The sequence below is a fragment of the Lygodium microphyllum genome, chromosome 24 (assembly GCF_053477565.2).
Source record: "Lygodium microphyllum isolate KBCC chromosome 24, Lygodium_microphyllum_v1.1.10, whole genome shotgun sequence".
NCBI classification, from domain to species: Eukaryota; Viridiplantae; Streptophyta; class Polypodiopsida; order Schizaeales; family Lygodiaceae; genus Lygodium; species Lygodium microphyllum.
The window spans coordinates 70,034,209-70,178,387 of NC_141158.1; the positions used below are offsets into that span (position 1 = coordinate 70,034,209).

A 144,179-nucleotide genomic window follows, 5' to 3' on the forward strand; every position below is an offset into this window, starting at 1 on the left:
GGTTAATAAGAAGAATAGAAGAAGAATGTATACACTTATGAACAAAAGTTATATATTGTGCAAAGCCCCTCCTAATAAATAGGCAAACTTTACTAATGAAAATTTGGGATTCTCATGTGCCTATTTGGTGGTAAGCATCCAAAGTTTATTATCAAGGGCATTGTATTAGTATCACATGATATATCCTATGCAATGGTTTTCGCTATCAGTACGTGAGAACCCCAAATTTTATTAAATAAGAACTATTCTAGATATCAAGTAATAGCATGTATCAAAAACTGCCCTTTTCTAATGGACAAATAGCTCAATCCATGCAATATCCATGATCTCAGTAAAACTTTGGCCTATATTAAGGACTAACAAAGCTCAATAACAGGACAAATGGCCCAATCTCAATAGATCGTTTCTAGGGTACTTCTTAAGGGATTTGTACAAGAAAGTGTCCATAAAGGTGTGATGCCCAAAATAATTCCCAAAATAAACTATCACTACATTTGGTCGCTTTCTAAATTTAAAAAAATTAACACTAGTATTGTTGTTGAAAATCCACCTTTTAGCAATTTGGATCATCTACAAAGAATTACATTTTTCACTTCAATGGTAAGGTTTTAAGAAAAACCATTCCACAAAAATGTGAGCAATACAAGATAGTAATTGGAAAAATATAGAATGGTTCAAAATAAGCTAAAAAGTACATATTATCACAAAAACCTTTGAGATCATTTTTGCTAAAACAAAAGGATTTTAGTGCTCTTGATCAAAAGCATATTAAATAGTTATTTTTTAGGCTAAAAGTTTCATGGAAAGTACTTTGATTATATATAATCCATTCTTGTTAAGATAATCATAATTTGATAACAATTGTAAACTTTTTCTAGAAAGTCCAATATGTTTTGCTAATAATAAATCACCATGTTATTTTTTTTTACTGGATATGTTGATACTAAAACCAATCCTAACATAATTATTGTGAATCCCTAACATAAATACTCAACCTTATTATTATAATTAATGTGTTTAAGTTAACATAATTTCTACAATAAAGATATAATATGTGTTTTTGTAATCTCAAGCCTTGAAAAAGAAGTGCTAAAGCTTACAATAATGATTTGATAATCAAAATAACATGTAATCACATGTGAATTGAGCACAAACATTTATTGCTTTTGGAATTATGGGTAATGATTTGATAATCAAAATGTCATGTATTGAGCACAAGCATTTATTGCTTTTGGAATTCTATGTAATGTTATGTGGAATCAAATACTTCAAGATGCACTAATAAGTACTTCATAACTACATATTTATTATTATTCATTGCAATAAGATGAGAACATGATAACTAGATAAATAAACAGAGTTGGATTTTGTGTCAAACTTGGATATAAAATTGGTATACATGGATGGACTAAGTGCTAACAAAATTTGTTAATAAATGTGATGGTTATATGTTCAAACAAACCACAAGAATTAATGGCTATTAGCAAAAGAAAAAAATTGTAAATCAAAAAAGAAATTTTAAGATCAATTGAACTTGGATGATATCAGTAAAGTCTCATCTCTTATGTAGTGAAAAGAATATTACAAAGATGCATTGATTATAGCAAATGGTTACACACATACAATTTATGGCTACATCTACTACCATTGATTTTTGGGGGTCACTCATAGTTAGATGCTATTGATAAAGTATCATCTCCCGCGCGATGGAATTAGAACAAATGGTAGCACTCATATAAAGTGTGCCTATGTCCTTATGTGCATTCTAAGCATCATAATAGACTGCTTTCATCTTTATGGTATTTAAATCTTATGCATAAACAAACCAATGTGCCAATGCAAGTTGCCTAGAAAATTCAAAACATAACACAAAAAGATTGGACAAGATATTGGTATAGAGGATAAGGATGAATTGGAAATTGGATTCTATTATTCTAACATAAATGGAGTAGATAATATTGTTCACACATTGCTTTAAGAGAGAACACATTTTGATATGGATACATAATGGGCATAGACAAAATTGTATGCATGTGTTCTATGTGTTTAGTTATAGTTTTGATCATGGTTTTCTACTTACTAGTCATATAGTAGTGTTAGTGATGTACTAAGTGTGGGTTTGCAAAATGATGGTCAACTTATACATTGTATGCTAGTTCTTTAGAATATGAATACTTTGGTCATGCAAGACTTGAAAATCTAGCTCATGATTTTACTAAGTGGGTTGATAGAGCCTTTAGACATGATGAACTTGAGGAGAATTGTACTGTGTTTAGAAAGAAAAGAAATAACAATTAGTTTCTCCACTATTTCTATAAGTTGAGTCCAATAGAATATAATCTCTTGTCTTTTTCTTTTTGCAATAATTTCAAGTCTTGCACTATTAAATTCTATTCCCTTTTTGCAATAATTTTACTTTAATTCTATTCTTTTTTTTTGAAATAATTTCAAGTCTTGTACTATTGAAGCTATATTTACAATCATGGTTACAATAAAAGTTAGTTCAATATGTGATTTTGAAACATTATAACAAAGGCCTTGCATTCATAGTATGCTTACAATCAATAATCAAACTAATAAACTTATCCCTACTCAATCTTAACCTTGAGTTATAGTTGGAACTTTAGTTACATCCCCTGACCTATTTCGAGTGCTCTCAAAAGGAATATACGTTACTTCATCTAAGTATAGTAAGCTTGATATATCAAATCCTTCTATACATTTAACTTTAGCATGATCTTTCTCTATCTCTCATAACTCTTATTGTCAAACTTCATTCATTGGATGATTTGAAGCATTATAAAAAGCATGTTGCGTTCATAGTATGTTGACAATCTATAATCAGATTCATAAACTTGTTCATACTTGGTCTTGAACTTTAGTTGTTTTTGGACCTTGAGTTACATTGCCCCAAGTATTTTTAGTGCTCTCAAAAGGAATATTCTTTACTTCACAAGTTATCTAGATCAAATTATTTCATACCTTTGACTTTAGTGCATGATGTTTTTCCATCTTTTGTAACTCATGTTGCACATCATGTACTTTGTTTCTCTTTCTTCTACAATCCTTGCACGCACTTTAGAATCTTCTAAATTTCATTGAGTAATATGATTTCATAACTCCAAGTTCTCATGCTCAAAGGCGGTCTGCATCATGTCAACCATAACTACATTTAGATATTTTCTTATAGAAGATCCTTTTGTAGCCAACTGTAATACAGCAACATGCTTCCCTTTTGTTAAGGTTACACCAATTATATGGTATAAAGGTATGTTCTCTCTCCTTATAATTTATTTGTTATATGGGTATAATACCCTTATAATTTGTTAAGGTTACACCAATTAGATTATATGTGGATATCTTGTGCCTTTGCCTTTGTTTCTTCCACCCTCAAGTCTTGATGGCCTAGTTTCCAATCCATACACAACTTTACACTACCATGTGTATAAATTTATTGAATGAAGTATATGGACACTTGTTTGTAATTTAAAAGTTGTTAGCTTCAATTAAGTTTTAGGGTATGGATAATATTGAATATGTAATGTTTCACATGCTCAACTAAAAATCATTTTGTAAGTTCGAGGTTGTGAAAGTCCCTTAAAGGAAGCTTTATACCATTTATTTCCATTTCCTTCAACCATCTTCCCAAGTGCCCACCATTACAATATGTATAGACACAATATATATTTCTACATCCATTACAATGAGTGGCATTATCACACTAGGGTAGCAAAAATGCACTTGTAATTCCCTTGATAAAGCATATGGTTCAAGGGAAGCACCATCATATCATCTAATGATACTCTTGGTTGCTTAAATTTGATTTTTGAATGTTGGTTGCTTCTCGTAATTAGGCTTATACTCAAAGGAAAGCACATTCATATCCTCTTTTGATGCTCTTGGATAGATATATTTTATTCATAAATGTGGCTTCTTGTATTTGGGCATTGTACACTTCCATGCTAACCTAGCTTGAGTAAGGAAACTCAACCATCTTTTGTGGTATATTTTGCTTTGTGCTAATGTTTGGTGTAGATAAAATGCTAACCCACTTAGAAATACTTTCATTCAAGGATACTAACCCTTTCATCATTCAACTTGGGCTCTTAGGTTGCATATTTTTGCTTAAACATGTAAGAGCTTGAACTTGGAGAGGATGCCTACATCATAGTTCAAATATAAGTATCATTTGCAAGTAAGTCAACAATTATTTGTACTCCACTTTTGGCCTTTGCAATAACATGTAAGAGCTTGAACTTGTAAGAGGATGCCTACATCATAGTTCAAATCTAAGTATCATTTGCAAGTAAGTCAACAATTATTTGTACTCCACTTTTGGCCTCTGCAATAACTAATTATGTTGTATCTTTGCTAAAGAAAACCTACATGTATATGATATATTTGTCTATTTTCACTAGTTACATGAGAAAATTATATAAAGGAGTGAGCTAGGAGAGAGAAGACTACATGAGAGAGAAATGTAAGAGTGCAAAGGAGAGAGAAAGTCTAAACAAGGAGAGAGAAAGACAAGAAAGATGTGAGAGAAGCCATGGAAGCTAAGAGAAAGAAGATGTAAGATGAAGAGACTTTGTGTTAATTAAATGGTAAGAAATAAAAGTCTGTTACACCTTATATACCAACCAATGTAGCTATTATTCCCAAATATTATTCTTTCTAGCGTCTTACACTCTATCCTTACCCTAATATCTTTGTCCCCAAAGACAAAATTGGAACTTATTACAATGTAGGGGATAGAGAAAAACAAAGTATTACTCTCTTGTAGCCATTACAAGGGATGAATTATTGAATAATCTAAGGATTTTGAATTAATAAAGGAGCTATGATCAAGTATACAACATATACATCAGTGGGGAATGACAAAATCCAAAACTTGATCATGAATCTTTGACCAAATGAGAGTTGTAGACATGGAATAGTATGATGTCTACTAGAGAGTCTTATTGTAGTAAATTTGAAATAACTTTCAGTAGAAATCTCCAATCAATGCATGCTATACATTAAAATGAAACTCTTTCCGAATACTTTTAGCCCATGTATGTTGTTGCTTGATGTCCATAATATAGAATAAAAATTACCTTAAATAGAGAGTTTTCTATGCTCCTAGAACAAGGCTACAAAAGACTGGTCTTCAGACACTTCCTTGAGGTAAGAGAACTCCTCCATAATTGAAGCCGGTCTCCAAAAAGCTTCTTTCAATCATAATCCTCACCATTTGATCAAATATTCTTTCAGTGTCCTTGATCAAAGCTTCTTGTCTCGCTGGCCAATGATCTCTTCATGCACATATTGAATGATGCCCTCCTCATCCACAGATGGAAGCTCCTCAATTTAATCCATTGTAGATCCAATAAAGGGCTTCAATTGACTCACATGGAAGACATTGTGAATCCTAGTGGATGAGGGAAGTGCCAACCAATATGCCAAGTCACCCACTCTCTTCAAAATCTTGTAGGGTCCATAAAATTTATGAGCCAATTTGGTGATGGAACTAACTTCAAGAGTGGCATCATAAAACTTGGGCACTAAATCCCCTTCTTGAAACTCTAGGTTTCACCTTATTTCATCAGCTTAAAGCTTCATTTGATAGGTTCACTTTACATTGTTGAAGGAGAGCCTACATGCAATCCAATTCTCCCCTGCTTTGAGGGTTTATCTTGTCATTGAAAATAGTTGTAGGAAGGGGTACCTTGTATCCATGGAATGCCTCAAAAGGTGAAACTCCTATGCTGGAATGAGTGGAATTATTGTAAGAAAACTCGGTCAAGTGTAACCACAAATCCCATGTATTCTATATATCATGGCAAAAATGGGCCTCCTTGATCTGCTTTATCTAATCACTATAAAGTTCTAATATGGCTAAAACCTTGCATTCCCACATCCTAGATAAGAAATTAGCAACTATGTTATCATTACCCCTTGTATGTATAATGTCAAAGTTATAATTCTATAATGTAGCTACCGATCTTTGTTGCTTTGGAGTGAGGTTTGACTATGATGGGAAATATTTGAGGATCATATGATCATTGTTCACCCCCTGAATTGACTACCCTACATATAATGATGCCACTCCTTGATTGAATGAAAGAATGACCAGCATTTCTTGATCATAAACATTCATTGACATCTCATGTCATTAAGCTTGCAATTGTCAAAGGCTATTACCCCATGCTCCTAAAATCAAACTACTCCAATACCCCATCCACTAGCATCACACTAAATAGTGAACTCTCTAGAAAAGTCAGGACAAACAAGAATAGGGGTTGAGGTAAGCAAGTCTTTCAGCTGGTTCAAACTCTGACAAGCTATGGCATCTCAAAAGAAAGCTTCTTTTTTAAGCCTATCTGTGAGGGACTGCAGTAGTCACATAATGGTAGATTAATTATTGATAGAATGAGATAGACCAAGAAATCCATGAAGAGAAGTAGTAATAGTGGGCATATACAATCTTTAACACATTGCATCTTTTTGGGATCAATTTGTATTTCATTTTCATTGACAATGTGTCCTAAATATTTCACCTCAATCTATATGAATGAACACTTAGACTGCTTGATAAATAGAGTATGCTATCTCAAGACATCAAATACCTTCCTCACATGTGCCAAATGATCTTGTAATGATTTGTTATAGATGAGTATATCATCAAAGAACACTAGCAAAAAATGAAAGAGGAAAGGGTGTAAAATCTTATTCATGAGACTTTGAAAAGTAGATGGTGCATTGCTTAATCCAAATGGCATTACTAGAAAATGATAGAGTTCATGACCTATCCCAAAAACATTAGTAACTTCATCACCCTACCTCATGTGAATCTTATGATAGCCAAATAGTAAATCTATTTTGGTGAAATATTTTGGCCCTTTCAACTCGTCAAGCAAATCATCCACCCTAGGGATGGGATACATATTCTCTTATTAAGATCCATGTAGTCAATACACATCCTGAATTATACATCCTTCTTCTTTACTAAAAGGACCAGGGATGTGTAGCGTGAGGAACTAGGCTCTATAAATCCCATCTCCAATTGGATGGTCAACTGGTCTTTTAGGGAGTAATATTATAGCTATCTTGAACATATCCTTGTACTCTTCCAAAAGAGCTTTCATTGTTAAATTTTTGGTTACTCTTTAGACTGATCTGATGCTTCTTTCTTAAGATGCAATACAATGATTTGGCATCATTTCTTCAACTCCTTTTAGCTTGCATTCTGTAATAATCTAAAAATATGTTTTGATATGGATTTCTTCAAAGTTTATGAGCTATCCACCACACTCTTGTACGTTCACTTGATTGCATTATCAACCGTGTATTTCTCACCACATTTAAGATCAAATCTTTTTTTCTTTTCTTCGTTTGTACAAATCTATGGGAATAGATTTTTTATTGCCAATGGCTAAAGTATTTTTAGGCTTGTTGTCCCCTTGTTTATGGCCCATTCTTGAATTGTTTGCTGGCCTAAAGTTACCTTACTACCTTAAAGCATCAAAAAGCAGATAGGTAGGTATTTTGGGGTTGCTAAATGGCATACTATTTCCTCCATAACATGTCCTTGAATGGCCTTGTCTCAATGTACTTCTTTACTATCCAAAAGATAATTGCAAAGGAGTTTCTCTCCTATATTTCATAGAATACCATTCAACCAACTCAATAGCTCTAAACAAGCTTGTGGGGGATTATACCATCACATCAACTGAAAGGTCTAAGCCATACATGTATTTGTGAAGTTTAGCATATTCTCTCATAGAAAGACCCCTCTACTCTAGGCCATACCAACATCTAGGAAGCTTTTCTTTTTCCACAAGGAAAACAAAGACATGCACCATGAGTGCTTTAAAATCTTCCCAAGTGTCCATTTGATGGATTTTCCTCTTCATATATCACTAAAGTGCATGCAAAATCCTTCAAAACTATAGTGGCAAAGTGGATGTTTTGGTCATCATCCCTAGGAAATATAGCAAAGTAATCTTCCAATTTGGAAGGCCATTCTTGAAGTTCTTATGGAGAAGATGATTGACCATTATATTTGGATAGTACAACCTTATCCCACAATTCTCTATCACCATAATTTGTCTGTCCACCATGGGATTGATCATTGTGTATACCACCAAAGTTACCATTGTTAGAGTAGTTCCTACCAAAACAAGTCTAAGACTTAGCACATGAAATGGGTACTCTAGTGGCAAAGAAACCACCTCCACTTGCATTGCCCAAATGGTCATTACCCTTATGTGGAGCCTCACCTATCTCATAAGTGGTATGGGGAATCTTCCCTAGGATGCTCGAAGAATTAGGATTTGCATTGGTTCATGGACCTGGTACTTTATCTACAATAATGTCTAGCTCCTTTTCCTTCTCCTTTTCTTTCATTGGGATTCCATACATTTGGTAACTTGGGCAGTAACTTTGTCAATAGAGGACTAAGTTTGCTTAGCATGCTCCTTCTTGTTCTCTTTCTCTTATCTCTCTTTCTCCTTCTATTGCATTTGGAACTCCATCCATCTTGTGAGTTGAGCAATCACAGCCAAATTCCTTGACAACTCCAGCAAAGTGCCTAAAGCCTAGGCTGAAGGGGTTAAATACAAGGGAATTGGCTAAAGAGCTAGACTCTCCGAAAAGGGAGGCAGTTATACCCTCACAACCTGGCAAGGCTATTCAGCAGGCCGCGGCTATGTCCCATAAGGACACACTAGAGAAAGGAAATACTGAGGCCCAACCAAGCACATCAACGGTTGACCTAGTCCAGGGTCCTGAGTTGTTGAGAGATGCACCTTCACTGACCAAGAAAAAGAGGAGAAAATAGTGAAAACAACAAAAGTTGCAGGTGGTTGTGGACCCCAAGAACATTGAGACGAAGAGCGCTGGAGAGCTAATGAATAAAGCATCGAGTCCATCCACCAATGAACCCACTGATGCCTCTCCTAATAGAGGTGAAACCTCAGATACATTTGTGTGCTCTGAAAAATCAAAGCAATTGTTACCATCAATGGCTGCTTGCAACACTCAATCCACCGACAATAGAACTTGCATTGACCAATCAAGAGTGGATATAACGTTGTCACAATAGGGTGACAAACCTATACCAATCACATCCAAGGAGAACCATGACGCAATAATGAAACCTCAAGAGAAACATGAAAACCCCAAGAGCATAAGAAATCCTAGCATTGGCTAAACTTGCTCGTCTAGGCCTAAGCCCCCAGCTACGCTAAAGCCCAGGAAAACTCCTAGAACCTTGCATGAGATAGCAATCGAGCAAGCCCTCGTTGAACATAGAAGTGTCACAGAGTGCTTAACTGAGTTGGATGCTAAGCTCAAAGTATTCGCACATCTCTATGTCCTAGCAGACATGCGTGCATTCCCTAAAGAGCAGCTCGAAGAATACTTGCCATTTTCCTTATCTTGGGAAGAGCAAGAACATCTTGACGAGCACTATAACAGGCTCCTGTATGAACGCATGTGACTCATCTCTGACGAGGAAGTCGACAAACTGCGCTTAACTGTCACATTCAATGATGTGCTCTGCCAACCAAATCTCTTAGACTAAAGCGACTATCAGAGGGCCGAAGTCAATTTGAACAGCGTTGGTGTGAAAACTGCGTTGCAATGGCCGAACTAGGAGCCCAGTCTCAGAGGAGCGATTGGCCAAATGGCAGTCTCAAAGAGACCCAACCTATGTGGCACCAACTTCCCTTCGAGTGTTGACTGCCATTCGAGGTATGGACTTAGCTGACCTAGCCAAGAGAACTCTCTGTTTGATAAGCTCCTCACTGAGGAGGAGTTACATGTTGCCAGTAGACTCGGACAAGGTTCCATGCTACTCGATGTTGCAAAATATCTATCGGTATTGAGTAAGCTGCCATGAGTACTAGATGCGTGTGCCACGCTCCAGTACAATCCGGAGTTCTACAATTGGCTTTTACCCTCGCGATGTGACAAGGATTCGTAAATATGTACATTAATAAACAATAAATTTTGTGACCCTGTATAGACAATATCAACACACACAAGCAATGATAGTCAAGCGCAGGGAGAAGAGTTGGGTTCAACAAGATAAGCTCCTCAGGTCCTCCTCTCACCACACATTTAGAAGTTGGGTGACCGTTTCCACCTCCAGGTGGAGGGCATGCAACCCTCATTACCACCATAGGACGTCTTGACCAACATCTCTGAAAGTGTAGATAGGGTACTGTCCCTTTATGTACACCTTTTCCCCTTTCCGGTCTATCCTTCTGAGGACAAGCCATGCCCCACTCCATGACAACCAGTCCATGCAACTTAGCATAAGCCAAGATCTGCTAATGGCTGGAGGCAAAATGAACACCATCATGGGGGGCCATCCCTCTACAACAAACACTACACGCCTCATCTCTCCCCTCCTCGTCATATGCGCTTGATAACCCACACTATAATCCCTTCCATGCGAATGGTTTATCCTGTATCAAGGCCTAATCCTTGGTTCGCATTTTGCATGTCCCCCTACGAGGAAGACATGGAGCACCTAGGGCAGCTGGCTTGCAAAGACGCTCTCCACTGTCAAAGGGAACATGCAGCACAAGCTCTTCCGCCGGTGCGCTACGTGCCTTCCCTCAAAAGGTATGCAAATAAATGAGGTCCCAAGCGACACCGTCCTGGACATAGGCCGAAGAATCCCCAAGTCAGGGGAGTAGAAGCTCGAAGAAGCACACAAGGTGTGGCAACACCGGTTGTGCAAACCTCCAACAGACGCTCGGGTGCCAGGTGCTCAAAGGTAGAAAGGGCAGCTCGAGACAGGGAAGAATTCGATGAATTGTTCAAAAGCATTTTGGAAACAGTGGCGGCCAGAGACTACACCATTCATGTCCCGACTGACATCTTCCCTGCCCAACCTCACAGGAGCCCCGCACCAGCAGAGCCTCAGTCGCCTGACCACCTGGACTCACCCCGCCTTGTGCAAATAGAGTAGCCTCTATGATATACAAGCAACTTAGCAAAGGCCATCTTGCCATAACTGTTTGTCTTTTGATGGTTAAAGGGGCAGGCTAGCCACTTGTACACACTTTTCTCACCTATTGCTAATATATGACAAGTCCTTAACAAGCACCGGAATAGGCTTCGCAATCAGTATCATAGGATTTTGAAAAAGTAATATCTTAACATGATTGCATTTGTTTGTTGTACTTGACGCATGTGACTTGTATATACTCTCATGAAGTGACAAGTGAATATGCAGGATGACACAAGTCTTCGTGCGAATGTGTTCAATGCCCAAGTCACCATAAGACCACCAACCTCACAAAGAACCGCGACAAAGCCACGCTGCCGAACATGAAAAATCACCCTTGCGAGTGCCCACATCGCACGAACCAAAGCCTAGTCATATGCTACACTCTCTTCCTGGGTCAAGCTCTACAGTGGGCTCACGACAATTGTTACCTCAATTGTACCAACATCGTGTGTCGCAAAGAGGTTTGCAGTATCTCAAGTGTATCTCCCCATCTCAACAACTGCTTCTCTAACAACGAGGCTAGGGCACAATCATCATTGTAATATCCATTTCCTGAGCCTTTGAAGCTTGACATTTTCCAACCCATTGAAAGGCTGATAGCCTCAACATATTGCAATAGTTGTACTCATGCAAAGTCAAAAAAAAAAGCATAAGAAAAAGAACCAAAAAAGAAAACAGAAAAAGAAAAGGAAAAAGAAAAAGGAGAAAAGAAAAGAACGAAACAATAAGAAGCATCCACGATCACAGCACAGCACCTAGGGGTCCTCAAATTAGGTGCGTCCAGTGACCTTGGTCGGCTGGCTCCATCCCTAGTCCCCCAGCCCCTTAGCACCACCCACAATTGTTCAGGGCACATCAAGGGCAGGACATACCTACGGAGCTTGTCTCGCCTATGGTTAGACCTGTCACCCTGACTCATTCGCACAATTCCCTCTCGCACTCTACCTTAATACCATTGCAATCACTTATGGTAAGCACCGCACGAATGGCCATGAAAAGTACACTGCCCTCATCAAGCAAGTCCAATAGCTCCCAACTACCGAAAGTGCGGTGTCCTTGTGTTCAATTAGGCTACGTCGTGCAGTCACAACGCAAAGGATGTCTCATACACCTTTGTGTGTACTTCTCAACAGGGACAACTTTGTTTCATCCACACATTGTTACGAGAAACCAGCCCACGGTCTTCTAACTACGTAATATCTAAGTATGCACGAGCACTCACATAATATCTGCACCAAAATATATACACAGTTTGGGTTCTCAAGTGCAGGAAAATACTCTCAGCTTACTTAGAGTTCGACCTGTCTCTCAAACTAATTAAACTATATCTTGTGCACGATAGAGAAAACTAGCACTACCCCTAGGGAGAGACCACCTATGAGAGGTTTTCAATTGCAGGTATTGAAGACTCCAACGAAGGTGTCGTTTATTCTTCATCGACATTCAACTCTGAATTCCTATCCTTTATCATCCTGCAAGCGCACCAAGAATCATCATGTGCAGAATCCCCAACAAACTGCCACTTGTACTCCATCAGTGCAATCCCCACAGAGAACAGCCCTACCACCAGCCACCTAAACACCCAATGTGCCCCCAACAACCTTCCTCCCCACCACCACCAACACTCTGCCATGGCAACCACAGATGTCCTTGCCACCCACGTCCTCGATGCATGCTAAAACTTGCTACTTACGACGGTGAGTGCCATGGGACTGGCACTCGTCTAGGAGGGGGGTAATGTTAGCCCTCAAATGAACGAAGGTGGAAAAGACTGAAAATCTAAAGCAGAAGACAAAAACAAAGGCCAAGGCAAAGAGAAACGAAAGACAAAGACGCACAAGGAGAAAAGTCCTAAATAAGGGAGAAAGGCGTGCAAGGAAAAGCGCAAGTCAATACTTTAGTAAAAGAGCGCAAGCGCATCATGGTTTAATTCAAGGAGCGCCGGGCTCTCACCCATGCAATTTGTAAATGTAGATGGGTGGTGGAAAGGAAGCTAGGAAGATAGAAGGACAATGGGAAAAAGGGCCTACGCCACGGCCGGCCATGTAAAAAATGGGAAAAGGGGATGACCACCCAAAAGGGATTTAGGGTTTTGTATATAAAGTTGAAAAGTGAATGAGAAGCTCATTCTTGTGTGTGGCCAAAAGTGGCTCTCCTCTTCTTCTTCTTCTCCTTGTTCTTGCTTGCTTGAGCTTGTGCTTGAGAGAGGGAGTGTGAGAGTGTCAGGGAGTAAGTGTGTAAGGGTGAGGAAAGGGGAGGAGAAGCTCTCCATCTTCTCCTCTCTTCTTCTCTTCTCTTCTCTTCTCTTGCTCGCGGCAATGGAGCCTGGAGCGTGGAGCTTGAGGATGGAGCGTGCTTGAAGCTTGCACTTGGATCGTGGAGCTACTGAAGTGCGCAGGAGAGAAGGTAACTTGATCAGCATGGAGGTAAGCTCACTACACCCATTGATATGGATGGCGCATCGGCTATGTGAGAGGTAGCCATTAGTGCTCGGCTTGGAACGCTTGAAACAATAAGTGGTCCGAGGGTCTTGGCGGTTGAGTGAAAGCTCCCACGTCTTCAATAGCTTCGCTTATGGTACCTTTGTGAGGGATAAAATGGAAAGATGGGCTCCCTACATGAGCTCCAAATCACTGAGAGGTGGCCAAAGTTCCCCTTTGGGTCGAGTGGTTGCACCCCTTCGAGATCTCTGATAGTGAGGGAGAGTCACCTCTCTTTTGTCCCACCCCTAGCATTCATTTTTTTCCTAGGTGGGTATATCTATAGTAAGAGCATTCTACTCTATGAAAACACTAATGAAATGGACTTTTCAAATAATTCATTTAGCCTTTAATGATATGTATGCATTGATCAATAAAAGAGAATTGAACATGGGAATTGGCAGAGGGTCTTGCCACTACAAATCAATGACTCACTCACAATACTTACCCTTTACGATTAATTTATTGGGTACAAGAGAATCAAAAGGACAAATCAAGGTTATGTGTTAAAGAATGAAAAATTGGTGCAATGATTGAAATTGAAAGGAATCGATACTAAAAATTGATTTAGAATATCTAAATAGCCTAAAGAGGTATTAATTTCTAATCTAAGGTTGATTCAAGGGCTCAATAAACCATTGTCTCTCATCAACAAGTGGATAAGCTTGAGCAAGCACATAAAGAGAGATTTTAGAGTTTAAAAGAAGATAAAATACATCTTTAAAGCTCGAAGAACATGCATGATTCAAATAAAATCAAGCTTTTCCCACTAATTGAAGAATAATCTTCCATCCAATCCAAAATGCTCCATGCTCCATATTCTTCATGAATCAACATGTACTTCACTCGAAGACCATAAAGCCTTTGAAATAAAAGTGCCTTGAGCCTCATTGAATGCTTGAAGACAAGAAATTCAAGTTCAAGTGATTGGGAGGATGAGGTTTCTGTGGAGACTAAGGTGAGTGTGGCTTTAGATATGCATGATATAGATAGCCTACCTATTTTTGATGATGATATTGTTGGTTGTGAGTCTCAAGAGTCTACGTTCTTGTAGGATGTGTGGTTCCTTGACAAGACTAAAGATGACATTGATATGTTGGACAAATCGGGACTACATAGATATTCGTATAGTAGGAGTCCATGTTTATAGCCTCATACGTGTGGAGAGGACTTGAGTGATGATAAAGATCCAGGTACATCTCAAGAAGCATCTTATGGCCTAGAAGAGGATAAGGATGACACAAAACAAGAGGACCAGAGGTTTGATGACCTTATTATAGAGATAAAGTGATCAATGGCTGTCCACCATGAAAGCTCCACAAGAGCTTGAACGGAAGAAGAGAGAGAAAGCATGTTTGCAAAAAGTAATTGAACTTCTAACCCTTGCTAACTTATATTACCCTATCTTTAACAAATGTACCTCCAAAATAGCATGAAATAGAAAAATGTATTGTTATCTTTGGTGATTTGCCTCCAACTTTTGTCCAAGACTCCATTAATGCTTCCAAGTTTGCACTCTTCTTTAGTTGTGAGATCACTAGTCACTCAGATGCTTCATGCCATGTCTTCTTTGCTTGTGAGACCACTAGTCACTCCGATGCTTCATGCCATGTCTATACTTGTTGTATGTGAAGGTCCATGGATTTTCAAACTAAAAAAATGGAGAAAATAGACTTAAGAAAGAATTAGAAATGGATCAAAGGCATGGCTCTAATGCCACTTGTAAAGGAGCGAGCTAAGAGAGAGAAAGGAAGAGTGTAGAGGAGAGCAAAAGTTTAAACGAGAGAGAAAGCCCTTAGTATGCATATGCCAAAGATACATGTATATACCTCAAGATTATTTATTAAGATAATATTGTTCTATTACAATGTTTTTAAAACATTCAAAACTCAATTAATAACACACTACTCTATTTATTAATTCGCTTAGCATATACACATTGTTGATGCATGCAAGATTCGAGAATTTTAATTTTAATATATTTATTGAATAATTTTTAAATAAGAATATAAGTTTTTTTTAAAGTAAATGATCCTTGTTTACTTCAATGGTGGAAGGAGAATAGGGCAAGTGGCACAGGTGGCACATTTGGGAAGTGGCTCTAGTGGTAGATGCAAGTGATATAGGTGCCAAGTGGACATACAAGATGATGGGCTCTGAGTAAAAGCACAAGTAGTCCACACAATGTTCCTTATTACAAGACATAAAGGCCACATTATGAGGATTACTAAGATCTTAATGGGGGCTTTTCTAATAGGGAACACAATGCAACAAAATTTTGTATAGTTACTCATTGGAAACAATCCATGATGTTTCTTCAAAGTTTTAAGAGCTAAGATAAAAATCCAAAAGCTTGTGTTCCTAAAGAAGGAAAGAGGAAGAAGCCAAAGCTATAATGATATACTTGGATTGTGCATTGACTAGAATAATCAAAGACACCTTGAGTGACCCTCATGTGCGATCACCAACTATGCAAATCTCAACATCATTTACGCAGGCAAAGCATAGAACTAAAGACTAAAAAGATCCCTAGAAAAGACAAGTACAGAAGGCTAGGAAGAAACAAGCAAGGGAGTCAAGAAAGAAGGAAGAGTCAAGGAAGAAGGAACATGAGAGATCTCAAGAGTCCAAAAGGGATAAAAAAAGCATTGACCCTCAAGAAGAGGTTGAACTTTGACAGGCCTAGAAAAAACACAAATGGAGCAAGGAGTTGATTGGATTAGAGGGTCAAGGAATAAGAAGACTAGGAAGGGAAAAGTAAAGTATCCAATGAAGCTATTGCATTGAAGTAGAGGGTCAAGAGAACTGGAAGACTATGAAGGGAAAATTAAAGCATCCAATGAGGGAATTGGATTGGAGTAGAGGGTCAAAGAATAGGAAAAAAGGACAATCAAATTATCCTATGAAGAAGACCCAAGAAAAGAAAGAGCAACCTTGCAATAGGAGTGTGAAGAGAGGTGACAATAGGTCAGGGAGCAACGAGTAATAAGTTCAAGAAAAGGGAAGGAGAAGATACATGACAAAAACTTGTCTTCCAATTATAGTCTACCAAATTAGTCTACCATGTGAGCTCCTTGAACTCATACAAGGCCAAGTAATAATAGTTAAAAAGTTGAGTGGGAGAGTAGTTGTAGAAGAAATTAACTGAGGAAGTAATAATAGCATCAACTACGAAAGATTGGTTGACATGGAAACTAAAATAGAGTCACCCCTCCAAATAGGGGGATACAAGGATAGGGAAGTAAAAGAATATTGGGAGGTCCAAATGCTACTTGATGAGGGGGAAACTCAAGATCAAGCCAACAAAAAGAAAGCAACCAAGGGGATCCTAGAGTCAACCCAAGAGATGTAGAGAGATCAAAAGAGGCCCTAGAGAACAAGATCAATCAAATGTAAAGTTAGAATGATTAAATACAAAATCCAAAGAGCCCCTAAAACCTATTTTATCATTAACAAATAGGTTGTAGGGCTACAATTCTCTTGGCTCAAGAATAGAAAAGGTTTACTTTACTAAGCTCACACTTCCAATCTAGAAAGCCATCAAAAGGCCATTTGGAAAAATCCTTCAAGACACTTCACAAAAGAGTAATGGATTCTTACTCTAGAGCACTAGAACCATGGATAACGAGGAGAAAAATATGAAAAAAAAAAAAAGAATTTGCTCACAAGCTTGCCTCTAACCTAGTAGAAACTATGCTAAAAAAAGACACGTTAAAGGAGTAAGAGCGGGTGATAGCACAACTCATGTTGATTTAATATAAAATGTATTTGCATGCCATCAAGATTACCTCCAAACTAGTGGAGGAGGAAGATGTTGAAAGCCCAAGGAAGAAGCTAGCTACTACACACATTGTTCTCGTCTATAACTTCATGTTGAGTGTGGAAATGATTTATTTTTTGGGCCGATTTTTTGTTGTTTTTGTTGCTGAAAGGTTGTTTTTAGTGATTTATTGTTTGAATTTAAAGATGTTTTGAAGTGTTTGGAATGGTTTGAGTATGTTTGAAGGGTTTATGTTGGTTTTGATGAGGATATCTTATTTTAAAGGGTTCTATGATTCTCTCTGTTTGGTTCTGTAAGGTCTTATTTTCTTCTGTTTTGTTTTGTTTTGTTTTTGTTTTGGTAGTTGAGATAGTTGAATGGATGTTTTGAGAGATGATTGAGGTTGTGTTAAAAGGTTTATGAAAGATTGAATTGGTTTTGTTTTGGTTTTTGTGGTTTTTATGGTCTTTGTTAATCTTCTATAAGGTTCTGTAGTTCTGTTCTTATGTTGTCATGTTGTTCTATGGTCTGTGCTGTTTGTTTTTGTTAAGTGTTATATTGGATGTATGGATGTTTTGGGAAGTGTTCTTGTCTTAGAAAAGGATGAATGGAAGCTCTATTCAAGATAATTGAAGTGAAGAAGTAGCTAATGAGGATTCACAGAAGATTACAGAATAACAATGACAGAAGCCAAATCTCACAGGACTCTATGATGTCTTTGGTGCCTCTTCGCATCTAACACACCTTTTGGGAGGTGTATCCACGACCTAAGAAGGATTTTTGTGAGTGATTATTGAGTATTGTAGTGAGGTTTTGATGTACTATTGAGAGTGTATTATTGTGAAGAGAGATCATACGCAAGAGATAGCCAATTATATGCAAAACAATGTATCTTTCTATGAGAGACTGAGAGAGAAAACTATAAAGATAATGAAGATGAATACTATGTGATCTTATTTTCCATTAAAAGTGGTATTTCTTTTGTGTTCTCTTTGTTTTTTGATGAATTCTATGAAGAAAATGAAGAGAATGATGAATTTTGTTGAAGATAAAACCGTGGGAGAATTGTTTCTATGATGCTGCGTGAAGATTTCTTGCTAGTGGTGTTTTTTTCCTTGTTATGGTTCTCTAAAGAATGAAACAAAAGCTTGTTGATGTTATAATATAGATTTTCTTGCAGTAGAAACCCCTTTTCCTTGGTGTTTCTCCTGGAGCTTCACATTTTTTGTGCGCAACCAGGGAAAACTGCCATCAACATGCACAAACAGAGGCTGAAAATGGAAGAAATGGCACTATTGAAGAGAAAGAAAAGCAATGGAGAGTAAAGTTCATGTCACTATTGAAGAATTGGAAGCTTTCCTTGCCAATGCCACATTCTACAAAAGATTCATCCCCCAATGGAGAAAGTACAATGCCATTCTGATGTGGTCCCTCTGTGATGGTCTATTTCCACTACCTTCTGAAGCTGCCAAAACTTGCATCACAGTAGCAAAGTTCCTCCCACAAAACTGAAGAGTAGAACAGAGAGAATGAGTATCAATGGAGGATTTGGCCTTTATTGAAGAATTTTCAAACATCATCAAGTGGGAGATAGTCAAGAAGCTTCAAGAGTCATGGTCAGTGGAGGTTCACGAAAACAAGAAATAAAAGAGTTGGCATTTGTTCATAGATGCTCAACAACAGGACACGTGGGATGCCTAGTGCACTGACAACCTCTTGTTTGCTCAATTAGCAACCCACTAGAAGTTGGTAGACAAAGTGTTCTTCACAACATACACTATTAAAACCATCATAAGCTAGCATTATTATGATGATGGCACAACAATGATCCTCAGAAGAATGAGTTTTGATACCTTTAGAACAGAATATCTCCCCCTCTGTAGTGGTTTGAAAGCTGAATTCAAAGTCGTCGAAAAGAAGGAAGTAGAAGAGATGTTGGCTAAAGAGTTCTCTAGAGACTGAAGTCCCTCTGATTCTATTTAGTTGAGTACAGACTAGCTGGTTGGAGTCAACCCTCTGATGAATGACACAGTAAAGAGGCAAGCACTAGAACGAGTCCAGAGGTATGTGAGAAGAGAGAAGGAAAAAATCAAGGCTAAGAATGAGCTTGTAGCAGAAGCCTCCTTTGATGCCCTAAAAGCACTCTTTATAGAAGTCCCCATGGCGACTCAAGGTCCCCTTCCTAGTCAGATTCATCCTGGAAATATTGATGATAGGCCAGCAAATGTAGTTCCATTGCCAATTTTTAAGCGAGAGTACAATGAAGATCTTGATCTTCATGTAGCAAAGTTTATGGTAGCATGTGTGGCTAACAATGCCAGAACCCCCGAGTATTGGTTAGCAATATTCCATGCCACTTTCAAGGGTGCAGCGTTTCAGTGGTATGAGAGACAAGCAGCAAAAACATTTGGCACATGGGATGAAGTTGGTCTTCCTCACTAAATTCAAGCGATGTGAAGGTTTTGAAGAGCAGATGCGAGAGGAGTTCATGAACCTAAGTCAGTCCTCTGGAGAAAGAGTAGAAGCTTATGTCTCATGAATGGAATCCGTCCTGAAGAGATGGACCAATCATCATTTGGATGAAGGCATCCAGAAAGGTGTTCCCTAGAGGCCTACAACCAGAAGTTCGCAAGTTTGTGGAATTAAGAAGACCAGTCAATGTACAAGCTGTAGAAGACCAGTCAATCTACAGGATGTAGTGGAAGGTGCTAGACTGTATGATGAAGTAGAGGCAAGATTGTCAATGACCCCATGAAAAGGAGTTCTACCTCCTACATTGTCAGGAATGGCATATCCGTCAAATATAGTCCCAGGAATTGTTCCCTACCCCTACCAACAGATGTCTACAATGCCTCAGTACAGTGCACCAACTCCATAATGGCAATAAACCATGCCCCCCATGATGGCTCCACAACTACCCCAATGGCCTCAAATAATCCCTCAAATGGTGAATCAGCCTCAACAGTGGAATCCTACCAACTAGAATCAACAGCAGCCAATAGTCCAGATAAGAGCCCTGAATCAGAACCAAAACAAAAGACCCTTTGCATCAACTCAACCAGTCTATGTAGTGATAACAGAGACGCCTCAAAACTCCACTACCAATGTGGTAGGAGGTGAAAGCTTGAGGGAATACTTATCTAACTCGGTTGCAAATATCAAGAAGGAACTCATGGATGTGTTGACAGAGCAGTTGCAGACTCTGAAGGTAAACACTGCCAATGTGTCTAATCCCACAGGAGTGGCGCGAGACGCCCTCAGATCCAATACATAGTGTGGAAAATGCCATCAATTGAGACATTTAGCCACTGAATGTACTCGCAAACCTACTATCCCAAGAGTTTATGCTCATATTGCTTGAGGAAGAACCATATGGAAGATATCTGCTCTCTAAAAGAGATGCATGACTGATGGAAGAGAGATGAAGATGCAAGGTTCAATCTGCTGGAGTCAAAGATGACAACCCAAGATATCGGGCCAAAGCCTAGAGAGTTCGGATCTTATTTTGGACCAAGGAGGTTCCCATCCAAGAGCTATAGAGAAAGACAGTCTGGTGGTGGCCAGAGATCAAAAGTTGAATGCTATAGATACGGAGAAAAGGGGCACATTTTGTCAAATTGCCCAAACCCTAGAAGGTCGATGGACTATAAACCTCTCTGTAGTAGATGTAATGGAGTAAAAGACGTAGACACTTTAAAACCTAATTTAACATTCTGACAATTGCTGATGCTGTCTCCTAGCTACCGAAAGAAGTTCAAAATCATCTTGACTCAAAGATGTGGATTAAATAGCTTATTAACAGTTTAGGGGTATCTGTTGCCCATATGGAAGCAGCTATATAGCGTCAGTTTCTCCAAGACTAGTTTATGTCGGGGCAAACTCGCATCTAAGTATCTACCCAAGGAACTGTTCACAACTTCTGTGAAGATTCTGTGAGGCTTTCTACTATCCAAAATGGATCAACATTTTCAGCGAGTACGGAAGGGTCAACTCAGTAATGTCTCCTATGGTACTTCTTACAGTGCATTATCACTTTTGTGCCTCCTCTTGGTGGTGTACCAATGCTTGATCCTGCTCCTTTGTTGATGCAACTTCCACCTTCAATCCCTTCTCCTTCGTCCATGCAACCTAATTCAAAATATGAAGAGTCCCTTGTTGTTTTTTTCGATAGAAATGCCTTCGAAGGATCCTTCCAGTCCTCTTGTACTAGATTCCCCTATACAAGCATCTGCTCCTGCTATTTCTGGCAGTGCCCTTCCTTCATTCCTCTCCTGTACTAATTTATTTGCAGCACAAAGAGAAGGACAACTAAATACGTAGATCCCTTCATCTTTACAAACCATATTATCTAGACCCATGCTTCCACATATGGTTTCAAGTGTCCAGTCTACTCTGGAAACCTCCCTCAGTTATTGTCTTCAGACACTGTACACAAGTGTTTACACTTCCATGCAAGACAAGGTGGATTCCCTAACCAATCAGTTGAGTAAGGCACAGGAGGATCTGTCTTCAAAAAGGGCTACACTTAGTGATATCCATAAACAAATGATTGTTGCCACAGCCTTAATGGATTCACAGAAGGCAATCATTCACGAGCTAGAATCTAAGGTTGCTAAATTGGGGGAGGAGAATGCATCTTTGACGACTGAGAAAATTTCTACCCTTGAGAAAATGGTCACTTTGGCTAGTAAACTTGGTACTAGTGAGGGTCAATTGCAGCACGCTCAGGAAACTGTAGAGTTCCAAAAGAAACTTATTGAAGAACTTTACCAAAAGGTGACTGTTCTTTCTATTCCTCCTCCAACTCATATGTCTTCTATTTTGTCTTTCAAAGAGGAGCTTGATCAGTTGCAACATAAAGCTAAACTGTGTGATGGGTTTTCTACTAAAGTGGACCGCCTTTAGCAGTGTATGGATTTCATGCAACAAGATTTTATCCATTATACTACATTGGTGTCTCCTCCTCCATCCTTTTGGTTCAAATATAATCAACAGAGGTTTGCCTTGTATATTTCTTTGAGCAATGTGGATTTGGAACCTCCAGAGGATGGGTGGTCAAATCTATGGTCTACAGACTTACTAAGAGTTGTATTTGATAGATTCGTGGATGAGTTGTTATATTTTATGAATATTACCGGCCATTTGTAGATCCTTGATGAGGAAGATCTAAATGTTTATGTGGGGGATGTGATCTTACAAGCTGTTATATATGTGCATTCAGTTGAGCTTCTACTAGCAGAAAGTTTGAAGACTTATCATGAGCAGACATCTTGGTGTAAAGGACATGCTTGGCACCCACCTTTGGAAGTTGAGGCCTTGGAACCTCGTCGTATTTCATAAATTCGATATCTAGCCATTACAAACTCAATTGTTGAGCTTTATTGCTGATCATCCGTTATCTATTGAGTCCTTTTTCCAGGATCTTAATTTTCATTGTTCTATTTATCTGTTGGATCCTGCTAATCACCTTTCTTATTCTCTTATGGCATATCATTTCCATTTTTATGTTTTCCTTCTTTCCTCCAGTCCTGATACCATTCCGCTTTTATCTTTTACCCCTTCTGAACCTCCACCTACTGCTCCTCCTATTCCTTCTGTTTTCTCGATGGATTCCCTTCGAACCTTTTTGTTGAATTTTTTATCTTTTCCACCTTCCTTATCACTTCATTTACCCTCATTCTATGATTTATCTTATCCCCCTTTACAATGTTCTCCTCTTGTTCCATTACTCTCTCCCTTTGATTATATTAATCTTCCTTCCTAGTCAGTGCTGGATACTTTTGGATATGATAATGACATGCTCCATCGAAGACAATGAATGTTGCATGATTCTGTGACAATACCAGTGTTTTAACTGGTCTCTTATTCCAAGGTCCTCGAATACGTTTGCAGCATATTCGAACTCTTACCTTCATTTTGCCAGAGTGCATGTTACTTTTGAGGATACGATTGCCTGTCTTGCACTTCATTTTTGTTGGTATCTTTCTTTCATGCATTAGCAGTCAAACTTAAATGCTCGGAAGAGTATCCCCCCATTGATGTGACTGTTGCTCAAATGGATGTATTGTACTCCTTTGCACAGGCCTTCCCTACTAGGTTCATTATCTTATTGGAAAAGATGTGTTGTTTACAATTCCTCCAGAATGTGCCTCAGCATTTTGTTGATGAGAGTAAAGCTTTGGAGCGCCTCAAGCTTAGTACACAGTTTAAGAAGAGATATCTTCATCCTACTTAGCAATGGATCTTTTCATGATTGTATTATCTTTTTATTAATGGAAACTTCTTTTTGCTCTCCAATTTTTGGGGATCCATGTCATTCAGAATATATTTGTATATGGGTATTTTTTGTATTGGATGATGTGTTTTTTTTTTTTTTGATCGTGTGGAGCTAATGCATGAAAAAAAATGCATCTAGATGGATTGGACTAGTGAAGTTTTAGCTTGACAAAGTGGATCAACATGTCATATTTGATCTAACTTCAAATATAGTAGAAAAAAACTTAGTCTCATGCATGTTTGAACCACTCAATTATTAGCTCTTGCTTTTATTTGATGGTAGATAGTACATGTTGTTGAGACAATAATTGGACTTACTAGATATCACCTATATTGATTGAAAATATGTGCACATAAGCATAGGTTTGGGATGGAGGAAGGGATGAAGGCACATCTTAAGGAGCCCAAGGTTTGTTTTATATCACCTAAAACAACACCTACACATTTCTCGTTTTCAAAGGGGACATATGGAAAATGAATGTCAAACCTTAGACGTGTTAGGTTGGATGATCTATCATAATACACAACTTTCCATGTTAAACGTTAGATGAGAAGGTAGTCAAAAGTTTTCCTAATATAGATTGTCTCATAGTTGTAGTTGAGCAACATAAAGGAGCATTGGTGTAAAATAGTATAGGTAAAATATTTATAAAGCATGCATTAAAGAAATTCTCAATTTGATGAAAGGGGATGAGCAAGACACAACACCTTATGAAATGTTGAGAGAATCAAACAACATGTCTGCATACAAATGTAATGGAACTAGTTAGTAACAAGAGCTATCTATTTATGGAGACCTAAGTATTGTGGATACTACTCGATTGAAGAGTAATATATACATCTTATTACTTTGCACATTTTGAACACTTTAGGGGACTACACTCCACACTAATAGGCCATCTCTTATGAAGCCTAAATTGATAAAAGATGTCATGGTCATCCGAAAATGTCATTTTCTTTACATTGTAATGTATCCTATATTTGCATATAATCCATCTTGATTTTTCCTCCATATCATTTATACATTTCAATACTAATAAAATTTCTAGTTATTTTGTGTTTTGAATGCAAAATTTAGTATGCTTGTCATTATGCATGTACATGAGTAGCATGTGTATGTATTGGCCCTTTTTTAATGGCTCTAGAGATGCATCCTAAATCACATACATTATTTGTGTGTTCATTGTTTCTTAGCTTAATAAAACATTATAGACCTCCTATTTAACCTTATACAAGCATCATGACGTTAACTATTGGTGGGTCAATCTCTACAAAAGACACATATATGCAAGCAAAACAATTTGGTCACCTAATCTATGAATTCATTGATGCAACAAGATCATTAAAAACTATATATGAATTGTCCATTGCCCATCCAAAGAGTCACAACATACATTTTTATGCCTTGTTGATGTAACACCATGCTCTATAGCTAACCTCAAAACTAAAGCATTCGTTAGTTGGGTTTTTCTTGTCTAAATTTTTTAACTTAAAAACCAACATTATTTCGTAAACAACCAAAATCTTGTATAAGAACAATTTATTTTACATCAACAATTAGCCTTTCAAACCAATGTCCTTTCAATGACAACTCAAACCCTAAAAAATAATCAAATATCTTACAATTAACAAAATCATTCCTTTAACACTCAATTGATGTAGAAGGTTTAAGGTCCTCATTATGAAGGTGATCACGTTAAAATTTGATAATGGAGACTTTCCCTTCTATGTAGAAGGGAATCATTTTGAAATATATGAAAACATTAGTGTCATTTATTATCATTGCATGTACCAAAAAACAATATAGTTGCAATAAAGATGTAAACTTAATACATCTCATTTGCACAACAAGACTTTATGCTTGAATTGGAACTTATGGTTCTTATGTTTGGCGCTAGACATTCTCATGTTGCAAACAATCCAAAATGGGTTAACCTCATTATGCAAATTCATGTAATTAGAAGAACCTATTGCAAAAGGAAATTTGTTACATCAAGTTGCCTTCAAGACTAAGACTTGATCAACTTCAAAGATTGGGTTATGTGTGCTTGGTATGGGTTGAATTTGAGGACTTGCCTACTATCTTATGGTCTATCCTCCCTATGATTATCATGACCTTAGCAAAGCATTACGTGTTGATCCACTATATGGCAAGTTCAAAATTGTGCATGTACTATATGAATATGACACGACAAAAACCAAGAGTTAGTAAACAAGATTTTCCAATCTATACATTGCTAAGTCTCATGGGCACTTTGCAAGCTCTTGCTTTGCATATGCGAGATCTAGGCATTTATAGAATGAATGTTATGGACCTTAAGTTCATGATTGAACCCCCTAACCAAGTTGTAGCCATTGGTACTTCCATGCGTGGAAGTGAATAAAAAGATGCATCTCCTATTCATTGCAAGTATCCTCTAGAAAGATCATTGACTAACAATAGGTAAAAGCTAAAGGCTTTAAAAAAGCAACCACATCTAGCTCGCCTCAATATATATTTAAGGTGACGAAAGGGCAAACTTCTACTAATGTGATGTAAAATCTATCCATTTTTGTATGTGTAGCCTTTGCATGTTGGTAGGTAAATTGGACGGTTCGCCTCTATCAACTCCCAAGACAACACTACATGACAAAAGCCAAGAATCTCTCTCAACAAAGCATTAAAAGCAACACCATAAAAAACATAACAAGTTCCCTTCTATCACTTTCTTTTCATTGAGATCTTAATCCAACCTTTTAGCAGTTCCAATTTTCCAATTTACAAATTTCCATAGCTATATGCTCATTGTGGGGACCTCTACAATAGAGTCTCAAGCACTGTTGCAAACACTATAAGACTGTGAGTAGCAATCTGCCTCTTTTAATTCCATGTATGTATTACAATGTGAAAATGCATATATTTCAGCATATTCTTTTGTGATAAAGCACTACAAAGCTTCACAATCTGTAAAACTTCAAGAGCTACAAAATTTCAAATCATGTTAAACTTGGCCACGTGAGAAAGTCTTTCCATTCCTTCCTAGGGAAATCTACAATTTTATTACCTCCACTATTGTAAATTATTTGAACCCTTCACAGTGACTCAAGTCGTATATTTAGCCTCTGATGACAATACATAGCCTTTGCAACATGCCAATCCCTTGATCACTAAAATTTTCATTTTTGTTCTTTGACTGATGAGAAACCTTTAACATGTGACATATACCATCAACAACACAAACTATCTCTCTTGCTAACAACAATACCTCGAACAAAAGTTTGTAATCATCATGTTTCCTATAGGAAGAGAGAAAGAAAAGAGAAGTTCAAAGAAAATCGTAATTGTCATAGTCAAAGAATACAAGAATTGTAGTCAAAGAATACAAGAATTGTAGTCAAAGAATACAAGAGAAGTTCAAAGAAAATCCTAATTGTCATAGTCAAGGAATACAAGAATTGTAGTAGTAGATTTTATTCCATTACTCCATCTTCACCACATTGCCATCAAGCTTTAAATTCACAAGAGCATTTATCACCTGTAGGTCTTTTTCTCCATGCTATGTTATCACCCTCTCTCAAAAAAGCCCACTTACAATATTTCCTACATGGATTGGATTTTAATATCCAGGTATAGTTGAGTAGTGTTGCTTTGGCACATATCCCATATTTTTCCTTATTACCAAGGTACCTCTCCCTTGCTTAAACATGCCACTAAATACTTAAATTTTACACTTGGGGTTGCAAATCCCACAGCAAGCGGGACTACAAATCCTCCAGCAAAAATACCCTTCAAAATTATGTGGCAAAACCACATGGCGAACATGCGAGTTACCACTTAAGACTCCCAACCATTAACATGATTCCCACAGTGGGTAAGCATTGAAACATCAAATGGGCAACTTTTACATTGCTTTTCCAATTTGTTCATATGTAGTGACACATCCACGGTTGAGCATTTTCACACATCAACATGGGAGATTCATGTGCTTTCACAATGAACATTAACACCTTATGTTTATGGTTTGAATTAAATTGTGGCTATTGGTACTTCCATACATGCAAGTAAATAAATACATTCAAACTCTAATGTCTGTATCCTCTAATAAGATGGGTGCTAGTGATAGGTTAAGCTAAAGGTAAACGAAAAGTAATTATATCTAGCTCACCTGAATTGACATCCAAGGTGATTGAAGGCCAATGTGCCTAAAAAGTAATCCACCACATACTTCCTAATGTTCAAGCTACTTTGCATACTATTAATAAGCATTGGAAAATGCTTATAGTCTTCTTTATCTAGTATCCCCCTTATCTAGAGTAAAACATCATGTTGAAAACCCTCTCTAATGGAGGGATTCTAGTATCAAAGTATGCTTTTGCAAATCAACTTTAGAAAAGAAGAAAATTTTGATTTATTTTAATTTACACTAATTCAAATAAGGGTCTAAATAACTTCAACTAATGCAAATGGTGTAAATGCTATGACTAAACATGAGGGTAGATTGAGCTAGATTGCAAGATTAAGCTTTAGCATTTTACATTAAAGGAGGTAAGCTACATAATCACATTTATTCTCATTTTACTATGGTTTTGTAGTATAACAAAAGTTTAGTTTATTTAAATTATGTGCTAGGAGATGATAAATGCAAGTCATAAATGGATAACAAACATGTCTTGTAACTTTGATTACATAATTTAAAGAATGGTGCAATGGACAACATGGAAGCTATTTTCTTGCATGTGATATGAGTTATATTATGGGAAAAAATAGATTTAAATCCAATTAGGCTATTTTATGTCTACATATATGGATAAGTTGAAATATTACTATATAATATTACTATACAATATTGTATCTACCCTTATGGATAAGTTGCAATTATTATTATACAATATGGTTTTCCAAATGTGCCTCTCATAGATTTCTTTTATCAAGCTATGCACTTTAAAGTTAGAGTGCAAGAACCTCCATTCAATTCACTTACAAAAAAGTAAATAATGGATGGTACACACTTGGATATAGTTGTGGATTCCTTTTTTCTTTTTTGCCTAAGCAATTTGAAGGAATGGGTAATTGAACTATTCTCTCAGTGATTAGTGTATACTAGTGTTACATATTGGATTGCTTCTCTTTATGTCCATTGCTCATGATTTCTTCACGACGATGATAACCTTGAGACTTAAAGCTAGTACTAGCATCCAAAAATATACTTACCATGCAATAGGTTCTCATGCAACTTGATCAATATCAATGCTAAAGTTAATGCTACCCCAAAGCTTTGATTCAAACAAGATCCTCATTGGATTTTGAAAAGGCCTTTAGTAAAGTACAATGGGACAAGCTACCCAGTAGACATAAGGCTTTTAGTCATCAATGCAGGTACATGATGTACATTATGTAGAACAAAAGTGCTACCACAAGGAAACTATAGAGTGACATCACCAATGCCAACAATAGCAATAGACTGATCATCACCTAAGTGCACAATATTAGATACACTTCAATAGGTATGAAACCACTTACAGTAGAGGGTCACATGAAAAGACACACCTAATCCAATAGCCAACACTGTGCATGCATAGATTGAGCCTCGGTCGACTGAGAGGCATGACATGAAGAAGAGACTACTAAGATGTAGTCACCATTGAACTCCTCAAATTGCATGACATTTATCTCCTTAATCTTTACGCTAGACTTTGCAACTATAATGCTACGATCATTGGATTTCTCATGCACTTTTTCTTTTTCCTTTTATTTGTGCTTGTCACTAAGCATCTTATGGCACTATGGTTGTATGTGTCCTACTTTCCCACAATAATAGCATGTTCACCGAACTTATTGCGTCCACATGACTTAGACCAGGACTTCTGAGAGTCCTTCCCATGACGATCATGATCTTTCTTGCCACTTCTGCCACCTCTAACGGATAAAGCATGTGAACTGCAAGAAGCATCATTGTTTTTCCTGTTAATTTCTTTGGTCAAAAGAGCACTCTCTACATCTTTCAATTTCAGCCCATCAAGCTTGTTGGTACAAATCGCAATGCGAAATACATTCCAAGACTCACGTAAAGTGCCAAGCAGAAACAAAGGGTGTAGATTATCCTAAAACTCAATACCCTGTTGAAGCAGATTCTTCATGATAGAATGAAACTAGCTAAAGTGAGTAGACACTGGGGTCCCCTCCTCCATCCAGAGATCTATAAAATGTTTAAGCTTATACATCTGCAAAGTAGGCCTCTGCTTTGCATAAAGCTCCTGAATCTTTTCCCATAGATTCCATGCACTCTGATCTTCATCTTCAACAACATTATTGTGGACCTTTTCAGAGAGTGATAAAATGATAGTGGACTTGCATACTGCATCTAAATCACCCCAATCATCATCATCCATGTTCTCAGGTTTAATACCTTTGTTTCTTAGTGGCTTAATCTGCAATTTTTGCACCAAAACCTGCCCTATTTGAGACTTCCTCTAGCCATAGTTAGTGCCATCCAACGTGGCAATGTTAAACAAAGTTGTATCTTTGAGATGATTAGCCATAATGAGTCAAACAAAGGCAGACTATGTAGAAAATAGGCTGTTGCAATTAGTAGTAAACATGCCAAAACCACTGCCAAAACAAGTTGAAAATAAGAGAAACTGCTAAAATGACCAGCTGTCCACCAAATAGTACTAAAAGTACATCAAAATGACATGTTTAAGCTTAGTACATACATCACAATCCGCGTAAAATAGCTTGTTGTAATAAATCACAATAGTGAGAAAAAGAGAGTAAACAATAAGCTAACAGTGATGCAAAGTCAAGTATAAATGTCAGGTCAGACTCTGCATGAAGCAGACATGTAACAAACACTGTAGTAGCGAAGAACCATTATCCAAACACCCAAATGTGTAAGAGCAATCAATGCCACTAGGAGGATACATGCCCTAGTATAAAGAACTCGGAGAGTAAGCCAAGCCACTAACAGATAGGACCTGACCGGTGTATGCTCAAAGAGAAGATGGATCAAATCAACCCAAAAGCATCCAATGTATACAAGCATATATCAAGAGTATAGACATGTGAGAGATCCCAATCTCATCTACTTAAGAAGCTCAACTGCATAAGCCACAAGCTCTGCAATATCCAAAGATAGCATGAAGCTCCCACTGGCAAAAAGATCAATGTCAATCGAGCAACCAAGCTCAGAGATAGCATGTGAATATATGAGGCATCATGGAGCCAAGACTGTATATCAATGGAGTATCCAGAGCAAGGGATCGATCAAGCATCACCTATAACATCCATTACATCATGTAATAATCAATGTCAAATCTTGACACCCAAATAAGCATCCAAGAGCTCCAAAGTATGCAAATGAACGCCCAACTAAAGCTCCAAGTGTAGACATGTAGATCCATCTAACCAAGCATTATCAATGTCCACACATGTTTAGCTTGCTATCTCAATAGACCTAATATAGCATTTACAATGGGAGTTGTGGCTTATTATACGGTGATACTTGATAGGCAACATTGGGGCATTGTGAAGGGGATTTGAGACACCTTAAGGAAACTATAGATATATGCATTTTTTGTGGTGGTCAAGATACTCGAGTTGTTGGCTACGTAGACTTTAACTATGTGCAGGACATGCTGATTGTAGGAAGTCCACCTCTAGCTCTATCTTCACCTATGGTGGAGGTGTTGTTTCTTAGATGTCTAGAGTGCACATAACCTTGTCTACTATTTGAGGTTGAGTACATTGTAGCCACTAAGGTTTATAAGGAGGCCTTATGGTTAGGACATTTAGTTTGCAAACCTTGGTACGACTATTACTCCTACATTGTATTTGAACTCTATGAGTGCCATTCAATTAGCATATAATCCAATCTTTCATATGAAAACAAAGCACATTGAGGTCCATCATCAGAGAAGTGATTGAGGACAAGCAATAGAGTTTTTCAAGACTTTGACTAATGAGAATCCCACAAATCTACTCACGAAAAGGCACCCAATGGAACATTATACATTCCTTAAGAAGATGATGGACATAGTACGAGATTATGTCTATTTCTCATCATTGTACTTCTATGTATACATTATACATTGTCACTTTTTTCTTGTTTTCTCTACACTTTGATACGTTCGTCTTTAAGTGGGAGGTTGTTGGTGTTAAAGGCCACTTGTGCCTAGCCACCTATATTTACTTGTAATTACTATTGCTAGCAAAATATGTACAACATAGTTGATGCCTACTCATCACTATCACTTTATTCTTTATCCTTTCTATGACAATAGAATAAAAAGGTAAGTCACACCTTTTGATTGTTAGAGTTTCCACATACAATATTGCTCTTTCTTGCTTAAACTTTCATAGCTCTTGCATCTTTTTGCTTCCACTTGTGCTCTCACCTCCTACTCCACCTTTCAACAACGACACATTTGCTAGTTTGTTTGCTTGTAGTAAAGCTAGTTTCCAATAAGCTTTGTCATTGAGGCCTTTGAAATCCATCATTCTTGCTCACACAAGCACAAGGAATTGTTGCAAATCTTGTAGCAAAGACTATTAGTTATACATTTAAATTGTGGTCCTATAACTCAACGAGACATTCAATGGTTTGGCATATTAATGAAGGTTTAGAAAGCTCGTCTCTCCTCAAAGCTTTAAGTTCTTTACGTGGAGATTGGCTAGTGATAGTTTATCAGCTACATTGCTTTTGGCTAAAAGAGGCTTGACAAACCAATTATGTAGTAGATGTAAGTATAAAGACAAAACTCTTTGTCATTTGTTTTGAAAGTGTTATTATTTCAAAGGGCTTTAGAAAGCAATTATCTCCTTTCTAGACATGGATTTAGAAGTGAGACTTTCTCTAAGCATTGTGCCCACGACCTCTAAGTCTTACAACTATCAAGGCTTTAACATGTTGGCCACATGTAATTTCTCAATAGGGTTGAAGTTAAAGGACAAATACTAGAAAAATAGCATTTAGCCCCCATAACATTCTTGAATTTTATCTATGTAAGCTTAGGAAGTCTCCTTTAGCCTTGGAATTTGAGTCTTCTAGTTATTTAGCAACTAAGGTATCATGTCAAGAGATTGAAGATTAGCAGAAGAGACCTCATGAAGGCCGAATTATTTTAAGAGAATGTTTAGACACATGATTTCAAGACTTAAGAGAGCATTGCTTCAACTTGATGTAATTAAGAAAAAATTAATCAATTTTTGAAATATTTTTTATTGGACTTCATCCCAATCTATGAACCCTACAATTGAGAAATAGCTTTTTTGTAAATAAGGGTGGTATGAAGTATTATATTACGTATAACATCTATACAAAGATGATTTCATCTTACAAGCTTCTTCGCGAGACTAGTCTAAATGACCTAGTGTTCTTACCCAAGAAACTAATAGCCATATATAAGTCATACTCAGACTTTTCTAGTACAAAAGAACTAATGTATTGCATTTTCCCATGGCTACCAAAAAGAAGTTGGGGCCGGCATAGCCAAATGCCTCTAAAAAGCACATCACACAAAACTTCTCAAATCTTTTGTGTTTCTTCATTTGTTTTTCCCCCTATCTTCAAAGATAGCCTGTTTCTAGCCCATGTCTTAGTGCATCCTAACATCCTTCACGAGTTTCTTGGCAAAAGAGCAACAACCTTTAATTGCTATACATTCCTACATAATCTGTCTAATTGTTTCTAGCTTTCTTATGCAAAAGAGACACATTAGAGATGATTGTAGGAAGAGTCTTAGTCTAGTAGGTAATCTATTATCCATCATTCTCCATAGAACTAAACTTAGTTTGAATGCATGAGTGGATCTCCAACATCTTTTTAGTCTCTTTTTCTCTATTCTAGAGGTAGAACATGAGTATTCTTTCCTCCAATACTCCATGACCTTGTCAATCCACAGTGGATTTCTATGTTGGAAATCTACTCTAAGTTTGGCTATCATAGCGAGACTCCAAAGGGCATAGCCAACCATCCAAGGGAGAGTTATTCTTCTCAGTTTTAGCCATTGGCCAGTTTTCATTCTTTTGAGAGGGGAAGCTCTTTTCAATCTTGTCAATTTCATTTGCTACTTAATTTGCTCATGATTTTTGAACTCCATGTCAACTCTACTCCAAATGTCTTTTTATCTTACAATTGTTTGTCTCTCTATCGGACCTCTTGACAACATCATAGCTAAATCCATCCTCAAATGCTTTAGTTTATGGTCATATTACTTGTGAGAGTGAAGAGTCAATTTTTTAATTTTCATCTCTCATCCACTTAATGCTATCTAGGACATATTTCCAAGCATTGTAGATGCTATTAGCTACTTGTGATTATTTGGTCTTCACCCTAACTCCCTTGCCAAGTAAGAGGTCCCAACATGTGACTTATGGGAGGCTCCTACAATTGCTTAATCCATGATTTATCCAATGCTTCATAAGGAAAAGGATGATCATCTTCCAACATTTTAAGCATTCCAAAGCCAAGTCTTCCAACTTTCTCTTTCAATCCTTCCAATCCAATTCCACCTTCACTTTTAGCGGTTGTTAAAACCTCCCATGCTATAGCAGACCAACCCTTCTTACAATCAAAAGACCAACAGTAAGAGTTTAAGAGGGCTTCCATTTTTTCCAACAATTCAATGTGAAGGGAAAGACAATGACATTGAATATCATTGCAGGAGTTAGCATCAAATTGACAATAATAAATCTGCCAACTCATCCCAATCTAAGATGGCTTATTTTCTTTATTTTCTCTTGCAATTTCTTTAGCAAAGCCAAATGAAGCATTGGATCCAATCTTATTGGTGCTCCAAAAATACCCAAAACATGACCTTGAAGTTACATTGCTTCACTATTTCATCCTTATCCAAGCAATCCATAATCAAGAACTCAATCTTTTCATTGCTTATCATAGACCTTGATATATCATAAATTTCTTTACATGACTTTAAAATTTTAGAGGTTGAAGCTTCCTCAACCATGATAATGTTCAAAATTTTGTATATACCTTGCCATATGGAAGACAATGTCCTTTGATTAGGCTACACTTGATTTTGTAGTCTGTGTGATCTACTGACCATGGCAAACAAGAGTGGGGACAAGGGGTAGCCTTGATGAATTGATTGCTTCAACTTGAAAGCATGCATATAATATCCATTGATGTTCATTAGAATATATGCATTTGAGAATAGTGCCTATATCATTTCACAAATAACCTTGCCAAAACAACACCACTTTAATACTTAAAGCACAAAACACCAAGTTATCCTATCGCATGCCTTATCAAGTCAAGATCCATGTCAATAAGGCAATCCCCCCCCCCCCCCCAAAAAAAAAAATCAAAAACAAAAAAATTCAAAGCTTTATCCATTTCAAATAGTATGTTTAATATAGCATCATGAAATTTGCTGGTATGGATGAAACCATATTGCCTATTATGTAAGAACCTAGGTAGAACTAACTTAATCCAAAGCACCATAGCTTTTGCCACAAGCTTCTAGGGAAGGTTTAGCATAGCGAGGGGAAGTTAGTGATTAGGCCTACTCTTGACTTCATTCAACGACACAAGCTCAATGACACCCTAATTCTCTCTAGGTGGGAGGCCGCCTTGGGGAAGGGCAAGAAGCAAGTTTTTTGAGTGGGCTTTTGAGTGAGTTTTTTTTTGGAAACCCCTCTATTCTCATTCCACATAGTTCACTTATTCTAGCCTTAGATGTATCCTGCACCTCCACTTCCACTTCCACCACCGCCGCCATCGTCACCGCTGCCATCACCATCGTCACCACCACCATCACCATCGCTAGCTCTACCACTACTACCACCATCACTACCTTCACCACCACCTTCACTCACACACTCACACTCACACACACACACACACACACACACTCTCTCTCTCTCTCTCTCTCTCTCTCTCTCTCTCTCATTATGCCACCTATCCTCACCATCACCACTACCTCTCTCTCTCCTCTCCCTCTCCCTCTCCCTCTCTCTCTCTCTCTCTCTCTCTCTCTCTCTCTCTCTCTTGCAATCCAAAAATAATTTGTGCTAGTACTCTGGATTGATAGAATCTGTATTATATTATATTATGAAAGGTGTTTCAATAAGTAGTTATATATATATATATATATCATGTTTGCAATATAAAAACATTTGTGTAAGCACTCCGAATCAATATAACTTATATTACATATTACATTATTGGATTGTGATATGTGTTCCAACGAACAATTCTCTATTTACCGATATATAGCTCTCTCTCTCTCTCTCTCTCTCTCTCTCTCTCTCTCTCTCTCTCTCTCTCTCTCTCTCTCTCTCTCTCTCTCTCTCTCTCTCTCTCTCTCTCTCTCTCTCTCTCTCTCATATTTACAATACAAAACAATTTTTGCAAGCAATCCGGATCTAGATTCATATTACGTTGACCTCTGGCAAGTGTACTATTGTTTCACAAATTGACAGATAAAGACAATGAAAGATTATCATGAATTTAATCATAGCTAACCAAAGCGAGATATGTTTGTATTTTCTCAACAAAATAAAATGCATTTACTTTAAGAATTAGCAAAGTCTTTGCTTTGTTGGTCACACTATAGGTGACATTGGAAAAGTTATTCTCTTTCCAAATATAAGATGTAAGTTCTCTTCGGTAAGCATAGGCTGATGTATAAACATCTCTACATTTGCATCCATTCCAAATGCTCACTAAACATTTTTCTTTATACATGGCTCTAGCAACCTTATTAAATGTTGGTTAAAAAATAAAAACTCGTTATTAAAAGTTGCACATTTTTTGACTATTTATTGTGGTGGCAAGAAGGGATATTGATTGGTGAAAACAAGTATAAATTGATGCTCAATCAATATGCTTAATGAGAGAGAGAGAGAGAGAGAGAGAGAGAGAGAGAGAGAGAGAGAGAGAGAGAGAGAGAGAGAACCATTATCTTGGTCTCTCATTGTGCATGTCTTTGCTAAGTTGGTATCATGTTATCAAAATATTAATATTCATATGCTATAAAATATAGTTATACTTCTTTGAACTAATCATATGTGTGTGCACTTGTTAAGACTTCTAATATACACATAAATATATGGACACATACATATGTATATATGTTAATGAGAGAGAGGGAGAGAAAGATAGATTTTTAGTGACAATAGTTTTTGAATAAGAGAGAGAGAGATAGAAACAAGTTCTTAATGAGACACATACACACGCGTGCATGCATGCATACACACATACACATAGAGAGAACAACCAAGGTAGGTTTGTCTAGTGTATATTACAAAACTAAATACATAGCTTTAAATATTATTGCTCGTATAAACTCTAATCCACCTTAACTAAGTAATTCATCAATGGTTTGCCTAGTCTTTAAAATAAAAAATATATTCTAAATACTTTGAATGTGAGGAATTTCAATGGGAAGAATTTTAGGACTCAATAGAGAAGAGAGGGAGGAGAGAGAGATAAAAATAACTTTTGGATGAGAGAGAGAAGATAAAAGTAATTATTGATGAGAGACAAGAAAGATGTGTCTTTTTAAAAATCATTGATAAGAGAGAAGAGAAAGAAATGTGAAAAGTAGTTTGGAGAGGCCCAAAAGTAGTATTGTAGTATTATAGGAGAGAGTGCTAGAAAATTTTGAAGCCAAAGAAGGGGGTGCCCCCTTTTTTGGCTTCAAAATTTTCTAGCACTCTCTCCTATAATACTATCTTAGACCCTCTCCTACATTAATAGCCTTGGATCTTTACACACCTACATACACACACACACACACACACACACACACACGCTCTCTCTCTCTCTCTCTCTCTCTCTCTCTCTCTCTCTCTCTCTCTCTCTCTCTCTCAATACTACAACATTATCTTTGGACTTTTCTTACATATTAATAGCTTTGAATTTTTATCAAAACACACACACACACACACAATCTCTCTCTCTCTCTCTCTCTCTCAATACTACAACATTATCTTTGGACTTTTTTTACATATTAATAGCTTTGAATTTTTATCAAAACACACACACACACACAATCTCTCTCTCTCTCCCCCATGTGACTTTAAAATATTCTAGCAACTCTCTCCTATAACACCACAGTACTACCTTTGAACTTCTCCTATATTAATGGCTTTGGATCTTTTAAAACACACACATACACATACTCTCTCTATTAATAACTTTGGATCTTTATCAAAACACACACACATATACATACTCTCTCTATTAATAACTTTGGATCTTTATCAATACACACACACACTGTGTGTGGCTTTAAACAATTATAGCAACTCTCTTCTATGATAATATAATACTACCTTTGGGCTTCTCTTACATTAATAACTTTGGACCTTTATCAAAATACACACACACACACACACACTCTCTCTCTCTCTCTCTCTCTCTCTCTCTCTCTCTCTCTCTCTCTCTCTCTCCAACTTAAATCAAACTCCTCTATTTAAAAGTTTTTAGCCCAAGTACAATTAGACTAAAAAGTCATATTTTGATTATAATTTCAATAGTATAAAACTTTTTAAAATATTTGATATACACAATGCAAAAGACAATAGCCATTGTATGTTATGTTAATCATTAGTTTTCTATTTAGGAGAAAAAAAAATTCCAAAAGAGATTATGTTTTTTGTTCATAAGGTCCAAACTTTTCTATATAGTTCATTCAAAAAGTCCCAATTTACTATGTCTCACATTAGAACATATCATAAATATACACATAATTCGATCTTCCTAGCTAGTAATTATTTTTTATCTCTTCTCTCTGATTAAATATTATTTTAAAACTTTATTCTCCTCTTTTCTCTCATAAAAATGTGTGTGTGTGTGTGTGTGTACTCTTCTCTCTCGACTTTATTGAGTCCTAATGACGAGAGAGAGAGAGAGAGAGAAAGAGAGAGTTGCAAGAGTTACACATAACAAGAAATGAATATAAGGGCCATACACAAACACATATACATGCATACACATACACATAGAGAGAGACGTGCATTCACACATGTACTACTTAATTTATTGCGTAGTTAATAATTGAATTACTAATCATATTTAGTTAATTACTAAATAGAAATATAAAGAGAGGGGAGAGAGAGATAAAGACGAGAGAGAGAGAGAGAGAGAGAGATTATGTGACTTGCTTTGACTTTTTTTTTGTCGAGAAGGGGATTGCTAGCAACTTGTCAAGAAGAGGATTGCTTGCAACCCCTTTTTGAGATGAAATTTTTTTTCACAAGTCTCCTCCATCATTTCTTTGAGAGGACTTGTGAAATTTTTTTCCGTCAAATAGGGGGTTATCGGCAACTCCTTTTTGGCGAATTTTTTTTTCACGTCCTCTCTTTTTTTTTTCACTAAACATGGAACTATCAACAACCCTTCCTAGCCAAAAAAAAATTCATAAGTTCCCTTAGAGAGATGAAGGCAACTTTTGATTTTTTTTCACCGAGAAGGGGTTGCCAACAACCCTTGTCTAGCGACAAAAATTTCATGTCCCCTTAGAGAGATGATGTAGGGGAGTTGTGATTCAAAGCTCTCTCTCTCTCTCTCTCTCTCTCTCTCTCTCTCTCTCTCTCTCTCTCTCTCTCTCTCTCTCTTGAGAAAAGGTTGCTAAGAACCCCTATTCAGCAAAAAAAATTTAGGCCTCTTTAGAGAGATGATGATGAAGCCACATAATCTCTCTCTCTGTCTCTGTCTCTCTCTCTTTCTCAATGAGGAAACTACTACAACATTCTAGTGGACAAAGATTTGTTCTTCTAGTTTATATAGGAGATAAAGAGAATTTAAAACCAAATGATGATATTGAGTCTCAGAAGTCATACAAGTTAGTAACATGGAGACTTCTCTACAAGCATAACTTGGTATCCTTCTATAGAAGTATATTTACAATGGTGTCTTGTCGATGTGTTCTCTATACGTAATACAACTATGAAAGGTAGATTCATGTATGGGCAATTGGAGAAGGGGATGTTGCAAACTTTGCCAAGGAAATACAAGGATTAGGTGCACTTGAAGGAGGAGTAGCTCATATATAAGGATCACTAGATTGAGCAACAGTGGAACAAGGAGGTGTATCAGAGATGTCATATCTTCCTTGACTACGCAAAGGTGAATTTTCCTCCAATGAGAAGGCATTATACAAAAAATACTCGAAGGAAAAAAGGTGCAAGAGACATAAGGATCCAGATTCTTGGTAAGTAATTCCACATGTATTCTTTAAAATATGTCACACTTTTATGTATTCTTCAAAAGAGAATATGGATGATTGTAGGAAAGTGATACTTGCAGTGCATCTGTTCTCGTAACTCGTTCTTCGATAAGGAGTCAGGGTGAAGCCACAATTTCTAAAATGTTTTGATAATATTGATTGGCCACACTTTAGTCCTACAATGATACTATTTGGGGATGATAGCATAAAGAAGATGCAATGTAACCCACCTAGCTCCTTTACATATCCATTTACATTTCAAGAAATCCCATGGATACCACCCTCTTCAAATAGATGCTTCCCTATTTGATTGAGGAAAATCCCTTGAATACCATCCTCTTGAAATACATGCTTCCATGTTTGAGTGAGCTAGTAAGTCTTCATAGGGGAGTTTAGGAGTTTGTTAGAGAACATCTGTTTTACCCTCCTGCAATGGAACTGGATTAATATTTAATGTTTGTAATAAATATATTCATTTGGTTTGCATATAGTAGTTTACTAACTTGCAAATGCATTTTGAAGGGGATGCAATGGCAGTGGAGAAGGAGAAGAGGAGAATGAGGGAGGGAAAAGCACACACAATGTAGATGATGTCCAACTAAACTGACAGCCTTATTGCACTATCATATTACATATGAATAAAGAATGGGCGGTCATAGTGTACATGAGAAAGCCCAGAGGCCTTTTACCCCAACAACCTCCCACTAAAAGGCCAATGTGGCTGGGGAGTGAAAACAAAGAAAAGAAAAAAAAGACAAGGTGAGGAATCATGACATCTCACCCAATGCCCAATTGAAAAGTGAGCTATGCAAGAAGTGTCGAGATCTTCTATAGAAGAAGAGTCAAGCATCCCCAAGTCCATGACATCTAGGAGATAAGCGATCCCGCATCTCCATACAATGGAGCAATCCAAGAATGCTTCTCATGAAGCAAGCACAACTCATCAGTGCATGGTTGTAAAGCATCAGAGTCACGCATAGCATCAGTGTGGCGCATACAGTAGCAAACTCTCTAGAGTCAATCACTGAAAGAGAGCCAACATCCCGGACACTCGTACAACAGGATCTCAAGACTACATGTGGCCTTAGCGAAGCGGAAGAGTTGTCCAACCTGCAAAACTACAAGAAAACGGGTATCATGAACTTGCAAGGGGTTTAGCAACTGACCGCCAGTATCTTGACCTTGACTGTTATGTATAGCTATGTCATCTAGGCCAATAAGTGCCTCATTTTCAGCATGAATAGCTTTCTGTAATGGCACTATAGCTACTGTAAAATCATCCATAAAGTGTACTGAATGCTCATCAAGAGGCTTGAGAGGTGTCTGCGTCTCATAGAAGATAGCATGACGGCTGCATATAACCTGCTAGGCATCCAAATTCCATAATCTGTAGGCCTTAAAATCATCATCGCCATAACCAAGAAAGATACATCTATGTGACATAGGCTCATGTGGAATATGTATAGATGCTTGGCAACCAAACATCCTTAAGTAATCATAGGAGGGTGGCATGCCACTCCATGCCTCATGGGGTGTAATACGATTCAAGGTCAAGCACGACATCCTATTAACCAAATAGACTGTCGTCATAAGGACCTTAGCCCAAAAGCCATAAGACAACCCAACTGTGGTAAGCATAGAAGCAACCTTTGCCTGTAAGGTCAGGCACATGCCATGAGCAATCCCATAATACTGTGGGCACAAGAAATCAATGCCATACTGCTGACAAGAGGTTCGAAAGCTAGGAGAGAGAGTATGACTCTCGTAATCCATCTGCAAGCACCTAGGCCTACTACTAGTAGAATCCATAAACCTGTCAAGCATAACTGTAGCATCCTCAATCTGCACCAAGGAAAAAGCCCAAAAACGGTGGGTAGCATAATCAACAAAGGTCACAAAGTATGATGCTCCACCAAGTCACTGGGAAGGCATAGGTCCATATACTGCACAATGGACAAGATCTAGAGGAGCATGCCTCATACGATCGCCATAAGCCAAGGGGGCCCTGCAAGGACCAAGAGTACAATCAGGGCAAGCATCAAGATTTGTAAGTGATATAGGAGGTAGCAATGAGTTTGAATAAGACAAGATCTCCATCTCTATGTGGTGCATATGGCCTGGGCGATAATGCCATAACAATGCATGTGGTATCCGGATAACTGCAACCATAGAATCCCCACATGAGAGACATGCACTAGGTAATGAGAACCAACTCTAGAACCTCTGGCCAAAACCAAGCAACCATGACAGATCTTCCATGACCTATCATGAAGAGAAACAGAGTAACCTACATCATGCAACTGACTAACAAAAATCAAGCTCTTATTGAGCATGGGAACATGTAAAACATCCCTAAGCATAAGAGAAGTCCCATCAAGCAAAGCTAGGTGTGTGTCCCCTATACCAAGAATAGCATAAGTCTGCTCAAGGCCCAAAGAAATGCATCCATCAAACTACCTGTAAGTAGAGAACCATGCTCTATGTGGAGTAACATGACAAGATGCCATAGAATCCAATACCCAATTTGAGGCGTAGGCCGTATCACTGAGCAAGAAAGTTGTAGGGAAACTAGATGACAAGAGTACATGCTCAACTGCATCATCATGGGTAACAACATGTACCTCACCACCAGTAACAATGGTAACACCCATTGCATCTCCTGTATCTCTGACTCTCTGCTCATGTCGAGTCAGTCTCTGTCTCTACTACTCTCTAATCCATCTGAAACATTTTCTTTTAGCATGCCCAAGCTTCCCACAATGGAAGCATACATTTGTAGAAGAAGAATCTGTAAAGACGACAAGGAATCCAAGTTATCATGAATAGGGCTATCTGTATCATCCACGGAGCTCAAGGAGTCGAGGGCTGTCCCAACATAGGGAACTTTCTCATCAAGACAACTGTCAGTAGAAGCACAAGTGGTGGAAGCATGCTGCTGCAAGTACTCTTCCATCCTCACTAGAAAGGGGAGCACAGAAGCATCAATTAGGAATGTAGAAGCTCCCACATGAAAAAGACTCGTAGCTAAGTGCATGACATAACCAACCACAATAGTGTAAAGGCCAAGACATCTGTCAAAAGAGCATATGGTATTTAGCCCATAACCATAATGGCAAACATGACTCTGCAGTACATTAGACCACATAGTGGCATCCAAGTCAATGCAAGACCGGTAAGTGGCATAAGATCCTGCAAAGATCAAGCTCCAAGAGAAGCCCAAGTATTTATACTACAACGTGGCTCTGTAAAGTACATGATAATAGACAAAGCGCATAGGTGGGTAAGCATCAAAAGCAACTACTCTCTAACATGTATGGGCAAAAGCAACCCAACTGGCATAGAAGCTAGGCAACACAGAAGCAACAAAGCCATAACTGCTAAACCCAAGCACTATCAATAAGTCCACTGATCAAGGAGTAACCTGCAAAGAACCAACCATCAATGAGCAATGAAATCTCAATAACCAACTGCCAAGACAATGGAGCAAGCACTGCTCAAACATGTATCTGCATCTAAGTAAATCCAAGATCCATAATTGGGGCGTTAAGGGCCAAATAGCATCCAAGCTGCATAAGTGATAAGCCAACCAAATGCAAACTATTCCACAAATTTCTCAAATGTAAGTCGATTCAAGCCCAAACATCTGCCATACTATAGCCAAACCCAAAAGCATCCACATCAAACATCAGTCCCATAATGGGTAGCACGGGGCATAAACCCTGTCAAGTGAAATGCCAGCTACAAAGAGAATGACAGTGAACCAAGAATTGAGCTATACTCTTTGCTTAAGAAGAATCCAGGAGCATAAACATCAAAGTGGCATCATCTAAATACATCCCGAGTAGTCACGAGCACCCGTAGACCATAGGCATAACCAAACTGGAGGTAAAATAACATGTCAACCAAGGTAGCATAAATCCCAACCAACAACGAAGTGTCTGCATCCAAATCAGGGTTCAATAGCTATCAAATAGCATATTTGGGCATAAACCATGATGACCAAGCATCAATACATCTAATAGGGCACTCCAATGTCAACAAAGAGCATTATGCATAAGCCATCCCTGATAAAACCTTGCTGCCCAAACAATGTATAGCAGTAAATCCCTACATAAATCAAGCTATGGAAACTCAAACCAAGTCTCAAAGCATCTCAAACATTGGGCAAACTCCCCAAAGCATTTAGGTATCAAATATCAAGCCTCGGAAGCATCACATAAGCTAAGAGCATGGCATTTTCTTGCTGTAAATCAACTCAGATCTGTTGCAAAAAATTCTATAATCAGAATTTAGTAGATCTAACATCGCTATTGCATCCGCAGCATGCCAAAACCCCAAGTTAAACTCTTACCTTGCCTAAATAGGGTTCCGGATGCTCGAGATATAAGAAAAAATGGGATTTTTAAGCTAGATTTTGAAACAGGCACAAAAAACGTGAGTTGCTACTATGGGATATGCTGGTTATGCTGAGGATAAGGGGGGAAATGGGGGCATACAAGGTGCCCAATGAAGCCAAGGAACACTTGCAAAGAGCCTATGAGGTCCGGGGAGAGGTGGGAGATGAAATCTTACATTGGGGGGAAGAAGCCATGGCTGGCATTGAAGCTCCAAGCTCTAAGTCTTCAATCCGGGCTGAAGTAATGCCGGGCCAAGCTCCACAATCAAGCTCTAATCCAAAGCTTTGATACTAGTTAAAGGGGATGCAATGGTAGTGGAGAAGGAGAAGAGGAAGATGCGGGAGAGAAGAGCACACACAATGTAGGTGCTGTCCAACTGAGCTCACAGCCTTATTGCACTATCATATTATATATGAATAAAGAATGGGCGGTCACAGTGTACACGGGTAGGCCAAAGGCCTTTTACCCCAACACATTTGTGGATTTAGAATTTTTTAATAGTTTTTGTAGTAAGTTCATGCAGTATAATGTGAAATATATCAGTATATTAAAATATTTTATTGTTGAAGTTTGGAGTTTAAAATGAAAAATTCTTGAAATGAATAACAACTATAAGTAATGAAGTAATACAGAGCTATATTTTACATAGATTATGAAGCAATTGCTTGCAAAGGTCTATTGTAAATGAATGCATAACTTCAATCTATATGTAAGCCTAATCAAATGAGGAAGAGAGAGAGCAATGTACAAGTATAAGTGGATATGTCTATAGTTTGCTCATGTGTGCATAACTAAAGTACTAACACATTAAGATGTAATTATAAAATATGTGCAAAGAAGAGAGGGGGGAGGTGAATGTATATGTATATATATATATATATATATATATCTATGTTTTTAAGGGGAGTGGCATATCGAGGGTTGATCCCTAACATATGAGAGAGAGAGAGAGAGAGAGAGAGAGAGAGAGAGAGAGAGAGAGAGAGAGAGAGAGAGAGAGAGAGAGGAATGTGTAGGTGTATTTGGTTTTGCTTATGTGTGCACCATAGAAGTACTAATGCATTATGATGTAATTATAACATATAATACAAATAATTGAGAAAGGGGAGATATGAATGTATACGGAGTGTGATATCGCTTGTGTATGTGTAATTCAACCACCAACATTGTGATAATATTATAGAAAATAATCACACAAGCTTAATGTAGTGATGTAAAGCAATGAAGGAGAGAGAACTACTAATGTGTTGTTAGAGAGAGAGAGAGAGAGAGAGAGAGAGAGAGAGAGAGAGAGAGAGAGAGAGAATCAATTGTGGTTCTAATGAGAAGGAGGAGAGTAAGATGTGGTGGTGTAGTGGTGGTGCTAGTGGTGGTAATGTTATTTAAGGGGGGATTGAGACGTCAGTTGGTTGGTCCCCAACATATGAGGAGAGAGAGAGAGAGAGAGAGAGAGAGAGAGAGAGAGAGAGAGAGAGAGAGAGAGAGGAGAATTGGTTGTGGCTCTAATGAGGAGGGGGAGAGTAAGATGTGGTGGTGGTGGCAGCGGCAGCAATGGAGGAGCAGCATTGGTGCTTGATATATGCCCAAGAGAAAAAGAGGACCAAGTGGACTATGTGGAATAAAACTTGAGGTTGCCAAAAAAAGCTCACTCCAAAAGCTCGCTTCTCGCATACACTCACGGCTTGAAGCTCTAATAGAATTAAGAAACATGAACATGCCTTCTATGTAGCAACCCCAAATTGTTATGTAAAAATATGCAAGTATCCCACCGGTGTTGGGAAACCTTCCCTTTCTCATGAGAGAGAGAGAGAGAGAGAGAGAGAGAGAGAGAGAGAGAGAGAGAGAGAGAGAGAGAGAGAGAGAGAGAGAGAGAGAGAGAGCTAACTCTTCCTTGGAAAATGGCCTCTTAAGGAGGAGAGATATATTAATAGAAACAAATGCCTTAGTGAGGGCCAAAAACTATTAGGTTCTATTTAGATATCCTTCATAAGGATTAGGGGAGCAGTTAATGATTGATGAAATGTGTTTTTGAAACACTATAATGATGCCTTGTTCATCTTGAACAATCTTGCCTTGATAATATTCAATGGCAATTATGGTGTCCTTTCCTTTTTGTTTTGAGAAGCTGAAAGGCTTTTTTGTTGGGTACCTCCTCATAGATCATATTCCATTCCCTTAATTGAATCTATGTAGCGACTCTATCAATCTCCCAACTCTTAATGAAACTTTAAACGTCATGCACAATAAATGAAATAAACATCCCTACAATTGCAAAGAAGAGCACTAAGAATATCATGCCCAAGATTGTAAAGAAGAGTATTAAGAATATCATCTCTAAACATCACAACTAAAGCATGTGACCTTCTCCCCATTTTAGCTTTATTTCTTCCATATTTTTTAGTAGCCTTGGTAACAACCTCAATGCATATGGACCCATTGCTTACCAGGTCAATGTTTACATTAGACGTTTCCTTCCAAATTAGGGTCATTGTAGATATGCATTTCTTCTCTTTCAAGCAGGAGATATCAAAGGAGGGGGTCTTTAATGTGGATCTAACAAACCATAATATTCCCCGATTTCTATCGAATGACAAATCGTGGTCATCTTTGCGGCGGTCAATGGGTTTTTGGACTAGATCCCTTTGACATAGATTGCTTAGTATGAGAAAGAGCTCCCCGAAAGAATCGAACCACATATACTTGAGACTATCAAAGAGTAAAAGCAATTAGGTGAAGAAGTACAAAAGATCTGGCTTACGTCTGCCAAAGAATTGCTACATCAATAAAATAACGAAACTAGCTATCACCTACAGATTTGTTTCCAATTAGTATGCTAGATTGGCAGTATATGCAAAATATGGTTGACCATATTTTCTTTAGCCTTTGATATAAGTCCTATAATGATTCCTTGGGAAACTGAAATATTTGATAATTTCTTTTTCGAGGATAGGGTTGTCTACCTTTTTTCAATTATTAGACCCCATCATTTCTAATAATTGGGTAGAGGCACAAAAACAAAATCTTTCTTTATATACGAGAATACTCTATCTCATAACTAGGCTTACACCTATGAAACTGCGGAGAGTAAAATTGATACCTTGGAGGAGACCCAGTTGTTGTTACCACATGCATACATTCAATCTACTTGAGGTCCTCTCTACATGTCATCTTTACGATTATTTCACCATGTAATCACCTTGGTATACCTTTTTGATAGTTGGGTTACATCCACCATTCGTGCACTTAGCTTTTGTGATTGTGCTAGCAATACCTTTTGGTCTCCAACATGCATCCCTTACAGATCCTCTATTACTTTCCAATCTTTGAAGATAAAGGTTTGTTTTCCCTCATTCTTACTCTTGATCTAGTCCCAACATTCAATCGATTTCTTGAGCAATTAGGTGCATAGACTAAAAAAACCCTCTTTCTTCATTGTAAAAAAGAACCCTAATGACAATTATATCACTAGACTTATTGTTGTAGGTCACACTAGGAGAAAGTCTGCTCTTGGTTCCAATCAGAGTACTCCTTTCCCTTGTCATGCTAGATTATTGAAGATTACAAATCCTATCCCCTGCAATTCCACCATCTGTTCAACTCCAATTTTTGTTTCTGCACAAGCAAACAATTTCAAATTGCATCTCTTAGGAAGCGTGATGAATGCTTTTTCCCTGTTATCTAAGCACATTCCATGAATGTTCTAGCTAAGCGTTGTAAATTTCCTTGTAGATCTCTCCATGTAGTAATGACAATCAGGTATTAGGATCAAGGTTTCTTAGCCACGTATATATGTTAGTGAAATCTTGAGCCCTTTGAACAAGTTTCTTCAGCAAAGTCTTAGTGTTTTCTCCCTCTTTGTAACCTTCATTTCTATTTTTAGTTGAGGTACCACTAGCTCCCTTTGGATTATTGTTCTCTATATCTTGGTTCTTTGCTTTCTCTTTGCCATCATTGGTTAGGTGCTTACCTCCATCTTTAGTGGAAGCAACTTTTTGCTTTCCCTTAAGCTGTTACTTTGAGGATTCAAGTTATCCTTAGCATACAGTTTGTTTAACAATCACTATAGAATCCTCTTTGGAATTAACAGCTTCCTTCTTATCCTTAGCCTCTACAATAGCATCCTTATTTTTGCTCGGGCAAGACCTTGCAAAATGATCAGTCCAGTGATACACAGATAGGATGCATCTAGAAAGGTTAGAACTTGACTTCATAGACAAGGTCGAACCCCTGGCTATCCTTTATCTTTGGCACCGTTGTGGTGGCTCTATTCTTTGAATTTGCAAAATGCAAGCCTTGCATTCACCCTTCAAATTTGATGATAAGGAAGGGATGTATAATACCCTACCAGAAGAGAGGTCATAATGATCATGATGTTTGCCTTAAAGGTAGCATGAAGATCGAGGAAAGAGACCCCTATTAGGCACTTTGTGAGCAAAACATCTTTTGCTAAAACGGCTACAGTCCACGAAAAACAATAGATAAGGTTTCCCTTGAAACCAACCAAGCACGATAGGACCTAGTTCCACTCCTACTAGGAGCCAAGAAGGACTTGATAGAAACCTTTATTGACAAGTCAATACTATACCAGGGAATAGTGTGAGCTTGGAAAGTACCCATAACCATTAGTTGACTTCTTCGTCATTGGCGATGTGGTCCATGAGGAAAAAAGTAGCCTAGCAGTAGAGAAATTATAATACCTTCATAAATGGATTCCTATAGGCTTTGTGGACCCATTTGTTAGTCCCTTTTAGTGCTTTCCTCATAAAGGGATTGAGCTTTTACATGTCCTCCAACAAGGCTTTAGTAACCACATATAGGTTGGAACCTTTTTCCTTCATGTGAGACACATAACTCTCTACCTTCATATCCCATTTGTCATTTGGCATCTCCAACTTCTCTCGACGGAGTCAACATTGGCACTTTGCCCCTCTCTTGCTCTCTTGCCTTGTATGTAGGGCTTGTAACTGATCACGATTAGCTTTGCGCTTGAAGTGTAGGTCTCTTGCCAAGACTCCAGAGTTCTTCCTTCGTTTTTTTCTCATTAAGAAATATCTTAGTTCCTCTATTAGCTATAAAGTTAATAAGAGCCCCTCCCCATGAGGTAATTAGACTAGAGGAGGGACTCAGCTACTCTGAAGTAGCACCTCCTCGAACGAGTACAAGAAGAGGTGAACCCTACTTTGGTAGACCAGAGAGAAAGAGTTGAACATGAAAAAGAGGAGAGAGAAACTCATCTCTCTCTATAAGATAAAAGATTGTGACATATCATGTGGAGTCACATCATATCAACTAGATCAAGTACACGAAGTATCACCAATTTTAGAGATACATCAGGAACCACACCAAGTTCCTCTTTTAGTTAAGTGCCATAGCCATGCACACCTAACTTTGGCTTAGTCGGCTTATCTCAGCCAGTTGAAACTGCATGTGACTCGGCTCTAAATATAATTGGAACCCAATACAACTTTAATGGCAACCTAATGAGTTACCATGGCGGTGCGGTGACTCGATGCAAACTTTGTGTGGGTAATTGAACAAGTATACACTTCACATTATCAGTTCTAAGACAGCAAACGTTGACAGCTTGCAAAATTTTGTCATTCTGTAGGTCTTTTAGCACACAAAGTTCCGACTCTCGAGAGAGGTGCTCTAAACACAACAGTGGTTTGAAAGGATCCCCATGAATTGAAGAGAGACGCAGGCACGGCAGGCTCATCTGTCAGCAGCTGCACCTCCTCGTACCCATCACCGTTTTTTGACCCGATTGTGCGTCCTCTCCACCCACAGATCTGCCCGTCACCTTGCATCAGGGTGTCTTTCAGAGCTTGTCTATATTGGCAGACAGAGAAACAGAAAGAGACGCAGGAAGAACATGCTCGCAGATGGCCTCGCACGAGCAGGGAAGTAGTGGGTCATGGCAGGTGGGCATTGGACCCTATGCAGCAGTATCATCGTCAGCATCAGCATCCCAAGAGCACCACCATCACATTGCCAGGCACCCCAACGGCACGACCTGGAGACACCAGTCTTCAGAAGGTCCCAGCAGAGTCACAGCTGCTGCCAAAGGCCCTCGTGCTCGCCGCTTGCCCCCCCGCTCTAGCAGGTCCCGCTGTGGTGGCATCGGTTGCCTTGTACTGCTTGTCCTGTCTGTCGTCAGTATCACCATCATAGGAGGAGACTACCTTTTCTCGCTTGTACGCAACCATCGAGGTGAGCAGCTCACAGGCACAGCAACCGTGTCATTGTCACCACTTGTGCCCGAATGTGGTTGCATGTACTTAGCTTTGCACTTCATCTTGCAGCATCCTTGTTTTCGGTTTTGGGAATGAAATGTTGAGAGGAACCAGTACCTGGGTGTATATGCAGCTTTTGATGTTGCATTAGCACAGAATAGAGAGATCATTCATATTAGCTGTTTTACACGCATAATTAGAGGGTGCAGCAAACTATGCATTAGTCATTGGAACTGTTAAGTCCTTGACAATTATAGTTTCTTTTTATGATTACATTTTGTGGCACAAGCTTCTGCCAATCCATACCCAGGAAAACTCCATAGCTTGATATTTCTGTGTGAATGGCATGGCATCAAGTCACTGTAAGTTGGGAAAATTATTATGGTGTAAGCACAGTACTCGTGACACATGCAAATATATTTTCATGGAGGTGACCATCGTTATGCTTGTAGTCACAGTTTATTATCTTGCCATAGATGTCCTGCTTGTTCATGCCATAAAATTGTTTTGGGTATGTTGCAGCTGTCACCAAAAGTGAAGGACCTGATAAACTTGATTTGTGTGTGCGTGGGTGTGTGTTTGATGTTTACCGAAAGCTCATCTAAATCTTTCAATGTGTGACAGGGGAACATGGGTCCTTTAGATCTCATGACATTTTTGATAATCAGGTAATTCCTAGCATGATTTGCAAAAAGTAGTGCTTCTCTTATAAGCAGTTTTTGTTTTTCAGAGATCTGAGACCTCTTTGTTGAAATAATGTGGCAGGAGGGGTCAGTCCTATTATCCTTTTGGAATCGAGGTCGTAATGGCATCGGTTTGGTAAAAGAACACACTGGTAATTCTCTTAATGTTGAACTAAAATTACCTTATGTGGTTTGTCTCTCTGTGCATGTGCACTTGTATGCGCTCCCCTCAACCCAAAAATTACTTTTTTACGACCAAGTGTTCCATGCCCATACAAAGCACATCAAGGTTTGACGCCATTATGTTTAGGGGCAAATCGTGGAGTCCAAGCTAGTGGTGGTCTAGCATCCTACATAAGACAATGTAGCAAAGCTATTCACAAAGCCTTTGTCTCAAGGTTCTATGCTCCATCACATTGAGGTTGTTGGATCTTCAAACACTCACAGGATCTAAGGGAAAGCGTTAGCATTTCTGTGTATTTCATGTTGGTCATCTCCTAGTTCAGGTTTGTTAGAGTCGGAGACATTGGAGCTTTGACAGTTTAGCCATTTCAATTTCCAGCCCTAGCATTTCAATTTTAGTATGTTTAGAAGTGTTCATACTACAAATTAGTGAAATAATTCCAGTGAATTTTAGATTGAGTGGCTTCCAAAGAATTAAATCAAAGTCACTCCATCTTGTAAGAGTGGCTCCTTCTCCACATATGGTCTTGTAGGATCAAGTCCCTTGTGGATAGTGTAGAATGCACAATGTGGCTCAATAGTGAGCTTGCAATGGAGCCTTAATGAGAGAAGGGAAGAATACGAACGAACTAGATGAGGGAGTTCCAATTAAATCAAAGTCACTCCATCCTGTAAGAGTTGCTCGTTTTCCACACATGGTTCCGTAGAATTGAGTACCTTGTGGATAGTGTAGAATGCACAATGTGGCTCACTAGTGAGCTTGCAATGGAGCCATAATGAGAGAAGGGAAGGATATGAATGAACTAGAGGAGAGAGTTGACAAGGTGCCTATAACGGGTAGCATCGATTGGGGATCATTCACAATAGATAACTTGGACTCTAGGTCCAGAGAAATGAAAATACCATGTGTAGAGTGATAGATCATCAATTTAAGGAAGAAATGAAGATGAACTATTGGAGCCCGTGCTGAAAGTCGATACATTGAGTCATATCATGACCTACATGGTGGTTGTCAAATGGATCCAACAATTGGATGCAAGATCAAAATGCTATAATTATGAGTGAGATATAGGCAAAAGAACTTGTTTTAACTTGACTATGGTAGTAGCATTTCTACTTTTCCAAGAGTGGGTGACCTCACAAAAGGAGCAATGATGGTTGGGTTGGGGTTGTAGCCCCTGAACAAGGTTTCACAAATCTTGTGAGTCCAAGACATGTGCTGTATAAGGTTTGACCAAGTCACGAAGGTTGACCTCTTGATTTGAGTCTTTTCACTATATGCATATTCTTAGCCATGGTGGAAGAATAGAAGGATTGAGTGACGTATCGTATGGTGGCATTGGGTAGACACTGGATAGATGGTTAGCTCAGCACTGCATGCACCAAGGTACTTGGCATGGTAATCTATGGTGGTTGATTTATAGGTAGTAAAGCTTGATAGAAGTTGGATGGCCGACTAGACATAGGCATATATGCCAATTGTGTAGCGATCTGAGAGATAATAAGGGCTCAAGATGTTGGCTACCCTTGCATGTAGATCCCCATAGGTGCTTGGTCGTTTCGATGATATGCGAAATACATTGAAATATGATGAGAAGGGATTCGAGGCATAAGATTACCAGGCCCTGCTTCTCCAGAAAGTATTTGATGTTGTGGTAATAAAATCTTATGTACTCATCACTGGTTAAGAGGTAATGTGACCAAGGGGGATCCTCTCCTCCTAGCTTGTTTGGGAATTTAAGGTACCATAGTCCACTCTATTTTGGAGAGATTTGTCACAACAAATTTAGCCAAATAAGCTTTTTCGGCAAGATCAGGTGTTAGGTTGATTGGTCTTTTTATGTCTTCATGGAGCAACATCTGATTTACTGTCACTAGAATGAGAAGTGAACTTAATGATTTAATTAAACTTACGAGATTTTTAATTAAAACGATTTTTAATTTTGGTATCTCTAGCTCTTGGTATGGTGACCATTGCATCAATAGCGAAGGGTTTGACATTGGGAAATACAGTGGACAAGTGTGTGGGCCACATGGTATATAGTGAGGACTAAAGGAATAAAGTGCAACATAAAACTTTAATTAAATTGAAAGTTTGCACCTAGTAAGTAGTTCACTTAGTGCACTTAAGTTATTAAGCAAGCCTTGAGCTAAAGTTTCGCCGAGTGAGTAGCTCACTCATGATTAATGACTAAGGCATTAATTAGCCCTCAATAAAAAACGTGAGATGATAAAGGAATGGTTGGTTACTCATTTGGAAAGCTTATCTTGGCTATTTGGGGCTTCTTCTCTCTCATTTTGCAGCTCGGAGACAGCCGGTCTTCTCTTTCATGCTGCAAAAAATTGTAGATTTCGGCCATGGAATGAGCTTATAGCATAGATGGAGTGTGGACAACGGTCAAATTTTCTCCTCTTGGGATGAGAATTTTGTTGGGCAGCTTTGTAACTTCATATTCAACAAGTGTAGTGCACTTTTTGGGTAATCTTGTCGTGAAGAAAGTGACACATTCAGTCTCATCGTGAGAAACTCCATATTTGTGAGAAGAATAGCGTGGGATTGCATGGAGTTCATTTACAGTTTTGAACACTCTGTAGCTGGTTGGAGGCTTTAGCGCTGAAGGTGTGAAGGTTATTGTGCACTCGTAGATTAGTTATGTCATGAGAAATCATTGAAATACAACCATTTGTAACGAATTTTGAGTATACTTCAGTAATCTAAAAGATTACTGAAAGGGGTGCCAAGCTTGGGGACAATGTGTGGTGTAGGAGCACTCTAGCTTTAGTTGTGTGTGGAGTTTTCTTGTCGAATTTACTATTAAGCTGAATTAAGTGTTTGTTGAAATGTGGTTTATTGCCGTTTGGGCTTCCAAAGGCCAGCTTTATGGTTTTGTTGCCAGGACATCACTAATTTGAAGGAGGTAAACTTGTAGGTCGTCTCCAGGAGCAAACACATGCATTTTGATTTGTTGTAATTCAGTTACAACAAGGATTATACTCATTGAAAACAATGTACAGCAAGGGGCAAAAGGTAAAAGATGTCATAGAATAGTGGTAGTAGGAGTGAGGAACATGAATCCCCTCTTGAAACGCTCTCAACTCATGGTTTTGAGTGTCGAAATGCTGAAATTGCTTTAGGACAGCGAGTTACAAATGTGATCAGTGAGCATGCAGCTCAATGACATGTAATTCCACAAGTCCAAGGTGCTTAGGAAGCAAATGCAATGTTTATGGCATAGTTAGCAATTTTTGTTATGAACTTGCAACAGCTAACTCAGCAACCTCAATTTGCTGAATTTATGTAGTCAGTTCCTAATGTTAAAGGGAAAAAAGTTACTTCGCATTCTAAACAGCCAAGTGAGGTTCATGGGAAAACTTTTCAACCAAAGGTATTGCATACATTTAGCATTTGTAATGCTGAATGTGTAGGGAACTCCAATTCAGGAGCCTGATCATCCATTAGGGGATAATGTGCAGCATATTCCTCATGGACTGCAAACAATGTCTCCACCATCTATGCATCTAGGTTATTTTGGGGGTGGATTAGTATTTCGAGCTATGGATGCCACTGCACCTGCCAATGTTGGCATGCAAAATGCAGTTGGTTTTAAACCACATATGCTAGGTGCTCATGGGAACTACCATGGGGCAATGCAGCCCCAAATGCATATTGGCATGTATGGTGACATTGGTATGCAGCCAGGTATGCAAACTGGAATGTTTGGTCACTTGGGAGGCATTATTGGACATATATCAAATGCAAATGCAGCAAGGGCATCATTGGGACCACCATTTTTGTAGCCACTTGTGTATGATAATTTGACTCATTTGGGTAAAGTTAAAGACTACAAAGAAGGTGGGGTAGTAGTCAAATTTGAAACCTTTAATGGTATTCATAATAGATTGAAGGCTTTAACCTTCATTCAACAATTTGATGCAGCCTACTTTGGGGGCAATTTTTTTGAGCCTTTAAAAGTGCACAAGGCATGTACTTTTTTAGAAGAAAATGCACTTTAGTGGTGGGCAACCCTTTTGATGGAAAGCAAGGCACCGGCAACTTGGGTGCAATTCAAACATGCACAATTCCAAAATAGAAAGTTATCTGCCAAAAGAGTGAAGTTTAATCTTTCCATAAAGAGCCATAGAGACAATTAGAGAGATAGGACTAGAGGTCCAAGAGATGGGAGGATGCCGAAGTACCTTCGGAAGTAGAAGAAGTGTAGATGTTGCCAGTCTTGGAGGAAAGAGGGAAGATAAAAGTGAGTGTTGCCCCATTTCCTAGTCGATTGGAGAAGCCCGTGGATCCTATTAAAGAATTTGACTTGGTAAAAAATCTAGACACCTTTAAACCAAAACCTGAAGTTTTGAGTCTTGACAGTTGTTATTATCTCCCAGTTGCTGAAATCTTCTCAATGGCTTACAAATACATTTGAAGTGGATGTGACAACAACTCCGCACAAATTGGATGAATTTCATCGTGCTGATTTGGAAGAGTACTTAAACAAATTTTGTTCAGCTTTGTTGTCAGTTAGCTCTTTTCGTGAGGTCACGATGATTGAGCAAATAGAGACCTATTGTTGTGGTCTACCCAAAGAAATCCGTGACTATTGCACCAAGACAAAAGTGACCAGCATGGCACAATTGATTGAAAAGGCAAATATAGCTTATGCATTGATGAAAGGACATATCACAAAATTTAAGGGCGGCAAAGATGCTTCAAAGGACAATGCTAAAAATGAGAGCAGCAAGACTGAATTTTTGGACAGCAAGCTTAAATCCTCAAAAAAGGCAACATGTTGAAAACCAATCAAAGTCATTCTTTCGAAAAGGCAGACAAGGCAAAAGGTCATTTGCTAGTGCTAAGAAAGTTGTTGAAAGAAAGGCATTGTATGGTACAAACAAATGCTATGTTTGTAAACGAGAGAGGCATATAGCAGATGAATGGCCAAAACGTAAGTCTAAAAACCATACAGATGACAATAAGGATTTGAAAGGCAAGAAGCATAAAACTTCTGCTGGATTGGTATCCAATCTTGTTGGTGAGCAACCAAATACAATTGGTTTAGAGCTATGTCGTGCATGGGGCAAAGTGAGGGATTGAGATGGGTTTGTTGACAAACCACTTCTTCAATTTTCACACTTTAGCTAGGGTTTTGCATTGAGAGCCCTAAAAAGGGATGGTGTTCTCATTTTGGTAATTTCATTAGTGGGTACCCACTTTGTGGTGTGCCACCCTAGATAGTTGAGGCATATAAACAGGCCATCACTTCTTTCTTTTTCTCTTCTGTCATTTTTCACTCCACTTCTTCCATCACTTCGACATCCTTCCCTTCTCTCTCTAGCCTTCCCATTGCCCTCACACCCCTTCAGGAGGACATTGCGGTTCATGGTTAGCCTACACCTTGTGTTTGGTTGCTTGGAGGATTCCTCATACCTTAGCATGAGTCCTTTGTAGTGGACGACCACATCCATCCATTAGGCATCATCCTTTCCATTGTTTTTGGTAGCTTGGGCTAGTTTGGCTCGTCCTGGACATGTAGAGCTAGTCACCCCTACTATTAGAAAACTCCAAATTTATTTGCAGTTGTATGTAGATAGTGAGGATTTTCACATTATGCCATTGGAGGGCTGCGATGTCCTATTGGGTATTCCATGGTGTCATAGAGTGCATGCAATGATTGATGTGTATAATAGGAAAATCACTGTTATTTATAAAGGAAGGCAACATGTTCTTGATGTAAAGTTGAAGGGGGAGTCTATTCCTCTTGTGTTTGCTTTAGCAAATTCTTTAGTAATGAAAAATCATCTTTCCATGTACTTAGTCTTTGCACAAGATATTAGTAAAGATGATACTAAGTCTAGTGTTTCAATGCTGAATAATGAGCAGAAAGAATTCTTAAAAGAATTCCAAGATTGGTTTTTGACTCCCTACTTGGAGAATTACCACCTGAAATGCCAGAGGATCGTTCTATTGACGTTGTGCCTATAGCTTTCGCTCCTCGAAATGGTAATTTTTTTGAGTTATGTTTAAATGAAGAGATTGCAAATGTTGTTATAGCTCTTGGCAATCTTAATGGTAAAGTATGGCATCATCGCTTTGTTCACTCTCATTTTTCTAAGCTTGTCGATCTTTATTAGCGTGACCTTGTTCAAGGTATGGAATTCAAAACTCCTCACATGGATATTTGTGAATATTGTGCTCTTGGAAAGCATTTTCACAAACCCTTTTCCATTTCCACCACAACTCATTCAAGAGATTTACTTGATCTTATTGACACTGACATTTGTGGATATTTTTCTCTATCGAAATCTCAATATCGGTATTTCATGACTTTTATTGATGACTTCTCAAGATACACCACTATTTTTCTCTTGCGACACAAATTAGAAGCTTTATTATCTTACAAGAACTTGGATCAGTACAATAAGAAGTTTTGGGATGCATTGTTGCCAGTTACTTCTTATCACACAATATCCCTCCATGAGCAGGTGGAGAAGTATATTTGTGGTTTGCCAAAGGATATTCAGGATTTTTGTATTAAGTCCATTGTTTCCAACATGTCTCAGCTTATAGAAACTACTACTATATCCGACATATTGCTGCGTGGAAAGGATGCAGGATTCCACGATGATGATGCCAAGTCACATGTCAAAGAGGCAAAGGCTGAGAAAAAGGGTAAATTTGAAAATCAGGGAAGATCTGAAAATAGGGTGGGAAAGAGGAACAAATCACAAAGAAAGAGTGGATAAAGTGATGCATGACGTAGGGAGTTGATGGCTACAAATAAATGCTATATTTGTGAATAGGAAGGGCATATGGCACGTAGTTGTGCTAATTAACAACAAGCTAAAAAGGATGATAATGAGGGAAAGAAAGGCAAAACCACTGTTGGTTTTTAGTGCTTGATGTAGTGGCACATCAACCTAATCAAGATAGTACTGAACTTTGTAGAACATGGGGCAAAATTAGAGGTGAGCATGCATTGATTTTTCTCGATCTAGGGGCACGGTCAAGTTTCATCTCTCTTGATATGGCAGCCCGTTTAGGCATCAAAGAGGATGAGATGGGGCCCAAGGGTGACATTAGTATGGTATGCAAGGGACATGCAGAGCTGGTCACTCCTATCATTGGAAAGCTTTGTTTGCACATTCAAAGTTATGTGGACAGCGAAGAGTTCTTTATTGCTCCATTGGAAGGATGTGATGTCTTGCTTGGTATGCCTTGGTGTCATTGTGTACATGCAGTGATTGATTCTCATGACAAGATTGTGACCCTCTTCCATAGAGGCAAAGTTCGTACTTTGGATGTAAAATTGAAAGGGGAATCTGTCCCTGTTGTATTTGCTTCTGCTATTTCCAAAGTAATGAAAAAAATCATATTTCAGCTTACTAAGAGAGTAGCTGATCATCATAGGCATGCTTTGCACTTTGCAAAGGGCAATTATGTATTTTTCCGATTTGAAAAGGCACGGTTGAGAATGATGAAGGGCAAAGAGCAATTGTATCCAAAGCTGTCTATGAGATACTATGGGCCATTTCAAGTGTTGGAGAAGATTAGCGATGTGGCATATCGGCTGAAATTACCTCCACATTGGTGGATACACAATGCCTTTCATGTGAGCTTGCTTAGACATTTTCATGGAGATGTGCCAGAGGATGTATTTGCTGAAATTCAGTCGGAGGTTGAAGAGCTCGATGAAATATTGATACTAGAGCAGATTTTGGCACACAAAGAGAGGAAGATCAGGGGTAAGGGTTTCAAAAGGTACTTGGTGAAGTTTTAGAATTATTCACCAATGGATGCCAAATGGATGGAGGAGGATGACTTGGCAGGCCATCCTTAGTTGTTGCAGCTTTACCTTGATGCTTTCCAGTTAGAGGCGACTTTAGTTCGGGCTCAATTAGGTTCAGTAGAGTGGAGGTCCAGAGTATTACTTGATGCTTGTGAGGAAGCTAGCACCTCCGGTTCTCCAGTTATGGACAGCTCTCGTATGTAGTGGATCTTGGATGTATTCAGCATGCATCTAAGGTATTGGCTGACAGTATGTTTGCTATGAGGTCACTACTTAGTGTACTAGTCATTGTGAGATGTATGTAGATGAGTATGAGTTTCACCCGGGCACTGAAACTATACTTTTGCATCAGCTTATGATTAATTTGGCATGAATTTTGCCTCAATTGTGAGACAAAAATTTTGATAAGTTTCAGCTCAGTTTTTGATTAGGTTGAGAACCGTTTATGGCTACTTTTTGGATTAGTTTCGCATAAGTTTTTGCATTGATTGCTGGGCAGTTTTTGCAATGAGTTTGTGCTCAGTTCTTTGCATCTACAAGTTGTTGAGACAGGGCAGCAATAGTAAATGACAGATTTTCTTTAGTTCTTTGCGAAGAAACTTTGAATTTTCTCTCTCATCTCCCAGGCATTTCATAGCCTTGCTTTGAAGATCTCAACATTTGGACCCTTGGAGGTTGAGAAATTGCAAATTTCTCTGCTGTAAATCTTAATTTACAGTAGTTTAGCAGCAACCTTGGGAAGTCTGCCAGAAATTGGAAGCTCCAAGACTTGGATTCAACATGGCTGAAGGTGAATTTAATCTAAATTTAGGTGGAGGACTAGCCAACCATTGAATTTGAGGCATTTCCATCGTCAATGATGTGGGTGAAGGCCAATTAAGTGCGCGAATCAAGGGGCAAAATAGATTGAATACTTGTTGGTCACTTTGGACAAGAAGGGGAGTGTGGATTGTGAAGGGGATCAAGAGAATCCCATTGTAAATCAACTTCTTCTTCAGTAAAGCTAAAGAAATACCGAAAGGGGTGCCAATTTTGGGGCCAATCGGGTGTCCATTGTCCAAGATTAGTAGGTGAATTTGTATTTTCAGATTTGCATTGATTTTTTGCTGCTGTAATTAAGTTGTAATCAGAGGTTTACCACCCATCCATAGAAGGAAGGTTGGTTACATAAGCTCCCTCTTAATTCCATGCAAGTCACAAAAGGACTTGAATTCAATAGATGTGAACTCACCCCCATTATCAGTTCTCAAGCATTTCAGCTTTCTACTTGTGTGAGTAGTCATAAATGCATGAAAAGTTTTAAAAACAACACACTTCACTTTTCTTTTTCAATAGGTATACCCGAATCTTTTTAGAACAATCATCAATAAAAGGAGACAAAATATGGAGCACCACCCAATGATTTCACGGGCATACTATATACATCAGAATGCACTAAGTCCAAGACATTGGACTTACGAGAGACACTAGAGTAAAATGACATTTTTATTTGCTTTCCAAACTGACACTTATTACAAAAGTCAAGTGTAGAGCCTTTTTTATCAACCCTCTTCAGAGAGATAAGGACATCAAGTCCTTTCTAGCTCATATGGCCTAAGCTCTTATGCCATAACTGCAAATGACAGCCAATTTCAGCAACTGCAAGAAACTTGCCATTTAAAGCTTTACAATGCAAGCAATACAAAGTGTCCTTCTTGGTTTCTTTTTACAATCAACATGGAATCCTTTTTTACTTTCCACAAACCACCATCAAACAGTGTAGTGTAACCATGTAAGTCAAGCTGGCCAACAGATAGTAAACTCTTTTTAATGCCAGGCATATATCTAACATCTTTCAACACAAGCTCTTGCCGTTGTCTAAAGACAAGTGTACAGTTCCAATCCCATTGATGCTGCAAGTATGGTTATCTCCAAGATACACCTTTCCATAACTGCCTGCATTGAACATAGCAAAATATTCCAAGCAAGGAGTTACATGGAAAGAGGCACTAGAGTCTACAATCCAAGTCTGAGTAACATCATCATAAATTGACAAAAGTACATCAATCACATTAGCCTTGGCAATTTGTATATCCTACATGTGACATACAAGGGCATCATAATCAACTGCACATAATACATCAGCCTTTGTATGCGAAAGCTCCTTTATGACCACACTGGAGGCCACATTGGCCTTTTCCTTGCCTTTGGTTGCCTCAGATGTATCTGTCTTATTCTCCTTTTTGTCTCCTGCATTCTTCTCTCTCTCGTTCCTTCTTGTAATACCTGCAATCAGGTTTCTTGTGGCCCTTTCGACCACAGTGATAGCAAGTAATGTCACTCTTTTCTTTTCCTTTGCTTTTGCTTCTATTTCTTTGTCTTACATTTGCATTTTTCTTTTCAGCCCTGCCTCTTACATTGTAAGCTGAGTTGCTGCATTCTCCACTAGATATACGTCTAATTTCTTCATTCTAGATTGAACCCCTTACCCCATCATATGAGAGATTGGGGTTATTGCTGAGAGAAACCACCAAGGTCTCCCAAGAGTCAAGCAGTGTCATGATAAAAAAGATTGCCCTTAACTTATCATCAAAGTTCAAATTTGCATCCTTGAGCTGATTTAAAATTCCTGTAAATGCACTCAAGTGCTCAGCTACAGGCTTTGACTCATCGAGTCGCATATTCACCAACTTGTGCATTAAATGTACCTGATTAACATGTGTGGTGATCTCATAGGTAGTTTTCAACTTTTCCCATATTGCATAACCTGTATCTAAACCCTAAATGTCTGTCAAGATGTCATTAATGACACCCATCTTAATATAAGCCATATCCTTTTTGTTTACTCTGGCCCAATTTGCATTAGACATTTATGCGGGCTTATCTTCCTGCAAAGCATCCTCACAATCCTTTAGGAACAATATGCCCTGCATAAGGTCTTTCCAAAGGTCAAAGCCATGACCATCAAACCGTTTCTTGATGTCTGAACTGGAAGAAGTTGCAGCCATTTTATCACGAACACAAGAGTAAATGCCCTGGACTGCAGAGGCACAAGCTGAGCCAGCAAATACACTGGTGTTCTTTCTCAATCAGTAATAAATATCTATTGTTTGTACATGAACTAGTCACCACAAGAGCAAAAACTGCAAAAATTTACCAAATTCTGCACAAACCCCCAAAATTTTAGGTCCAATAGTGCATAAATGTCAGCCAATCAAAATTTTACCAATGAAAAGCCTCAATTTTTTGAGGTCTTATATAAAGAAATTTTACTCAAAAGAGTGAAAATTTGACAAATTTGGAAAAATCCCAAATTTAATTGAGGTCACCACGCGTAATGTCTGTAATTTTTGACTTGAATGTCACTGTTAAGTATGGATGAGATCAAATCCAAGAAAAGCCCCAAATTTTTGGCTCAGAGTTGCACAAGTCTAAGACTTGTACTTCCACGCACAAACTCCCGTTAGGCAAGGGAAAAATAATTTAGAAATTAGAGAGATTTTTGATTGATTTATTTATTTTTAAAATAGATGAGGGGTCCATGAACTCGTTAGGGTGTCACATCTGATAGCCTGCTGGCGTTCGTCCCATGCGTGCCTGGTCCTCGTCACCTATCAGCAACCTGCCTCGTTGACCATCACGCCCTACCTGCCATGAACTCGAGCAGTCTAGCTGTCACGTCTGCATGCTGTGAATGCTGATTCCTTGTTGGGCTCGTCGTCAGGTCTGCCTAGTTTCAGACGGTGCCTTCACACCTTGTCGAGATGGACAATGGCTCCACGTTGGTCACACGTTGAACCTGCCATAGGCTGTCTGTGTGTCACTTGAGCTGAGAGAGCCTGCGATTATCTTCATTACGAACTGTGCTGCACAAGCCTTTTGCTTGTTCGTTTTCTGCTCCCAAGTTGCCTGCACTGTTAGTTGCCCTTGATCTCGGGAAGCGTGCAAAACCTTAAGCTATGATACCAATTGTTAGATCTCAGTTGGGGATGCGCAGTAGTTCGAGTGTGTGACCACTAGAGAGAGAGAGAGAGAGAGAGAGAGAGAGAGAGAGAGAGAGAGAATGTGTGTGTGTGTTAAAGTACGATTAGATGAGTGTATCAACAATGTGTTGGTACACAAAGAATAAAATGTATTTATACTTAGGGCATATAAGGGTGCATTTACATGTACAATTGAATCTTGTGTGTGTACTATACACGGAGGTCAAACGGGCCTTTATCCCAATAAGAGATTCACTTCTTAGGGCATATTGTCTCAAAAGATGGTGCTAGAATGGATCCTGTAAAAGGGGAAGCAATATGCAGCTAGCCTCATTTGAGAACCTTGTATGATGCATGCAACTTTTTGGTTGAAAAGCTTTTGTTGTTCAGTGTGATGCATATGGGAACAACATTGGTGTAGTTTTAATGCAAGAAGGCCATGTTGTGGGATATGAGAGTAGAGTTTAATAGGGTGTTGAGAAAAATTTACAGGTTTATGAGAAAATCTACTAGGGGCTGATTTTGCTGTACAAACAGATCATCAAACTTTGCGATATTTTATTGCTCAGACTAAGCTTCCTAAGAAGCATATGCGATGGGCCAACTTTTCATCCATGTTTCACTTTTAGATAGTGCATGTGGATGTTAAAAATAAAGTTGTGGTAGATGCAGTGTCTATAGCATATCATCATGAGTTAGATGAGATGAAGATTTAATATTGAGAGGATGAGTACTTTGCTATACTCTACGATTGTTATCGGATGGTTAATGCCATGAATACTATACTCTTTGAGAGGGCTTTCTTATGATGCATGGTCCATTATTTGTTACAAAGCAGTTAAGAGCCAAGGTTATGATTGAAAGCCATGCAGTCGTATGCGAGACATCGTGGCATTGATGCTATAATGAAAGCAATTGAGACTTTCTTTTATTGGCTAGCTTTGAGACGTGATGTAGATCACTTTGTGCACATATGCATTGTGTCATGAGGACATGTATTTTTGAAACCTTACTTAACATGTGGATTAATTTTTAATCATATGATTAAGTAAATGTTGCACATGTGAGGTGTAATTGGGATTAGAGTAAATTTACAAGCCCAAGACCCGAGGAAATTATGGGATGTCAAAAGTAAAAGTTGCTATAAGTTATGTTGCATAGGTACACTTGGTTGTATCTAGTGCCAATTGTTGACCTAGATCATTCATTTGGCCATAAGTGTCAGTTGGTGACGCTAGGGAAGTGGCGTTTAATGGTATCTAACACTAATGTGATAGTCAAAGATGATGCATAGACACTTGGGAATGGAAGTTGCATAGCCAATTTAATTATTGGCCAGTCAGATTAATTTTCAGGGCATCGAAATAATTATTAGATTAATTTTCAGTATTTAAAGACTGAAAATTAATATTTAATTATGGATAATGCTAGGAAAACCATTTGGGAAGGCTACCGCTTGTCAAAAATGCCCATGCAGGACTGAAAAATGTCTTTAGAGGTTGGAGAGAGATATTTTTAGTGTATTCAGCCTACAAGAGTGAGAAAAGAGATGCTGCTGGTTTGATTTGCAGCCATTGGAGGATCTTTTGGGACAGGAGAAGACCAATCAACAGCAGGTGACAATATCTACAGGCTGTTGAGACAAGGCAGTAGTAGTAAATGACCGATTTTCTTCAGTTCTTTAAATCTACAAGCTATTGAGACAGGGCAGTAGCAGTAAATGACAAATTTTCTTCAATCATTCGCGAAGAAAGTTTGAATTTTCTCTCTCGGCATTCTCTCTCATTTCCTAGCCTTTCTACAACCTTGCTTCGATGATTACAGCACTAAGATCACCATAGGTTGAGAAATTTCAGATTTCTCTATTGTAAACCCTAATTTGCAAGGTTTAGTAGCAGCCTTGGGAAGCGTGCCAGAATTGGAAGCTTCAAGACGTGGATTCAATAGGGCTAAAGTTGTTTTTAGCCTATTCAAGTGGAGGGATTGACAAATCATTGAATTTGGGGTATTTTCCATCTCCATCAAAGCGGGTGAAGGCCAATTGATTGCCCGATTTAAGGGGCAAATCAGATTGAAGACTTGCTGGTCATTTTGGACAGCAAGGGGAGTTGAAATATCGTAAGGGATTGGGAGAATCCCATTGTACATCAACTTCTTCTTCAATTAAGTTAAATAAATATCGAAAGGGTTCCGAGTTTTGGGGTCAACAGGGTGTCCAATGTCCAAGAATATATGGTAAAGTGTGCATTTCAGTTTTGTGAATTTGTTAATTGCTGTAAATAGTGTTTAATTAGGTTATTTACCACCCTATCCGAGGAGGAAGGCTGGTTACACATTGTATGTCAAAAGGTCACTGGGTTTGTTGCAGCTCGTCTATTCCTGATAGATCGTGGAAGAGTAGAACCATGGATTCTATCTTTGATCTTCCTAGGATATCTACAAGGAATGATGGTATATGGACCATTATTTGCAGGTTTAGTAGACAAGCTCATTTCATTCCGGTGAGAAAAAAGATAACTGAGGATTACATGGTAAGATTATTCATGCATAATATCTTTAAATATCATGGTATGCCATAGTATATTGTGAGTAATAAGGATCCTCGCATGACGAGTATCTTTTGGAGAGACATTTTTGAAAATATGGGTAGTACCCTAAAGTTCTCATATTCTTTTCATCCATAGATAGATGGGTAGTTTGAACTTTGAAGAAGCAGATGTTACTGTTTTAGATCTTTTGAAATGCTATGTGTCTGAGCATAAAATGAAATGGGAACAGTTTTTGCCTCTCGTGAAATATGCTTATAACAACAGAGTGCCTAGTTCTATTTGGAAGCCATTGTTTGAGATTGTGGAAGGGGGGGAAAAAGTCCCATCCATTTTGCATGCAAAAGATAAGATCTTTGAGGCCGATAAGTATGTCGAGGGTTTGGATGAAGCTTATGCTAAAGTGAAGATAGCTCTCTCAAAGACTTAAGTAAAACAAAAGAAAAGAGTTGGTCGTTACTGTAGAGCTTTGGCATTTACAAAGGGTGATTGGGTCTTGTTATGCTTTGAAAAGGCTAGGCAAAAGAAAATGAAGGGTAAAAAGCATATATTCCTTGAACTCAACATGATGTATTATGGGCCTTTCCAAGTATTAGAAAGGATCAACGAGGTGGGTTACAAATTGAAGCTACCTGTTCATTAGAAGATTCACAATGCTTTTCATGTGAGTTTTCTTAGGCCTTTCCATGGAGATGTGCCTAACAATACCAGTGGTAAGATGCAATGGGAGGTTGAAGATCTTGATGGAATCTTGGTCTTTGAGCAGATATTGGCACATAAGGAAAAGAAGGTCAAGGGTAAAGTCTCCCATCACTATTTGGTGAAGTATCAAAACTATGTTTCTCTTGATGGAAAATGAATGGAGGAGGATGATTTCATAGAATCACCTCATTTGTTACAACTTTACCTTGATGCTTTTCAGTTGGAGCATGCTCAATTAAGCTTTGCAAAGCATAGATCAAGAGCATTGCCTGATGGTCAAGAGGGGATGACGCTTCTACTTTCTTAGTATAGATATGCTCATGTATCTAGAGGCTGTTTGGAGATCTTTGAGATTCCATACAGGTATTTCTATGATTAGTCTACTAGTTACTTGTGTTTTTACAATTATGTTTGGTTATTTACTACTATAGTGAGTATCATTTTTATAGCTATGGATTTGTATAGTTGTGATTGGTTGTATACTAGTGTAGTAACTACGATCTTAAAAAAAAAAAACCTGAACATGGTGTAATAGTAGTGTGCTTTGTTACATTGAAACATGTATGGATAATTGTACATTTGTAGTATATGAAGTAATAGCAGTATGCTTGGTTGCTTGGAAACATGTATGAATAATTGTACATTGACAATACATGTAATAATGGTAGTATGCATTGAAAGTTTTGTCTAGTGAGTAGCTCACTTAGGACACTTAAGTTATTAAGTAGACCTTGAGCCAATGTTTCGTCTAGTGAGCAGTTTACTTATGATTAATGACTACGTCATTAATAAGCCCTTAATTAAAAACGTGATATGATTAAGGAGCAATTGGTTACTCATTCAGCAAGCTTATCTTGGCCATTTGGAGCTTATTCTCTTTCATTTTGGGGCAACCCAAGTTTGGAGACAACCATTCTTCTCTTTCTTGCTGTAGAAAATTGTAGATTTTAGCCATGGAGTGAGCTTACAACATAGATGGAGTGTGGACATTAGCCGATTTTTCTCCTCTTAGCATGAGGATTCCATAGGCAAACTCGTAACTCTATGTGCAAAAAGCCTATGTACTTTTTGGAGAATTTTGTTGCGAAGGAAGCGACATTCTCACAGTTTCATAATGGGAAACCCCCATTGTTTGTGAGGGAAACGGTATGGGACTGCATGGGGACTGTGTAGGAGACTTATCTTAGTAAATACTTTGCGAAATTGGGTCCAAATGCTTGCTGCCATTTTTAGGTTTGGTAGGCTGAAGTCTTCATTTGCAGTTTTGAACACTCTATAGCTGGTTGGAGGCCAATAGTGAAGGTGTCAAGGTCGTTGTGCACTCGTGGATCAGTCATGTCACAAGAAAGCGTTGAAATACAACCATTTGTAACCAATTTTGAGTATATTATAGTAATGTAAAGAAATACCGAAAGGGGTGCCAAGCTTTGGGGCCAACAAGTGTCAATGTATGGTGCAGGAGCACTCTAGCTCTAGTTGTATGTGGAGTTTTCTTGCTGAATTTATTGTTAAGCTGAATTAATGTTTGCTAAAATGTGGTTTACTTCCCTTTGGGCTTCCAAAGGCGGATTCCATTTACTCAGATATGGTGTTCTTAGTTTTGGTTCATGAGAGTAGATGGAGATAGGCACTAGTGCATTGCAAATCTGTGAGCAAATGTACTGGATTAGCTTGTTTAGGACGGAGTTTGGGAAGTGAGATATTGATAATTGTACATGCAATTCATTTATGACAAAAATATACTCTAGGGGGTGATAACTGGAGGAAGATGAGATGACGTCGCGCTTTATCGCCTAAAGTGCCGGATGAAGTGCTCGTCGCCAGGCCTTGGGCATTCTAACTCCATTGTTTGATTTGTGTTTTTGATGCTGAATTTCTGCTTTTAAGGTTAAGTGCTTGCAAGTTAAAGATCACTGCCCTTTGATTCATTAAAGGCGGGTATCATGATTTCATCGTCGGGACATAAGCAACTTCCTTAAGGGGATGAGACCATGGGTGCATAGGGTGTAGGCGAAGTGATGCAGATGAAGATGCTTCATTCAAAGCACAAGTGTTTAGTCACTAGTGCAGTGACATGTTTACTCAGCTCTCTAGTGCAGTGGAGGCTTTAGCCCCGCTTATGAGGGATCCTAAGTTTGTATTGTTGGATTCTTCAAAACTGACGAAGGGAAGGCAATAGGAGACACTGAGATAACATTGTAGAGTGGCTGGGAGACAGCCCATTTGATTCCAGTCAGTTGTTAGACATCAGATAGTGATTACACCGGTGCGAATTGTTCCAGTTCAGCAATTTGCTTTTGCTTTGGGTGGGCAAGGTAATATCTTTTAGAAAGTGCAGAAGGTACAACAAAAAGTTCTACCACTGTATATGCATCCTGGCCATTTGGAGGAGTCCTTGTGTTTCAGGTGGTGGGGAGAATTTGTTTACTCGACCAAGATCTTGGGGGGTAATGTTGATCTATAAAGGTTTTTGGTCCATTTTCACTGTAATGTTCACTGCTGTGTTATGCCGTTTTAAGCTCCATGATAAGCTGTGGTTAAAACTAATTAATCTTGTCAAGTTACTTCCCTTTTTTGGATGGCTTGTTAGTTTTTGAGTATAATATTGCTAAAGCCAGAGAAGTCAGAAAAATAATTGTATTGTCTAAGTATGTGACAGAACTAATTGTGAGGTTTGCTGGCATTGCCTGTAGGTCATGCTTAGGTAATGGTTTGCCTTTTTGTTCAATCTTTAAAGGATTGCTCTAAGTTAGAGCTAGCTGGGCATGTGGAACAATTAATATTTTTTATTCCACTTTATGTATATGCTTGCTTCTAATTATTATGTACATCCCATGAATTTTTAAAGTATGCTTTTTTTTTCTTTTGGTGAGTTGCTATTGCACTCGTGAGTCGTCTGAGTTTATCCTTGATCCTTTTAGCAGATCAAGGTGGTGATTTGGGAGATGACATGTTTAACAGACATGCACAACCAAAGAAAGCCCTTCAATTTGGCGACCCTTTTATTACAAAGGAAGAGCTCGTAAACAGGGATTCAAGGTATTGGGATAGGGATGATAGGAGAAGAGACAGATATCTAGATTATGAGAACGATGATTCAGATGCTGAGGATGACGCTGACATGGATTCTACAGGAACTCGATACAATTCAGATTCAGGGCACTTAAAAGGTACAAAGTCTGTTGTAAGTGGGAATGTTGTAGAAGCAGAGAGGGGCCTTGATCTGAATTCAAGATCTGAGTTTGAAAAAGATCAAGGTGATCTGAAGGGTGGGAGTCTATACAATGAGAGGGGTCGCAAGGAACTTCGAAAGTATGAACAGCAGTTTGAAGCAGCCTTGAAGCAGGAGCTTAATTCATCGGCAAAAGAGCAGCTTGCTGGTAGAGGTAAGTCTGAAGAGGTGGTTTTTGTGAAACATCCATCGTAGGCATTTTCAAGGAAGGATTCTTAACAGAAAAATACATGATCTCAATTTCAACAGGAGTCAGAGACGATACAACCAAGGACGACAATTATGATGATTATACTGGTAACAGTGATGAATATGAAAATACTGAAGAGTCTGCCTTAGGCTTGGAAGAAAGAGACATTGAGAAGAAGTCTGAGAATGATCATGATGAGTTACTGGATGATATTTTTCATAATTCAAGGGTACAGAATAATAGTGTAGATACTGAAGGCACTGATGGCTTTCTTGATACGAAGGCAACAGAGATTTTGAGAAATGCACAGGAGAACACAAATAGGAAAATATCACAAAGCGTTCAGAAAAAGAATGCACTGCAACCAAGGCTAAGAAATAGGCGACATCGGCATGCAGGTGGGAATGCTCTTGTCTTGTAGGATGGCCTTGCTCAGGAAGTCTTTCAGGGGAATGTTTTAGTGTGATGCTTAATCATTAGCTTTTTGGAATTTTTGTGTGTCTATCACATGTGTAACTATTTTGCAGATTGGGCTAGTAGATTCAAATTAGTCCCACATTATCAACCACTTTAAATAAGGTGGTAATACCCACATGAACATAGATCAAAGATCAGCTGTTTTATGGTTGTAGCTTTTGTTCGTGTAGCACAATTGCTCTTTTGCTGCATCCCTGAGAAAAAAAGGAGATTTCAGTCTGACTGTTGAGTTTGATTGATAGGTTTATACACAAATACGTTGAAGCATAATTCCTAATCATCAGGGCTTGTTGAAGTGCCTGCATAAAATTTCACATTCTCTCATTGGGGTGACGTAGTTCCAAAGCTCTGGTGGATACCTCAACTAAAGAGGGCTCTTGTGGCTTCAGTTATTCTGTACATGCATCAATATGAAAGAGGCTGTATAAAACTACCTGAATGAGAATTCATGTAAACGTATATGAGCACGATTTGTTTCATAACCTTGTAAGGAACATACACATGTTTACATGACTGCCATCTGCAACTCACTCACATTCCATGTGAAGGCATGGTAGGTTGTGGCTTTTATAGCCTTTGCTGGTTATTGTGTTTTGTTTGTGACCGACTGACCATAATTATTGCACTTTCTTTGCAACTGACTACCATACACAGTGCTGCTACTGGTGCTGTCCCACTAGCTGGTCTGATACAAGTGCTACATGGAGGATTTCTGGGTCTTACCAGCGGTCAAAATACCTTTTGATGCAAAGCCCTGATAGAAAATATACTGCACAAAGGCTTCAAAAAGGCATTAAACCCCTAGGCCTCCTGGAAAATAGCGCTGACCACTCTCACACGTTGTGGGTGCTACCTGGATCTCAGAAATTGTATATGATGATGTGTTATCCCTGTGTAGTAAAGTGAGGTTTCTGCATTTGATTTTCACCTATTTTACCAGACCACTAGGAATACAATTTCAACTGTCTGTGTCTTTAATTGAAATTTCCATAGGTTCTAACTACAAAATCATAACCGGAAAATATTAGAGATCCATTGGTCCTTGGGTGCTGTATTTTTGTAATATGCTGGGCATCACTCAAGATACACAGTACACTGCCTGCCAATGCCAAGTGTTTGGATGGCATACAAATCTGTTCAAAAGTGGCACACTACATACTAAATATTGGGCTTTGTATTACACAGATCAAGGATCACACTGTGTGCTGATAGAGTGAGGTATCAGATATGTCCTTAGAATCATCGATTGAAATATAAAATCTTATTCCCATAGCATTAGAAATAGGTTTGCTATTCTCAAACTGATAGCAATTAAGTAACTACATAATATACTTGGATCGTTCCATTACGATGCCCCCTTCCTTTGTAGCAAATTGAATGCCAAGGAGGTAGTGTGAGTGATCGAGATCAGGTTTGGCAAAAGTTCGTTGTAAATCAAAAGTAGAGTCTACAAGTTTGTCAGCAAATTCTTTCCATCATATAGAGAGTGCTCATTAGGACTTTATTGAATACCAAGTGCAAGCAAGCAAGCATTGACTTTTCATACCAAGTTCATGGTGTTAGTGTTGAGGCCATAGAAAGCCTTGTGCACACAGCATAATTTAGTTTCAGCTCCCCGTCGAAGAAAGCCAAGCCATTGAGTGACACAAAGCTTCTCGTGCAAGTCACCACTAAGTAGGCAGTTTTGACATCCAGATGGTGTACGTGCCAATTCTAATGTGGAGCCAAAAAAATGACTCTGCAGATAATAGTAGTCCAAGAGCTTGGTGCATATGTTTCCTCATAACCATCAAGGCTGCCATCCACATTACATTTCAGCTTAAAAACCCACATTGCACCGATGGTGTACTTGGCTTTGGCCAAATTACACAGTACCTGTTTTCCAGTATCATGTATACTCTATAATTCGGTTGTTACATGTTAATAGGCAATATTACATGATGCATGGTGAGTGGCTACTTGAGTTCTACCAAGAAGGGGGTTTGTTTGCTGTTCTGTAATGTGTCTAGCAGCCATGTAGGGTGTGTATTCGCTTAACAATAAATGGTTATTTGGTCTTTGCATCTTGAGGTCTAATATGATCAAGAGAGGAAAACTATTGCTTAGCTGCTGCTGCCTTTTGCCAAATTCTAATATGTGATTTAGCAAAATTGGACTTAAAAATATCAAATGTTGTTCTAAACAAGGGCAAGGATAAAGTGATTACATCTTCAAGGTCGACAATAGGTTGTTCTTGTATCTACATCTTGGCTAAGAAGCACATGATGTGTTCTTGGGTGATTAAAATGACACTCTTGGTTGTATTCAATGCAAATACATCACCTTGGATGTTGACTCTACTACTAGGACCATCTTGATTCTCATTAATGACGTTAATACCTTTAGATGTTTATTCATGTCTATGCTTGCTTTGTCTATATCATCTTGTGAAGGAGAAGAGATGGATGGTGCAAATACGGAGGTGAGACACTAAGAGAGAGTGAAACTCAATGAGGGAGGAAAACACAAAAGAGTCTCTCTCATTAAGATGGGAAAAAGAGCATACAATACTAGACATATGGCTTTGTTTATATAGGCCAAGACAACCACCGGCTAGCTTGACCATTATTCGATGCATCCAAAACATGTTCACACAATGTGAATATCCAAAAACAAAGGTATTTCCTCTCGTGTGCTTACATATACGAGGAGAAATATTTCTAACATTACCTCCTTTAAGTCATTGATGACCAAACTTGTGACACAAATATCAATGCATCCTAGTAGGAAGGACTTTTGCAAGGCAATGTCTAATCTTGGACTACGTGCAAATGCATTGGAAAAATCTTACTCCTTAAAGTAGACGGGTGTCTAGTTCCATACAAAAGACAATTACAAGTATTTCCAATGGAGGCTTGCTAGCATGAAACAACTTTATCTACTAAGTATTGGAGTTGATGCTAACTTTTAGACTTCGGGAGATCATTGGTAGTCTCATAGGGTGGCAGATTTGGAAGGTATGTTGCTACATTTTTGGTGGTGAGAGACTCTCGCTATTCACAACCCTAGCAAAGCTTTGAACATCCATTATGCACTTGCCTTGTGACCATTGGGACCAACTATAGGGTGAGTGCTAGGCCCATCGGGAACTTTGATAGTAGTTCTTGCTCACTTGGGATAGCCATGGCCTGTTTTTACAATGCAAGTAGGCGGCCCTGTTGAGAAGCCCTTCACTCTTCACCTGCGGTTTGCGTTTTTTGCATTTAGGGTTTGCAGCCCCAAAAAGGAGTGCCATCCTAGATTGACTATGCCTATTTATAAGCCACTCTCATTCATTCATCACGGCTGATTCATTCGGTTTGTCACCTCTTGTCACATGGACGTGAAATTTTGAGATGCTTTAATCTTGCTAGTAACATTTGATTAAGTTATTAATCAAATGTGCAAGGTTGTTTAGCACATGTGATGCACATGGCAGTTATTTCATGGAAACGAGCCAAGGACCCTGAGGATGCAGTGGGTGTTAAAGGCAAAAGTTGTGTTAAGTTATGCCAATTGGGTTTTGGTAATCAGTTGGTGCCAGGTTGGACCCTACGACAATTGTTTGGCCATTAAGTGTCAGTGGTGACACTAGGGACTAGCATTAATTAATGCTAGTCTAAGGGTCAACAGAGGTTGGGAACCACTCAAAGTTGCAAATGGCCTAGCCAATTTCATTACAGATGGGCATGTTTAATTTTGGGCAAGGTCAAAAGGGCTGAAATTAATTTTCAGAATTAATTAATTCTGAAAAATTAATTTAATGGTTGAAAATGCATTAGGAAGGCTGCCACTTGGCAAAACTTTCCCATGCAACTAGGGAAAATTCTGTTGAAGGGTGGTGGAAGCTTATTTGCAGCCATTCTGAGCTGGGTGGAGGGAGAGGAGGTGATCGGATTTGGCTCTAAGAGGCGACGACAACTGATCGCGCGCCGTGACAGGACAGGGGGCAATAGGTTTTCTCTTTCACCTCAAGAGAGGTGGCGCTAGGAGAGCTAGTGTTTAACCCCCCTTTTGAAGCTATTGGTGCCATCAGATTTGTCATCAGAGCTACGAATCAAAAGATACATTTCAGCTGATTTTCTCTCTCTCTACAACATTCTCTTATCTCCTCTAGTCTATGCTCAAGCATTCTCAGTAATTCTCAGCCATTGGTAGCAGAGTACAACCAAATTTGGTGGACAACAGAGAGTTTACTGCTGTAAACCCTAAATTACAGCAGCCACCTTGGGGCCTGTGCCATCAGTCAAAGGCATTGTACACTGAAAGCATCACCGGAAGTTCGTGGATTTGTGAGGATTTCAGATGCCAGCCCATCTATTGTGAATTTAGGGCAGCATTTGACCAGTTGGGGTTCCATTAGAGCAAGTCCTGGGTGAAAATCAAGGGGCAATTTGCCTGAATGCTTTGTTGATTATTGGAACAACAAGGGGCTTTTGAATCAGCCAATGAGATTGTGAAATCTCGGCTTGTAATTTATCCATCAACAATTGAAATTAAAGAAATACCGAAAGGGGCGTCAGTTTTGGGGCCAACAAGGTGTCCACTATCCAAGTTTATGAAGGTAAAGTGAGCATTTCAGTTGATGTTCATTTTCTAATTGCTGTAATTAAGTACTTAATCAGGTTAAACCACCTATCCGAGAAGAAAGGCTGGTGATACCTCTTCTCTCTAGCCTCTCCACTACTCTCACACCCCTTTAGGAGAACATTGCGGTTCGTGGTTCGTGGCTATCTTCATCATCTTCCTTGTGCTACGGCACCCTTGTTTCCTTGTATCACATTCACTCCATGATTCAGAACTTTATCATTCCATTCATCAGAGTTTCTTCTCTCTTCTTTTCTCTTTTCCATGTTTGCCGAGTTCACTCTGTGTTCCTCCTTGCAAACCCTACTGTCTCACTGGTACGTCATCTTTTGACATGGTATCAGAGCTGAATCTGCTTAAACAGTGGCAAAGATCCTTCACCCCAGTGGCGATAAAGATTGGTGGCGGGTTTGGCATTCACTTCTCTTCTTCTTCCGCTACATCAAAATCTTGTTTTTGCAGGTTTCAGGTATCTTCAGCTTACTGCCCATACCCCTTTCGCGGAGGACATCGCAATCTCAGCTGTCCCTTGCTATTATCTTTTGATATCTCTTTTGAGGTTGAGTTTCGGGTTCTCCAGTTCATTGTCTACTATTCTTTATTGCACCTTACCTTTCAGGTGCAAATCTTGGATCTTAGGGATCCTCTACATCATCTTCCTCCTCTTCTTCTTGCCTTGGTCACTTGGTCAACATGGAGCCAACTCCGGAGATCGAGTATGGGCATATCCTTATGGTTTTGGGCATGACACAAAGTTCGACACTTCTCCTATGCATTGCACGTTTTCATCATCTTTTTACTAGGGCACTTGGGCAAGTGAACAATTTTCCCATGAGAGACACTGTCCAAGTGGCACCTGCTGTATGAGTATTCTTCAGCATGTAGCATTGCATCTCCACCTCACTCTTCTCTTGTTTCTCTTTTTGGGCTTGAGAGGGGGTGTTGAGAAACTCTTCACCCTTTACGCGCAGTTTGCGTTTTTGCGATTTTGCGTTTCTATGTTTTGCATTTAGGGTTTGTAGCCCCAAAAAGGGGCACCGTTTTAGACTGACTATGCCTATTTATAGGCCACTCTCTCATTCATTCATCATGGCTGATTCATTTAGTTGGTCACCTCTTCTCTCCAGCCTCTCCATTACCCTTACACTCCTTCAGGTTGACATTGCAGTTCGTGGTTCATGGCTGTCTTCATGATCTTCCTTGTGCTACAACACCCTTGTTCCCTTGTATCACATTCACTCCATGATTTGGAACTTCATCCCCGTAAACCCTATTGTCTCACTGGTACGTCATCTTTTGACGGCCCACCCTAGGTGGTGGTACACTCCCCTCCCATGGCTTCTTTCCCTCCATACTCCCTAGATTGCATTGAGAGGCTTGTACATCTGATTGTTTTGTGATTTTGAGACAGCTCTAGCTAGATTGTTGAGCACTTGCACTTCATTGTAAAATTCTTTTGACTAATATTATCAGCCACACTTTTTACCACAAAAAAAAAGAGCATGAAACTACTCTACGTTTGTGCTTCCATATGAGTATCCCTCTAAATAGAGATTCCCAAGCCCCCCTAGATACTAGGTTGTGCATTTATTATCCCCATGTTAGGATACATGTCAATCATCTTGTGTCTACCTTCTTTTTCTTGGACTTGTGAGGGATGGGAGCACTTGGAACAGGAACGCACCAAGGAACACACGATGCTGCAGCATCTCTCTTTGCACATCATGAGAGATTCATTTCTCTCGTATCGAGCACTTCGTCGCTTTGTTGCACTCCTAGAAGAAGATTGAGGAGGGGGCTCATCTTGCGTGGACTGAATAGGTGGAGCATGTGGACAAAGCATGACGACTTGATGGTTTTCATCAAATCGTTGTGTATGCAATGCAAGGGTTATCTCCCTTGCGGTCAAAACCATTGGGCCTCTATCATCGCCGAGATATAGCTTTATTAGGCACAAGCTAGATAGGGGCGGATCTTTCCATGCTATGCCTACATGTATGTTGAGACCCTTGATGGCTGGATCCAACATTAAGGCATGGGATGTGAGTAGGACAGTCAAATGCGTAGCATCGAACCGGCTAGCTTGCATGGCACATGCCATCACTTGTGCCGTGACTACTTTGAATTGGCCCTCAATAGTCGCATAATAGTTGAAGGCACATGAGTTTGGGTGTGGATTGGTGTTGAGCCCTAGTAGACCCACATCTCTTTGGGACCTTGTCATGTCCAGATCTATCCGAGAGGTGCATGTGCGAGCTAAGTCTTCACATCTAGCTCGTAGGCAGTTAAAAGCATTGTGAAAATAGAAGGCTTTACTTTAAACAAAGAGTATGTTGTGAGCATCCATCATTTGTTCTGACATCCTTGATCGTTACCAACCGTAAATCCTCAATCTCTTGCTTCCCATGCGCCTTGTCCTAAAGGACATAAGTGATAGCCTTTGGAGGTCATCACTAGTTAAGAGGAGGCCCATCCAACTGCTCATTACCAATCATCAGCCCTCAATCTCTTGCTTACCATGGGCCATGCCCTAAAGGACATAAGTGAGAGCCTTTGGGGGTCATCACTTGTTAAGAGGATGTCCATCCAATTGCTGCTTGCATTGATAGCCACATGCGGTGTTGACCAGCTAGAATAGCTTGTGAGGATATGCTAAGGTTTGCATGGGGAAAACACATAATGTAAGAACACAACTAAAACACAAAAATGCAAAAATGCAAACAAGACGAAAGACAACGCTGAAGTAAATGAATGAATGTGTGTAGAAGATGCTCAAATACAGAGCTGCTCAACAGCTGATGATTCTCATGGGAGCAGGCTGAGGGAATAGTTGTAGTGTGATGGGAGTAGTTGGAATGTGACGTCCGGTGGAGACAAATTGTAAGTGTGTAACCACCGGTCGGCTGAGATGATGCTGAAAATGACAAGGCAGCATGTTGCAAACCAAAAGGCAGCAGTCTTTGACATTGGAACTGGTAAATGCAGCAATGTACTGCCTAGAAGTGAGTGCAGCTGGTCACATGCAGTAGTCTGGAGCTGAGTGACAGCTGGGAGGAGACCTAATGCTGGCGGCTGGCATAGCTGCAAAATGCAAGCAGGACAGGTTGTAAATAAGAGCAATTTGCTGACATCAGCTGGCAGTTGGTTAACGCCACAGTAGGGTGACTCAAGGAGGCTCAATGATAGCTGAAATTAGTGTGCCAGGTGCTAGAAAAGGTGGCAATAGTCATGGGAGAGGCCGGACAGCCATGAGTTCATGAGGGCTGATGGCTGGAATGAATGGGATACCGAGTGGCTGAGCACACCATCTATTTATAGATGAGGAACCAGCCAAATTGTGGGAGTTTGCTTATGGGACATAGAAACTCTTTGTAGCATTAATTTTTGTGTTTTGGGGCTGTTTAATTGAGTTAAATGAGGTTTAATGGGAAATGCTCATTTTTTAGCTGAACACCTCCTTTTTGGGCCCAAAACTAGAACGAGAAAGGGATTGTAAATGTGGCTCACCTCATGTGTGTATCACGAGAGGTCCCACCTTAAAGCAGCTAAGGCATTGGTCAATGAGTGCATGTTGGCTGCCCAAGAGCCTTCCAAGGCTACAGATGCGATGGTTAACTTCCCTCAAGAGTCCAAAGTGCCACCCAAGAGAGACCAAGGCATTGGTCAAAGGGTGCTCGTCGAGTGCCCACTGGCTTACCAAGACTTGCAAAGGTGTTGTAAAACCACTTTGGACTTTTTTTTTGATGGGAGCAATTGTGCCCATTATAGAAGATACATACATCGCTTTGTTGAAATTACTTCACTGCTTCATGCATTGCGGGAGAAGGGAGTTCCATTCAAATGGGGCAATAAGGAGATTGCATCATTTAATAAGACGAAAGAAAAACATTCTTTGAATCCAATGTTGATCTTGCTAAATCGCAAAAAAACCTTCATTTTCAATGTGATGCATGTGGGAATAACATTGGTGAATTTCTAACCTAAGATGGCCATGTTGTGGCATATGAGAGTAGATATTTATGAGAAAAGTTACAAGATTAGAGAAAATGTTGTTGCACTTCATGCTCTTTCTACTTGGAAACACTACTTACTAGACGGGCTAATTTTGTTTATAGATAGATCATCAATCAGTGTGATATTACTTTCTCAGAATAAGCACGTGGAAGGTAAAAATAATGTTTTGGTTGATACATCGTCCAGGGGACCACATGTGTGTAGGTTTAAAGGCCTAACCATAGGGGTTTAGGACAGAAGAGATGCAGAGGGTGGGGAGAGAAAGATAGTTAAGAAATTTGATGAATCAGATCAAAGAAAACTCTAACAAGTTTTCTTAACAATAATTTTATGCAATAAACTAAATGAACTCAATCAGGCCAAGAAACAAGACAAAACTCTTCTTGAGACTGCAACCTTACGTATACAATTGAACAAACTCAGTCAGGCCAAGAAAGTTTGTGTCCGAAACCTATAGGTACTAAGGGTAGGACCCCCCTCTCAACCATGGATGTTGATCCAAAAGAGGAAGAGAAACTTGATGTTGGTATTTGAGTGGTGCTGAGAACTGTAAAGAAGGATGAAGATGAAGCAACCTGGCTGGAAGAGCTAGGGAGAAGCAGCTATTGTCATAGCATCAAGAGATGCTTGAAGATCTGCCTCAAGAGGGGAAGCCGCCATGTTGGTAGAAGAGAAATTCTCCAAGTAAGATGGGACCGTAAAGGAACGGCGAGCAACCCATGTCTCTATCCGAGGAATGATTGCTGCCAACCTACATGTTAGCCCTAAATTGAAATACAAAACCTGACATGTAAGTACCAAAAAAGATTAAAACTTGCATACTAGTGTTTCATTGTGAGATACTTCAATACTAAACAAAATAAAAGTGAAGGGAAGCTGAAATGAATGAGTAATAGAGTAACAAAATGTATGAATGCAGTGGAAGACAAATGAAAGCAAATTCAAAAGCAAATAGCCTAAGGACAAATTAGGGTATGGGCTTGACCCATTAGTCTAAGAAACTAAGAGTGCTAAGTAATACTTGGGTAGCCTAGAGTACCCTAAGGGACCTAGAAGATGCTAGCCTAAGGGTGTGGCCACCATCGTGCACGTCCATTTGTAGGTCTCTACCAATGAAACTTGTGGTGAGGTGGCAAAGCGTGTTAAGAGTGCAGCAATGTGGAAGTGTACGACTGAACAGCAACAAAGGGGGGAGAGAGAGAGAGAGAGAGAGAGAGAGAGAGAGAGAGAGAGAGAGATGCTGAACACTGCAGAGAACGAATACTGAATTCAGAGGGAAGAATATGTACAAAAGGCTGTGAGAGTATTAACAGCTGGAATCTCTCAATCTGTGTGAATCACAAAAGTAATGATGACTGGGGGCAGGACTGCAATAAATAGCACAGATAATAATGACAAAAAGAATGCAGGTTGGCCCATCAAAAACTGGCCAACTGCAGCAGAAAATGTGCCAACAACAGTAATAAATGCACTGACTGCAAACAGGCTGCCACATGGCACCCACCTGACCTGCCAACCTGTTGTGCCTGTTGCTTGACTGCTTGTCCTACCCAGATCGCTGCCTGTCTGCCCTGGTGACTGCCCATCTGCTGTCCGACCTGCTCTCGTACATGGTGATGTTGCCTAAACTGCCCAAAATGGTCCTGGTTAAGCTTGTGCCCAACCAAATTGCTAACACCCCCTCTCAGATCTTGGATGTGACATGAGGCTAAGGGATTGCGAATGCTGATGAAGAATGGCTTGAGGAAGTGCCTTGGTGAACAAATCTGCAAGCTTATCCTTTGTCTTGCAATACTCACATCAATGGTCCCATCCAAGATCTTCTCAGCAATGAAGTGATATCGTATCTCGATATGCTTTGTCTTTGCATGAAATACAGGATTCCCCTCAAGGCTGTGCACTCTCATTGTCATATAGAAATTTGGTGGCTTGAGGTTGCTCACATCTAAGCTCAACTAACAATATCTGAAGCCAAATGGTCTTACATTGGTAGAAGATGCCACTCGATACTTAGCCTTTGTCGAAGGAAGGGCAATTGTAGGTTGCTTCTTACTGCTCCAAGAAATTGCACTTGTACCTAGAAGAAAACAATAGCATGTCGTTGATCGCTTGTGATCAACATCACCAGCCCAATCCGAGTTTGTCTAGCGGTGTAACTCCAAAGCAGGACCATTTGCACCTGCTGGATAAAACAGGCCAAGGTTTGGGGACCCCCCTCAAAAACTGCAAAATCCTCAAGGCAACTTGCCAATGAACCTTCTTGGGTTCACTCATGAACCCTGCAAACAAACCAGAAAACACAAGTCAATCCAAGTATTATGAAACTAAATCAATGACCCAATCAACTGTTGATATTTGGAAGCATCCGCTGATTGTGAATAAACATGAGCTGAAGCTAGGAGTAGAGATAATGCGAGTCTCCCTCATCTCAAAAGTGGCCAAGAGCTCCTGCACATACAGCTATTGGGAGAGAAAGATCCCCCTCTTAGACTTGTTTGATGTGACCCGTCTGACTCATGGATGGTGTGGTGGTGGTGCTTGGTTGGAGAGAGAGAGAGAGAGAGAGAGAGAGAGAGAGAGAGAGAGAGAGGTTGATTGTTTTCTTTGTGTGAGGGGAGAGAGTTCTCTTGTTGTGAGGATGATTGGCGTCCTTCCCACCTTAGTGACTTGTTTTGGTGTTTTCCTCTATCTACATTTTTTTCTTTCAGTTCTGTGTGTTATTGATTAGTATGATCAAAGGTTCAAATATATGCCATTTTACAGATATTTTGATGAAAAGTGTGTGTCTGCATGATTCTAATGTAGCACCCCAATGGTCCCTGTACAACGAAGTTTTTTTTTCTTGTAGAGCAGCTAGTTGTATGTGTGCCAGTTGTGTTGTGCAAAGTGAGTGGGCTCATTACAGTTTGGGTGGTTGGTAGTTGATGATTTGTCTGTACTGCTAAGCTGGGGTTGACACTTGACATTACCTACACAGCATAAAAACTTGTGTTGAAAATATGCAAAGACTTTCACTGGCTGGACTGATCAATTGTGTAAGCATATATATATGATGAGGAGTATTGCCAAGTAGATAAACTTACTATGTGGCTCACTGTTAGTTGTTTCTTTTGGGCGGGTTGGGGAGGGGGGTTGTGGTGCTTATTTGTGCATTTTCCTTTTCTTTATATTTATGCCAGTAATGAGACACTTCCTGTTTTGAATCAGCTCTCCCCTGTGAGATAGATTTTCTGAAGACTACTCGGGGTCTTGTTGAACCAGAGCGTAATGGTAAATTTGAAAACTTTACACTGGAGTACATTGAGACAGAAGATCAAGGAGCTTCTGCTTGGGAACCCAGGTTTGGTGGTCATCAGACACTTCAGCAAAGAGAGCAATCCTTTCTGGCTACTGACCAAACTATACATTGTGGCTTTGTCCATGGGCCCATCGGTTCTAAACCAACAGGATTTGATCTAGAGAAAGAAGATATTCAATATTTGAGTACGTGCAAAATAGCAGTTTCTTCTTGCATCTTTGGCAGCTCAGATAATATCCGTTCACCACGAAGAGGAAAGGTAACTTGGGTTGCCCCCTTTCCCTTTTCTAACTATTGTCTTTCTTCCATCTGCCTTTTTTGAAAAAACGATAGTGTGAACACTGGCCATGTATAAGTTCTAAGGTTTTTGTTTGAATGTCTCCAAAGGTGGTAGCCTAGATGGTTAAGGCTTGAGGCTACAAGTCTCTTTTTCTTGGGAGAGGTTTACCATAGTGCTCCAATGTCGTCCGACGATGAGCCTGAATGGTTATGGCTTGAGGCTACAACCAAGTGACCATTGGCTAAAGTCTCTCTTCCTTGGGAGAGGCTTACCACTTTGGTCACAGCATCCATGGCCTTTGTCGTGTGTGCTATCCTCTGAACCACTGGTCTTAGCCTTAGCAGTGCTCATCTAGGGTCGGGTGTGTACTGTGTGCATGCCATGGGCCCTAGGCCGTTAGAAGTTAGAGTGTATGGTCAAATCAACATCTATCATATTTGAACTATAAGATGTGACTCTATACAGACCTGAATAGGTGGCTACTTGATCATAGTGCTGACCATTTCGCCCTGGAGTCTGGACATGCATCCTTTTTATTATTGTGGGATATAGTTGCTTATTTCTTGCTTTTAATGTTGGAGAGACTGCCTAATGTCCACTGTTTTTCTTTGTGAGGTAAGGCATACACATATGAATGCCCACAAGTGGTTACTAATATCCATAGTTAAAGCATAACCTGCTAGAGAAGTAACATGGTTTCATTTCAAAATGGTTCGAAAGGATATTGGATTGCACAAAATCCTCTTCTGGAGCACAGGTATTGTATGCCATTAGGGGTTTAGACATGCCTATGATCATCCTGAGTAGGAACTGCTGTATAGGAAAAGGTTATATACTCCACTTTAATAATTGGAGTTCCTGTAGAGTAAGACATATAATATTTGTCTCTGTTTTTAGACCTATTTTTACAACGAGAACTTTTCAGTTCCTCTTGCTTACTGAAGGAAAGATGATGAACTCCAGGGCTGGTCTCCATTCAGGAATTTTTCACACCAACGTACGTTTTGGTCTTGAAACTTGACATGGCCAGGGACAGCACAGCAAGAATGTGAATATTGACTCTATACTGGAAGGACAATGACATTTCATCGTATACCTTTTGGTGTTATGTCAACAATATCAGGGCTCAACCACCCTGTGAGGATGGTGGTAGAGGGAGAGAGTTTTGAAATTCTGAACCTGCAGATACTATTTGTCCAGCATATTTGTTGTTATGGCTCATCGTTGTGTAAATGCTTTGCATATCTAGTGTTGACACATGTTCTTGCATGTAGAGTTATCTTTTAATTTCTGTACAGTTCAACCTGCAAAAAATCTCTACACACTGTATGCAGTTCCATCAGGGGAAATGTCATCAATTATGTGCAACAAGTTTTTTGCTGATGGACAGAAGAGAATCAGAGGCTTGACTTTGTTAATATTAATGGTTCCAGTACTTGACAATGTACAGATGACACACTTGTATAAAAAGGAGGTTTGCTTCGTGATGTTCGTTGATCAACAGAGTTTGGATGTCATTAAAGTAGATGGACTGGATGTGGATGAACATGGATATGTGGGTCTTTGGAGAATTGTGGTTGTGAGACATATGCCATATATGGATGCACGACGCGTTGGGAAGATTCCCAAACTTCTTACTCATCGCCTCTTTCCTTCTGCTAGGTGAGAAATACCTTGTGGAAATTCATTGGGATTTGAAGCCTGGAATTATGCTTCATAACTTTACATTTTGAATTAAGAGCCATATTTTTGCTCTGATCACATGGCATTTTAGAGGAGAATAGCTGCAATCCTCTCAGGGGAGGCTATGCATTCACTGTTCAAGTAGAAAAATGATTATGTGTGTATTGGTTATTGGACTTGCAAGCAAAGAAATATAGTGTCTTTGATTGTTCGGGTTTGGTATATTGGATACCTTCTGACAAAAATGACAAGTGAACTTACAACAGCTCAAAGTTCATTTTGGATTTGATTGATCAAGTTGACCTTTTTGTTCTGTCTAGTAGTCTCTCTTAGGTGGGCTGAACATGTGTCATTGTCTTATGTGGAGCAAGACCTTGTGCTTGCATGCCAAACAATACTCTATGAGCTTTTTCAAGGTGTCGCAATAATAAATTTTCTGAGAACGCTTGGAAGAATCAAATTTCTTTGTTAATTAATCTCTGGATGCTCTCAAATGCTTCACTGTGATATGATTTATCTTCAAATAAAACCTTTTTCTTAACTACTGCAGGTATTCCATATGGCTAGACAGTAAGCTGCGCCTTCAAATTGATCCTGTGCTAATCATAGAGTACCTTTTATGGCGTGATGGACATGAATATGCTATCTCAAATCATTATGACCGCCACTGTGTTTGGGAGGAAGTACAGCAAAACAAAAAGCTGAATAAATATAACCACACTGCCATTGATGAACAGTTTGAGTTTTATCAGGCAGATGGGCTGACAAGATTCAATGCATCAGATCCAAAAAAGCGTCTCCCTAGCAGTAAACTTCTGCACCCTTGTTTCCAAATCACTTTCTCATTTTTTGGTTATTTTGGAACTTTGGAATATTTGTTATGTATTTGATGCTACATGCATGTGTGTTTTTTCCTGCAGATGTGCCGGAAGGCTCATTTATTGTTCGAGCGCACACCCCTATGTCAAACCTTTTTTCGTGCTTATGGTTCAATGAAGTTGATCGCTTCACCTCTCGTGACCAACTTAGTTTTGCCTATACTTACATGAAGCTGGTGAAGTCAAACCCAAACAAGCATTTTTACTTGAACATGTTTAAGGTGAGAGTATGATCTCTCTGTAGCACAAGCAAATGACCTCTAGGCATACAAAGCTTTGAATACACTGTTTTCTTTCTGAGTGTATAGATAATTTACACTGGACACCATTGCACCGATACAAAATAGAAGCGATGATGGTGTGAAATTCAATATTCTGAATTATGTTGTAGATAAATTTGTGCTACTCATTCAGTTTGCCCAACTTAAGTAGTCCATTTCTCTTCCCAATTTGAAATAACACCAGTTCTGAGGCCAAAACAATTCGCCATAACATTAGTCTAACAAAAGTTGTGACACTTATGATGGTAAACAAGCGGTATTCAAAGGCCAAATACATACAAGTCTGTCAACAGCCAGGTTGAATAGACTTGTACAATCCTGGCATCTTGTTGACATGGATGCTTTGTTGATCTAGCCCACACTTAAAGACATGAAACTCTTTCAATGTGCGAGCTTTGCCAGGACATGCATTAGGTGCAACTTACAACAATAGCTATCTATTCATGACTTATAGATTGAGCTATACATTCTCGGAGTTTTCACACGTGTGCACACACAGACACACATGCACACACATGCATTGAGACTGGCCATTGGTAATCCCAAAGGGCAGTAGAGACCTTAAATTTGAACACACTGATAACATCAAATCAACAATAACAGTAACTGACATATTGGAGCTAGACTGCTACTACTCGTGCATGATGACACCTATTGGCCCCAACTATGGCACCCCTTGTAGTATTTCTTTAAATTGTTTAAGAGATTGAACTTGACCGAGAACAAATGGTCAAATTTGATGGTCAGCCAGGCCTGAAAAATACAGTCATAAACCAGCAGCAAATTGCGGTCCTGAATGAACGGCGGGCAAATGTCCAATCTCTGTGAAATGCACTCCTTTAGGCCCTGCTTGCATTTCCCTAACCTCTTCAAGCTCTTCACCCAACAAAATTGTGTAATTTTCACATTCTTTGCCACAATCCTGCCCAGAAGTGTTCCAATTGAAGAGATGGCTGAGAAAAGAGAGAAACCAGCAGCTGAGTAATCCAACCAGTCAATCCTCACCATAGGACGGTGCAAACAGCATTCATGAGCTAATCATTATGCATTCCTGCTGAGCTATACTTCTAGTTGCTTCATCTAATTGCCATGATGCTGTCTAGCCATGCTGTCCAAACATTCTCTGTGGCTGAAAATGAAGAAATTCAGTCTCAAACCTGCAGTTCCTGTTGCAGCCAACTTGTGAGAGCTGAAAGGAAAGAAATGCAGTTTAACGATTGTAAGTCTATCATTCCAAATGCTCCCGACAGCTGAAAAACATCCAAGAGTTGATCCACTTTCATAAGTGAGTGGCTCACTAGGGCTGCTTATCATAAGTGAGCTACTCAGTGGGCGAAACTTTTAATGTGACCATTATAAGGTCCAAACTTTCAATTTCATGCAAGTTTCAGATTGCATATTGGGGAAACGTTTGAATTAAGTCCTACAAGGACTTGGAGTGGACTTGCCCTTCACTTGCTATTGTCTTGTTTTATTCCTCACTACTAATGCATTATTTTGACATGCCAAGGGCTATGGATGCCAAAATTAGATCTAAGTATGAAATTTAAGTTCATCAATTACGTTCAGTCTACAATATTAAAGTAAATTTTCATTTTGCTGACATGCATGCATATGCGCGTGCGTGTGAAATGCATCTTTATCTTGTTTGGTGATGTGTGAAACTAATTAATGGTATTGTGTACTCCATGAGAGAGGTTTGTGTCCACGAGTCCATGTGCCTTGAGCAAATCACTAAACCATTGGGGATAGATCAAGAAGGTGCTCTTGATAAAAAGCTATCTTTGTCCCTAGCAGCTTAGTAGGTATGATCCATGTCCTAGTAGTGTGTAGTTGAATGATGTTGATCCTAATGATCTTGTTGAGCTCCTCTTGACTAAGCTGAGAGCTCTAGGAAGGGTACTCTAGGTTGTATTGTAAAGATGGGAGGTGATCCATGTGTAGCCTATTGTTAGCAATCATTTGTGTCATGTACAAGCATCTCTTGCATGTGAGCCTTAGTCTGAGTCAAGCAAGGACTTTTGGAGCTGTGACATTGAGATTGTTTGCCAATTTCAGTGTCTTAGACATTTTTGGTGGAGGTGGCACATGTGCATTTCTATTTTGGCAGAGTAGGCACATTAATTTTAGGGTGCACTGATTAGGTTGGCCGTGTTTTGGGTCTTTTAGATCAAGTTGGCATGTTTTGGCTCTTTTTGGCTATAATGGCCAACTCCACACTCCACCTCATTCATTCCATTCAGACCATCTTTTCAGCTAGCCCTTGGTCATCATCGTCTTCATCTTCATCTCTCATCTCTCGTCTCTGTCTGCCCCCCACAATAACACCAAGAACTACATGTTGGAGTTGACAGAGATCAATCTCAATCAGATTGTTCCTTCATTTTCGGTATTTCTTCTTTCTCTTCTCTCTTCTCCCTCTCTCTCTCTCTCTCTCTCTCTCTCTCCATGTTCGCTTTCCTATCTGTTGCGCACTCTAACACATATGTAGTTGCAGCTGTATGCTCACATGAGCATACCAATAGGCTATGCCACCTTGTAATGTTGCCTATTTTGATGACTCTAGAGCAAGTCAAGAGTATCTTTGTCTTAGGGACATGATTTATCTTTGAAACTCTCTTTTGGTGGGTTGACAATTTTCCAAACACTATTTTTCATCTTCCCTTGAGGTAGGATCTCAAGCGTTGATTTAGAGCTTTTAGGGCCACAGAGCACAATACCCAACTTGAATATGGTGGTGTTTTCGTATCTCTTTGCTGTAAGGGCTGTTGCTCAAGAGTGCTATGGAGTGTGAGATAGAAATGAGCAGAGATGGAGCTGAGAGTTGAGAGTCAGGGAATCGAATGTGAGTGTACTGGTGTGTTACGGTACACAAAGAATAAAAATGTATTTATATGTTAGGGTACAAATAAAAGGGTGTGTTCACACCCATAAGTTTATACACATGGGATTAATGGGAGTTTACACCCAACAACCTCCCACTTAAAGGTTGGAAATGGTATCTTTAAGCTATCCAACTTCCACTAGTCGAATGCAATGCTCATGCTGAGCCTTTGCAAGGCTTTTAGTGAGAACATCTGCAGGGTTATCTTGGGTTTTGACCTTAGCTAGTGTGACAAGGCCATCATCCAAGACTTGTGGAATGAAGTGATATTGAACATCTATGTGTTTGATATATGCATGAAACATGGCATTCTTAGCCAGACAAACTGCACTTTGGCTATCATAGCCAAGCACTGGAGTACATGAAGAAAGACCAAAATCCTTGACCAAACAGCCAAGCCAAATAGCTTCCTTAGAAGCTTTTGTGGTTGAAATATATTTAATCTCTGTAGTACTCAATGCTACAATTTTCTACTACCTTGAACACCAAAAAATAGCCCCACCAGCCAAAGTAAAGACATACCCATTGGTATATTTTCTAGTGTCAAGATCTCCTGCCATGTTTGAATTACAGAATCCTTGTAACTCTAGTCTATCTTGTTTGTATATGCACTTGTGTTGTGTACCTTTTAAGTATCTAAAGATACATTTCATTGCTTCCCAATGTGGTTTGCCAGGGTTAGACATGAATCTATTTACAACTCCCATTGTATGAGCAATGCTTGGTTGAGTTGCAACCATGGTGTACATCAAAGAACCACAAGATGATGCATATGGTATGCCCTTCATAGCAGTAGTAGTTGCATCATCTTTTGGGCAATTAGCTTTACTAAGCTTTGTATATGACAGTAAAGGCACACCAAGCGGCTTAGCATCAGCCATATTAAATCTGTCAAGTACTTTGCTGATGTACTTGCCTTGTAAGAAGGTCACACACGCAGAGGCAAAAACTTCGGCCCCCAAGACGGCCGAAAAGGGAAGTGCCAAGATAGGGGAGTATCCGTATCTGAAGCGCCAACTCAAGGCCATAGAGAAAGTGAAGGACTAGGTGAAAGAGGCCCAAGAGCACTTAAGGGATGTTGAGCCCATCCTAGAGGACGAGATACATGATCTCACCAGCATGAACACGATGGTCTCACCCCCTCGACCAAAGTCAGGAGATGCAACCACACCGTGATCTGTATTGATAGGCAATGGGCATACATCCTCACGTATATGCATACCTTCACCTGGTGGCTGATTTTCAGCATTTCCTTACTGCTGTAACCTGTTCTTCTTGCTTTCCTATTCCATCATGTGCATCTATTTGCTGTCCATCATCTTTTAGCTGTAGCACAATAGGTTGCTGCTCATTTTCAACATCAAAAGGGATAGAATCTTCAGCTAATGGTTGCTGAACGACTGGCTATTCATGCTGAAATTTGACCTTCTTTTTGTCAAGGTCACCCTGTGTAGCATTTCTCAGCAACTTTGCCTCATTAAATACTACGTCTCGACTGTGTACTAACTTTCTATTTTGACGAAGTCAAACTCTATGTCCCATCTCTCCCTCATCTCCATATCCCATGAAGATGCCCTTGATGGATTTCGTGTCTAGTTTAGTCCTTTGATTTACAGGAATATGCACAAAGGTATCACAACCAAAGACACGCAAATGATCATATGAAGCAGGTTTGCTAGACTAAATCTCTTTAAGAATGCCATTTTCCAATGCACGATTGGGAGAGCGATTGCACACATGAACTGCAGTTTTAAGAGCCTCTCCCCAGAATTGTTGCGGACAGCATGCATTTGACTCTCTCACAAAGTGTGCAATTATATCTTTTAGTCATGCCATTTGATGTAGATTGTAAGGGGCTATCAACTCCCTCTTAATGCCATTTATCTCACAAATTTTTTTGAATTCATTTGAAACATACTTGCCCACATTATCCATTCTTATGGCTTTTAACTCGAGCCCTTTTTGTGTGGTAACAAAAGCATGAAACCTTTTCAAAGCATCCAACACTTTCTTTTTGCTCTTTCATACATATACCCATGAGTTTCTACTGAAATCATCAATAAAAATGACAAAGTACTGTGTATTCCCATGTGAATTAACCAGCATAGTGCACACATCAGAATGTACCAAGTCAAGAGCATTGAACTTCTTAACAACTCTAGAGTAACAAGGAGACTTTACATGTTTTTCATATATGCAATCATTACAGAAATGAGACGGGAGTTTATATCAAATCTCTCTAAAGAGGAGAGAACTTGAAGGCCTTTCTAGCTCATATGGCTAAGTCTTCTATGCCAAAGTTCCACTTATGAATGATGTTTAGCTACAACCAAAAACTTGCCAAGTAATGCTTTACAATGCAAATAATACAAAGTCCCCTTTTTGTTGCCTTTAACAATCAGTATGAAACCTTTGTGGACCTTTCAAGATCCACCACCAAAGGTAGTAAAATACCCTCTTGCATTAAGTTGCCCAATTGATAGTAGACTTTTCTTTATGCCAAGTACATGTATGACATCTTGCAAAATCAGCTCTTGACCATTTTCAAGGGCCAAGTGAATGGTACGTACACCCTCTATTTCACATGCATAATTGTTGCCCAAGTAAACCTTGCCTGGGCAACTTGCATTGTATCTAGAAAATGACTCCAAAGAGGGAGTAACATGAAAAGAGACACTGTTGTCCACTATCCATGATTGAGACAGTCCATGAGGATTCATGAGTTGAAAGTAAGGCATCAATTATCTTCTTTTTAGCGATGTGTATATCACTTGCTACTACCATAACATCTACATCATTACATGAGGTTGCAACAAGTATCTCTCCATTGTTAGAGAGCTCCTCAATGACCACACTAGATGCAACATTTGCCTTCGCAACTTCTTTTGAGGGAGAGCTGTCATCACCTTTCTTGTCATCCTTCTTTTTCTTTCCTTGCTGTTTCTTTCTTTCCTACTCTTTCTTGTAATAGCGACAATTGGGCTTTTCATGCCCTTTACGTCCACATTGATAGCAAGTAACATCCTACTGTTTGCCTTTTCTTTCACTTCTGCTTTTGCCTTTATTCCTTGCATTATCCCTCTTTTCTAACCTGCCTCTAAGAAGATAGACTGAACCACTGGTTTCTCCACTGGAATTTCTTCTAATCTCCTCATTGAGAATAGAGCCCCTAACACCATTGAAGGTTAAAACATGGTTGTTGCTCAATCAAACAACCAAAGACTCCCAGCTATCATGCAAAGTCATCAAGAAGAAAATAGCCTTCAATTTATCATTGAAGGGTTGCAAACCAGAGTCCTATAAGTGGCTCAAAATCCTTGTGAAAGTACTCAAATGCTCTGATGCTAGATTAGACTCATCCAACTCCATGTTTACAAGCTTGCACATGAGATGCACTTGATTTACTAGAGTTGTGTTTTCATAGGTGTCCATCAACTTTTTTCATATGGTATAAGTTGTATCAAGATGCTTAATGTCTGTAAGTATATCATCAGATATAGCCATTTTAATGTATGCAATGGCCTTCTTGTTGAGTCTAGCCCAATCCTTATCTGTCATAGCTACATGCTTGGCTTCCAAAAGAGCATCATCACAATCCTTGAGAAACAAAATGCCTTGCATCCTATCCTTCCATAAGTCAAAACCGGTGCCATAAAACCTCTCGATTTCATTATGGGATTTAGTGTCATTGTTGCTTGAAGTATTTGCAGCCATTTTTCAGCAATGCACCCAAAGATCAATACTGCAATTTATGACAGCAAATGATGAGCTGAATATTCAGCTAATATCAGCCCAAATTTTCAGTCAATAAGAGCAAGGTTCAGTCCAAGTACATGTACAACAGTAGAACGGATGACTTTCAGCAGTATAACTGAAATTTCAGCATATAATCCAAGCACACATCATTGTTAGGTGACTCCCACTTCAGCAATATCACCAAAAATACATCTCCAACAATCCCATATCTGCAAGTGATCACTAATACTGCTGCAATGTGATTATTCAGCAATACATCAATTCAATGGGAGCTGTCCAACATGTGTGCTATATACATATGTGACCAATTCAACTTCTGGTACACAAAAACCATCAAGATTCTTTGCAATTTCTTAAAAAACTCACAAGTGGGAGATAAATCTCACTGCTTACAACACTAAGATTGCTTTAACAATGTTTCCAATGTACATTTCAGACATCATTTTTGCCAAAATTCTCAAATTTCAGCAAAAGCCCCAAAATTTCACTGACCAATCTGTCTCGATTGCATTAATTATCATAGAACATGCAAAATTATCAAAATTTTCCAAAATCTTGCAAAAGCCCCAAATTTCTTAGGTTTAAAAGTGCACAAATGTTAACAAATTTGACTTAGCTAAGCAAAATTTCATTGATATAAGAAAAGCCCCAAAATTCTTGGAGCCAATGTGCACAATTTCTACAATTTCATGGTCAGATTGTCCTGTTTTGGATCACGGATCCTGAATGCGAAAAAATCCCAAAAATTTCAGCCAAAATGGTGTTGTGTGCTTGTGCAACTGAATACCCGATAATAAAGAAGAGAAAATTGCAAATTTAAAAAAAAATAGCTTTTCACCAGCCCGTTTGCCTTGTCAGCCACTTGGCCCTTCACCCACTGGTCTACTTGGCTTGTCGCGTGTCAGTCGATTGGCCTGTCGCTTACTAGTCAGTCCTGACGACATGGCTTGTCTATCACAGGCGACCTGCATCAATCGTCGGGGCTTGTTTGTTTGGATCTGATCGCTTCTTGGCTAGTTGCCATCAACTTGGTCCGTGTTCTGCATGCGACCTGTACTTGTTGTCTTCTCGATTGCTACTTGGGAAAGTGTGAACGTTGTAACCAATGCTCTGATACGAGTTTGTTGCTCAAGAGTCGTATGCACTCGGGATCAGAGAGAGAAGGAAATAGAGAATAGAAGATAGAAGAGGGAAAAAGAAATAGACAAGAGGTACATAAGATAAAGATAAAGCTCAATGAATCAAAGCACTATGTATTGATAGAACATGAGAAGAAGATAAACAAAATCCTTTTCTGGGACTACTCAAAAGCAATCTCCAAGCATTAGATCTCTTGGAGCTCTTTGATAGACAAAAAACGCGTACCGAACATTAGCTTCTTCTGTGCTTTTTCACTAGTGTAGTAACAACTTTCTTAACATGCCTTCACTCTGTTTTAAGCCCTATCTCTATAGTTTGATTCTCGAACAAATTATCAAGCTTCTCTTGAAGCTTAGGATCTACCACTTGTAGAAATAATTCCATTTTTTGACTTGCAAGAGCTTGCTGTTATGCAAGATCTAACTACTTAAACCGACTGCCAAATTCTCTTAATAACTCTGTAGCCACAAGACGAATTGTGCTTGAAGGTTCTCCCATCCAATCTTTTCTTTCGATGACCTTTCATGTTGGGTTTACCAACGTCGGAGGGGTTTTAGTCGAAAGGTTGTATCCATCGGGGATCAGAGAGAGAAGGAAATAGAGAATAGGTGATAGAAGAGAAGAAAAAGAATGGACGAGAGGTACATAAGATAAATACAAAGCTCAATGAATCAAAGCTCTATGTATTGAAAGAACTTGAGAAGATAAACAGAATTCTTGTTTGGGACTAATCAAAAGCAATCTTTGAGCATTAGATCTCCTGGAGCTCCTTGGTAGTCCAAAAACTTGCACCAGCACTGGCTTCTTCTTTGCTGCTCAGATCGCAAATCTGATGGTTTTACTGGCTTAGAAAGGGGGGTTAAACTTGAGGATGCTCGATCAGAATTCTCCCAGATTGCTCCTCCTCCTCCTCCCTATTCAAAGTGCTGTTTGTTGCTTGAGACTGTGATCGTGTCCGTAGAGTGGTTGGGCAAGCCACCTTCGTATGCTCACTCGAGAGTATTTGGCTGTGAGGCTTTTGTGCACATTGCAAGGAAGATTACAACAAACTTGAGTCAAAGTCCTCAAAATGTATTTTTCTAGGATATGGTGATGAGGGAGAAATGGGGTTATTGTCAGAGTGAAGCAATGCGGAAGTGAATGACCGTGACAATGAGTAAACAGAGAGAGAAGAGATAGAGAGAAAGAGACAATGAAACACAGAAAATCTGTAGTGAAGAATGCTGTATAAGGATGCAGAATTATACACGGGTGCAGAGAGAATATGTGCATATGTCTCCGCCTTGAGGACCTCGATCTCTGTCAGTCCCGAGTGTTGTCTCCGTCACCAACAGGCTGAAATGTATTAGATACAAGTGTGTAAGTCTGCTGGAAAATCAGCCTTATAAAGGCTGAAAAGAATGCCTGAAAAATACCCGAAATAACCAGGGCAGGCGACAACTGCCACATGGCACTGTTGACGTGGTAGGAGATGACTCTCAATGGTTATGGGATCCCGAAAAAAAGGAAAATTGTACGCAGCAATGATGTTATCTTTGAGGAAGATCGTATGCACAAACAACATGAAAAGATTGAGGAAGTCAGAAGGGTTGTATTATGGGAAGATGTACTGTTAGGACAACAAAAAATGTCCGCTAGACAGCAGCAAATACGTGTTATAAATGTCCTTGAAAATGTAAGGAATAATGCTGAAAATGATCAGGAAGATATTACCCATGATGCACCACAATTTTAGTGAGAACAGATGCCTTTGGGATAACTAGAACTAGCTGTACAACATGTTGAACCTGTAGGATAGCAAGCTGTTAATGCAGATTTGCAAGCTGAACAACCAACAAATCTTAATCATTGGGTCCGTAAGTCGGCCAGAATGCAAAGACAGCTAGGTAGGTTTGTTCTTGGTGTCAATTATGTGGCTGATTATGTCATGTTGACAAATTGTGGTGAGCTGTCGTGTTCAAGGAAGTAATGGACATAAAAGATAGTAAGAAATGGCATAAGGCTATGTTGTCAGAGATGAAATCTCTCATGAAAAGTGGTACTTGGGATTTGGTGCATTTGCCTAAAGGACAAAAAGTGCGACCATGCTAATGGTTTGACAAAATGAAAGTCACTTTTAGTTCTTTGCTAATGTACAAAGCACGACTGGTTGCTAAAGGGTACAAGCAAGAACATAGAATCGATTTTGATGACGTTTTTTCTTGTGTAGTTAAAATGACTACTTGCAAACCATTTTGGGCTTGGTTGTATTTGAAGATATAGAACTCATACAAATGGATGTAAAAACAACTTTCTTACATGGTGATCTGCATGAGGTGATCTATTCGTAGCAGCCTGAGGGTTTTGTTGCAAAGGGGAAAAAGCACATGGTATGTAAACTCAACAAGAGTTTGTATGGGTTGAAACAAGCACCACGAGAATGGTATCATAAATTTGATACATTTATGTAGTCTTAGGTATTCCATAGATCTCAAGTTGATCATGGCCTATACACCAATAAGGCACGAGATGACAACCTTATTCTCTTGATTTTGTATGTGGATGACATGCTGATTGTAGGCAGGGATGCTCATGCTTTGGACTCCTTGAAACAAAGCCTACACAATAGCTTTGATATGAAGGAACTTGATGAGGCCAATCATATTCTTGACATGCGTATATTCAAGGATAGATCGCAGGGTCTTCTCTATCTATCACAGTAGGAGTATGTTACCAAGGTTTTGCAGCGTTTCAATATGAGGGGGGGAAAGCCATTGGTGTATTGTTGCCTCCATATGTGAAACCTAGTGCAAATGATAGTCCTACATTTGATGATGGAAAGACTGAGATGGCAAAGATCCCTTATGCTTCAATTGTTGGTAGCTTGATGTATGCTATGGTTGATACACATCCTGACATTGCATTTGCGGTGGGAGTGGTTAGCTGGTACATGATACATCTTGGCAAAAAGCATTGGGAAGCAGTGAAGGGTATCATGAGATACCTTAAGGGCACAAAAGACTTGTGTATCTTCTTTGGGAAGCAGAAGTCACCTATTGTTGGCTTCATGAATGTAGAGTAGTCTCTTGGATACCTAGGCTGTAGAAGTGTGTTGCATTGTCTACTATAGAGATAGAGTATGTGGCTGTCACCGAGACATGCAAGGAGGCTTTATGGCTTTGACGTTTGGTGAGAGAGCTTGGTATTATAGAGGTTCTTAACCTCCATTGTGATACTCAGAGTGCTTTCTTGCTAGTACGGAATTTTGTCTTTCATGCAAAGACGAAACACATACAAGCGAAGCATCATTTTATCAAGGATGTACTTGACAACAAGAGCATTGAGCTTGTCAAGGTATATACCGATGATAACCTTGCAGACCTTTTGACGAAGGGTCTTCCAGTAGAGCAGTTTGCTCATCGCCGCCAGATGATGGGGATTGTATAGTATATGTGTATTTCAGCTTTGTACATACATAGACTTAGCTAATTAGTTCCTCTACCTTCACCCTTCAGGCACGTTACATTTAGGTGAAGGTTGTTGGGAATAAAGAGTCATTGTGCCTTTTACAGTGTTTGGGTGTGCACACACCCTTACACATGTATGCTATATATATATTATCGAAAAAACCTAAAGTGGTGCACTTCGTGATTGTACCCACATCGAGTTGTGCTCTCTCACTCTCACTCTCTGCTCTGCACTCATCCTCTCTCTCTGCTAACAAACAACTTTGCTTGTCTTGATCCTTGCACACTCTCATAACAAATGCAATCCACACATGTTAGAGAAAACTAGCTCACTATCGGTGCAACAACGATGAGTTGAGACTAGGTTTGAATCCTAGGCCAAATAGAGGAAGATTTCCATAATTGGATAGATTGGAGGTTATGCATTATCTTAAGGTTTTGGGGCCTAGATGGCTAGCCCAATTATGGAAAACCTTTGGTTAAGCGCGATTGGCATGAACAATACTAGAATGGGTGATCTCCCGAGAAGGGAAGGTATAATGACTGTCTATTTAATTTCTAAATACAACTACATTATGTGTTCTAGGAGTGTACATAATTTGCAAACAAAACATGGATGAGAGATTTTTTCATCTTGCATGTTTCTCTTGCAAATGCTTTTATGTTTTGAATTACTTCAAGCTCCGATGATTAGTTTTTATAAGGAATTAATTGCCTAAAAGATAATGCTTCCATATCTTCAAAGCATGAACCATTGTGAAGAGATTCTTTTTATAAATGTCATACATTTTCTCCATATCATTTAGATATGGCTTTTGAAGTATACAACATGGTCTTCTTGATTTAACGTTGCAGTATTACAATCATTGCAAGCATTCGCTTCTGCGACAAATGGTTGAGGGTTGTTTTTGGCTTTGTGAAGGTTGCCCTCACTTTTTTCCTCCATTGGAAGGAGCTCTTTTGCTTTCTAAGGTCATGAAGGAGAGAAGCCATATGTGCAAAATGCTTGATGAAGCGGCGATAATAAGAGTATAAGCCAAGAAAAGATAGCACCTCATGTATATCATGAAGTTTATGCTATTATTAAATTCCCTTAATCTTTTTAAGATCCATTTGACTCTTTTTAAAACAGATAACATGCCTAAGATAATTTATTTCATGAAAAAAACACTCTTTTTACCATTTATAAAAGCTTATTTTGTTGAAGTAGTTGTAGAACAATCTCTAGGTGTTGATGTTGCTTTTCTTCATTCTTGCTAAAAATAAAAATATCATCAAAGAAAGTATCAACATACTATGGATGATTTGTAATAATGCGCTTCATCATTCAATTGAATGCAACTATTATGTTAGTTAATTCAAGAGGAACCACCAAGAATTTATAAAGACCAAATGAAGTTCAAAAAATAATTTGTGTACATACTGTGTTATTACCTTGATTTGTTGATGACCACTCTTTAGATCAATGCAGCTAAAGACCTTTGACTTTTCTAGATGAATCATGATTCAAAGTGTTGTCAGTTTTGGGAATAGAAAATTGATTCTTTATAGTGATTTTATTGAGGACTGGATAATCAATGCACATTTTGAATGTGCTGTTTTTCTTCTAAATAAGAAGAGTCGATGAATAAAAGGGTGAGCTACTTTGCTTGATTAGCCTATGATTGAGTAGGTATATAACTTGCTTTCTAATTTTTTCTTATTGAGAGTGGCTCACACGGTATGGTGCTATATTAGGAGGAGAACTATCTAGAATAATATAAATATGATAATCTTATAGCCTTTTTGGGATAGTTGATAAGAAAGATCTTCTGAAAAATAATCTTTATACTTTTCCAAGAGTTTAAGTTGCTAATTGTTTTTATCATTCATGTTATCTTTCATATCATTGACTTGAATGCTTTGCCATTGCTTTGCTCAGCGTTTGGTTAATTTAATAATTAAATGTGCAAATGTGAGATGCACGTGATGTGCAAGCAAGTTATTTCACGGTAGGCCAAGGATCCCAAAATATAAGCCAACACTAAAGAAAAAGTTATAATAAGTTATGCTTTTAGGTTCTAGGTGGTTTTTGGTGTCAAATATTGACTCAAAACACTTAATTAGCCATAAGTGTCTGTGGTGACACTAGAGACTTGACATTGATTAACTAATTAATGCTAGTCTAAGGCTAATAAGTGCTCTCAGATACTTGGGAAAAAAATTGGCCTATCCAATTTAATTGTTGGGTAGTTATAGTAAATTTTTGGGTATAGAAACAATTATAAATTAACTTTTAGAATTGATACTTTGAAAATTAAAGGGTTGGATAATGCTGAAAATTCAGTTTAGAAGGGTGCCACTTTGCAAAACTTGCCCATACAAGTTTGAGAAAGTTGAATTGGGACTGAAGGAAGAAGAAAAATCTCGTTTTTGCATTTTGGAGTTATTGGGAAGAGATATTGGATTGTTGTTGCTTTCTTTTGGGGTGATTTTTCAGTCATTGGAGATCATTTTGGTGAAGGTGATTGTATATTCTTAACTAGGGTATGCTGTGATTGTGGTTGATGTACTTTTTTTTGAAGATTACAAACTTTGATACTCCCTTTATTGTTGATGAATCCATTTGGGATTGGAAAATCAGGTTAGCAGCTCAATTTCACCAAATTCTTGTGACAAATATTTGAATTCTCTCTCTTTCTCGAGTTATTTCTCAACTTTGCTCTGAGCCACTGGAGGTGGAGATTTTGGTGAATCTCTATTGTAAATCCTAATTTACAAGAGAAATTAAGGTTTGACACTTGGGAGGTGTGCTCAGATTTGAAGGCTTCGAACTTAAATTTTCAAAGTTGAAATCAGTGTATTTCAAGAGGATTGAAGAGCTAGCTAGCCAACATTGAATTTGGGGCTAATATATTTTCCAAAGAGTACGAGTAAAGGCCAATCTCCTAGCAAATCAAGGCGCTAATTTATTTGAAGGCTTACTGGTCACTTATGACAACGAGAGGCACTTGGATTAGTGGAGGAGGTTGAAGAATCTTAGTTATATTTCATCTAGTTGCAATACTAGTTAAAGAAATATTGCAAGGGGTGATGAGTTTTGGGGCCAATTGCATGTTGGCTATCCAAGATTAAGTGGTAAAGTATGTATTTCATTTTATGTGAATTCACTTTTTGCTGTAATTAAGTGTTAATCAAGTCATTACCACCCCTTTATAGAAGGAAGGTTGGTTTTATAAATAATGTTGAACACAATCCTTAATTCCTCTAGAGACTTGCATATGGCTTACCATAGGTATGGTATCTTCAGATACTCCAACATGAATCTCGTATTTCTTGCCTTTGTTGGTGAGGTTTTCTTTTAGGAGAAGATGGCTAAGTCTACCTTATAATTCCAAGGCATACTAAGAATCATCTCACAACTATCAAGATTTGTGGTATAAAAGGTATCTTCGTCGCTGTAGCCTTGGATTGGAAATTTAAGCTTGCCAACGTAAGGTGGTCTTCATTGTGTCACTTCATTCGCATTTAAAGCTTGGAGAACTTTAGTTGGAGTCTCCATTTCTTCATTCTTTAATCCAAGCTCTTTAGCCAACTCCAAGGAAATGAAGTTTTCATTCACTCCAAGGTCTATTAGGAATAGTTTTTGCTTGCCTTGTAACTGTTTCCAAGCTTTTAATAGTTTGTGTATCTTTGGTGATTTGTATTTGCAACTACATCCTTGACATCATTGATTATCATTGGTGACTGGGACTTGTTAGCGAAAACTTTACTTTGTCCTTTGTTTGGATATTGCTTTGCTATGTGGGGTGTTTGTCCGCATTTAAAACACTTCCCTTCTTTCATGAATCATTGATTTTCTTCTTCAAAAAGTTGCTTGGCTTGTTGGTATAGATTGGAGTGGAATTGAGGAGTATTTGGAGAAGCATATGACTTCATTAGGATACTCCTCATGATCAACCATTCTCTTCTTATTATTCTTTTGGAATGATTTGTTGCCATTATGCTCCATTTTTATATTAGAATTTACCAATTCTGCCTAATGTTTCATTTGGTTAGTTTGCAGTGTGAACACAACTAAGTTAATAAGTTATGCCACCACATTTAGAGTTAGTTCTAAAGTTAGCTAACTTCAGTTGAGTTAGGGGTTTGGTCTACCTTAGATCTAAGGTTGTACTTTCCAAATATTTTTTAAAGTTCAGCAAGTATGCTCTTATTGTTTCAGCTCACACCGTCTACTCCATTGTCTACTCTCACTCTCTCTCTTCTCTCTCCATAGCTGGTTCAGTTTTCAACATTTGGTATTAGAACCGTATGTGCGTGGGTTTTGCTCCGCCATCGTTAGCTGGTGCCACTCTGCCTGAGGTCTTGAATCCATCAGCTAGGCCCGTGAGGAAGAGGAGAGAAGCTACCATTTTGCTCGTGCTCTATCTAACATCACCGATTGAATTGCCGCCTTGCAATATCACCTGCAACAGTGCTTACGTCGCTAACAGCTCCGCCATCTGTCTGCTACGCTTCCTATCTCGTGTTGCCACCAGGCGCCCTATATTGCACTAGCCTTCAGATCTACCTCTGCTCCTTTGTCTACCTAGTCGCATCCTTGTTCACCACCTTTGCCAATAGTGCCTGCAATGTTGCTCTACTAGTAGTAGTGCTGCTTGCCACAATGCCTGTCCATTGCCTTGTTTGCAATGCCACTACCATTGCACCACCGCCATTAGCTTTGCCACCAGCACTTGCTGCTTCCAACGCTTTGTTGAGTGCCGCCATAACCATCACCAGTCTGCCTAACACTTGTGGCCTTTGCACATATCTTGGGACATAAAAAATTTGGGGCTTTTGCCCGAATCAGAGTCCTATGTGTGTTTCATCACCCAAAGTGCCGACATTGTGCAAGTTCTTTGAGATTTGCACACAAAATTTAGGGCTTTTGTGATTCTCGCATCTGGCAAGCATCCCAAGGTGTCTTGAAGTAGTTGGTTGCTGTCAACACACACCTTGAGGTGACATTTCATCAGATTTTCAGACTGTAAGTATAAAATTTCTAAAAATTCTTAGAATTTCTTTTGGCACGCATCCCAAAGCTCTGGACAGGTGCTGCAACATCATTATCTTGCTGTTTATGTGACATTGGGTAGATAAATTTCGTTAAATTTGGAAACTGCAATGAGAAATTGGGGATTCTTAGCATTAAGTTGCTGCATTTAATCTGGGGCACACATACTGAGGCATATGCAGTTGAACAACACTGAATTGCTGTAAATCGCAGATTGGGTGTTGTTTATGCAGTTTAGGCATGTTTTTCAAGAAGATAGACAATCTTGACAGTTTTGCACTTGCTTTAGTATCATGTGTTGGGATTTTGGTACTCAGTTGAGTACACTTCCCACGTCAACCTGGAAGTGTTTGGCTGCTCAGTTTGTGCATAATTTGTAGCAATGTCAAATCACGAAACCCGAGATCAAAGCAACATTTTGGTAGTCCTCACTCAGGAGGACAAGTTAGGTACCAACTATCCTCTATGGAGGTTTATGGTGCGCAATCTACTCGTTGCACAAGATCTTTGGGATTATGTTACAGGTGATTTAGCAAGACTGAGTGAGCTTGCACCTCAGACACCTTAGTGTGGTGCTAGAGGACAGCTAGCTGCTCTTCTTGCTGCCCTGGCTCCTCCTACAACAGATCAGAGGAAGTGGGATTCCAAAGATGCATATGCTTTGTCACTGTGATGTACTTAGCAGTCCTTTGTAGATGTTTTGGTACTTTGAATTTTACCTCAGGTTCTTTTCCAAGGTGTCATTAACAAGTTCTTTCTTGGAAAAAATCTCTCATAAGAATCTTGAGCTCTCTAGGAACTCATACATTGGCATCATGATGCGATTAACCATCTCCCAAAGTATCCACTTATACCTTCTTATGGGCATGTGAGGACAAGTGAGCTGATCAAGTATAGAAAGGACGAGGGAACTTCTCGAATAACAAACGAATTCTCAGCTCTAATATATGAATGTAAATGTAAATGTAAATGAAGAAGGAAATGAAGTGACATGTAAAATGGGCCTTTAGAGACTGAAGCATAGGAACAGATGTCAGATACAATACAGGTTAAGGATTAGTAGTGAAGGTGCCAACTGTTGTAGAAGCTGAAATAGAGGCGAAGGCCTGAGGTAGAGGGTGGTAGTATGGTCACATAGGGGTCGGAGATGCTTGAAGAGGTGGCCCACGCTGTGTGCTGCTGAAGGTACATTCAAATGATGCCACAAATGGAGGGGCTATAATTAATATATTTACTCATATGGATCCCATTGTGATGGAGGCAGGTATATCAGATAGTGAAGAAAGATCCTTATTTGAGTTTGGGTTGAGGGGAAATCTGCATTTTGGGTCTGGGAGCCTGTGTTTTGGTAGCAAATGGTTGCATTTTAGCTGGAGCATCAGTCTGGGTAGTGGAGCCTGTGTTTTGACATAAAGCAAGGTTAGCAGAGGTTGGAGAGCACTCATGGCAGCAGGCAGCAGCTGCTGTGGACTGCGGGTGGATGCTTGAAGTGGCTGGTTCATGCTATGATCACTGATGTGTGGGGATAATGTGTCAGAAGTGGTGTAGCAATGGAAGCATAGACAAGTGTTGAAATAAACTGGTGAACACAAGATAGAAGAGAGAAAATAGAACACTGCATAGGAAGAGAACTCAGAGATGTGCTTGGGAAATGGAATCTATATACCAAACACGAGGATAACATGTGCAACCGTGAGTCACTGGCTGCGTGGGCACTGGCACTAGCTCCTCTCTCCAATAGGAAGATCACCTGAAGAATGCTAGTGGTACAGGGTTCCGCCTTTGAGTTAGATTACACAAAAATCACTAAAATAATGCCTAAATAAAAGGTAATGTGCCCAGCCCTGATAGGCATGCACAAACTCACACAGGAGCTGACAAACCTGCTAACATAATGGGGGTCATGTGGGATGAATAATGGTTTATCTTTGGCCCCCTTTTTTAGAGTTTGAGCAAGTTTATGACTGCCTAGGGAGAGTTTTGAAAGTTGCAAAGTCTGCCCTCTTTGGGGCTGCTCTCAAAGGATTAAATTTGGCCATTAATGTTCCATCAATTAACACTCTGTAGTCTGATTCAACATTGCTTAAATACCCCTAGAGAAGATGGCAGCAAAAATATGTTTTTTCTTTCCTTTTTTTTGTTGGGGGCAGGCTTTTTTAAAATTCCCTTTTTTGTTGGGGTTAAGGAAAGCCAGCCTCGAGTGTGTTAATGAGCATTGAAGAAGATAACAGTAAGCCTCAAAGTAATATACTAGCATTGATGTAATGCTAATGTATGCGAATTAGCTGCCGTGATGAGTGGTAGAAAGTGCAGGAATGAAGCCCATAAATACAACTGATGTTAGAGTTAGGAGAGGGAGTACGCTTAACCCACATGCAAGTTTTTTCACTTGTAAAGCCACCCAATTGGGTTTCCAAGCACTTCAAGTGAATGTCAAAGGTGGAGGAGCAAGGGTGAGTCTCTCATTTAGTTGCTTGAGCATTGGCAGATTGATTGGTCTTGTGAGAAGATTTGCATGCTTTCGAGCTGTTAGGATGCTGCATAGCCAGATTGTTTCAGCCATAGTGTCCTTTGGGAAGGACTTCTGTTGGTTGCAGGGTTGTCTGTTGAAGCATATTTTTTTCAGATTCTATTGCTTTGTTTTGTAATAATTGTTGTGAATTCCGATAGAGAGCTGCCTGGCATTTTGAGTGATAGGCATGGTGGGCAGGAAAATAGTGTAGGCACAGACACTTCTTTTTTGAGGTATTGCATCAGACATTGAGAAAAGTCTTGTCTCCCAGCAAGTTTCTATTGCTAGTTTGGACAGTTTGGGAGCTATAAAAGCACTGAATGTTTACAAGCGTATGGTCAAAAATAGGGAGCCTACCTTCTTTGTCACATGTTTGATGTCTTAAATTTTCCATGAGAGACTTCAATGATTTTGAATTGTTCAAATGATTGTTTGATGCTTTTGTGCAGGATTGTGAGCGGAAAACCATCACAAAGTTGTTCAGGCATCGGAAAAATGTTTCGACCATCACACAGAACATGTTTCATCAGGTGTTGTAAAGGTGGATCTTCTTGGCCATGTCTTGGGCATGTCAATCCATATAAGCAGCAATTAGATTTGGAGCTCAGAATTTTGACCACTTGGTGAGACCTTTTTCCTGGCAGCTCTCCATAATTGAGTGCAAACAGGATATCCCATAGTCAAGTGCAATAGAATATTGGCATAGTTGACTAGATACTATTTCATGTTACTTGTGAACTCAACACTGAGCACCATGCCCTGATTTCTGGACTGAGAGAGCAGCAAGCTTGTGGTGATTTGAGGTTTAAGGACTACTTTCAGTATTTCTTTCAGTCCACAAATTTTGATCTCAAAGAATGGCGGCGGATAAAATCGGTGTTTCTACATATTCAAGCAAACCGTTTGACCACCAAGCTATGTATATTGTCAGATGCTCCTGTATTAAAGTTCAGGTTAATGAAGAAGTTTCACAGCAGTCCATTCATTGCAATGCTAATGGTAGCTGAAGAGGCCATCCACTTACAAAGGCAATGCTAATGGTAGCAGTCTGTACACTGCAACACTCATCCAGTTAAAAAGGCACATTTCACTGATCTTCTTTTTGTGACTGTTGCCAAAAAGGATGGGACATACTAGTCCAAGTGAGGCTACAAACACACACACACACACAAACCCCCCATCCCCCCCAACAAAAAACCAAAACTGACACCATGGAGTTGCAAAGGCTGATGGAGCTGTGGGACAGGGAATTGGCAGTTGTGTTGAGGCCTATCATCTGTGGTCCGTGGATCTAAGATCTACCAAACTGCTTACAACTCAAGTGTATTAGATTCAATGATTGTGACATGCAGAATCATCCCTGCTGCATGTTATGCTTTGTATTTTGCCTTTGGCTGCATGGGCCTTTATGCTCATAAGTTTTTGTGACTTGTAATTTATATTGCTTATAGAGCAGCCCTGCTTACGTTTCTAAGCTGGTAACAAAGAGCAGAGTGAATCCTGATGAAAGCAGCTGAATACAGTAGAACATTTTGAATAATTTAAAATTGATGCTTAATTAAAGTATATGTGAACACAAGATTGGGGGTTCTCTCTCTCTCTCTCTCTCTCTCTCTCTCTCTCTCGCTCTCTGGGTGGATGTGACCACACCCAAGCTCTTGACCTTCCCCATTATCAGCATTATGGAAGACATGCAATTGTTCTACAACTACAACTAATAAGTCAGAAGACCCCTTATCCCTCCTTTAGGGTTATTGATGATGCCCATGAACTTGTCCACATTATATAGATGGTAAAATGTGTAAAAAGAAGATTTTAAAAATTTATTCTTTTGAACTTAGGTGATATATGTCCACATTTATGAGTGACCCTTTGACTGCGTAGAGAATCGATGCTGTTGCCCACTTTTGAAGTACCAATATTAAAAATAGGTGTGCAATAAAATCTTTGTAAGGCTTACATTTTGTGAAACTTTGTACATTTGACTTCTTTTTCTTACCATCTATCCATCGATATACAACATGACGCATACATTTGCATTGGACCCAAAAAAGGAGGTTTCTTGGATGATTAAATTATTTCAAGATGCGCTTTTAGTACTAATTATTCATGAGTTAGCCCAAACAACAATTGATAGCTTTAGATGCGCATGTATAACATGCATGCCCCCCCCCCCCCCCCCCCCCCCCCCCCCCCCCCAAAACAACAACAACAACAACAACAACACACACACACACTCTCTCTCTCTCTTTGCATGATAAGTTTGGCTCAAGGTCTTTTCGATTTTTACCACCCATGTTCGATCAATATGATGAAGAAAATGAGAATGATGTCAATAATGCATTTGTGTATATGCTAAATGTCAACATTGAAAAATCAATCAAACATATGGGTAGAATAAGGGCAATGGATACACTAAAAGGAAATGTTGTAAGCAGGGTCAATTGCATATTGCCTTATAGGCACATCCACCCACCCACCCCTTAGAATTTTTAAATATGCAACAAAGCAAAGAAACATGCATGACATCGATTGCAAATTAGACTTGATTACAAGGATCTCTTATTGGCCATGAAAGAGATGTAATAAAAAGTCGTGGATGTTGAATAGTGTATGAAACATATCTTAATTGAAAATTTAAATTTAGGGGTGAATATAAGTTGACAAAATATATAAGCAACATTTTAAGAAAATGCAATAGATTTATGATTATTGATTTGGAAAATTGTCTTATTCACTTGAGGATGTAGAGCACTTGCAAGGAAAAGATGTGGAGTTGGTTCATTTTACGAGTTTTAATTTAGAAGATGTACGACAACTCACACTTGTCATTGCTCTAGACTGGTTGAGTTGGCACTTAGTGATGTTTGTAGAAGTCATCATGAGAACAAATGAACAATGATTCAATTTATGGGGGTAGAAGGAAAATAAATGGAGGATTAGTAATTAGGTTAGAAAAACTAAATCAAGGATATTAATCAATAGGGAACCATAGGGAAATAATTATCAAGAGTGCTAGTCATAAGGCTAGGAAAAGACCACCTAAAGGGCATCAATAATTGGGGTAAAAAACCCAACTCAAGTGGAGGCCATATACCAAACCTTTCCTCTTGTATGAAGTTTGGCTTGGAGGTACCACTCTTTCCAGTCTTAGGAATAAATTACTGTCATGTGCATCTCTTCTTTCATTTTTTGATAAAAGAAAGGTACTAGAATTTGACAATCCGCCATGCAGCCTTCTTCGCAGGAGCAGCAGTTGTGTTGGTAGCACCAAACCCAAGAGATGGAGTAAGTTGCAGGTTGCGGTTGGTTTTCCTAACCTTGGTTAATTTTTACCCTTCCAGGCAAATTCCTTTAGTCCTTCATTAATTGAAACGTTTAATCTTGTTATTTTCTTTAATTTTTATTTGGGCTCTCTTGCAGATTTCAAGCAGCATCATCTTCCCCTTGCCCAAATCAAGAAAATCATGTGATCGGATGACGATGTGAAGGTAAGTTTCATCCTTAATTAATTGAATAATTAAAGAATTAGCTTTCCCTTGATTGTTAATATATATTCCTGAATACTTAAGAATTAGTATTTCCTTGATTATTATAATTAATTGTTGCATAATCAAGACTTAAAATTTATTTCTTGCATCTCTTTCTTTGGTTTCTGCCAATAAGTTCTCTCTCTCTCTCTCTCTCTCTCTCTCTCTCTCTCTATTTTCCATTATATATTTGAGTCATATGATGTTGCATGAGACAAAACTTAGAACTCTTAATGAAAAAGGTCTCTAGGTGGAATAAAATTGTATCTCTAATCCTACAACTCACTAATGATGCAAACCTTAGAACTCTTAATGAAAAAGGTCTCAAGGTGGAATAAAATTGTATCCCAAACCTTACAACTCCTAATAAACAAGGTCTGAAAGTGGATTAGAAACCTCAAATTATTGTATTTAATGATCTGCCTTATATGATTGCAAGAAAGTAGATTAGAAACCTCAAATTATTGTATTTAATGATCTATCTTATATGATTGCAAGTTCGTTTTAGGTCGATGTCGTATGACCAATGGATTAGATTCTTATAAGATCATCTCCAATGACATTTTTTTAATGCTGATAAGTTTCTTCTTCTATTTCTAGCTTCGAAGTTGTTGGATCAATGTTTATTGGATCTACTTGCACAAGCACTAGTGATGTTACGGTTTGTCTTTATAGATGATTAGTGCAAAGGTCCCATTGTTCTTTGCAAAGGCTTGTGAGCTTTTTATTCTCGATCTCACACTACGTGCATGGATGCACATGGAAGAAAACAAGAGGAGAACACTTCAAAGAAGTGACATTATAGGTGCAATTAGTAAGGTTGATATTTTTGATTTTTTGATGGACATAGTTCCTCGTGAAGAGGTCAAGGTATGTGTTGTACTATATGGTTTTGGAATTTCATTTAATTGCAATGCTTGACAATACATGAGAGATTGGATGTGTGTTTTAGGAGATGCTTCTTCTATGTGGGGCTGTCTAGGTTAAGGCCATGTTCAGTATTGAAGAGAATGCATGCAATATAGGTATAAGCAATTGCAACATCAAATCAACCAATCTAGTTTCTGGTCCATTAGGTTGAAACACTTGAAATGTTATAAGCTATACGTGGTCTTGTAAGCAATCCATTGCCTTACTACTTCCAAGTATGCTAAATAGTATTATAGGCAGACATACGATAAAATAAAATCCACTCTCATTAAAAGTATTGCATGCCTTCAAATTCTCTAAAGGGTGATGTTGAAACTCATCTTCTAAACAAGTGTTGTGAATTACTTTTACTTTAGGCACATATGACCTTAGTGATTGCGATTGTATAAATATGGTTGTGTTGTTCTTATCTATGCATTGTTGCATAAAATTAGGCGATGCATTCTTTTCAAAGTTCTAGGATTTGATTGTCAATGCTATCTTTGTTTATCGAAAAAGATTTGGTTACCACCATAATTATCATGTGATCCACCACCATACTTTACTTCATCAACATATTTCATTCATTGTATGAAAGTGCTACCATCTTTAATTTGGAAATTTTCCATGTGTGCTAGCATCAATGCTTAGCCCATTCTAGATCGTCTATAATTCATCCGAAGAGTGCTAACATATTTAATTCATACATGTGGCCAGTGTGCTAGCATAAAAGGTAGATAATATGGTGATAAACCACAATCCATGACCCTAAAACATACCAAGTATAGAAGACCATGATGAATCACATTCGGTTACCTTTAAACATTCGAAGTATAGAAGACATCCTATCTTCAATTGATCATTACTTGTAGTTTAACTTGTGTTTAACTTTGCAAGGTATGGAACATATTCAATGTTGACTTTCTTAGCATTTTGGCAGGATTTGTTGAACATACATACTTGGCATGATCTGCAAATCCCGCTATTTGAGAAGATGTATCCAAGCATATGCATGCAACCTACCCTACCATCTTTAGCTCATGTAAGAAAACACTTACATTTTTTTCTCTCTCCAAGAATGATATCCACATAGCTTGATAATATTTTTTAAAACTAATACAATGTGTGCTTTCTTTATAGGCTGCAATTTTGAATCCTCAACCATCTATAATGAACCTAAATGGATAGTACTTATACCAATATCCACATGTGAACCATTTTGATCTAAATCCTACTTAGCTACTTAGTTGAGTACATTAATATTTGTTTTGATCAAGCTATTACATAGTTAATGGCAATTTATAGAGGCATATTGGGATTATTATGATAAAGTGGTGAGATGATTTTTTTTTCAATCAAAATAAATGCTTTACACTTGAAAATAAATAATCATTTAAACACACAAAAAGCATACTCAGCAATGGTTGTAACAATGTACTTGAATCATTGCCATCTAGTTATAATAATTCGAATTGATGTCTTATATCTAAAGAGCAAGCAATTCAAAATTTGCTAAAAATAATTTCACATTTATGTTGGTACATGATGAATACCATGAAATTAGAACTTACAAAGGAGGCCATTTTTAGGCCTACTAAGAATTCTAAAAAGGCTTTATGACACCAACTATGTGAGTTACAAAGAATGTAATTTTTAGGTCTAGCAAATATACTAATAGGGCATTACAACATAATCAACTTATAAAGCACAATAAACAATACACAATGTAGTATGGATGATTGTATGATTTATTAGGAAATGTGCCAATAAATTATTAAATTAATGTGTTGTTTTTGAAATGTTATTATTTATTGCAACCGTTGACATAAATACTCCCTATTGATGTATAATGAAATAAAATCCTTGGATTTAAAAAGAATCATTGTGAATTTTTTAATGTTTAAAGAATTATTGTGAAATTGTGTAAGTGGAAGTAACATGTAAATTTGATAATGAAGAGATTCATGAAACGTGTATTTGTACATGCAAGTGCTTCTATTGCCTAGGCCACCAAAACATTATTATTCAATGATTTGATTGTTTGCATTTGGTTGCTTATGGTTGCATGCTCTAAATTCCTTTTTTCTCACACAACCTTGCCTTAGTAAAACTCTTTTGGTAACTCCATGTTGCCTTAAAAAGAGTAACACAACATCAACATGGATGGCAAAATGAGAGTGGTGCAGCTCCCCAGTCTTGCTAGTTTCAACAAATGAAATGCCTTTCTCCTTATTACAACTCTTGTTATAGGTTGCAAGCTTTTTTATCTATAAGTACAACCTTGTAGCCTTTGCCATCTCTTATGAGTACACTGATGACTTTCCACCTCCCTCATCATCAATTGCAACCTCAAATTTGACATCAATCGTGGAACTATTGCTTCTTATTCATTCTATTGTGGTTCCTTGCCATATTGTGCAAAGCTAAGGATGAAATCAATGTTGCAATTCAAAGTGAATGGTGTGCCCATGCTGCTAGCACTGACTACAACAATATTGTGATTCATACCGGCTTTCTTGACATTGAGATGAGGATTTTGTTGATCAATTTTATGCACCCAATACTTTTAAATTTGTCAAGTGCTTGAACAAAAGTTATTTCCTTCTTTAAGCCAACATTTGATCAAAGAGAGAAGAGAGAGAGAACATGGTCTATCTATATGGATGTGAAATATGTGTGTGTGTGTGTGCGTGCGTGCGTGTTTCGTGGATCTAACATTAAACAATGGAAGGGAGCCTAAGCATTATCTTTGCTACTTGCAATAGTGAAAAATTTGAACTTGAGAGTATTGAAAAAGCTATGAAATTTTAGTTTGACCCCTTGACCCCTGGCCCCTTTGTTCAAGATTACACAAATAGACCTAAGTTTAGGTGGTTCTTGATAGGTAAAGAAGGCTCAAAAACTTTAGACCTAAGTTTAGGTGGTTCTTGATAGGTAAAAAAGGCTAAAAAACTTTAAGTTACACCTATCTTGGATCAAGGTTTAAAGCTAAAGCTTAAGTTTTAGCCTTTATACTTATATTGGATGAAGCTTCAAATCTCAAGCTTAAAATTTAGCCTCTACCTCTCTTCAAGACTATGCAATTAGATCTAAAGTTAAGCTTTAGTCCATTTACATATTATTGTAGATATAAATTTCTAACATATTTTAGGGTAAGGAATTATGTCTAAGTTAGGCTTTAGTGCCTTTTGTTGGAAGTAGGGTTATCTTTGGCCACAATGCCATAAACTACGTGATGGCAAGCTCAAATAACAGGGAAAATATAAAGTGCAAGGAAAGAATGATGATTGTAGCATTATCCCTAGCAAGTCCAGTGTCAATATTAAATAGATTAATAATGTGTAAACCGATTCTGATGATAACTACATACTTGTAGCTTCTTCTCTTGATGCTTTATAGTTGATTGATACCTTGTCTACCTATGCTCAGTGTTGGCTTCTTGATTTAAGGGCTTCATTTCATGTCATCCCTCATTGAGAGTGATCCCACTCCTATTGCGAAGACTTCTATAATAACAATTTCCTCCAGAAAACAGTTCCACCACAAATCTATGAGTAGGACACAACCCATTAATCAATGAAGAGATAAATTCACGATCAATTAGGGAGTTTTTGTGTTGTTTCTTCTTCTTCTTTTCTTTTACAATAGATGAAGAATTCCATGATATGGCCACTATACTTTCGTTCAACCTGTGAGGAGTCTCAAAGTGGTTTACCTTATTTAAGATCACCACAATTGCACATTACGAAGTAGTTAGAGAGGCTTAAACTTGAGCTTTATAGCCTCGTGCCTACTTTTGTAGAAATGTAGACTTGAGGTACGATATTTGAGAAAATTCATGTTCAAACTGTTGTGGTCTAGTTTTTGGTACAATGGAAACATAACTAATCCTACTAAAGGCCATCTCTTATATAAATGTTCTATTTCCAATCAAGTTGAAAATGCTTTGTTGTCTCCTTGAGAAGGATATTTGTCAAACACATAGTCCCCTCATAGCCAACTATAAAGGTTCAAACTTAAGTGCAAGTCCCACATCCAATCTAGAGTAGGAAGTAAAGATAAGCATCCATCTCATGATATTGCTTGCTCTAGAAGGGAATATTGTTAACCAATGTGTATGAAGCTATGTACTCCTCTTATGATAGAGCTAAATATAGTAATTTGTTGGTGGAGATGTCTTTGTCTATAGTTGTCATACTACCAATGTAAGATGCAAGTAAAGCATTCTAGAAGCTAAGAGATCATGAACCATGGTCCACATGTCTTCGAGCATCTTTAAGTATTTAGTTTGTCTACCTATTTATGAGTGCTCATTGTTGTTATGATTTTTTAATTTATAACTATATAAAATTGTAGTAGTATTCAAATGTTACCCAAATGATAAGAGTATTTAGTTTATCTACCTATTTGTGAGTGCTCGTTATTGTCATGATTTTTTAATTGTAGAGAATAATTATACAAAATTGCACTAGTATTCAAGTGTTAGCCAAATAATAAGAGTTAATCTTGAACCTCACGACATTGTGTGTATGTGTGTGTGCGCGTGCACATATGTGTGTATGTGGGTGTGGATGTGCATGCAAGTATGCATTTGCATTCGTGTGCATGTCTGCATGTGATTGCATGCGAGAGAGTATGCACGTGCACATCTGTGTGTATGTTAGTAGGAGGCATTTGAAATAACTATAATACCAAATAATATCAATAAATAGGTCACAATTGTTTGTGAAGGATTAATAGTTCTCATTACGTCTTACAAGTAGAAAAGATTCAAGCATCAACCCAAACAACAATGGACACACACACACACACACACACACACACACACACACACACACACACACACACACACACACACACACACACACACACACACACACACACACACAATGAATGAGTGAGCAAGTGAGTGAGTGAGTAAATGAGTATGCACACATGCATGCGTATGCACGTGTATGTGTGTGTGCACATGAAATATATATCTAGAGATTTATTGATCTTCAAGTATGTCTAGTTATCTTTGTATTAAGGCATAATACATAATATTTCAAGCATAAGACTTGCTGAGCCTAACACACCAATAATCAGGACTTTGGACGGACTTCTATTGTTTCACAAGTTGCAACTCACTTCGGCGACAATATCTCACATTGTGTCTCTCAACACTCCACTTTAACTATTTAAGCATCCTCCTCTCCAACCCAAGAAATCAAGAATGCAAGATTAGCTTAAGTTGTAGTGAACTCACCTAACTTAACTTCTTGCTTTTGATGATTTGAAGGCTCAAAGATGGTTCCACGATCACGATCAACACGATCCAATATCGTCACTCCTTCGCATCCACTACTAAGCACACCTACGAGTAGAAAAGCTATTAGAGAAGACGAGAAAATCAAGACGATGGTGAAGAGCTTCACCTTCCCTCAATCCCTTGCTCAACACATCTCTCATTCTCTCCCTCTTAGTTACTCTCAACACAATGGAAGCAAGATGATAGAATGGAAAGATAGAATAGAAAGCTTGAGTAGTCACATTGATAGAGCTTCCGTAGCATGGATGTGCCAAAACGGGTGAATACAACTGAGACCTCCCACCTTTATATAGACAAAGAATTAGGGTTAGGTTTAGGGTTTACGTCCATTTTGCATTTAGGGTCTGTGTCACTTTTGCGTTTAGGGTTTGCGGCCCTTTCTTGGGCATCCTACCCACTTTGTGGGTGCTAGGCTGATCAATCCTCATTATATGCTTGTACCTTAGCCTAAGTAGACTATGCCTAAGATATTCTAATCACAAATACATGTGTGCAACCTGCACAACAATTGCAGGTGCGAGAAACACAATTGTGAGTGATAGATACAATTTGCATGAGAGTGAGCTTGGCTCTCACAAAGTAATACATCCATGATAATGTGGTGATGTCCATGAGTAAAAATAGTAGCTCCTTTTGCAGCCTTCTCAAAATACCGTTAACATTATATCTCCCCTAGACGAGTGCTAGTCCCATGGCACTCACATCATAGGTAGCATGCTGGAGCTTGCATTGAAGATTCAGAATGTTGGGAATAATCGATTGAAGAAGTAGACTTGATAAGGAGAAATGAATGTTGCTAATGAAGAATTTGTTGCTAATGAAAAGGATGATTTGTTTTCTACTACGGATACAAATGGTGTTGCGCATACTATGGTAGATGGTGACTGATGTTGTTACTAGTGAAAAAATCTTGTAGAAGTTGATTGTGCTAAAGATACACTTGACTAATGGTTCTTCTGATGGAGATAGCTAGAATGGCCCTTGAAGTTGAATGGGAGATTGCAGAAGATGGGAGATTCAATATTGATGTAGAAGTGATAGCTCATAATCCTCCATGAACTGTTGTACTTGCAAATTAAACCTCATGTACAATCACTTCCTAGGGAAAAGTGCTAGTTTTCTTCTCTATTCGTGCATAGGACATATGATGTTCTTGGTTTGGGAGATGGATTGAACTTCCAGAAAGCTTGAAGTGTTATCCCACACTTGAGGACACAAAACCATGAATAGGTTATTATGCAAATACCATAGTGAATGTGCATGCATACATAGTCTAATACATAGTTAGAAGACTACTTCAGGGATTTTGTGAGTGTGATGATTGGTGCTTGATGAAGCAAGGGATCTTGATCTAATGAAGATGGGAAGAATTGTGGGTGTTGAGGAAAAATGTAGTTATTGATGAAGATGCTAGGGAGACACTGATGTGAGATGGACAGGAGCAAGTGTTCAAAATCAAATAAGCTCTTGAATGACATGGTTTTGGTGGGATTAACCACACATGATAGATGCAGTTGTTGGCTTTATGTTGAAGAACCTTTTCCACCTTTCTCATAAGTAAGGATTGATGAAACTAGGTGAATCAAATGAAGGGATGAAATGTGCAAGTGACTTAAGGAGACTCCCTAGGTATGTCTTGACATTGATGTGCTCTAGTAAGGGTATGGGAAAATGGGAAAAGGGCTAGGGGGTTAGAGACGGAGCTAGCCGACTAGGGTCACTGGGACATATCCAACTTGAGGACCCCTAGGTGCAATATAATGCATGTGTGTGCATCATATTTCTTTTTCTTTTCTGTTTTTTCCCCTTTTTTTATCTTTTTTCTTTGGCAAGACAAGTAACAATAGTGATATACAATAAGGCATGCTGCCTTACAAGGAGAAATGGAAGTATGAGATTAGAAGGCTAATTGCAAATAATAAAACATGGTGCACAAGATGATTGGTGCACTGAGGTGCCTACAATGAAGATTTGAACATTGAGCCTAGACATTGAAGCACATTGCCACATTATTGATGATGCTATTGTTGAAGAAGAACTTGAACTTGTCGATGAAGACTTGTATGCTCATTGATGAGGCAATTTGAAACTGCTCCTAAGGAAGTAAATGACCATTATATGTTGTAGTCAAGGTATGCTGTCATTGAACAAATCAAAACCTCATTGTTGATGGTGTGTTATGTTTTGTGTTTCTTTAGGGCGGCTTCGAGATAAACTTGTTGTCCTGATTGGCCTTTGATGTCTTGATGTGATACCTCTCGAGCTTGAGATCTTCAGGAAGGTTCCAATGCTAGTGTCAGCTTAAAGTCTTTAATGTTGCTATAGCTTAGGATATTCATGGAAAGCTTCTATTGCTGATGATATTGTCTTCAAGCCTTGAGCATTGCTTTGTCACCTATTGTTTTCCTACATTCACTTGGTGAAACTTTGAGAGTACCGTGCAGTGCATTCAAGGGAAAAAGATAGAAAGAATTACGAACAACTTTCTTCTTCCTTGAATTTCACCATCACACAAGGAATAAAAGGGTTTGAGCTTGTACCTCTTGTTTTTAAAATTTTTCCCTTGCATAAGATGTAGCGTTGTTTCTAAAGTCAGAGGAACTTTTGCTCTTGTCAGTGCAACAAATTGAGCTAAAGAAAAATATGTATAAAGAAACTAAGACTAAAAAGGAAAAAGAGTTAGTATTCTACAGTTTTTGGGATCCACCAGTAATAGAAATTTGGATTGTACTCCAATTCTGCAAAAGCATCCAAGTCAGTTGGTTTGGTATCTAGTCCACAAATGTAAGTAATCAGATCACTAAGCAAAGAGGGTCCTAAAAAGCGACTAGCAATGTGTAGTTCTTCTTCAATTAGAATCTTATCAAGAAATGGGTGATATATCAACTTTTGGGGCAAGGGGAGATTTGTAGCTAGGATGATAGAGCCCAGTGAAGTGGTCTCATAGTAACTTGGGTCAGCTTGAAGTGTACTGACTGTACAATGTTGCTTAGCTATGGTCATAAGATGATTGCCATCACAAGCAATCTCAAGTTGGTGAGAAAAACACTTTTGCAAGAACAGACTTGAGGAATGACAATTTTTCTGAAGATCAAGTATTCATTGGTCCTGGATTCACAGAAGCATAAGAAGGAATACATCGGCATGATAGCAAGTGCTCTTGAGGGAGAGTTCTAACATATTCCTTCTAAATTAAGAGTCTTTTATAGAAAATATGCTCATTCTCCTCCCAAATGGAATTCCATTTAGAAGCAACTTGAATTGCCTCATCATCAACATTGTGGGCTCAAGTGTCAACAGTCACTAACTTATCCGATGTTGTCTCCTCAAGTATCTTGGTCCATGACCTAGATCTGTGTGTGGGTCTCTTTTGCTTTCTCTTGGATTTGGATGGGACGTGGTTTGTGGTCACTAGAGATGGCTTTGAAGGTGGTTTTGGTAACCAAATCAAAACCCTTGAGCATGGAGCAATGCTTTGGGCATCCATTGTGGCCTTGTGCTAACTCTCCATCTACACTTCCAATTACTTTCCCTAAATCTCTTCCCTCTTCTAGATGCAATTCTATTCCCAACAACTTGAGAAGCTATGGTAGTGTTTCTAGTAGTGTGGTCTTTCCTTTGGTTCTAGGAGGGTTTCTACTACTAAGCGGTTCTCTCTTGTTATCATGCACCTTGAGTAGTTCATTCAGAACTCTCTAGCTGTCCTCTCTAGGTATTTGATTTGACTCTGAGACAAGCATCTTGCCCTTCTCTAGAGAAGAGAGAAGGTTCCCTTTGCTGAAAGTAGTGACTATCTCCACGTCAAGTAGGCTTAGGTGTATACGGTGTGCTTCATAGTCCACAATGCATATGGTTGCATGCTTGAAAGGTCTTCCAAGCAAGACTTCCTTTCCTAGATATTCTCAATTTGGAAGCACATAAAACACTGTGGGCATGCTTTCAATCTTAACAATCAAGAGGATTTTGTATTGTCCTAAGAGGGAATAGGCTGATCCTCCATACGGCTTGATAGCTACATCGGTTGGGATGAGTTTAGGTTGTCCATACCTCATAGTTCAAGATGTTGTAATTTGAACCTTCATCTATGAGAGCATCAATGATGAGCTCTCACTTGGTAGTTAGTTTGACCCTAAGATATGCGGGAGGGATTCGCTCTTCATCTTCTAGGTCAATGTTTGTGGCTTGGACCTTTCCGATATTAGGTATGGTAGACCTAGTTAGGGTACTACATGAAACCTTGCGTGTTGGATAGTCATGATACATGTGAGTGATGTTGCACTCAATGCATCTAAAATGAGTCCTTGGAAATTAATCTATTACCATCTGGTCTGCTAGCTATGGCCTAGGCTCTTGTGTTGCTAGCTATGGCAATATGTTAATGGATAGATGGATAGGAATGTTCACTCATTTGTGTTGACTCATTAGGTTTTAGGACTTCGAGACCTAAGGTCGAGTCCACTATGAAGCACATCTACAAAGTGTAAGGACCTTAATAGCAAGATGACAAACTCTTCAAGTCTTCTTGCAATGGTATTGTGGGGTTCTTGGTGTGGGTGTTCTTGTTCAACTCTCTAGGCTTGTTAATTCTTCTTGGAGTTTGCAACTTCATTTCTTGGGGCTCATATCCTTCAAATTTGTCTCTCATTAGTCAATCAGTCTTGTGATCTTGCATTAAGTGCAAGTGGGGAAACTATGGGCTCAGTGGTTGGCTTTTCCTCTCAATTGGTGCGGTCTTGGCACTTTCTTTGAATGGGGTCCAAAATGATTCAAAAAGGGGGCTTAGGACTTATAGTAGCTTGGTTGACAATATTTTACTCATCAGGTCCTTCTAGTGATTGGAATGGAGCACATGATAATGGCGGCTTGGTTAGACAATTCCCCCCCTAATGACTTGCAATGTGTCCTATACGTAGATGTGAAAGTGATTGTTGTGGTTGTGCACTATGATCCTAAATGACCTAAGGTAATGTCAGCCCAGTGTGTGTTGCCGAGGTTGCCTAGGTGCTAAGTGTGTCCTATATGTAGATGTGAAAGTGACTATTGTGGTTGTGCACTATGATCCTAAATGACCTAAGGTAATGTTAGCCCAGTGTGTGTTGCCGAGGTTGCCTAGGTGCTAAGTGCAATGTGTGGTAGGTCCTTGCAATATGACGAGGTGATTACTTAGTTTAACAAGCTTCTTATTAAGTTCTTAATTTATTAAGATATTAAGATATTTACTTCAAATTCTTGACTTCAAAACCTACAAGTTATCAAGGCACTTTGCAACACTTTGATTCAAAAACTCGTAAGAGTGAGGTGTGAAAAATCAAACTTTCCTCCTTTCCAATGCAATGTGCATGGGTGTAAGTAATTCCTCAAAGTATCACAACCATGTCATGCTAACAATATGGCAAGTAAGGACAACACTTTGATGTAAATACGTAAAGCAAGAGATTGAAATTTAGAATGCGAGTAAAACAAGTATGAGTGAGCCTTGAGGCATAGTGTGTGTGTAAGTGGGAGTGTGAGTGTGTGAGTGATTGGTTAGTGTGAGTGAGTGAGTATGAGTGAGGGATAAGTGGGGTGTGAGTGTGAGTAAAGGATAAGTGAGATGTGAGTGTTAGTGAAGTATAAGTGAGACGTGAGTGTTATGGATATGAGTGAGTGAGTATATGTACGAGTGTGAGTAAGGGATATGAGTGAGTGAGTATAGGTATGAGTGTGAGAGTGAGTGTGAATGAAGATGAGTGAGTGGGTATGAGTGAGGGATGAGTACGAGAGAATGAGTGAGTGAGGGATGAATGGGTAGGCTGTATGATCGAAGTAATGATACCTCTATCTCTTCTTCTTCTTCTTCTTCTTCTTCTTCTTCTTCTCCCTTCATCGCTTATTTCTACCTTCTTCTAATAATTCTTCCACCATTAGATGAATTGCAAGCTTTCCAAGAAGATACAAAATTTAATAGCATATGCACAACCTTGCCATACAAAAAATCAAACAAGGAGAGTATGAGTTTGCGTTTTGTGTTTGAGATTTGAGATTTGAGTTTTGTGCATGTGTTTTTTTTAAAAAGTTTGTGTTTTTCCTATCCTAACAATGCCTATCTTCACAATCTCAATCCAATGAACTGGTTCCTTCCGATTCGGCCTTCCTAACCTAGCTGCATGGGTTTTTAAATGCTAGCCACAAATGCGGATGATCGCGGAACCCCATTGATCCCATCCATACCCATGCACAAGCCTCCTATTCCACCACATGGTAGGAGTGTGAGAACCTTGGTGGTTGCACTGTTTGAGGTCTTGACACAATGGAACCAAAATGTTGAGCCTAACACACCAATAATTGGGACTTTGGATAGACTTCTATTGTTTCAAAAGGCTGCAACTCACTTCAGCAACAATCTCTCACTTTGTCTCTCAACACTCCACTCTAACTAACCAAGCATCCTCTTCTCTAACCCAAGAAAGTGAGAATACAAGACTATCTCAAGTTAGTGAACTCACCTAACTTACCTTCTTGTGTTTGATGATTAGAAGGCTCAAAGATGGTTCCATGACCATGATTAACATGATCCAATGCCATCACTCCTTCGCATCCACTACCAAGCACACCAACAAGTTGAAAAGCTAGTAGAGAAGATAAAAGCAAGACAATGGCAAAGAGCTTCACCTTCCCTTAGTTCCTTACTCAACATGCCTCTCACTCTCTCCCTCTCATTCACTCTCAACACAATGGAAGCAAGATGATAGAATTGAAATATAGAATAGAAAGCTTGAGTAGTCACACTAATAGAGATTCCGCAACATGGATGTGCCAAAAGGGGTGAATACAATTGAGACTTCCCACCTTTATATAGACAAAGAATTAGGGTTAGGGTTAGGGTTTATGCCCCTTTTGCATTTAGGTTTTGTGTCCCTTTTGCATTTAGGGTTTGCGGCCCTTTCTTGGGTATCCTACCCACTTTGTGGGCTCTAGGCCGATCAATCCTTATTATATGATTTTACCTTAGCCTAATTAGACAAAGCCTAAGGTATTCTAATCACAAATATATATGTGCAACCCATGCAACAATTACGGGTACGACAAACACAATTGCAAGTGATAGATACAATCTGCAGCATGGGACTGGGCCTGGCTCTCAGAAAGTAATACATCCATGATAATGTAGTGATGTCCATGAGTAAAAATAATAGTGCTTTTTGCAGCCTTCTCAAAATACCATTAACAAGATCCCCCTCCCCCTCCCCCCCCACTCTCTCTCTCACCTCGTTTACCTTGACATTTTGGGTGTTCTAGATAGCTAAATATTTATGGTGCTAGGATACAAATGATTCTAGATTATTTGTGAAATGTAAGACTACTCAATGTAGTGGGGTGGTTGCTAAGAATGGCTTTTCTCCCAAACAATTATGTTCTTGAAATTCATAAGTTTTTTCCTTCCCTACCATTTGAGAGGATGTGGTGCATGGCTAATCCTATTGTTGGCAATGAGATTTTCCAAGATTGTTAAAAGGGAAAGAAATAAAGAAAGCCATTTTTCAAAGGAGATTAGAAAGGAAGACTCCTCCAAAGTTGGTGAATGTTGATGTCTATGACAAGATGACTCCTTAGGCTTTGGGAGGATTTTTCCATATTATGCTATCCATCAACAACTTTAATAGAAATATAGGAGTATATTTTCTTTAAGATAAGACTAAAGATTTTGACAAGTTCAAATAGTGGCATAAGCATGTGGGATGAATGGAAGTAGTAAGAGAGTGGCAACTTCAAAGTGATTGAGGATAACAATCCAATGAGTTTGATGACTATTTGAATGAGAATGGCATCAAGGACCAACTCGTAATGGCTTGCATCCCTAAAAAAAAAAGTGGTGTAAGCAATGCAACTCCACTCTCATGGAGAAGGCGTAGTGTACAATAGAGGGGAAAGCATTTTAAAATTCCTTTTAGGCTAAAGCAATGAACACCATAGTGCACATTCTCAATCAAAGTTATTGTAAGACATTGAAAGAAAAAACACATTAGAGGACTACTCTAGTAAGAAGCCCTCTATTGCACATTTGAAAACATTTAGATATGAGTAAGCTAGAAGCCAAGGGTAAATGACTATGAGACTAAGAAGACTATTGTTATAGGAAATTTAGTGTTAATGGAAAAGCCACATGCAATAGAAGGAAGAGTTCCTTTTTGTTGTTGTCAACCAAAGGAGTAACCCACCCTATGGCTACATTGATTCTTGAAGTTCCTATTAATGAGGAGGAGGATGAGGATCTTTAAAATGATGAAGTTTCTTAACAAAATATCATATTTTTCTACCACAAAGAGGTAGATTCCTAAGTAAGAAAAGCATCTCTTTGTTCCACTCCAATAGTTGAGAAGGAGCCACCTCTGCTAATGGACTTTGAAGGTTAAAGATGACTATGAGGCTAAGAAGACTATTGTTATACGAAATTTAGTGTTCATGGAAAAGCCACATGCAATAGAAGGAAGAGTTCTTTTTTGTTGTTGTCAACCAAAGGAGTAAACCACCCTATGGCTACATTGATTCTTGAAGTTCCTATTAATAAGGAGGAGGAGGATGATCTTTAAAATGATGAAGTTTCTTAACAAAATATCATCTTTTTCTACCACAAAGAGGTAGATTCCTAAATAAGAAAAGCATCTCTTTGTTCCACTCCAATAGTTGAGAAGGAGCCACCTCTGCTAATGGACTTTGAAGGTTCAAGATGAATCAATTCTCTATATCAAACATACAAGCAATTGGTGAGATAGGACTAGCATCAATACAAAAACTTAGTATAAATCATTCAAAGGTGCAAAATGTAGATATGGTGTATACTAAAGAAGAATAGAATTATATCTCTTCCTAGATAATGAAAATTAACAGAGGCATGAAAGATAACACCTGTGTTTTAGAGTACTTCCTTTCATTTTGACAAGAACTTATCCGCATATAGTATTTCTTGAAATATTTTTTTAAAAAAGGAATAAAAACAAATAATGTATTATCAAAACATAGAGTAAACCTTGATAGGTAAGTGTGAATGCTAGCTTCTTGTAGGCCAAATTTTCAATCAAAATGTACCAGTGCACTCTTCTAGCCCCCAACAAACTTGCCTATCTAGTTTTAGTAAGCACACATCCATGAAATCGCAGAAACACACATTCTCAAATTCTTTAGGAGTATTTCCCTTCTATCCACAATCTAAGAATACCCTAGTATTGCAACTTGATCTCTTAGGTCCAAATAAATCATGCTAAGTTTGCAAGCAAAATCTCTACTTTTACTTGTAAAAAAGGGTTTAAATAGCCTAACAAGCATATATTCACCCTATTTCATTGATGCATTGAAATGCCTATAGAAGTTTTACTCTAAAATGTTTAGAATGAAAGGTGGTATTATACCTTTAGATGATGATTGATCAGCCATTATAAAATCCATGAGGAAGTTAGCCATTGTATCGAGTTGTGGAAGACCAATCATTTGGCGATTTAGAGCATCAAATCCATTTGTTTGGATTTTGGAAAAGGGTTCAAAAAGGTATTGTAATATTTCCACACAATAAAAGTTAGTTGGTTAGTGTAAAAGTTAGTTAGTCAAATAATAAGTTAGTAAGATTACTAACTAAAGACTAAGGTAAAAACTAACTAACATTAATAACTAATAATTTTATTTAAAAAAATCGAGAGTTGTAAATCTGATATTTTTCTCAAATTGACAAGGACCATAGCCACCCTTCACATAAGTTACAACGTGAACGAGACTTATGAGCTATATTAATGACTAATATATAGTTTGGATGGTCCAAAAATATTAGATTTTGGGCAAAACTAGTATATTTTGGATATTATCCAAAGAAAAAAGATATGGAGATTTCTAGAACTGGATGTCATTTAAAACAAAAGACAAGTGATGTTTTAGTTAGTTTTGGAGATTTTATAAAAAAAGAAGAAGAAAAATTGACTGGATAAATTGCGCGTGCCGCGATTACAATCTATAGGCAATAGACAACACTTTGAGCAGAGAAAAGAAGGAGTGAACTAAGAGCTTTCTAATCAAGTGTCTTAGGGTTTTCCCCCCTTTTGGAGCTAATGGAACCATCAGATTTATGATTTGAGCATCAAATAACCGATCTTTCCAAGATCCCCCTCCACAAAGATCTCCACTTCTCAACCTCAAGCCCTCTTCTCTAATTTACTATAAATATGAGGCATGGGGAGGCACAAGGAAGCATAAGGAGACCCTAAGAGGCTCTGCGAGAGAGAGGTAGAGAGAAGGAGACCCCTCCAAGAGAGAGAGAGAGAGAGAGAGAGAGAGAGAGAGAGAGAGAGAGAGAGAGAGAGAGAGAGAGAGTGCAAGGAAGAGAGTTAGCTCAATTCCCTCTATTTGGATCCTCCACTCACCCATCTTTTCTTGCACTCTCCTATCTTGAATCTATTCCGACTTCTTAATCTCTTGAGCCTACTTGCGGACGATGGCCCCCAAGCGAAGAATGTCACGTATGGATGGCAATCCCATAACCAACAACGAAGCTTCAGACGAATGCATCACCGTCAATCCAATTGCGGTACCGGTCATAAGTAATGTATTTTCAAATTGATAGATGCTTATTTTGATTTCCGTATGAGATACGTTAGGTCCCATACTATGATGCACGAGTATAGATCATTTCATCTCACATATTTGTAAGATAGAGCTTGTGAAGTGCATATATCAAGGAAAGTTAATTGCACCTAGTTGCATGTGGCTTATTCGTTGATAGAGCAATTACAAGGAAAAATTGATCTAGGGTTATGAATGGCATAATCATGACAGTAAAAATTGTGCATAGAAGTGTTAAGTAAATTTTATATAGAATCGCTCATTGATCCCAAGGGGGAGAGCAGATATGCGATGGAAATGTTATCACAACTATTCTTGCATTGTTTGGGAAGAATGCAATTGGTTTTGTTGGTTGATTGAACAACATCCTAAATGCTTTTACATTCAACTAGTTGTTAGTTGTTGTTTGGATGATTATTTCAAGTGCTTGTGATTTATGATAAATACATGGCAAGGGTCTGTGATGACAAGTTGCCATGGGAATAAATGAATGTTTTCCTAGAAAATGATATTAGAGCTGAATGCCGTGTTGTGTTGGATTCTCAAAGGATTTAATTATGGAAGGATACATTGCACGGGTGGATCACTTCCATGATCACACCGATTAACCCAAAGAGGGCACTGTTCGATTCATGTGCCAAAGGTCAAGTGGTGAAAAGGCCAACCACGGGAATGATGTTTCGCTTCTCGACAGCTTGCAGGCCAGTTGGAGCTCTGGAACCCCTTGCTAGGTCTAGAATGGAGTTAAAGACCTCCATGGTCCCCAACATCTGGGCATGTTTGGAGATCCTATTCTAGATAAAAGATTGAATTTGTGGTGCCATGTGATTTGGACTAGTTACTTTTGCAGGGTGGAAGAGATACTTCTGTTGGGACAGAAGGGATACATAATTTCTCCTGTATGGGCGGGAGACAAAGATTAACTTGAAGATAAGTTAAGGAACTTGTTTATCAATAGATTGCTTTGCTTTGTTTTCGTGTCCATGCTATAAGTTATGCAAACGAACCATGTTCCCTAAAAGGCTTAATTAATGAAGCTGGTTTTAAGTGTCACACATAAATGTGGTAGGACCTAATTAGAAAACAAAAGCTATTGAGGGAAGCGGGTTGGCAAAACCCCCAGTGGGTTTGTCCTATGGCAGGGTGGTCCTAGAGAATTGAGAGGCTTCTCACAAGGTTTACCCTATTCAACCTTAGAAATTGTTGGGACAGAACCTTGATTCATGTCGTTTTAGGGGACTAGAATGGGACTATGCCCTACGGGCAGAGAAGTTGAGCGGCGCTTCCCTCTTGTTTCCCATTCTCTTTGAACCAAGTGCGGCATGGGTCTGCTTCAGCCTTGGTATCTCTACGTAAAGTAGGATGTCTAGGATCCAACACTAGAATGCTGTTAGGAGACCTTGGCCACTAGGAGCCCAAATTTTAGGTCAATCCTAGTGGGTTCGGCTGTGAACGTTCCATTGCGAGGAGGATTTGAGAACCCTAGTCGACAAAACTCGAAATATTCCATGGGAATATTGGGCAGTGATGCTTAGATTCATTTCTCGATAGACCGCTAAAAGCGTGCCTGGATAGCCGATGGGTAGGCACCTTACAGTTGGTATCAGAGCCAAACTTCGTAATGATGCGTGATTGATTATTGTATGGTACATAGGCATATCTCAAACAAAATAATCTAAGTGGTATGGCTTGGTTGTTAGGCACCTCTTGTAGCCACAAATGCTGACATGCAAGAGAAGAAATTTCTTCTCAAGAAAATTAAGGCACTCGAGTTTCATGGAGAAGGAATAGATGTCGCAACTGAGGCAGAGATATGGATTGAGTCGATGGATGATTATTTCTCTGCTTCAGAAACTTCTTCTACCAATCAAGCAATGATAGCCAAACTTAAGCTAGTTGGCCAGGCTCGGTTATGGTGGAAGCAATGGTGCAAGGATGAAGGTATTTTCGAAGCCATTGTCACTTGGACTCAGCTGAAAGATCCTGTATGCGGACGATACCTTTCACCAACTTACCAAACTTTGAAGATAAATGAATTCTTCAAGCTAAAGCATCTAGAATTAACATTGGAAGCTTACTACTCAAAGTTTGTAGGCCTACTAAAATACACACAACCTATGGATATTGCAGAGCAAGTATCCAAGTTTTGCCATGGCCTAAACACTCCTCTGAACCATCATCTTGGAGCAATGCATCCAACGAACTTGCAAGATGCATTACTTCAAGTGAATCCAATCATCCAAGAACTTAAATTGGAAAATTGTAGCAAAGATGACTCCCAAGATCTGGGTAAGAGATGCCACACGTGTGGAGAGATAGGGCATATCTGTAGAAGATGTCCCTACTGTCAATGCTTCCATTGTAATGAGGTAGGATATATCCAAGCAGATTGTCCTGATCTAAGTCCAGAAGACATTGAGCCTCCAAAAAAATAAAGCTACACAAGTGCAGTTTATGGATATATAGAGGAATTAGATGAAGACGAAGAGCTAGAATCAACAACATCTCTTCAGGATGACTAGAAGTTCTAGAAAATTTGTCAATATGAAATACAACTTGTATTGTAATAAAATTTACTCTTGTAACTACAATTAACATGAGTAATATGCGTTGCATCTATTTTGAGCCTAGAACTTGCAAATGATTAGAGATACTCTAGCAAGGAATGACAGTTATAACGTGCAATGAATTTCTCTTAAGTCGTTTCTTCTCAACTAATATAGATTTAATTAATACTTCGATATATCAAATACAATAGGTTGTTGTTTCAAAAGACCTCATGCCTGTGAGTGATCAGAGTAGCGCAATGGAAGCGTGATGGGCTCATAACCCACAAGTTCCAAAATGATACCCCCAGTTTCTCTCGAGATGAGGACATCTTGATTTCTCTAAGGAGAGGAGGATGTAATATTTCCACACAATAAAAGTTAGGTGGTTAGTTTAAAAGTTAGTTAGTTAAATAATAAGTTAGTAAGATTACTAACTAAAGACTAACTAAGGTAAAAACTAAATAACATTAATAACTAATAATTTTTATTTAATTTAAAATATCTTATTTAGAAAAATCGAGAGTCGTAAATCCGATATTTTTGTCAGATTGACAAGGACGATAGTCACTTCACGTAAGTTACAATGTGAACGAGGCTTATGAGCTATATTAATCACTAGTATTAATGTGTATAGTTTGGATGGTCCAAAAATATTAGATTTTGGAAAAAACTAGTATATTTTAGATATTTTAGATATTATAAAAAAATATATGTAGATTTCTAGAATTAGATGTCATTTAAAATAAAAGACAAGTGATGTTTTAGTCAGTTTTGGAGATTTTATAAAAAGAAAAATAAAGAAAAGTGACTGCCGAAATCGCGCGCGCCTTGATCACAATCTATAGTAGACAATACTTCGAGCAAAGAAAAGACGAAAGAGTGAACTAAGAGCTTGCTAACCAAGTGTCTTGGTGTTTTACCCCCCTTTTAGAGCCAATGGAACCATCAAATTTATGATCTGAGCATCAAATCATTGATCTTTCCAAGATCCCCCTCCACAAAGAGCTCCACTTTGCAGCCACAAGGCCTCTTCTCTAATCCACTATAAATATGAGGCATGGGGAGGCACAAGGGAGCATAAGGAGACCTTGAGAGGCTACGAGAGAGAGATAGAGAGAAGGATACCCCTCCAAGAGAGAGAGAGAGAGAGAGAGAGAGAGAGAGAGAGAGAGAGAGAGAGAGGCTACAAGGAAGAGAGTTAGCTCAATTCCCTCTATTTGGATCCTCGACTCACCCATCTTCTCTTGCACTCTCCCATCTCGAATCTATTCTGCCTTCTTAATCTCTTGAGTCTACTTGTGGATGATGCCCCCCAAGCAAAGAATGTCATGCACGGATGGTAATCCCATAACCAACAACGAAGCTTCAGATGAAGGCATCACCGTCAATCCAATTGCGGTACCTGTCGTAAGTAATGTGTTTCCAAATTGATAGATGCTTATTTTCATTCCCATATGAGATACGTTAGGTTCCATATGAGTATAGATAATTTCATCTCACATATTTGTAAGATGGAGCTTGTGAAGTGCATATATGAAGGAAAGTTAATTGCACCTAGTTGCATGTGGCTTATTCGTTGATAGAGCAATTACAATGAAGAATTGGTTAAGAGTTATGAATGGCATAATCATGACATTAAAATGTGCATACAAGCATTAAGTAAATTTTATATAGAATCACTCGTTGATCCCAAGGGGGAGAGCAGATATGCGATGGTAATGTTATTGCGACTATTCTTGCATTGTTTGGGAAGAATGCAATTGGCTTTGTTGGTTGATCGAACAATATCCTAAATGCTTTTACATTCAACTAATTGTTAGTTGTTGTTCGGATGATTATTCCAAGTGCTTGTGATTTATGGTAAATGCATGGCAAGGGTCTGTGATGACAAGTTTCCATGGGAATAAATGAATGTTTTCCTAGAAAATGATATTAGAGCTGAATGCCTTATTGTGCAGGATTCTTAAAGGATTTAATTAAGGAAGGATATATTGCATGGGTGGATCACTTCCATGATCGCACCGCAGATTAACCCAAAGAGGGCACTGCTCGATTCATGGGCCAAAGGTCGAGTGGTGAAATGGCCAACCACGGGAATGATGTTTCACTTCTAGACAGCTTGCAGGCCAGTTGGAGCTCTGGACACCCCTTGCTAGGTCTAGAATGGAGTTAAAGACCTCCATGGCCCCCAACGTCTGGGCATGTTAGGAGTTCCTATTCTAGATAAAGGATTGAATTTGTGGTGCCATGTGATTTGGACCAGTTACTTCTATAGGGTAGAAGAGATACTTCTGTTGGACAAAAGGGATACATAATTTCTCCTGTATGGGCGGGAGACAAAGATTAACTTGAAGATAAGTTAAGGAACTTGTTTGTCAATAGATTTCTTTGCTCTGTTTTGGTGTCCGTGCTATAAGTTATGCAAATGAACCATGTTCCCTAAAAGGCTTAATTAATGAAGCTGGTTTTAAGTGTCACACATAAATGTGGTAGGACCTAATTAGAAAACTAAAGTTATTGAGGGAAGTGTGTGGGCAAAACCCCCGACGGGTCCATCCTACGGCAGGGTGGTCCTAGAGAATTGAGAGGCTTCTCACAAGGTTTACCCTATTCAACCTTAGAAATTGTTAGGATAGAACCTCGATTCATGCCATTTTAGGGGACCGGAATGGGACTATGCACTACGGGCAGAGAAGTTGAGCGGCACATCCCTCTCATTTCCCATTCTCTTTGAACGAAGTGCAGCATGGGTCTGCTTCGGCTTGGGTATCTCTATGTAAAGTAGGATGTCCAAGATCCGATGCTAGAATGCTATTAGGAGACCTTGGCCACTAGGAGCCCAAATTCCAGGTCGATCTTAGTAGGTTAGGCCGTGAACGTTCCCTTGCGAGGCGGATTCGAGAACCCTAGGCGACAAAAATCAGAACATTCCATGGGAATACCGGGCAATGATGCTTAGATTTGTTTCTCAATAGACTGCTAAAAGCATGCCTAGATAGTCGATGGGCGGGCACCTTACAGTAGGAGGATGTAATATTCCCAGGCAATAAAAGCTAGTTGGTTAGTTCAAAAGTTAGTTAGTTAATTAACTAGTTAGTAAGGTTACTAACTAAAGTAAATAATTAACTAACATTAATAACTAATTAATATTAAAAATAAATAAAATCGAGAGTCGTAACTCGATATTTTTATGAATTAACAAGGACCGTAGCCACCCTTCATGGAAGTTATAATGTGAACAAGAGAGATGAGCTATATTAATCACTAATGTTAATGTGCATAGTAAGGATGGTCTAAAATTATTAGACTTTTTGATAATACTAGAATATTTTAGATATTATCCTTTAAAAAAAAGAGAGATGGAGATTTCTAGAACTGGATGTCATTTAAAAGAAAAGAGAAGTGATGCGTTGGTTAGTTTAAAAATTTTATAAAAAGAAAAATAAAAAAAAGTGACAAGAAAAATTGTGCATGCCGTGATCGGAGTCTACAGGCAGTAGATAGCACTTTGAACATAGAAAAGAAGGAGTGAACTGAGAGATTTACCCCCCTTTCGGAGCCAATGGAACCATCAGATTTATGATCTGAGCATTAGATCACTGATCTTTTCAAGATCCCCTTCCACAAAGAGCTCCTCTTCTTAGCCACAACCCTTTTTCTCCAATTCACTATAAATAAGAGGCATGGGGGGCACTTAGGGAGATATAAGGAGACCTCGAGAGGCTACGAGAGAGAGATAGATAAACAGAGGAAGAAGGATACTCCTTCAAGAGGCTGAAAGAAGAAGCTATAGAGAGAGAGAGAGAGAGAGAGAGAGAGAGAGATAGAGAGAGAGGGAGAGAGAGTTAGCTGAAATCCCTTGTCTTGATCTTTAACTAAGCCATATTCGCTTACGCTCTCTTATCTAAAATCTATTCCACCTTCCCTATCTCTCGAACCACTTGTGGACGATGGCTCCAAAGCGACGAAGTGGAAAAACCATGGGGACCAATACAACCGGTCAAGCAACAAGTATTGCCAATGATACGGGTGTGCCCGAGGTTGCGAGAGTTACCACTACCAGCAGAACATCGGGTGTGGCTAATACGAGAGCGAGTAAAGACTAAGTTCCTAATGTCATCATGGTACCAAACATGATTATTCATTACTAAATTATTATTTTTCTATATAAGATAATTACATAAGATATTAGCTTTCATATTCTTCACTTACACAAATTAATAACTCGCCTAGAAAACATATTAGTACAAGCATAAACAATTAATCACTATGATTTGCAGCTAGATTAATTGAGATTCCAAGTCATAGAATCAAGATAGAATTAATTGCCAAAGGTTATTGTACATATGTCTTTATGCGCATTCGATATAGTTATGGTCAAATGCGACAAGGCTAAGAGTTGACTAGAGACGGTTATAGAAACCGATTGTCTATTTAAGAGTCCTATAGGTCATCTCATTGAGTTATTGACACAATATAATTCTTTAAGGAATTTTGCTTATGTTGGATAAGTGAATCCAAACGGGAAATTCATGCCTTGCTTAACATGTTATAAGACGCTGGCTATGTGAAGCTATGAATTATATGTTGGGGTGACTGTCATTGCATCATTTGATATACATTTGAAAGGACTGTTTTTATTTGCTAGAGTCTAGATCTCTAATTGAAATTATTGTCGAACAGAATAAAAGGAAGGATCACGCTAGGCTACCCCCAAGCTAACGGCGAGAGCCTACTGCAAAGGGGTCATGATTATCGCTACCTAGAGGCTTGGACCGGCTCTGTAGGCGAAAGATTTGTCAGTAGGGATAGTCTCAAACACAGTAGGAATTCGCGAGAGGAGGCTCTAGCTGTAAATCCTGCATTGTTCCAAGAATCCGACGAGCCCCTTCGTGACCCAGGATGGGATCCTAGAACCCTAAATACTAGTTATGAGGGTGGAATCTTGGTGGACAGAATATCCTTATACAATTATGTGTATCTTTCGATGGGACGGAAAGATGGAAATTGTAATAAACTTCCAATATAATAAATAATTTTGCTTGATTGTTGGAATTGTATGCATGTTGGCGAGATAAATTATGTGAAGGAATCTGTGACTTAATAGACTAATTAACGAAGATGGTTGTATATGTTCCAATAAATGTGTTGTAGGTAATTAAAAAACTAAAGATGACCCATCAACAAAGGAAAGCGGGTGGGCATATCCCCCGACGGGGCTGTCCAATGGTAGGGTGGTCCTCGTTAGCTAGGAGCTTTTCTAAATCGGCAATAGAAATAGAAAGACGACGGTAAATTGACCAACTAGTTGTTAGGTAGAGCCGACTTGCATTGTTTTAGGGGGCCGGAATGGGATTTTGCCTTATGGGCAGGAGGGTTGACGTAGCGCACTCTCCTCCGTCTCCCATTCTCTTTGAACCAAGTGCAATGGCAAGTCTGCTTAAGATCGAGTAATCCTTTAAAAGTGACTCAAAATTACTGATGCTAGCTGGCTACTTGGAGATCCATCCAATTTTAGGAACCCAAATCTTCAGGTTGATCATATTGGGTTCGGCCGAAACTCTCCCATTGCGAAGTAGACTCGATAGAGCCTAAGTGAAAAACCTCATGATGGTCAAAGGGAGCACAGGGCGGCATGATTTTTAGAAAATGTACTGATGGACTACTAAAAGGTGTGCTATGGATTGAGACTAGCGGACACCTCACAGTTGGTATCAGAGCCCACCCATCGGCTATCTAGGCATGCTTTTAATGGTCCATCGAGAAACAAATCTAAGCGTCGCTGTCCCATGAAATGTTTTGAATTTTGTCGCCTAGGGTTCCCAAATCCACCTCGCAATGGAACGTTCACAAACTGAATCCACTAGGATCGACCTAAATTTTAGGCTCCTAGTGGCCAAGGTCTCCTAACAACATTCTAGCGTCGGATCTTGGACATCCTACTTTACGTAGAGATACCCAAGCCGAAGCAGACCCATGCCGCTTTTGGTCCAAAGATAATGGGAAACAAGAGAGATGCGCTGCTCAACCTCTTTACCCATAACGAAAAATCCCATTCCGGCCCCCTAAAACAATGCAAGTCGGTTCTACCTAACAACTAGTTGGTCAATTTACCATCTTCCTATTTCTATTTTTGATTTAGAAAAGCTCCCAGCTAACCGCGACCACCCTAACATTGGATGGACCCGTCGGGGGTTACGCCCACATGCTTTCCTCTGATGATGGGTCATCTTTAGTTTTTTAATTACCTACAACACATTCATTGGAATATATACAACTAGCTTCCTTAATTAGTCCATTAAGTCACACGTTCCTTCACATAATTTATTTCACCAACACGCATTGAATTCAAACAGTAAAGAAAACTTCTTTATTATATTGGAAGTTTATTACAATTTCCATCTTTCCGTCCCAACGGAAGATACACAGAATTCCATAAGGATATTCTATCTACCAAGACTCCACCCTCATAACTAGTATTTAGGGTTCCAGGATTCCATCCTGGGTCACGAAGGGGTTCGTTAGATTCTTGGAACAATGTAGGATTTACAGCTAGAGCCCCCTCTGGCATCTACAATTCCTACTGTGCGAGATTGTCCCTACTGATAGACCTTTCGCCTATGGAATCGGTCCAAGCCTCTCGTAGCAATAATCATGACCCCCTTGGAGTAAGGTCTTGTTGCTAGCTTGGGGGTAGCCTAGCGCGATCCTTCCTTTTATTTTGTTTGACAATAATTTCAATCAGAGATCTAGACTCTAGTAAACACAAACAGTCCTTTCAAATGTATATCAAATGATGCAATGATAGTCACCCTAACATGTAATTCACAACTTCACACAGCCAAGGTAGACCTTATCCTAAGGTAACCTTACATTCTAATGAGGATTCTCCTCCCCATAAAGAAGTGTTGAGTACATCTCTTATAACATGTTAAGCAAGGCATGAATTTCCCGTTTGGGTTCACTTATCCAACATAAGCAAAATTCCTTAAAGAAATATATTGTGCCAATAACTCAATGAGATGACATGTAGGACTCTTAAATAGATAATCGGTTTCTATAACCCTCTCTAGTCGACTCTTAACCTTGTCGCATTTGACCATAACTATATCGAATGCGCATAAAGTCATATGTACAATAACCTTTAGCAATTAATTCTATCATGATTAGATATAAGAAGACCCTGAGAGGCTGCGAGAGAGAGGTAGAGAAAGAGAGGTAGAAGGATACTCCTTCAAGAGGCTGCGAGAAGAAGAGAGAGAGAGAGAGAGAGGAAGTGAGGAAGAGAGTTAGCTCAAATCCCTTGTCTCGATATTTAACTAAGCCATATTCTATTATGCTCTCTCATCTCAAATCTATTCCACCTTTCCTATCTCTCAAACCACTCGTGGACGATGGCTCCAAAACGACGAAGTGGAAAAACCATGGGGACCAACACAACCGGTCAAGCAACGGGTATTGCCAATGATACGGGTGTGCCTGAGGTTATGAGAGTTGCCACTACCAACGGAACATCGGGTGTGGCCAATGCGAGCATGAGTAAAGACAAAGTTCCTAATGTCATCATGCTACCAAACCAAGTTATTCATTACTAAATTATTATTTTTCTATATAAGATAGTTACATAAGATATTAGCTTCCATATTCTTCACTTACACAAATTGATAACTCATCTCCCATGCCTCTTATTTATAGTGAATTGGAGAAGAAAGGTTGTGGTTGAGAAGAGGAGCTCCTTGTGGAGGGGGATCTTGGAAAGATCAGTGATTTGATGCTCAGATCATAAATCTGATGGTTCCATTGGCTCCGAAAGGGGGGTAAAATGACAAGATACTTGGTTAGAAAGCTCTCAGTTCACTCTTTCTTTTCTCTGTTCGAAGTGCTGTCTATCGCCTGTGGACTGAAATTGAGGCATGGACGATTTCTCCAGTCACTTTTCTTTATTTTTCTTTTTATAAAATCTTTAAACTAACTAACACATCACTTTTCTTTTCTGTTAAATGACATCCAGTTCTAGAAATCTCCATATCTCTATCTTTTTTTAAAAAGGGTAAGATCTAAAATATCTAAAATATTCTAGTCTTGTCTAAAAGTCTAATATTTTTAGACCATCCTTATTATGCACATTAACATTAGTGATTAATATAGCTCATCTCTCTTATTCACGTTATAACTTCCATGAAGGGTGGCTACGGTCCTTGTTAAATTATAAAAATATCGAGTTACAACTCTCGGTTTTATTTATTTGTTTATTCGTAATATTAGTTAGTTATTAATATTAGTTAATTGTTTACTTTAGTTAGTAACCTTACTAACTAATTAATTGACTAACTAACTTTTGAACTAACCAACTAACTTTTATTGCCTGGGAATATTACATCCTCCTCCCCTTAGAGAAATCGAGATGTCCTCATCTCGAGAGAAACCATGGGTACTATTGATGAAGAGTATCCTCATCTATCCATGAAGCATCATCTTTTTAGGATAATCCTTCCACTGGACAAGGTATTCTCTAAGGGTTCTACTCCTCAATTTTCTCTCCCTTACATCAATTACTCTGTTAGGTTGTAGCTCAAGGACTCCTTGGCTAGGTATTACAACTTGTTGATCATCAACGATATGGTTAGGGTTAGCTAGGTATGCTTTCAATAATCTAACATGAAATACATTGTGGATTTTTATATTCTTGGGGAGTTGTATCTTGTAAGTGCTTGGTCCTAAGCACTTGAGAATCTTATAGGGTCCACAATATCTTGGACTTAGCTTCTTAAATTCTGCTAAAGACAAAGAACTCTTTTTTGGATGGACATGGATGAAGACCATGTCTCCCTCTTTGAAGATTCGTTCTTGCCTTTTTGGATCAGTATACGCCTTTTGTCGGTCCTTGGCAGCTTGAATATCCTATCTGATACTCTTGATTTGATCATCCATTTCTTCTAACATTTTTCTCAAGGCTTCTACCCTTAGAGTAGGATCGGAAAAATTAAGTGGCATACGGAAATCTTGACCATGTAGTATCTGAAATGGAGTCATCTGAATACTCTAATGATAGGAGGCATTATAGGCAAATTCCACTAAGGATAGATACTAAATCCACATTTTAGGCTCCTTGCTGCAATATGCTCACCGAATATCCTCAATTACTTGATTAACTCGTTCTGTTTGCCCATCAGTTTGTGGATGATAAGCAGTACTGAAACAAAGTTGGGTTCCAATGGCTTCAAATAAACTCTTCTAGAAGTGTGATGTGAAAAGAGAATCATGATCACTAATGATCCTTTTAGGTAACCCATGTAACCTAAAAATCTCTTTTACAAAAATTCTAGCAATATTTGAAGCTTTGTAATTGGTTTTTGTTGGGATAATATGAGTGACCTTTGTTAGCATGTCTACTATCACCATTATTGAGTTATATCCACCTTGCACATAAGGTAACCCAACTACAAAGTCCATGCTAATAAATTCCTATTTCATCTAGGGAGGAATGTCAAGTGGCTGGAGTTTTGCTGGTAACTTGACACATTCAGATTTTACCCTTTGGCAATTTAGATATTTAGTGGCATACTTAAGTACATCACCCTTGAGCTTTTGCCAGTAATAACTTTTCCTGACAAGATTAAGAGTTTTTGCATACCCTAGGTGTCCTGAAAAAGGAGAATCATATGCTTCCCAAAGTATCCTTCTCTTGAGAGTTTGACTTGAAGGAATGCATAGTCTCATTCTGAAATAAACAAGTCCTTCGTCTTCATCTATAGAGAATTCCTAATACTTAGACTTGAGTTTGGGATCTTGTTCCTTATTTTGAACTTGCCAAGGCAATTGTTGATAGTCTAGGTTCTTATTTGCTTCATCCTTGGTCAACTCGATGTTAGGATTAGTTTGCATTGATACCATTGTAGCCAGAGTTTCCGACTTAGATGGTTCTTTAGTGATAAGAGCATTAAGGAAGGATTTATGGCAAGGGCATATGCTATTACATTTTCTTTACCGGGTCTGAACTTAATTTTAGAGTCATACTCCTGTAGAACCTCGATCCAATGTCGTTGCCTCATATTAAGATCAAGTTGAGTAAAAATCCACTGACACTATGAATCCCAAGTATTCAATCTTCCTTTTGAGAAACTCACACATCTTCGTCTTGGCATACAACTTGTGTGTTCTCATTGTCTCTAGGACAATGCAAAGATGTGGTTGATGATCTTATTCATCCTTAGAATAAGTTAGGACGTCATCAAAGAATACAATAACAAAATCATCAAGATGAGGTCTAAAAATGTTGAAGGCGGTCTTTTGAATATCTCTTGTTGAAGGCGGTCTTTTGAATATCTTCATTCTTGACTCTAATCTGATAATATCCTGACCGAAGATTAATCTTAGAAAAGATCTTTGCTCCTTGTAGACGATCAAGAAGCTCATCTATCCTCGGGATTGGGTACTTATTCTTTACTGTCACCTAGTTTAGCCCTCGGTAGTCAATACAAAGAGGAAGAGTTTCATCTTTCTTCTTTTGGAATAATATTGGGGCTCCCCATGGTGAACTAATTGGCTGGATATACCCTTGTTCTAGTAGTTGCTTGAGTTGCTCTTTTAGTTTGATGGCTTCAGGAATAGACATTTTGTAAGGTCTCTTTACCACTTGAGGGGCTCTTGGAACAAGTTTGATCTCATGATCAACTTCTCTTTCTATAGGTAACTCAGTTAGCTCTTCAGGAAATATGTCGACGTAATCTTTTAATCAGGATGGTTCTTCTTCTGCATGACCATCTTGATTTATCTTGTTTAGCTTGATCAAAGTAAACAGGTAATCCCTTCTTCAAGCCTTTCACAATTCGAGAAGCTTTTGCTAATTGAGCTTTAGGTTTCCTGTTTCATCTTGTGTAGTTGCTATTTCGCCATTCAAATCCTGAAATGTGACTTGACATTTTCCACAATGGATATAAGCATAATTGGGAATCAACTAATCCATTCATAGTAAACATTCATAGGCTCCTAAGCTCATTACTCTAAACCTCATACTTGAAAGGTTTTCTCCTAGGTTAAACAATGGAAGCACCTAAGACCATCCCTGTTTCCTTGTGTAGGAATAAAATTTCCAACTGTGTTGGATTTTGCCTTCTTCTTCTGTCCTTGGTAAAATTGGCATTGGGTTCTTTTTGCTTGACCTTTGAATCACCCTTTGTTCTGGCTATTGTAGCTCCAGAACTTATTGTTGTTAGGCTTTGATTGTACTTCCCACACAATAGGAGCAGCTCGAATCAAAGCATCTTGGAGGTCTATGGGGTGCATTGATTCCAAACAAGTGTTTAGAGGATAATTTAGCCCATTGCAGAACTTGGAAACTTGTTGAACAGTATCCATGGGGGGTGCATATTTAAGAAGGGAAAAAAACTTGGAGTAGTATGCTTCCAAGGTTAGTCCCATTTGCTTCAAATTGAAGAACTCATTCATCTTTTGGGTGTGATAAGTTGGAGGTAAATACCTTCCTCTAACAGCTTCTTTCAGCAAATCCCAAGTAACGGTATTTTCAGGGACACCTTGATCTTGGCACCACTGCTTCCACCAAAGTCGAGCTTCGCCAATTAATTTTAGCTTAGCTATCATGGCTTGGTTGGTTGGGATAGTTCTAGCAGTAGTAAAATAATCTTCCATAGATTCGATCCAAATCTCTGCATCAGCTTCCACATTGTCACATTTTCTGACAAACTCCGGAGGTTTGACTTGCTTCAAAATATTCCTTTTCTCTTGAGCTTTGTTGGGAATTATTGTGGGTGCGAGATTCTGGTAAATTTCCAACAATTCGCAAGTTAAATTTTACAAAGTCTATATAGCATCAATAATAGAGTTCAATACTCAAATTATCTCTCGCTTAGTTTATTGAAACAACTCTCAAATAAAACTCTCTTCCCATGCTAAAGTTAAATTGCAATTTCAGAGGTTTCAAGAAAAAAAATAAGGTTGCATTATTTCCTTGATTGATAAAGTAGCAATCAATCTTTTATTACAACGGATGTACAAGGTAATCAGATGGAAGGAAATACATTATTCAGATGGCTCATAGGCTCATCTTATTTTCTTTCAGGAAAGGATTTCCTACTACAGTCTACATAGGACGCTCTGATACCAAGTGTGAGGTGTCCGCTAGTCTTAATCCACGGCACACCTTTTAGTAGTCCATAAGTATGTTTTTCGAAAATGATACCGCCTAGTGCTCCCTTGGAACATCACAGGGTTTGTAACTTAGGCCCTACTGAGTCTACTTCACAGGGTTTGTAACTTAGGGTTTGGAACATCACAGGGTTTGTAACTTAGGCCCTACTGAGTCTACTTCGCAACAGGTTCTTAAAATTGGATGGGTCTCCTAGCAACTAGCTAGTGTCAGTAATTTCGAGTCCCACTTTTAGAGGATTACTCGATCTGAAGCGGACTTGCCATTGCACTTGGTTCAAAGAGAATGGGAGATGAAGGGCAGTGCGGTACGTCAACTCTCTTGCCCATAAGGCAAAATCCCATTCCGGCCCCCTAAAACAATGCAAGTTGATTCTACCTAACAACTAGTCAATTTATTGTCTTCCTATTTCTATTGCCGATTTAGAAAATTCCCAGCTAATTGGGACCACCCTACCATTGGATGGACCCGTCGGGGGTTCGGCCCACCCGCTTTCCTTTGATGATGGGTCATCTTTAGTTTTTTAATTACCTACAACACATTTATTGGAACATATACAGCCAGCTTCCTTAATTAGTCCATTAAGTCATAGGTTCCTTCACATAATTTATATCACCAACACGCATACAATTCGAACAGAGCTGGTATTATCATCTCTCATCAGAGAAGAAAAATAAAATTATGTGTAGATCTACATGATAAATTGAAATGAGAAATGAAAAATAAGGAAAGAGTATAGAGTATCTCCCTCTCAATCTATGGAATACACTAAAACTCTGTGAGCTATCTATGACTAAGTCAACGTGGTAATCTTCATCTGTAGTGAGGAATCGTGGCACGAATGTGCTGCATATGAGTATGCCTAGGTTGCCAAGCAGGTACCCTAGGGTGTCGTGCTCTGCACAAGAGTGAAGCTCTATCTACTGTGATGCTAGCTTATGATGTCCCTCAATGGCGCTTGTCAGGAGATGTAGTGTTTAAGGTGGCAATGATTGGGGGGTTAGCTATATTGAAAAAGTTTGTAACTACTCTCTGGAGGGGTGGATGTGACTGGGATTGGCTCCGATCCTGTAACAATGCTACTCTGTGCCATTGGAGCTCCAATAAGAAAAGACCTAGACATCTCTGGTCCTCATAGTCCATTATTCGTCTCAATGGTCCAAAGCCCTCCTTAAAGAGGCAATGGTAGCGGCCTTGGACATCGTAGTATACAGTACATCTACAAATGTTGTGTTCCTCCATCTTTGGCTCCCATCCGCAATGTTGGCATATATGCACAAAGAGGGAAATCAGAATTTGTATCTTTTTAGCAATTATGTCATCGCACAAACTTCATTCCCCCCTCACCGTTTAGGTGTTGCTGCGGTGCATAGGTGTAAATGGTTGTTTTGTATCATTTTTGTATGTAAAAAGTGACAAAAACGGACTATAACATAAAGGACAAGGCCAAACTGAGGTGTGACCTCATGCTTTAACCTTGCCACACATTCACACACATGAATATTATTTTTCTATAATTTATGAGCGCAAAAATCCAAATTTTCCCATTTTTTGCTATTTTTCTCTATTTATTATTCATGAAAAATAGATGTTTTCTAATTTATTTATATTAACTCATTTTTTTGGCTGAGATTTAACATTTTCTCTGGTTCTATCACACTTTTATCCCTTTTCTCCAACTCAAAATAGAAAAAAACCACTAATTTTCACTAAAAACGACAATTTACGGGTTTCAAAGCATTAATAACAACTCTAAATCATTATGGGTTCTATGTTTCTATAATTCCAGCCCTCAATCATGATGTAAACAATGTTCAAACAAAATTTCATTGCATATGAACAACATTTGGACCATGAAATAACAAAAACAATCAAATTTCTTTGTAAAATTGAAGCATACCGCGTGTCTTGCGTGTTGCGGGTTTTTTAATCATTATTCTGAGCAGCCCACAGACCGACCAACAACCATTATTCAGTGCTGAACCTCTTTCCTCAGCCTCCTCTTCATCTTGAAGCAATCCGATCACAGTCGGACAAGCATTCTTCAGCCCCTCTCCTTCTTGACTTCTTGGACACAAATTGCCTCTATGTAGGAAAGAGAGGGAGGAGAGAGAAAGACTAGTTTTTTTTTCTCTTCACTCAGTGCATCATTTCCTGATTGGTTTGTGGCGATGAAGGGCGAAGGATAGAAGCATTCCAAGCCCAAGAGGGTTCTTCTTGATTCCTCTGATAAGAAATTCATCATCATGGGAGAAAAGAGGGGGCGCAAAAAAATGATGCCCCTCCCTTCCCCCCCCCCCCATCGTTTCAAATTGTGGCCTTTTAGGCCTTACGCTCTTTTAGTTAGAGCTTTAAACCAAATACCCAACTTATCTAGTTCATGTTTTTGCATTCACACTCTTGGCTAACTGGTTTTTTCAGATTTGAGGGAGCAAACAACATCAGAATCGAGATCCGTCTGGACGAGTGACTCCATGACGTCAAAATCTACGAAATTGGGTCCCGTCACACTCTTCTCGGCTTCCAGATCTAGTAGCTGCTTCATAACCCCAAACCTTGGGGGGATTAAATGGGGGATCAAACGATCTTGGAATGGAGATTTGACGCTTGCGTTGGATTCCTGGCATCATTTTACATCTAGGAAAACTCTAGCTCGACCATTCGCCATCGTTTGATTTCCATGAAAATAAGCATTGGTGCTTTCGGGACTTGTTACTTAAAATCATCCTAATTGCCACCGCCGCCTTTGACGAAGTTTATTTTTTCCTTGATATTCGTAAAATTTTGGCTATTTTTAAGCACTTCTCGGTATAAAAAATCATCTGTCACTCGTAGCGATAATCATGACTTCCTTGGAGTAGGGTCTCGCTACTAGCTTGGGGGTAGCCTTGTGCGATCCTTCCTTTTATTTTGTTTGATAATAATTTCAATCAGAGATCTAGACTCTAGCAAACACAAACAGTCCTTTCAAATGTATATCAAATGATGCAATGACAGTCACCCCAACATGTAATTCACAGCTTCACATAGCCAAGGTAGACCTTATCCTAAGGTAACCATACATTCTAATGAGGATTCTTCTCCCCATAAAGAAGTTTTGAGTACATCTCTTATAACATGTTAAGCAAGGCATCAATTTCCTGTTTGGGTTCACTTATCCAACATAAGCAAAATTTATTAAAGAAATATATTGTGTCAATAACTCAACGAGATGACCTATAGGACTCTTAAATAGACAATCAGTTTCTATAACTCGTTGGACTTTTCTTGTTATAGAGATTTTTGATCTTTTCCCACAACTGCCAAGCACTCTGTTCTTCCTCAAAGACATTATAGTGAACCTGTTCTGTGAGAGACAATACAATAGTGGACTTGCATAACTCATCAAGCTCAAGCCTTTCCTCATCTGGCATAGTTGCAGGCGGATGCCCGCTTAACCTCAAAGGTTTGATCTGCGATTTCTGCACTAACACCTGCCAAATCTGGCTCTTTCAATAAGAGTAATCCGTACCATCAAGCTTAGTGATGTTGAAAATAGCATGATTAGTGGGGACGAACTTGCCATAATGCAGGTTGGAAGACTGTAGACAGTTCAAAATTGCTTGCTGTTTATTGTAGAAAATGACCAAAAAATCACCAAAATCGAGGAAAAATGGCAAAGAAAGTGGAACCAAAGCTACTGTCTACTAAGTACTAGTGAAAGTACATCATTTCAGAGTGTTTTAGTATGAAAAATCCATGTCAGTCCATACATATATGCTTGCTGTAATAAATTTCAGATTTCAGTAAAAGAGAGATAACAGTGCCAAAATCGGATCCCAAGGCAATCGGATACTGCCAAGACCAAAGCTGGTATCATGCGGGCATAGCATAAGCATATGACGGTCAATAAGCATGAATCCAACACCCAAGTATGTCATACAAACATTTGCTAGTGAGTAGGCACATCCCCAGGCAACAAGGCAAAGTGTTCCTGCCACTACCAAAACTTGACACAAGTAGGTGTCAGTTCACAAAGATACGGATCCAAAACTGAGACTTAGCTCATAAGCATACAGTGAACCAAGACATATGATGTATTATCCCAAAAGGTAAGAAGTCCCAAAGTCTCAAGTGTCTGTAACTGCTCAATAGCATGTAACGGCTCAATGCATAAAAGTACCACTTGCTCAATGTCTGATAAGCATTCAAGAATGCTCTCACTAGCACAAAAGCCGTATGTATGAGCTCAAGAGCTCAAGCCAAGGCAAGACACAATGCCAATGACATAAGTCCAAGACAATACATCAATAGTACATCCCGAACATGTAAGGGATAAACCATCCGTATGTAGCATCCATAAGCATGTAAGACATCAAGTACATCCCAAGATACAACTCTGGTGAGCCAATAAATAGCTCAAGTAAGCTCCGAGAATCCAAGGTCAAGCCAAGACCGAGCTCTAGTAGCAATAGGCTCCAAACAATGTAACTGGCATGTAGTAATGGCATAGGCTAAGCATGTCAAGACCGGTCAGATATAAGCAACATACATGCCATAAGTACATCCAAGACGGAGCATCCAAATGCTTTGCAAAGCGAGCTCAAGCTCAACCAATGATCTTGAATCAAAACGAAGCTCTATGTTGAGCCCCAAGTGTGAATACATCACTATATATGTCCGAAACATAGCCCGAAAACCATAGGCATAAGTATACATGAGTAAAATGACTTCAGCCCAACTATGTACAGCAGTGATTTACTGTTCAAAACTGAGAATTTCAGCACCAAAATCAGCTCCAAATGGTTGCCAAACAATAGGCATACATTCCCCTAACATCCGGGCATCAAACGAGACCAACCGAGCAACAAATGACAATGCCAAACAAGTTGTAGCATCAAATGTCAGTGTAACACTATCATAAACTACATGTGGACTATTATGACAATCCCAAAATAGTGTTAAATCAGTCCAAATGCTATTCCAACACATCAACCATCAAAACCAAGCATCAAAGTATGTTCATATGCTTGAAATGGAGCCTTTCCAAGTGCCAATGGAGAGGGAGAGCTGCTGTTGTGATTGTCAATGCTGAAGACACGTATGGGAGGGCTGCGTGATTCTGTCAACTGTAAATGTTGGTCCTGGGGCTGCAAAAAATGGTGGCCAAGCTTTGGAGGGGTTCGGTTAAAGCCAAGGAAGGCCTCAAACAAGCTCCAGCAAGTCTTATTCAAAGGCAAGTGAGAT

The 144,179-nt window shown here is 38.9% G+C and overlaps 1 protein-coding gene across 3 annotated transcripts; it reads left to right on the forward strand.

Annotated features, from left to right (window-relative positions):
- Positions 1 to 49,647: 49,647 nt before the first annotated feature.
- LOC148015220 (uncharacterized) lies at positions 49,648 to 105,378 on the forward strand. Of its 3 annotated transcripts, none has more exons than XM_087665898.1 (10): positions 49,648 to 50,301; positions 50,949 to 50,992; positions 51,090 to 51,159; positions 69,112 to 69,576; positions 69,672 to 70,010; positions 81,916 to 82,265; positions 83,737 to 83,948; positions 84,520 to 84,776; positions 84,890 to 85,068; positions 104,354 to 105,378. In XM_087665898.1, the coding sequence occupies exons 1-10, from the start codon at positions 49,974 to 49,976 to the stop codon at positions 104,441 to 104,443; spliced, it is 2,334 nt and encodes a 777-aa protein (XP_087522024.1). In that variant the 5' UTR covers positions 49,648 to 49,973; the 3' UTR covers positions 104,444 to 105,378. The 3 variants fall into 3 exon arrangements, with proteins under 3 accessions (XP_087522024.1, XP_087522025.1, XP_087522027.1); XM_087665899.1 differs by having other exon boundaries at positions 69,115 to 69,576; XM_087665901.1 differs by lacking the exons at positions 50,949 to 50,992; positions 51,090 to 51,159 and having other exon boundaries at positions 69,115 to 69,576.
- Positions 105,379 to 144,179: the final 38,801 nt, after the last annotated feature.

Excerpts from the sequence above, each read along its gene's own strand:
- LOC148015220 (XM_087665898.1), top strand. The coding sequence starts at position 49,974 with ATGGCCTCGCACGAGCAGGGAAGTAGTGGGTCATGGCAGGTGGGCATT. Across the intron at positions 70,011-81,915 it reads TAGGCGACATCGGCATGCAG|CTCTCCCCTGTGAGATAGAT; the intron begins GTGGGAATGCTC and ends GTTTTGAATCAG. Across the intron at positions 84,777-84,889 it reads AAAAAAGCGTCTCCCTAGCA|ATGTGCCGGAAGGCTCATTT; the intron begins GTAAACTTCTGC and ends TTTTTCCTGCAG.